Source organism: Cavia porcellus, unplaced genomic scaffold (genome assembly GCF_034190915.1).
Source record: "Cavia porcellus strain 051 isolate PalLab524CR breed Dunkin Hartley unplaced genomic scaffold, mCavPor4.1 scaffold_5, whole genome shotgun sequence".
Taxonomy (NCBI): Eukaryota; Metazoa; Chordata; class Mammalia; order Rodentia; family Caviidae; genus Cavia; species Cavia porcellus.
In genome coordinates this window covers 17613482-17730855 of record NW_026947488.1, presented here as the reverse complement: position 1 = coordinate 17730855, position 117374 = coordinate 17613482, and the positions used below count along the sequence as shown (strand labels likewise).

Here is a 117374-nt window from a genome sequence, read left to right as displayed (position 1 = left end):
CTGAAGGGCAGACACCATCCTGAAGGGGAAGAGGTTGTCCCCTGTTTATTGCTGAGACCCGGGATTGCAGGTTGTGAGGAATGAAATCCACGAAGAAATACTCAAGGATCAAGGCTCATGACTTTTGTTAAAACTTCCTTTCCAAACTCTTTGCTCTAGTGTCCTCAGAGCCAGAGGCCAGGCGTCAGAGAGCTCTTGGGACAGGGTCAAGAGCTAAGGGCCTGGGTAGATTCCCAGCACTCAGGTTCCCACCAAACTCTAGTACAAAGAACAAATAAATCTCCAGTGACCATAAGCTGTGTCTGAGCTAACGATTGTAAATTCCAACCAAGCCCAGGGGTGACAGTACAGAGTACCTCAGGGGAAGGTAAGGACCTCCAAGGTTAGGCAGCTGTGTGTGTGTGTGTGTGTAAGACAGACAGACAGACAAAGAGGGAGACAGAGAGAGACAGATAAAAGAGAGGGAGGGAGACAGAGAGAAGGGGGAGAGAGACAGAGAAAAGCAAGGAGAGAGACACAGAAAGGAGAGAGGGAGAGGAGGAGTAGATGGGTTGGGATACGAAACACCAAAAAAAGCAAAGCCACTGGAGACTAGAGCCATTAGACTATTTCCTGACTTCAAACATATCTGACGTACTTCTAAATCCCATGGCAATGAGGGGACATAAATTTCTGGCAGAAGTTTTATTCTTATTTCAGAAATGGGCAGAAAATGTTCCCTCCTTTCTGCTCTGCTGATGACTAGGTCTTAGGACTGAACAGTGGGCAAAGATGGTCATTCAGCCCAGCAGCCTGCCCTGTAGCCAGAAGGACAACAGTTTGCTCCCCAAAATCATCTCAAAGGACACCTCAGCGCTGTCTCCAGGGGGTTCTGCATTCTCACTGCTCCCTGAGGAGTCAGAGCGGCAGCGCTGTCCAAGAAAAATGGAAGAGAATGTGGAAAGGAGTGTGAGCCTGCTGTAACTAATGCCATCCGACTCTAGAGGGAGAGGACATGGGTCACCGAATTCCTTCTAAAAGCTCCCCAGATAAATCCTGTCCCTGGTTAAAAACTTCTCTAAGTTTTCAAATAATGGAAGTTTCTTAATAGCAACTATAAGTTATAGATTCATTTACTTTCTACAGGCTGTAGTTTGGCTTTCTACAGGGCAGGTAGTTTTGGAATTAGATATGTGACCACATCCCAGGTCGCCCCTCACAAGCAAGTGACTTTTGTAAACATTTAGGTAAAATTCAGATTGCCAACTTTGGCCTTGGCCTTACCAGCCCAGCAGACAAAATCAGCACTTATTTTGGCTTGTTTCTAATCTTGTGCATTTCAGGGAAAGGGAGCCCCCTTGTGGCCGTATGTGCATTTCAAGTTTGTCCTTAGAAAAAATAGTTCTTAAAACAAAGTGGAATTTCCAAAAGCTGAAATGAATTTTAAATCGCATTTAAAGGTAGCTGTCAGCCCTCTCTCTTCTTCCCGGCTATTTTTTCACTGTCTGGTCCTGTTCTGGTCAAAGGTCGTCACTTCATCCCGTTGTTACCTCCTTGCCATTTTAAGCCCGGCCACTTCCTGAGAGAACCCAAGAAGGAAGAGTCCTGAGCAGAAGAGGACCGTGCCCAGGCAGCTGGAGTTCTGAGGTCCTGAGCCCGGCTGAGGAAGCCTGCGCTTCCCAGGGGCCTTTCCAGACCGGTCTCCCCAGGGGGGCAGCTGCCATCCCACAGGCTGGCTCATTTTCCCAATCGAGAGTCACTTGAGGCAGGCATTTTCTTCATTCCAAAGAATACACAGCACCTCATCTTGGGTGGACCCTGACTTCCCCATCTGCATGGTAGGCACATTTGTCAGCAGCCGAGCAGCTGACTCCCTTCTGGAAAGGCTTTCTCAGTTGATTTCTAGGATGGACCTGCCCATGCTCCACTGCTTCCTTCTCGGTGCCTGAACTCTGTACCTCAGGGATGTGCAGAGCTTAGTCTTTTTTTTTTTCTTTTTCTTTTTGAGACAGGGTCTTAGGCTGGCTTTGAGCTCTCTTTGTAACCCAGGCTGGTCTTGAACTCACAATAATCCTCCTGCCTGGAGTGCTAGGATTACAGGAGTGGGCCACCATGCCTGGCTGCTGACTTGTTTTTTTTCAAACAGGATGTTACTATGTTGTCCAGGCTGGCCTTGAACTTACGGGCTGAAGTGATCCTCCTACCTCACCTTGCTGAGTCCCCGGGACTCCAGCTGCAGTCCGCCGCTGATCTCTGTACCTTCTGCGTAGGTGATCTTCGTTGTACAAACACTCACATACTGATGATGGCTCTTTTATTGGCCTCTCCAAACCACATCTCCTGGTTCCAGTCATCACCCAACCATGTACTCAATAGCTCCACATGGATCAAAAGCATCTCACACTTGACAAGAACAAAACTAAACTCATTTCCCCTTCAAATCTGCACCGACTCTTAGCTCCTTAAAAGCTTTGGGGTCATCCTTAATTCCTCTCTCATACCCTGTATCCAACCCACTAGTAAATCCCTTCAGCTCTACCTTCAAAGTAATTGCAAACCACGTAATAGTTCCTGCACTGTCAACTGTCCAGCCACCACAAACCAGCGCTCGACCCAGGGCAAGCCTCCTGACTGCTGTGCTTGCCTCCCTTGGTCTCCTCTAGGCGGCAGTTGGTGCTCCTTTAAAGGGTCATCTCCTAATCTCAGCATTTGGGAGGCGGAGGCAGGAGGGAAACAAGTTTGAGTCAACCTTGGCTACATGGTAAATTCAAGCCCAGATCTTGTCTCATAGTGAGACCTTTTCTCAAAAATAAATCTTGTCTCTCTTCCTTGCTCACTCCCTAATTAGCTCTTTATCTCATTGCTAACAGCCAGCGCCTTTAAGATCTCCCCATAAGCTCCCCCCATCCCCCGGCTGCCATCACCAGCATCCTTCCGATTACACCTAACTGTAACTTTTGTTTCCTTCTGCCAAAATTGCACTCCTCCCAAAGGAGCTCACTCCCTCCCTTCCTCCAGGTCTCTGCTCAGAAACTGTCTTATCACACAGAAGCTTCTCTGACGACAGAACTGTCAAATAAAATAGAAACCTGAGCCCTTCCTCCCTACCACTCACATTCCTCACCTTCCTCCACAGAGGATAGGAATAGTGTTGTGCTTACTTTTCTAGTTCTGGTACCTAGCGTGTCTGGTGTAATGCACACACTTGAGAGATTTAAAAGACTGTTATGCTCACTCAAGAGTCAACTAAAGACAGAAGGCAGGATGCCAGCCTTCAGAACACCACAATGTAACTTAAAACAATTCCTTAATACACAAACTAAATCCATTTTCCAGTATGAGAGTAAATCACATCCACAGATAAAAGTCCAATGTCCTGCGATAAAGTTGGTCCAGTATGGTCTGAGCAGAATAACTTCTACTCTTTGATAAGATTTGAGCTGGGCCTGGTGGCGCACTCCTGTAATCTCAGCACTTGGGAGGCTGACGCAGAATTGTCTGCAAGTTCAAGACCAGCGTGATCTACAAAGTGAGCCCAAGACCAGCCTGAGCTGCATAGTGAGACTGTCTCAAAAAGAAAAAAAAAAAATGAATGGGGTATTAGTAATCTATAATGTATCCTCATAAATCTGGAATGCCTAACCTTCATCCTAGGTTTCAATAGGTTACTAGACCATTGGAACTTTTATATTTTCAATCCTTATACCCTACTGACTCTGTACAAAAAGATACTATCTCCCAGTACCCCATCCCCCAGATAGTACCTCTTTTCATTCTCGTGATTATTAATATATATTAATAACCAGACCACTGTTTGAAAAGCAAACAAAAAGGGCCTCATGACTTTGGAACTAATCTAAACTGTGTATGAATCAAGTAGCTCACTACAAGTTAACTCTCCAATAAAAAAGTGAGACAGAATGCTAATTGTAGGTGTGGGTAGGATTAGTACCTTTTCAACCAGCTTAAATGGACTCTAGATATTTGAGAGGGTGGTTTAGGAATCCCTGGGAGTTCTGAGACTCTTAAGGAATCTGAGGTTCAACTAATTTCATGCCACTAAGACATTGCTCATTCTCTCAAGTGTACAATGGAGTCTGCTGAAAATGATGTGATATCTGGAGTGAATACAGAGCAGACATGAGTACTTCTATGACAATGAACACTCCTATGAAACCTGCATAAATGTAAAACAATGCCACTTTTCCCATTTAATGTTTGTTTCAGAAAAGCCATCTTTAATTTTAAAATGCTAGCTTACAACCAGTTATTCATGTTTTATAAATTTCTTAGCTGGAACTTCTAACCTGGCAAATATTGAGCTCTGATCCACATAAATTCTCTTTGGGGTGCTGAATTTGTGGTGTAAAGAACAAGTTTGAGAACTGCTGCCTTTGACATACGAGGTAGTGCATCTATGATCACCACTGAAAACCCTGTCAGTTAGTTTTCAGGGCCATGATAACATTTTGCTTCCTTGTTCTCATCACAGCCTTCAGATGCTACTAAATCCAGCAAATAGCAAGGAATTAGCAAAAAATTAGCCAGCAACTAGCAAGGGGCCAGATGTAGTGGTACACACCTGTAATCCCAGACACTCAGGAGGCTGAGGCAGGAGATCACCGAGTTTGAGGCCAGCCAGGAGTACAAAGTAAGTTCCAGGCCAACCTGAACTGCATAGAGAAATCCTCTCAAACAAAAAACAATTAGCAAGGGTCTTCTACACTTCCTACCTGTCCCAAGTATAAATCACCTATGAGCCCACTGTCACGAATCAACTATGCCGTCAGTGGGATGTTCTGGCAAACAGTAAAGGCTCACTTTGTAATCTGCACAAAGCAAATTTCCTATTACTATTATGTTAACATGCCTAGATATTTTCACTGGATTTTGTGGGCATGCTTAAGATGGTATGAATTATACAAATTTTGTGGTATATACAACATTCATATTGCAACTACCTGAAAAAGCTAAGAACTCACATTCCAGCTAAAATAAGCATATTTAAAAAAAGAATCTTGCAGGGAATTTTGGAAGGGCTGACTAGACATGTGTTAGAATATACCATGTAAAAAATTATCTTTGGAGGTTGTATAATCAAAGAGCTAATAAACACCTACAGCATTTGAAACTGAGGTATGAGACATACTACAACTGATCAAAACAGGCCTTAAATAAGTGTCAGAAGACACACTCTAGTTTCAAATATTATACTTCCTCCTTCCAACTGACACAGCTTTGAGAAACTTCACATAGCATGTCTCAAGGTGAACAGCACCAGCAGGGGTTTATTTAGTGATGGTTAGTGACACTCAAACAATACAGGGAAGCCAGCTAGTTTATTCAAATTGAATCTAGATTTCAGATCTCTGGTTTGACAACATAAAAAACCTTTAATGACACAAATCCCACATTAAATCATAGTTGGTTTAAGTCAGTCTTACAACTTCTAATACTCTGAGCTGGCACTACAACACGACAAATGTTTGATCCGGTTATAAAACATTTGATTTTCCTTAGCTATCAAATCTTAAACATGAAAAACTAAAGTTTTACAAAGGCTTTCACCATAAACCCACTGCTGCCAGTCTCCAATAACTGCTTCTTCATCCCCCTAAAACACTTTTGGATGAGAAGCATTTTCTCTGATCTGCTTGTCTTGGTGGGTATATAAGAACTCAGAGGGTAAATTTAAAGAATGAAGTTTAATTAAGATGCCAAGAAAAGTTTTTATTGCAAGCACAGTGAGCAGAAAGAGATGTCTTCTCACAAAGTGGCCACAAAGTCAGCCGTTAACTAAATCTCTTTGACAACCCTTCATTGGTTTAAAGCACACGAGTAAGCTTCTGGCTATCAAGTGTACATCATCTCTGCCATGTGAGACATTTTCTTGGGGATATACAAGTAATACTCCATGTAGCCTGATAGGTCCTCAATGGTCACATCATCCACATAGACTCGAGCTTGCTCAGAACAGGTACGGGGAGAGCCAGACAGAGTTCTTGTATGCAGCGACTGAGAGTAGTCCTCTAGAGTGGAAATTCGTTCTGGGACCAGGGGAGGGACATTCTGCAGGCCTGAAAATGAATACACTTCCATGTCATGCCATCTCTTACATTGGCACTCCTTGCCTACACAGGCACATTGTTTGCCCTGGTTTAACTTGGAAACAGACCGAAAGTCAGAGAGATCATTGGCCTTGAGAGTTGCTTGAGACACTTGGGTAGCATTAGAGGAGTCTTCGGTCTTAATTTCCAATGGGAGCCTGGGAACCGAAGTTCTCAAAGACTCAACAACTGCCCCTGTATGATTAGCATCAAGAGAAGCAGAACTTTCTCCCACACTGAACTCTTTGTGGGTTGAAATTCCCAGCCCGCTGCTGCCATCAGGTGTATCAGTCTGGCTTTTATGCTTAAGCTGGCTGCTGGAAGGAGATGCTATTGTACTGCAATGTATGAACTTTGGAGGATGAAGGACAGGAGACTTAGAACGTCGACGTCGCTGGGTTCTCACTGCTCCTCGTGAAGACTTCCTTGTAGACCTAAGACAGAAAAATATACAAGAAAATGTTGGGATACAGAGCCCTAATAGCTTCCTTATAAAAGCTGGAAATATACTCTCTCTCGGCTTTGTAAGTTTAAGGTCACATACTGCCGCCAAAAAGAGGTACCTGCTCCATTTCCAAGCTGCCTGTTTGTTTAGTCTCAAAAACTTCAATCTTTCCTTATTAGAAGCTACAGAAACAAGAAAGAAAACTGAATCACTTGGACTAAATGTATGATGTAGAAGAATACTTGTCTGGTTTCCATCCTGGCATTTGGAACCTTTGACAGTGGACATGGTCAAAGTGCAAAGAATCCTGTACAGACAGACTGATGCTGTAAAGCCTAATGTGCCCTAACCCTGGAAATAACTGCAATACAGGGTAAGCTAATGCTACCAATAGCCATTTCGACAGTGTCAGATTTATGGTTAATTTCATATCATTGGTAACAGCTAACAAACAAAAAGGATTTAGACTCTCTTAGGTCTTTGGATACCATGAATCAGATAAATATATAACTAATTATAAAACATTTGAATAAAAGAAATTAAAATTAGCTGGGCATGGTTGAATATACCTGTGTATCTAGCTACTATAGAGGTTGAAACAGAAGGATCATGAGTTCAAGGCAAGCCTGAACAACTCGGTAAGACATTATCTCAAAATAAAAATAAAAAAGGCTAGGGATATAGCTTAGTGTGAAGGTCCTGGTTCAATCCCCACTACTACAAAATGAACAAATAAAATTGCATTTTGAATTAAACTAATTTGGAAAGAGCTAAGAATCACCAAACTGGAAGATAAACCTGATTCATAACACGTAAGTGCAAATAGCTGCCTGGGGTCAGATGTGGTGCCTCTACTTGGTTTGGAGAGGGAAGCTAGGGATTAATCGTTTGGTTTTGCTTATGCTAAGCACATGCTGTACCATTGAGCTATACCCTGAGCACCCCAACCTATTTCAATACAGCCTTCAGACAGTACACCAATGGGCTAGCACTGGGATTAGTCTAATCCCGAATGCCATGCCTCTTCTTCCTTCCATTCCCCTCTTGTCTGCTGCTTTTCTAGCCAGTGGGCATGGCACGCCACCTACAGGGCCCACAGTAACTACCACCTACATACTAGCACCACTTGCTGGGCGCCAAGAGTTAAAATCTCAATTCAAGACTCCCAACCAATGCAAGGATATTTGGAGGACATAAGGACAAGCTGCAATCTGGTTGTCACTGAGTTAGAGTAAAACCAGACCCACTCATTCTGCCAGGGTCTCTCTCTCAAGCTATTAATTTCATCCCAAGACTCAGAAGTGTGTGTCTTAGCTAGCAGGGTCCATCATATGGAAACAGCGTGGGATAAGAGCTGTCTCTCTTATATAAATACAGACTTGTAAAATATCTTTACATTTTGGCTTCCAAAGTCTAAAATATTTTCCATGTTATCCTTTTAAAAAATAGCCTGTCCATCCCTCACCTAAAAGATAGTAGACAGAAGAACTTAGAAAAAAATATAAAAGACGAATAGAATACTGAGTAAGTCTAGAGTCTCTAAAGAACACAGAGAATAAAAGACAAGTGATTTTTGAGAATTATCTGAATTGATCAATAAAATCTATAGTTACAGGAAAACTGTAAGAGAATAAAGAAATCCACATCTAAGCTCAGTATGATAAAGAAACTATAGCACACCAAAAACAAAATATATCAAGAGCAGCCAGAGATAAGGCAGATTTCCAAAAGAGTAACAAAATTAAACTCATGGTAAGCCTTCAAATACCAACACAATTAAGTAGACAATGAACAGTATCGTCAAGTGCTAAAGAAAATAGCTGTTAACCTAGAAGTATGATTTCATTTATATCCAGTCTATCTTTCAAAAACAAAGATGAAGCCAGGTATGGTGGTGCGTATTTGTAATTCCATAAACTCTTAGAATGAAGCAGAAGGATCAACAGTTCAAGCCCAGCTTGGGCAACTTAGTAAAGATCCTATCTCAAAATAAAAACACAATGTGAAGGCCTTGGGTTCAATTCCTAGTATTGCTGAAAGAAGAAAGAAGAAAAAAAAAAAAGAAGCAGCAGCAGAAAAGAAAAAGAAACCAAAAAGACAAACAAAGTATATTTACCAATAGGACATGAGACATGAATTGTAGAAAATAGTTTATTTAAGTAACTTATAGGTAAGGCAGCTAGCTAGCTAGGGGATTTTGGGGAACTCAGTATATCTGACATCTAGCAGGCTGGGAATTATATTTTTCCCCTATATCTCTACGAAGCACTCTATAACTGGGCTACATAAGCAGCTCTGGGGATCCCACTGCAATGTATTACATGTAGATTATGTGATGCACAAACCTATTTACTAGTAGAAGATTGTTCGCTAAAGGAACTATTTTAAGAAGAAAGAAGGGGATACATACTATCTGGAAGGTCTAAGATGTAAAACTAACGAGCAGAGAAACTTTTATGTAGATAAATATAAGTAAACACTGCTTTATAGTAATAAAGCCTAATTTCTGATATTAAAAGTGACAACTGAAATACCGGGCAACTACATCATAGAAGTCATGCAATCAGAACAAAAAGTTCTACAGAGTAGGTTTATAATACTAACTTTTATTTCTGCCAAAAGCATACATGGAGGGACTGGGGATTTAGCTCAGTGGCATAAGTACTTGCCTTGCAAGCAGGCGGTCGTGAGTTCGATCCCTGGTACCGATAAAAATGAGAAAGACAAAAAAAAAAAAAAAAAAAAAAAGCATACATGGAGGTGGGAGTGTTTTTCTGTGAGCTTGTCTGGAGGCTTTAGAGGGGGAGCAGAGCTACTTGTGTACCCCTGAATGAGGAATTGGTCCTCCTCTACTGTGGGTGGTTGTCCTCTTCAATGGAGCACAGTTTTGGGAAGGACATTCATGGAGCAGTGAGGGAGGAAAAGGATACCTCTCTAGGCAGCTAGATTAATCAAATCAACTCTGGCAATCAACAGAGTGACAGATCACTCTCACACTTGGGACTGGTTTTTATTAAAAGTAGCACTCTGGAAGGGTAAGGCAAGAGGATCACAAGCTCAAGCCCACCCTGAGTAACTTAGAAAGTCTTAAAATTAAAAAAAATAAGAAAAGGCTAGGGATGTAGCTCAGTGTTTAAGGTCTTAGGTTCAATCCCCAGCATAGCTTGCTCTCTCGCATCCAAAACACACACACACACACACACACACACACACAGAGAGAGAGAGAGAGACAGAGAAAGACAGCAGACAAAGACAGAAAGAGAAAGAGAAATTTCAAGGTGAACTACTAAAAGAATGAATAGTATCAATATACAGTTCTAAATCAGATAAGGAAAAGTGGCAGGGGGAAAAAGTAAATAAAACATTTCAAATAATTTTTTTTAAAAGACGAAGAGGGCAAGAAATGTTAAAAAAAGGTGGGGGGACAGCAGAACAAAACAAAGTAAAAAGTGAAATCCAATAACACCAACAACCAAAATAAATCTAAAGCACTCCCCAGCTAAGATCTCAATTATCAGACTGAATAAAACAGAACAAACAGAACCAAGTCATATGCTATTTATGTAAGACACATCTAAAATTTATATGCACAGAATGGTTGAAATGGCAAAAGATATACTATGCAAATACTAAAAGAAAACTGAACTTTATTAATTCCAGACAAAAACCATATACGATTAGTACCTTAGTTCATGAATGCTTCTATCTGCAAACAATTCAATTCATAAACAAAGCATTCAGTAAAATTTTGTTTCCATTTGCAAATTCCATATTGGGTGACCAACACCACCACAGTCATCTTCCTTCAAACACAAACACAGTCATCTTCTCCAAAATTGTAAAACAAATTAAATATTTAAACCAAGGTACCACTGTAATGGTTTTATAAAAACTACATGACAAATATCCCAACTCCCCAGGAATATTCTAAACTTGAATGAATCTAAGCTTTATGAACCTAACAAAATAATCCCAAAATATATAAAGCAGAAACATAGAACTTAAAAGGTAAAATAGATAAATTTTACACAGATTTCAACACATCTCTCTATTATTAATAGGTTAATGGCCAGAAAAGGATACAAAATCTCAAGCTTTCACCCCATAAACCCAAATATCCCCTTTTCCCTTTTGTGATACTAGAGATTGAACCCAGGTCCTTATTCATGCTAGTCAAGGGCTCTACCTCTGAAGCACTCCAGCCCTTTAAATTTTGACAAAAGATCTCAGTAAGTTGCCTATTTTGGCCTCAAACTGTTGATCATGTTAATGAGTAGCTGGTATTACAAGGATGTGCAGCCATGCCCAGCCTCGTATACCAAATTTAAAAGTTTGAATGGATACAGAACTCAAGAAGAGTTACACAAAAGACATTCTACAACACATGTGCATTTATAAAAACTGCCACTGAACCAGCCATAGAGAAGGTCTCAGCAAATTTATGACTGAAAAGAATGAGTTCTCTTAATTGCTGTGCATTGGGTTCTATATCATGGCACACTTTTTTTTTCAATAATATTTTAAGGTACCAGGATAAAAATTCTATCAACAAGAAGCTCTTACCCATGCCAACTGTCTTTAGATGGACATGTGGCTTTAGGTTTGGTATCATCTACTGCTGCTCTAACTGATGCTCTAACATTTGTGCCTTCTCCAACAGACAGTGATGCGATGGACCTGAAGACAAGAACAAAAGTTTACTGCTACAGAAAACTCTAAATGAAAACACATTGCTCTAACTCAAATATCACTTTTAGCAATATCTTTATTTTCCATTTTTCAAAATTTCGTCAGATTTTAATATAAATTTTCCTCCAAAAGTAAATCTAGAAGATCCCTAAAGCTCATGGTTGCAAAATCACAAGCCAAAGAATGGTTCATAAGTATAGACAGCAGCAAGATAGAAATAGACTTTTAGCCTGTTTATCTGGGGCAGATTGCACCTCACTTTCAGTGAGAATGTTAATAACACTGACCATTTATTTCAGGTAGGCAAACCAGGCTGTGGGAACTAAGTTTGAAAGCAAAACCTTTAGGAGTTCAATCCAACTGTAAAATGAGTATATATTTAAACAGCATACAACTTTCAAAAATATTCTAATTTCTGCAAACCAATAAACTTGAAATATTCAGGGTTCAATCTTGAGTTTAAAAGTATACAGGTAGCCGGGCGTAGTGGCTCACACCTGTAATAACAGCACTCGGGAGGCTGAGGCAGGAGGATCGTTGCAAGTTTGAAACCAGCCTGGGCTACAAAGTGAGCTCAAGGCCAGACTGAACTGCATAGAGAGACCTGCTTCAAAAAGACAAACAAAAAAGTATACCGGTAGCCAGGGATTTAGCTCAGCAGCGTAAGCACCTTCCTTGTAAGTGTGCAATCATGAGTTCTATCCTGGGTACCAAAAAGAAAAAAGGATACAGGTAATATAGTTTCTAGTAAAGAACATTAACAAATTTTAAAAAAAGAACTAAGCCAGGCGTGGTGGCACATGCCCGTAACCCTAGCATTCAGGAGGCTAAGGCAGGAGGATCCTTGTGAGTTCAAGACCAGACTGGGCTACAAAGTGAGCTCAAGGCCAGCCTGAACGACATAGCGAGATCCTGTCTCAAAAAGACAAAAAAAGAACCATAACCTTACAACCTGGAGACTACCAACGTTCACATTTTGGTAAAAATTCTTCTAGATTTAATACATACACAGATACACACAATAAACACATATACATAAGCACACCTGGCTCCCACTATACATGCTATGATACTAACAAAAATCTTTTAGAAAAAAATTCATCTAAAAAAGATGCTTACTGAAACAAAGTACAAAGTAACTGTGTATAACCTAAATATCCCACAAGAAAAAAATACTGTATTACATAAATACGGCATATCTATGTGACAAACCATTAAGAATCTATTAAAACTTACTTGTACCGAAGAACTTTTAATGATAAGACAGCATACTTACAATACCAGGAGAAAACAGCACATAACACCTATATATATATACTCTCAACTATCTAAAAAAAAGTATATGGTATGTACAGATAGTAAAATAGATTATGGTAAATTATAAGTTAACTGTTGTCTATTCTTATACTGTTTCTGTAAATTTTTCTCTAATATACATGTATTATTTTAGTCCAGTATAAACGATTATGTTGTTTTCTAATAAATACATACATATTTGTCCTGATAGGACAAACACCTTAGGAATCAAAACCTGTTGAGCAGGATCATGCTAAATTCCTAGCAAGGCTTGGTTCATTTTATGAGTCAGTCCCTCAGAAGTTCCATTTATGAATCGGCAACAAAATGAAACTAAAAATGTAGGTACACTATACAAGTCTTACTCTGCTTAGTCATGCTAATAATATACCTTCTATTCTTACTTGTTTTTCCCAATGTTCTCCAGGGCTCTTCCTCCGCCTGTAATTTCACTCAAGGTAGATCACATACTACAATTTCATCCATATAATATACATATACTTAGATGATATTTAGTAATGATCCAAGTAATTTTTAACAGCACCAAAATGGCTTAATTTTACATTCCAATTCCTTACAACATCAGGAAAGAAGTCTGTATATCAAGAATTACTTATGTAAGTTAACACACTAATGGGCTTATATGTGTACCTGTGTGTGTATTCATAGTATCTTCGTGCTTTTTAAAGTGACTTCTGTACCAGAAATCGCAGAACAATACACTTCAACCACAATCTGAAACTATCTGCTTTTCTGCTTCATTTCCATTTCACAAAACAGCTTATCAAGGAATTAACAGAAATGGCAAGGTGATTATAGTGGAAAAACAATGGAAAATGTTACCTTTTTAAAGTATCGTGGAAGCAAATGCCATCTTTTAACAATTGTACAAATCTATTAATATAAATCTCATTTGTTAGATCAAAGATAATGCTAGCAGTAGACAGACAGCTAGTACTGAGGGCACAATGAGTAACATGTTAGTGATTATAATTACTTTACTTGTAGATTCTTCTAGTTAGCTTCCAGTGTTTAGTTTCCATTCATAAAAATAAGAATTCTTACATCCACTGAAATTGTGAGATTTCTTCTGGGTGGGGCAAAGAACTGGGGCGAGAAGTAGCTTACACATAACATTTTGTAAATGGTGAAACATTAACATTCAGACAGCAGCTGGTCTGCAGGTGCTCTAATTAAGTTTGACCAAAGGGTCCAAGATTATTGATCTCAGTGACAGAACCCTACTGAATAGAGGTTTCCATAGTGATAGACTCAGCAAGCAGAAACCATGAAATCAACTATGTCTTCATAGATTTCTATTGGACCAATTCACTTTTGGTGAAAAATACTGTAATTCCCCTGAGATGTATGAGGTCAACCCTGATGGCACACTGCTTGATTATCTTTGAAGTGAGCTACCTCTACAAAGCTAAAGAAAATCAAAACACTCCACCTTAAGAGTACAAATGAACAGCTACTTTCAAATTTAACAGAAAGGGTTCTTCTTAAAGTAAAATGACATGATGCAGAATTTGGTAGAATCTCATACTATTAGCGTTTATATCTTCTATAAACAATTAGACATATAAAGATGAGGAGCTCACTAAAGGAAAGGGACCAGTTAAGTCTAGTAAACAACTAACTCCAAATAATATATTACATATTTAATTACCCTGATGCATCCACTCTTAATTTCTTGAAAGCAGTTTGTAGACTCTCCTCTTCTCCGTCTTTTGCTTCGGATTTCATTGTGAAAGTTTTTACACTACTATAGATGTTCCCGTTAATACTAAAAAATAAAAAAGAATTTTTAAAGATAAACAAAGTGAAAAGTAACACCAGAAGCATGTCCTTTATTTTAAAAATCTGTATTCCTGGTAGAAGATAAAGCTCAATGGCACAGTACTTTCATAGTATATACAGTGCTGAAGGTTCAATTTCTATCACTACCAAAAACCAACCAGAAAACCCCACCTATATTCTTGATACCATTAACACAGTAAATATTGATGCATTACAACAGAATTTGAATTGTCTAGATACTTGATACTAATACCCTTGAACAGTGTTCAGAACTACATCACCTAAAATCTAGCTGCAGTGGTGGCATACACCTGCAAGTCCAGCACTTACGAGGATAGGCTGAGGCAAGATTGATTGAGGCTGGACTACAAAGTGAGACCCTATCTCAAAAAAATTTTTTTTTAAATTCTAGGTTTTACTGTACTTATCTTGTGTACTTCATGACACAAGATAGCCTTCTCTCCAAAGCAATCCTGACCCAAATATCAATATGCATGCAGATATATTTAAGAACAAGACATTATCATTGTATTAGAAACTTAATTCAATGATTACTGATCATTCCATATTCTACTTATAACTTGATACTTTTGTTAAGTAGCTTTGAATAGCTATTTAAAAAAAGGTACTTGCAACTCAAAAAGATATAGAACTTTCCTTTAGTCAAAGGGAGTAGGGAGTAAAAACTAATGTTCCATAGCAGTGTCTTTAACTAATCTTTTAACTAGTTTGATTATCCCAAATTCTCCATTTTGTCTATCTTGATTTGTACATTTAAACAAAGAGGAATGAAAAGCCCAACCAAAAGAAGTCTCTTAATAAACTCTTGAAATCTAGACTCCCAGTTAGTACCAAATCTTACATAACAACAAAGTAAAGTAGTATCCAGAAATAAAGTTTTTAAAAACAAACTTACCTTACCTCTTATTTCTAATCCCATATCCCTAACCCCATCCCCACCCCACCCCCGAGGCATAGTGCCACTCTACTAATCCTAAAATTCTCTCCCATTCCTTATCTGGTCATTTCCCAGGGGTGAATTTAATGTTATTGTTAGATCTCTACCATTCCAAAGGTCAAGTGTCATAATACGGCTAATGAAACCATGAAGAATCACAAAGCAGTGGCATTAAGCAGCAAGGAATCAAAGATTCTTCATTCATTCACTTATTTATGTGTAGAAATTAAGGTATTTTTAGGCAGATCTCTCTGGAGAAAACTGAAAACAGTTTCAAAAGAATGGCTAGCTTTCACCTCAATTTCATAAGATAAAAAATATAAATACACTCTCCATATATATATTTGCTGTTTATTTAACCAGTACATAAGTATGAAGGAAACAGTCATACAATTCCATGTATCACTGGTCTCTAATTCTCAATTTAGAGTAGGACCCCCCAAATACACAATGTCCTTTACCACTGGGAGGACGAAGGGTGCTCACATATTTTGAAGTTCCACAGCATCTAAATATAGCTGAAGCTCCATAGAATCAAAAGGGTGCTACCACTGATTGTAAATAAATTCCTCCCATTGCCAGGACTAAATTAAAGTCTGAGTTATAGTTCTCCTCCATCACTTTATGATACTAAGCCAGCCCTTACAGAATTAACACATTATCTAGGCCAGTTTCTCTAACCTTCAAGACCCCACACGGACCCTTTTTTGGGGTTCTGTGGAAATTAGTTACCATTTAGGTATACATAACATCTATATATACACACTGAATTCTATAGGCATGAATTTATTCCTTCCACAAATATTTATATAAGTCCTACCATGTCCTTGGCACTAGAGTGAATGCCTTAAGGCATAGAAGGATGAACTTGATAAGGGGGCCTGGGATCTCCATTCTCTACAAACTAGAATTTCATTCCTGTACTCTAGGAACTTACAATATAACACTATGCAAAGATGCTCTGTATGTAGATAAATAACTTTAATTACACAGTGCTGACTTAATAGCTGGGCAGGTGATCACCTTAGATGTTACTATAAACTTAACATTCTTGTTGACATACGAAAAGACTACCATCTAAAAATCAACAGGCCACAATAAAAATCTAGATACAGATTAAAACTTTAGGAATTAAGTCCTGTCTAAACTATTTTCGGATATTCAACATTTTAATTATTCACCTTTTTCTTCAATCATTCTAACTCAGAGCAAGACGTCTTTAGGCATGCTCTTTACAGCTAGATCAGCACATGTTTGTAGTTAGGCTTATTTATGCTTCTCTGTATTCCTAGTCTCCCATTTATTCACAGCAAGCCTTATAGAACTAGCTCTGTACAACAAATAAAACTCGTATGCCCTTCTGCATTAGTATTAAGTTTGAGAAAGATATTTGTCGTTTTCACCAAAGTGACTTCATGAACAATCCCCAAAGAGATCAAACTTATAACGACTTATTAGAAGTACTTTGCATTAAGTCAAGTCACATTGCAATTTAACATTGCCTCGGATTTCCCCCAAACTTTTAAGAATGACAGGTAAACTTTATGTTTTCTCTATCAAAGGGGAAATTCCTGGTTTTCTTTGAACAAATTGCAATATCACAATCTTATTTACATCTTTATGTTTTAACCAAGACTTCCTTAAACCTCAAGCCTAATTCCACGTTTCCAGAACCCGAGAACAATCACTGCCAGACCCGCATAAGCTTGTCATTACAACGTTAAAAGGTTTCGAAACTTTCCCAGACCACAGGAAGTGAGGAGCCTAAGGAAGAAAACCCTGTCCAACGACTCTCGAAGCAAACAAGAACAGGCCCCCAGGACAAAAACACATCCACACCTCTCTGCACACGACTCTTAAAATCGCACGGCTTCCTGTTAATTCTTTTCAGCCAAAATCTGGGTCTGATTAACAGAACGGGGAGAATGAATGGTCAGGACCGGGTGGGCTGGGAGCGCCGGGGACAAGGCCGCCCGGCAGTCCAGCTGGAAAGCTGCCTCGCAACAGACTCCTCGAGCCAAAACGAGCGGCTGGAGCAGGGCGGAGGCGCAAGAGAGGGAGACCCGAGCGGAGCCGCAGGGACGCCGACGAGAACGCCCGAAGAAGAGCGGGAAAAGGCGGGAAGGGGCAAAGGGCGACAAAGGAGGATGAAAAGGGGAAGCTAGGGCTGGGCGGGAGAGCGCAGAGGAGAGGGGTGGAGGCCGCGGGCAGACAGGAAGGCGGGAAGCGGCGAGGGCGCCGAGCTCCGGCTAGTCCAGGCCACAGTGGACGAGGGGCCGCGAAAGGCCCAGCCCGAGGCGGGTCCGGACAGTCCGCGCCGACAACCAACCCAACCAGAAGCCGGCGGGCCCGAAGTAAGCCTCCCGCACCCAAGCCGGACCCCGAGGCCAGGACGCGGAGTCGCTGCCTCTCCTTATTGCGTGAGGGGACCTACCTCTTCGCGGCTGGGGCGCTCTGGCGACCCAGTCCCGTCAGTTCAGATCCTCTCTCCCCGACCGCCGCGCCTGACTGACCCGGATCCAAACCCGCGGGGGGCGGCCCGCGCCTGTGAAGCCGCACTGCGCCTGCGTCACTCAGGCACGCGCCTCGCCCCCTTCTCATGCTCCTCCCACCCCAGTGACTCGGCAGCGCGGCAAGCCGCGGTTGCGCAGGCGCGGAGCAATGGCCGCGCCTCTCGGACGTCAGTGCCCGCCCCACTCCGAAGCACGTGCATCTTATGTCATTTCCTGTTATTCTTTTTGCTCTTTTTCCCTCCTCCTTGGGCTGGAAACCGGCTTTGGGGGCGTGCCTGCTTCCTCTGCTGTCAGGTGAGTGGGTGGTATTCTTCGCAATCGCAGATCCGCCTCCGTTTAGCCAGGGTCTCCTCGTGCCCAGTTCTCCACTAGGAGTCGCCGAGGTGACGGAATTCCGTGGGGTGAGGGCGGGGTGTGGAAGTTTTAGTGCCCATCGAGTCGCTTCGGGCGCTTGGCGGAGTCTCCTTGATGCTGGAATCCGAGCTGCCTGGAAGAGCACCTGAACTCGGACCGCAGCTGGGAAATATTTCTAGCCCGGGAGCGAAGTTACGACGTAGTGGATTTAACGAGGTCATGAACGGGCTGCCGGCGTTGGAATTGAAGTGCCTTCGCTCTTGGTGTCCCTGTTGTTAGACTTGAGGCAACCGATTTTTCCACTGGGCCTCGGTTTCTTCGTATGTCGGATGAGAAAGTTGGACGGTTACAGCGAACGTGGTGTTTCCAGGCTTCGATTCTTGAGAACGTGATGAGAAACACAGACCTTCTTGGTGGAGAAATGCACGTAGACACCAAAATTGGCAATAAATAAATAAATAAATAAAATGTTTAGGCAGTTTATCCAAATCGGTGATTTTTAGGGATCATTTCTTCTTTATGATTCTGATGGTTGCACAGGTTGCAAGCAGGAAAGCGGTGAACTGTGGAGCGCCTGCCATGGATGCACTGGTTCTGCAGTTCTGGCTAGCGATGCCTCTCCTCTCCTGCCACTTCTCAGCTCTGCTTCTCAAAACCTTATGGGAACCTCATGGGAAAAGATGGCTTTTCTCAGTAGAATTGTTTCTGGCCCAGCCCTGCTGTGAGAACTTTGCCCTAAACCCAAACTGGCTCCTCCGACCCACATTTCGCAGTATCACAGGTGTGGTCACTTCGCTAGAGTAGGCGCTAAAATCAGTTGAGTTACACTCCGTTTAATTACATCCAACCAGTAAAATACTTGGACTGCGTCTGCAAGTGAAATCTGCAGTTCATTATACAGGCGTTTTTTATCTTACGACACTGTGAAAATTGTATGCGTTCAGCAGAAACTATGCTTCAGATTTTGAATTTTGATCATCCACCTTTCAAAATACACTCTGCAATCTGAGGATTTAGCTCAGCAGCATTAGTACCTGCCTGGCAAGCGCGAGGGTTGCGAGTTCGATCCCTGGTATTAAAAAAAATACACCCTAGGATAAGCTTACGGAGCAGGGAAAGCAGTCAGTATGATCACAAGGGTAATCCCATACTTTCTAGGACACTGAACTACTGCAGTTTTGACTTATGATGTGTTCAACTTATGAATGTCTTGGCGTGTGACCCCACTGTAAGTCGCGCACTTGTATAAGGTTATTAAACATAAAGTATATAGTGAGTTTTCCATAAAAGAGTTAAATTACCCTTGTTCATGCCAGAGGCTCAATCACTGATAGCAAATAGGGGAGAAAACCTGTTAGTTGTAACCCGATGTTACTCGTGGCTACCTTCTACAGAGCTGCATTTACGTGCATGTTCTCTCATCTAATATTTCTGTGACTTTACACATTCTACAGATGAGGATGATTATTCCAGCTCTCCTTTTTCTGGATCACGTAGTACTAGTAAGTCAGAGTTTAAACTATCAAAAGCCTGTGAATCCACAGCTACTGTTCTCAACATCGCTTGAAAAAGAAAAAAATGTGCATTTTTTCCCCTTCAGAATTGCTACCATTTCAAAGAACTGCTTGAGGTAAAATTCATACATCTTTGAAGGCAAGGACTGTATCTTGATTACTATTGAATTTTTGGAGGTTAACACATTTCCTCAATGCAATTGCTTAATACAGTTTTGATGAATTCTCATCTTATGTTTACTCCTTAAAACATTAAATACTAAAATCCTGAAAATTAAATGCTCCTTTTACATAAATACATCCACGTAGAGATAAATGCTTTCTGGAAACATGACTCTACCCAGGGAATACTTGGAAGGTAATAACCTCTTGAGAACACCGTTCACTCACACTCCTGACATAGCCTCAAGTTTCAAGCTGTTATATATAGGACTGGCTCACCATGTGGGACATCATGACTTGAAATGAGGTGAAGAAGCTATAAACATGATCTGATTGAACAAAAAGACTGACCTTCCTTATACACAAAATTCTCTTTAGCCATGGAAAAAACCCTGAACTTATGTGTGGGTCTTATACTCAGGAAACTCACTTGGTATTAACCTAATGTATGTACTAATGCCATTTAATAAAAAGCTATGTAGTAGGTATAATATTCCCTAGCCATGCATCCTCTTTTTTCTGGGGGGAAGTACCGGGGATCAAACTCACAACTGTGTGCTTGCAAGACAGGTGCTTATGCCACTGAGCTAAATCCCCAGCCCACATCCTCTTTATTATAGGTGTTATAAGTGATTAAATGGGGAACTTAATTCCATAAAGAATACTGCAGGACAACTAACTTACAGGAGTAGAACATGTTATTTTAAAAAGTAACTTTGCAGAAGGGAAGTTCAAAGTCATAAATTTATTTCCCCTAAGCCAGACTCAGTTAAATATCACATGCTTTACATGAAAAACCTAAAATACAAAATATAAGTAAAGGAGAGATGGTAAGAATCTAAAAGGTGGACTTTTGGAGGTAGGGGAGGGAGAAGGAATGATAGGATAAAGGAATTGAAAATAAACAAGTTATATTATATGTATGCAGGAATTTCCCAAAACAATGTTACTATTCTGTAATAGAAAAATGAACTAATATATATGTATAAATACGTACAACAAAAAGTTTATTTCTTTAATGATACGGCTACCATATTACCAGTTGGTAATCTAGAAATGTAGTATTATGTTTTGAGGCTCAACTAAATTAATTTGTGCCTTACCTTGGTATAGTTTTTTAAATGACTGCTAGGTTTGATAATGCACACTTTAATCTCACTGCTTGGGAGGCTGAACCAAGAGGATCACTGTGAGTGTGAGGCCTGCCTGAGCTTGTGAGTTCAAGGTCAGCCCAAACCACAAAGCAAGACCCTGTTTCATATGTAGATAGATAGATAACTCTAGGGTAAAAGTAATAACTGATTACTTGACTGGCAAATGTTAACTTCTTTTAATCTTCAACTTGTAAATCAGGTACTTTTACTGTGTTCTTTTTACAACTAAGCAAACTAAAGCTCAGAATTGTTAGATAATTTGTCCAAGTCTACACAGCTTTTAAATGGCAGAATGAGGATTCAAAACTAGGGGATCTGGCTCTATACCCTGTACCCCGATCGATACATGTTACACTACTTTTCTTAGCCTCCCCACCCGCTGTGGTCACCTAAGTAGACCAAGGAGACCTGCTTTCACCTGGGAAACCCCACTGGGCTTGTGTTTGGCTGTCCAGATCTGGACTGTGCTCCACCTGTACTAATCTTACATGTCCTTGAACCCACCACACATTTCCCGCTCAGATCTTTTGTATTTGATATAGCCTGTGCTGGAATATTGCTTATCCACAACTCATATCTCAATGCAAGTCCCTGCTTGTATTATTTCCCAGAGGACCTTCCCCATGAGTCCCAGCACTTCCTTTCACTCTGTATCCCCTTTCCCTGTTATTTTTCCATCAGTCATATCATAGTCTGGCATTGTGTATTCCCCTCACTAAGAAAGAAGCTACTTGAAGACTGATTATCTCTTTTTTGTTTTTTCATTGTTGTTGGTTTTTTGTTTTGTTTTTGTTTTTTTTAGACAGTGTCTTGCTTTGTAGTTCAGACTGGCCTTGAACTCACAGTGATCCTCCTGCCTCAGCCTCCTGAGTTCTGGGATTACAGGTGCATGCCACCGTGCCCCGCTCTTTTATCACTGCTTTTTTTATTGAATCTAAAGTGCATATGTTTCCACAAGTTAGTACTCAGAAAATCTAGATTTATCTTATAATTAGCAATGTGTCCTGGTTTAATCGGTAGTATTTTTTCTTTTGAAATTGCATTTCCAGTACATGATGTGACAGTCTTAGAGTCGGTGAAAATAAAATATTATTCCTACAGCCTAAATTCCTGAGTAACACATAGGTGGCATGCTGTAATTACTATCCAAAGGAATTGAGTGTTTGCTATGTGTCAAAACTATTTAAATATTTTAAAACCCCACAATTATCTTGTTATGAAATACTTGATGTTACCAAGGCAGTGTGGTAAGGAGAACTGAGTATGTGCAGATTTGGAAGGCTGAGAGTGTGCCAGTCTACATGGTAGCGTGTCAGGGTTTGTGTTTTTGGTTGTACTTACTCTTTCCATAGACCTTACTGAATGCCTGTTACTTGCCCAGAGTGGTGCAGGTGCTCATGAGAAGCTTGAGGCTCACAGAATCTGGAGAGGCACAGCATGCCTCTGGTGAATTCTCCAGTGAAAGCTTCCTGGAAGAGAGTTTGAAAATCTGGCATTGGGAAAGGAGATGGAACCTGGATTGGAGAGTGAGACCAAGCCAGTTTTGGAATAAAATCATGTCAGAGTTTGGATTTTTGTCCTCAGGGTCACAAATGGCTTCTAAGGTAGAGATGTGCTGGTTAGCAGTTCTCATCACACCGGAAGCCTCTTAGAAGCAGGTGAGGAGGTGGGGAGGGGGAGATAGGCCGGTTAAAGGTGCTTGAAACAATGTGGGGGAAGGCCAGATCTGAAAGGATGGCTGCAGGGTGTGAGGAAACAGCAGGCTCTGCAGAGACCGGGAGGACGGAGCGTTTCTGGACAGAGGCGTCTGACTTGAGTAGAGCCAGTGGGTGCCACCACCCGCTAAGGAAGGAAGACCCTCCCTGGGGAGTTGAGGGAGTTTGGGGCACAAGGAGTGAAGTGCAGCTGAAAACAGGGAGTTGGGGTCATGATGGATTTTAGAAAGATTACTTTGGTGTCAGCACAGGCTGTGAGTCACGCCCAGGGAGACAGAGGTCTAACAAACGGTAGTTTGGAAAGCAAGTGAATTGCAAAATTGTGTGGATCAGACTTTGGGAAGGGTAGGGAAGCATGTGAACAGGAAGTCCACGGTGATATTTGGCCTTCTGGTTTGACAACTAAGCAGGTGATGTTACCTGTCTCTAAAATCTGTTGAATTCAGTTGACAAGGAACTGAGGAAAATAATATTTAATAGTAGCAACTAATGTTTTATAGATCTTACTGTGCACCTGAAAACTCTTAGTTCACAAAACAGTCCTATGAGATTATCATCTTCATTTTCCAGGTGAGGCAAAGATACTGAAGCAAAGATCAGTTAAACAACTCGTTTGAGATTCACAGCAAGAAGGTGACAGAACTGGAGTCTGAACATAGGCAGTCTGTGCTTTCTCTTGATGACATGTCTCTGCATGACAAGCTTAGTTTGAACATACTGAATTTCCAAGATCAGTGGGGTGGCTGTGCAAAGGTTTCCAGAGATGGGAAAATATGTAGGTCCTAAGTTGAAGCAGGAGATTGGGACTAGACCTACAGATTGTGGAGAAAGCAGTAAATGTCAAGAAGGACTGAAGACACTCGAGGACAGAGGTGAGGGAGTAAGAGGAGAAAAGCAATAGGCATATATTCCTATCTGCAAACTAGTCATTTGGCATCTGGTTTATAGATCACATCAACATTTTTTTTGGAGGTAAAGAGACTTTTATTGGAAATAAGAATGACTCCTCGGTTTTCCAGGAGGGGTTCTGAGCAGGTGACCACATAGCCTCTCAATCCAGAGCTAATTATAGATAGGCAGAGGGCAGGAATTCCTCAGTAGTTTGATAGCCACCTATCACAGGTGATGCTGTGACCAGTGGGAATTGAGGCTTCTAGCTCAGTTCTTCAAGTTCAGAGTTTAAAAGAAACTGAGACTTTATTTTCTGTTCTTATTTCTTTATCTTTGTGAGACAGGGTTTCACTATACATTTCAGGCTGCCCTTTACCTCACTTGGTAGCCCAGGCTGACCTTGAACTCACAGCAATCCTCCTACCTCAGCCTCCTGAGTGCTAGGATTACAGGTATGTGGCCTGCAAAACAAGGATTTTAGAGAAAACAAAACTGGCAGTTTGGCATTTTAAGTTCCTTAGAACTCAGGAGCTTAGTAGGGAGGGACTGCACCTCCCTTCCGTGGACAGTGGGTTGCATCCTGTATTCCTAAAGAAGTTCATTCTTGCTTCAAAGTTCTAGTTCACTCTCTATTCTTATTTTAATTCTTATCAATCTGGGCACGCAGTTCTTGTCTCAGATTTATCCCTAGTTAGCTGCCTTACTCATAAGCTAACTAAATAAACTATTCTTTATATTCCTCCATTCCAAAGAAGTACCCCTAACTGCCATTAAGGGAAAGGGGCAAAGATCAAATCTGGCTTTTTTGAGTTAAGAAAGGTTGATGTAGGGAAGACAGCAGTTTGAGATTTTTTTTTTCCAGAGATCACGTCTAAGGAGCCTTTGATGGAAGTCTTACTGGGGTCAGTTATGGACTCTCTTCAGAGGGTCAGTCTAGCAAACTTCAGAAAAAGGAGTCTGGCACATTTATCATGGGTTCCATCTGTATGACCATTTGGAGTTTCACAGCCTCTAGGCAGAAAGAAACATTTTAATGCATGGCTCGAGTATAAGGGCCAGAGAGAAAGATAGATTGAGATACATAAGTTAAAGGAATCAAGTTTAGACAGTGTTTTTTAAGAAACTGAAATAGAAATCATAACTAGCTGGATCTTAGACCTTCCTGCTCATGAAGGTTATCCTCAATAGCTTTTTATTGTTTTAAGGTCTTCTTCACCTCATGTTAGTTATTTTTCCAAAGACAATAGATCTCATTTACTAGTGCACAAGTCATAAGAAGATCAAGAGTAATACAGTTTTGAATATCAATTTCGGCTAAGGAATTTAAACATTCTTGCTGAGCTTCTATAGCTGTCTCTATGGCTTCCTAATCTTATTAAACCATAGTAGTAATAAGAGGTATAGCTGGAGACTGCCAGCAGGGTCTGTGTAGTAATTAGAGCCTCCCCTTTCATATCTAGCCTATATTACGATTATTTTATATAACTTTGTGGGTATACTTTGCTGTGAGGTGTTAAAGACCAAGTCAAAGTGAAATGTGTGTCAGTCAAAATAACCTGTCTCTATATCAAGGTCAATTAAGGATCTCCCGGGGTTACTTTTAGGACCATGCCTAGAGCCTCTTAGCTCCTCTATCAGTGCGCCCTGCTAGGATGAATCATAGTCTTGCTTGAGCATATGGCTTCTCTTGGAAATACAGGTGACATTTCTCTTTTTGGTGACCCTCATTTTAGCATAGTGAATGTTAGTTGACTTCTGACCTCTAGGGTCCAGTAGTCTTTCCGTTCACAAGGTTGAGTGACTCATCAGAGTTGTGGGATCCTTTTAGTGCCTAATGTCCTGGGTCCTTGTTAATTCTGGAGGGCCAGGGCCAAATGTTGGCTGTCCTGTTAGTTCAATTAGGGTTTTTAGCTTCGGTTTTCAAGCCTCAGTTGTTGAATACTCAGATCAGTTACGGCAGTATTGAAGTTGAAGAAATAGGTTTAACTCATGATTTTATCTGAATATACAGCACTTTGGAATATAAAATATATCCAGAGAACTGTTACTTCTTTATCAATCATGGTTATGATTGGTAATGTTAGACATCACATTTCTGTAGGATGTTAACAGATAGCTATAGAGATTTGTAGGGAAAATTTGAGATCCAAGAGCAGTGTAGCATTTTAGCATATCATGATGCTGTTACATTAGAACTATCAGAGTTTTAACTCTAAAAATACATTTAAAATCCCATTTTAGTGTAATAGCTTTCTGGTCATTTGCCTTTATTTAACTACAAAATATTAAATGATATAAAGAAATTTTTACCTAAATTTGTTATCTTTTAATAGAAGGCCATTTAAAATAGAACTTATTTGTTTAAAAATGCACTGTCCAAGTTACTGATGCCACCTGGGCATGGTGGGACACACCTGTCATCCCAGCACTTGGGAGGCTGAGGTAGGAGGGTGCTTCCGAGTTCCAGGCCAGCCTGAGCTGCATAGTGAAACCCTGTCTCAAAAAGACAAAACAAAAAAACACCAAGTTATTAATGCCTAGTCTGTAATCATTAAAGTGACATTGTCTAGACTGCGTAGTGCTTAGGTACCTCCTCTTAACTGTTATAACGCAGTTATATAACAATCACACAGATGTATGCCTGGGAAGTATCCACATCTGGCTATCTCATATTGGATTGGCTTGCACTTTTTATCACAAGTAGCTGTAACACAAGGAGAGTGAGTTACTTGAAGCTGAAAAATTTTACCACCACAGACAACTTTAGCCTGGAAGTCACCAGTATGATAAGATGTTTCTTAAGTTTTACATCTTTAAAGGCCTGTACACTTGGGGAAATACAAATGCATTAAGGTACCATGTGGTTAGCCATAATTAGTGTCACAGCTCTGTAGAAATCTTTGTATATATTTGCTTAGTTTTTACTCTTAGGGCAAAATTTAGGCTCCTTTAACAGGTTTAAAGGGTATAACTGCTGATAAAAAGGACATCTTTAGAGCTCTTATAAATTTAGAACATGGTGGTGATGACCGCAAATAGGCTTATTACCCAGTGTATAAGTATTTCATTTATAAAATGATAGTCTAGTCAGAGCCACTAGATGTAGATTAAGTTTTAAATGGCAGAATAAGATTTAAAGATATGCCAGATTTTCATAGTGGTATCTCAGTTCATGAACTTAATTTGTTAGGGCCTGGAGCCATAAGTTTGGCCTCCAGCATCACATAAATCAAAAAGCCTGTAACTGGAGACCCTGGATTCCTTCAGCTGTTGATTTGAGCAACAGGACGTTTTACCACAGCGTCTTGGTTTTCAGGGAAGAGACAAAAGTAGGGAAATAAGGATTAGCTTATACAAAGTATAATTTAGATAGTGAAAGGTATGACTTAAATGGTGAATATTTAAGAATTTATTTCAGTAAAAGACATTGCCATTAATCTCCTCCAAATACTTCTGCTTTCTTAGAACACACTCCTAAGTCATGCCTCAGTTCTGAATCAGTTCTGGAAGCCCATGTATGTCTTTTTGTGGTTGCTTTGGTTTCGTGTTCTTTTTAACTAGGGGGAAAATCCAGATGTTTCATGGTACCTGATCTGGCAGATAAAGTCACACAAAAATGTTTTTACACTGGTACCTTGATTCATGAACTTTATTCTTCCCCACAGTTCTGGTCCCAAACCGATTTGAATGAGAAACGAATCAAATTCAATGGTTAGGCTCAATGTTTACCTTATAGGAAAGTTTCATTTGGTTCTCGACCAGTTCTGTTTGTGATCAGAATTGTGGTGAGAATTCAGTTCCTGAACCACAGTAGTACTGTATTTGATAGAAATTTTAGTAATTGTTTTGAATCAATTCAGGACATCCAGCTGGGCATGGTGGTGCACACCTGTAATACCAACACTTGGGAGGCTGAGGCAGGAGGATCGTTGTTGAGTTCAAGTCCAGGCTGGGTTACATAGTGAATTCAAGGCCAACTTGAACTGCATAGTGAGACCCTGTCTCAAAAAACAAAAACAAAAAAAGCAGAACATCCAGAGGCAGCCACAAAAAGATTCATGAAAGAGAATTTCTTTAAAAAGTAGCGAAATGATGAAATAAGCATGTTCAAAGAGGAAGGTAATATTTTAAGGGGGATTAATAACTTACATTAGAGGCCAATGATTTAGCATAAGTGCCTGCCTGGCAAGTATGAGGTTGTGAGTTCAATCCCCGGTACAAAAAAAAAAAAAAAAAATGTTAGACCCAGATGTGGTGATACATGCCTGCAATCCCAGCACTTGGGAGGCTTTGGCAGGAGAATTGCCGCAAGTTTGAGGCCAACATGGACTATATAATGTATTCAAGGTCAGCCTGAATTACATATCAAATCTTGTTTCCATAACATAAAATAATAATTTTAAATGTTTATTTAAACATTTACCACGCATACCTGTCAATGTTTTCAGTCATTCTGTTCTTAGTCCCAAGCTACTGTATCCTATAATTACTTTTGTAGTCTGCAATTTTGATAGTTACTCTCCTGAAATGCTGAGGAACAGAGTAGGTAATGGAGGAGAATGTTGTGATGCCTTTATGAATAACCTAGCCTTACACTTGTCTGCTGGCTCCCTACGTTGGCCTCATCTGGAGTTCCAGGACTCAATTCTTGGAGCTCCCGGACAGGGTCTTTTCCTGGTAGCTACTGATGGCCAGCAGAGGGTGCACTAGGCCCACAGCTTGAAGAAGCAAAGGCTCATGAATTCATGCCTTCTTACTCAAATTTTTTTATTCATTTGAGCTTGGCAGTTTATATGATAACATTAGGAAGGTCTGAGGTGCAAAAATAAAATCAAGAAGTAAATCTGTAGAAGAAAAGCGAGTCTGGTGTGGTAGGTGAAGTCTGCACAGTAGTATTGCTCAGGGCTCCTTGAGATGCTGGTAATGTGTCTCAATCTAATACTGGTTACAGAAATGTACCATTTATGAAACTCCATCAAATGTTCTCAGGACAGAGTTCTCAGGAACTCTGTCCATCAAATGGTATGTGCATGTACAATTTTCATATGTGTATTTAAACTCCAGTAAAAAAAGTATTTGAAATAAACTCTGTGTATGCCACAAGATAGGCAAGATAGGGTTACAGCAAGCGGATCCTTTTCCCCCTATAATTCTTAACCCTATCTGGGTAACCAGACCCCCTGAGAATGTTACAAGCCCTAGGCCAAGAGCTTTGCAGCAGCACAGGAAAAATGAGTGAAGGATACAAATCCATGGTTTAGAGCAAAGGAAATACAAATGACCCTAAAAACATGGGAAGATGCTCAGCCTTGCCAGGTTGGGTAGCACATGCATGTAACCCCAGCACCTGAGAGGCTGCAACAGGAGGACCACAAGTCTGAACTCATCACTGTAGGACCCTGACTCAAAATAAAGTTAAAAAGGGCTGGAGATGTAGCTTAGTACCAAAGCCCCGAGTTCAGTCCCCAGTGTCACACACACACAACTCAGCCTCAGTCTTCAAAGACTGAGATTAGTGTGGCCCTGTGGCTGTCACCTGTAATTCCAGTAGTCAGGAGACTGAAGCAGGAGGATCACAAGTTTGAGACTTGTTTGGACAGCTTAACAAGATCCTGACTTGAGCCCCTCTGTCCCACAAGGACAGAGAAGTGCTTACTGCAAGTGCACTAAAATACCTTTTTTCTTTTTTTGAGACAGATTGATTTTGAATTCACTATGTAGCTTAGGCTGGCCTCGAACTCACAGTGATCCTCTTGCCTCAGCCTCCCCAGTGCTGGGATTACAGGCATGCACTACAAAGTCCAGCTAACATAACCATTTTAAACCTATCACACTTGACATTTGAGATGTCAAAACTTCAGAACACACATGGGAACAGGGCTGGAGGAGGAGGTTGGCAACAGCAACCAAAAAATCAGAACACAAGGTAACACCAGGAGCTCTGGCCCCTGACCTTGTCCGCCACCATCCTTGGAAACACATCTCTTGAGTTTCTTATCTATTTCCGCAGTGTTTCTTTATGAAAGTATAAGGGCTACAGATATATGTTCTTAGCTGTCCATCCTGCTTTTTCACTGACACTTTTCGCCCACTACGCAAAGTTTCTTCCAGGTTTTTTCAGTGACACAGGATTTTAGTGTGGATGCACCAAGCTTCCCCACCCTGCCCTTGGTAAAGATGCACATCTGAATAGTTTCCAGTCTTGTAACCATGACTGCAATGAATAACCTTTTACCTCATGTCATCGATGCAATAGATTGATAGACTTACAATTCTAGTAGGTATTTCCAAATCAGCAGGACTGCCGTTTCACAACCCCACCAGCGATGTCTGAAATGGGTAGAGTTGTGAAATGCCTAGCTATGTGGATGGTGGTTTTGAGACACGCTCTTGCTATGTATGTCAGGCTGGCCTTGAACTCTCAACGATCCTCCTGCCTCAGCTTCCCAAGTGCTGGGATTACAGGTGTGCACCACCATGCCCAGGGCTGTGTTTTGATTTTTGAAACACATTAAAAACTTTGCAAAATAAAACAGTTTAAGTGCTCTACATCCTATGCTCAGAGCCTTTGGGCATTTGTGCTGCTTATAACTGCCCCATTTCAGAATGGCTGGGTTGCTGTGTTGCAGCACTGGGGGTTGAACCCAGTGCCTCCTAATTCCCCTCCAACCCTGGATTTGGTTTTCAAACTGGAATTAACCTGTGTCTTAGTGAGAGCCTTCAGCTGATTCTACACATCACAGGTTTCTGATTCAGCTGAACTCCAAGAATTCTTGTGTGTTCTAAACCAGTCTGTCTTCTTCACTGTTGACACTCAACCATAATTTTTCAAAGTGTTACAAATATATGTATTTCTTTTATGCCCAAGAAAAAGAGCACTTTTCCCCAGAAAGGTGTGCCTGTGTCCTCCGAGTCCTTCATAGGACACCTTGCTTAGTGTCTCTCCACATCTTCCCTCCTGTCTGAGATGAGTCTCTGCTCTGATATCACTTGAATCCCCACCTTCCTACCTTCTCAGGCACTCTTCCTGTTTTGTCCGTACACCCTGTCTTCCCTCATCTCTTAGGGATTTTTGTTTGTTTGGGGGAGGGTGGTGGTTTTATTGTTGCAAGTCTTAATTGGTTTCATTTGTGATTTCAGAACAGGGTGGCAGTCTGGCCTAAAAATGCCTGAGTGCCCTGTTCTGCCAGGTAGACAGGCTTTATTTAGCCATAGAGATACTTGCATCTTTGAAAAAATCAATATTTTAAAAACCCCATCCTCACAAAGAAGCTCCCTTTCTACCCAGCTTTTGCTGAATACTGAGAAAACAGATGTGTGCCAGTTAAAACTAACCTTCACAGCTGGGGATAGCTAAGCAGCATAAGCGCCTACCTGGCAAGTTCAAGGTCTTGAGTTTGATTCCAAGTACAAAAAAAAAAAAAAAAAAAAAATAAGCAAAGCAAATCTTAAGAGAAGAAAAATATGTCTTCATTGAAAATGTATGAGACGTAAGGAAGAAAATCACATGGTCACATGCCCTTTGTTACTTCTTTGGCCCCAGCTCTCACGGATGGCCACAATCAGCGTTTTGTCCTAGTGTTGCAGAGCTGCAGAGCTAGACTGGCCCTGTTAGAAGGTTCACCTCGAGATGCCTAACCCTCTGCAGAACCTTGTACACACTGCCCAAGCCCCTGTGCCTTTTTATTCTGAAAAATTAGGATAATAAGGCCTGAGAGCTTGGAGGGATTGAAATGAGCCATGTGACCGAGCATTGCCTGACTTGTGGCATCCAGTGCGTGTTGGCTACTGCTGTAATTATCATCATTGCTATCTTAAATGTGTGTGTGTGTGTGTGTGTGTGTGTGTGTGTTGCTGATAAACTATAACAGTGTCATACATCCTTCTTTTTAATTTGCGATTATTACGAATATTTAATGTCACAAAATATTCCTCAAAACATTATTTTAGGATTGTATAATAGCCTGTCATTTAAATACATTCCTAATTTATTCTGCACTTAACTATTTTGCTATAATGAACTGTGTGTGAGTTGAAACCCTCCGTGTCAGTATGTACATATAAGAGCGTGTGCATGTGCGCATCTCTATCCACATCTGATGAGGAGGCTGATTATTTTCTTAGACTAGAAGTTTATGTCTGGAGCTCCTGGGTGGGAAGGTTTGCACTGTTTCCAATGTCCAGTGCACACTGAAAACTTGCCTGATGGCACAGATACCAACCATGTGCACCCTGAGCAGCTGGCACACTGGGGCTGTCTCACCACACTGTCTCACAGAGTGATGCACTTTCTAAGTATCTCTTGCTGCCATTTCTTTTTGTTTTTCTTCTTTTTTTTTTTAACCAGAGATCAAACTCATGACCTCATACTTGCCAAGCAGGTGCTTATGCCACTGAGCTAACCCTCCAGCTCATTGCCGTTTCTTTAAAGCTGGGTTTCGCCACATTTCACTGGAATATTGGGAGTTGGTCTCCCAATACTCTTGGTGCTTCCATCTTTGTTACTTATATTAATACACTAACGTAGCAGCTATGTGGCACATTAGCCTGTTTCCCACCTAGTGTGTCTTCCTAGGGGTGGAATATAATCTCTGGTGATGGTTTTTCTTGTTTCTCTGTTTTCACTGCCCTAAGTTGTTCAACACCAAGGCATTTCCCTGGTGACAGCTCAGGACCCAAATCCCAGGAGTAGTTCTAAAGAAACCTGGCTCCGATAAGGGCAAGTTTGGGTGGGCTGGCCCGCACTGTGAACCTGGGTAGCCTGATCCACATTGTTGGCTAGATCAGGTTTTTTCCGTTCAGTGTTCTTTCATCTGGGTTTATCCTGCTAGTGTGACTCTAACTTCCCAGAATGGGAGCTAGAAGTTTTAAAAATAAAACCAGCAAATATTGTAGCATGCTCTATATTTTTAAAAGTACACACACACACAACATGCCCAGCTCCTACCTTCAGTTTATGTTCAGGTGAGCTCCAACAGAGGAAGCTGCCATGGAGTGTGAGCAACATTGTCCCTGGCAAGGTCTGAATCTTTATCAATCATGTTGCTTGAGAAAAGGACAGCTAGAGGGACACAAATGACCTCAGGAAATAACGCTAGCTTTGTGCCATGGAAGAAAAGCTGAGAGGGATTGAAGGAATAGAGACCCAGTGCCTCAGAATAGATGTGGGTCATTAGGTTTTCAGTCAAGGGCTGGATCTGCCCTCATATCTTGGGGGTGGCAGTGGGAGAAACTGCAGCCTGATGATCTAGGCTTCTCCTCCAGCTCTCCAGACCCGCCACTTCCTGTGGGCCTCAGGTAAGTCACAGCACCGAGTCTCTTGTGTCCCCAGCTGCAAATGGAAATAACTTACCTCTCTTTGCCAGCTTAGAACTGCTTTGGAGGGCTCTAGAAATGGTTTGTGGGAGCTGAGGATTTAGCTCAGTGGCGTAAGCACCTGCCTTGTAAGCAGGTGGTTGTGAGTTCGATTCTTGGTACCGATAAAAATGAAAAAGACAAAAAAAAAAAAAAGAAAGAAATGGTTTGTGTAAGGCCAAGAACTTCATAGTGTAGAATACGAGGGACTCATTAAACTGGGTTTAGTAACCACGAGGGAAAGACTCCAGTAAGCCTTCTGCTCTTTTCCTTTTATACGTTTATTTTTCCATTTATTATTTTACAACATTCTTGGAAAATCACACACATGGGGCTAAAGATGAAAAGTCATGTCTCCCCTGTGCTCCTCTGTCTTATTCTGTAGGGGAGGGGAGGACAAAAGAGAGAGAGATGTTGTGGCTTTGTATACCTCTTTCCTGGCTTTAAAAAGACCAAAACTCATACATGTTCCTGTGTATATATATCTTCAATATATATACACACATACACTTGTTCGTACAATTTTATTCTTTCAATTTTTAAAAATTCCTCCACATACTGCACCTTGCTTGGGCTCTTTAATAATCATATCTTGTAGAGTTCTGTGCATCAGAGCTATCCAGTGCGCTTTTCTATGGTCATTTTGTATCTCCAGTACCTCCATTCCCCTACCAATATCATTCATTTTGAAAATTAAAATAAAATAGTGCATTAAAATGCTTCTTAAGTTTGTACTCTGAAGTGAAGTTGCTGGTGACACAGTTTTAACATTAGCCAGAAACACCAAGCTGTCAGGCTCCACTCCCACCCAGTGTGTTTGAGTGTGCACTTGCCTACAGCAGCTCTCAGTGGGAGGGAAGCAGCTGGCAGTGCCTGGAGAGGGTTCTTGGTTGCCTTGGTCTGGATGCTAAACCTCCTGCAGTAAGACAATGTCCCACAACAGAGAATTCAGTCAGTAGGGCCAATACTGAAAATCTAGACCTGTGCTAGATATTGACATTTTTTGTTTATTTTTGTTTTTGGTTTGGTTTTTTTCAAAACAGGGTTTCACTATGTAGTTCAGGCTGGCCTTGAATTCCCTGTGTAGCCCAGTGTCATTCTTTTTTAATCTTGCCATCTGGTAGTCTGAAAAATGAAACCTAATGTTATTTTATGCATCCTTAGGATAATGGAGTTATTTTTACTTCTTTATGTATTATTTGAACTTATTATAGTGAACATGCATTCTTTTTGTAATTCTTTCAAAAAACCATTAAAATTAAAAATTCTGTACTTTTTAAACTATTCTTTGCAGTCTTTTCTTAAAATTTGATCATATAAGTGCCTACTTTTTCCCCTCGCAAGGTTTAGAAGTCCTTGGTGTGGCCCTTGAGAAGCCAGCAGCTTCTTCAAGTCTCCCTTCTTTTTTTTTTTTTTTTGTCTTTTTCCTTTTTATCGGTTCCGGGGATCCAACTCACGACTGCCTCCTTGCAAGGCAGGCGCTCATGTCGCTGAGCTAAATCCCCAGCCCAAGTCTCCCTTCTTCTGTCTTCAGAGTGTGTCTGTTTCTCTTCCACAGCACCTTCTTTCTTCCAGTGGCCAGCCCCAGGCCCAGGAGCCAGCTCTCAGAATCATCTCAGCCCAAAACTATACTTATCACAGACTAGGATTCCAATCCGGAATGTAGCCTGTTGCTGACCTCAGGGAACTCACCAGACTCACCAGCCCAGACACTAGATAAAGATCCTCACACTTCTCAGCTTTGAAAACTGAGATCCAGTCACTCAGTGAATTTCCTGAGCTGTCACAGCTGAGCTGGGTATGCTGGTGCTGGCCCAGAGCCTGGAGCTGCTCCATGCTCGCATTCTATGACCTCTAGGGGCCATGAATGTGGAGCAAGAGTGGGGCCCAGTCCTCACCTGCCCGGCACAGCTGGGCCCCTCAAGCAGTTGGCTCAGAGCAAGCTAGAGCCAGTCTTGAAGTGTCCTTGGAAGACTTGGGGATATGACCTGGATGTTCCCATGGAAATGTCCCAGGTGGCAGAAATACATATACCTGCCTTTGCAAATGCCATGTATCAGGCTCAATGAATAGCAGACTTTCAAAGTGGGCAGATGTCTCCCGGCTCTGGTGCCAGTGACAGGACTTCTGCCAGCAGTTGTGCCCATCTGATCTGCAGCCCAGTGTGTTTTTCTCAGAAAACAAAGGGATATGGAGAATGCCTGGTCTGACAGCTCTCTCCACTATCCTGAATTCACACTCATCAGGCCAGTGGAATGGAGTGTCCAGGATGCATTGCCATCCTGCCATTGCTAACTTATAGGGCAGCAAGAGGCTTTTGGTGGGAAAGACCTGGATGCTGGTCCTGTCCACAGCCAGATGGGTCACTTGACCTCCTTGGGCTTCAGCCTCCTCCCTAATTGGTTTTTGGAAACACTTGTGTTCTCATTTTCAATCTTTAGTTTTCTCAAAAACATTGCCAAATAGATAAGGCTGGCTAAAATAAGGTATTTAGAGTTTGGAATAAATCCAGTTTTTGTTTGTTGGCTTTTATTTGTAAGTAATAGGTGCTCATAATAGTGAAGAGAAGGAAGAGCCAAGCAAAAAACAATTCAAAAAGAGCACCCATAATTCCACCCACCTAGGCAGTATGTTGTTGTTATCTCTTGCTTGGATTCTTCTAGATAAGTATTTCTTCACCGGGATTGGATGTGCTTTAGAGGAAGAGAGCCCTTGGACCCACTAAAACTGTGGGCTTAGGTCTCATGACTGTGTCAGTTGTCAGGCTCCTGTCTCCTCCAGATAAGAAGCATTGTCTTGGTTTTTTGTTTGTTTTAGGCAGTGCTGGGATCAAATCCAGGATCTTCCACACACTTAAGCAAATGCTGTACTGTTCAGTCATATCCCCAACCGTGTCTTAGATATTTTTAGGTGTATATGTTAAACTTATTTTTAAACGGGATCTTACCATACAGGCTTTTTCGCAATCTTTTATTTTTACCTACTAATATATGACCCTGTTTTTAATACTCTGATAATTTCTGTTCCATTGCTTAGCTAAATTTGATTTAAAAACCCCTTTTTGTGGGCTATTTGGAATATTTTTGTTGTTTTCCTGTTACAAAGAATGCAAAGGAGACACAAACTGGAGGAAGAAGGAACTAATGACAAAGCAAGAAGAAAAACATGGAAAATGTAAACACCTGAGACAAAGGTGCTTTAAAGCCACAAAAGCAAACCAAGTTATCCTACAGTGCACTGGAATTACCAGTAAGAAACAAACAAGGGGTTAAGGCTCATTTTCAGCCCATTGCATTTAAGTCAACAAATACATATTGGACAGCTGTTGTTACCCAGCACCAAATGCTTTGAACCTGACAGGTGGCCCAGCCACTGGCCTCACAGAGCTTTTGGGAGAGAACCACATGAGACTACTTCATACACACATGATATTTTGAGTTTAGCAAGCCTGACAAACTCTGCAGAGGTACCCTCCTGTACCTTTCTGGCTCACCATGTGCCCTTCTCCCTGCCTTTGAGGAGGCTGCATGTTTTAGTCTCCAGTAAAGGCCAACTTCAAGCTCACATCCATCACAGTGCTTGCACTGAATGTCTCTGAATAAGGCCATTCAGCCCTTCAGTCTCTTCAGAAACAAGTAGCCTATTACTGTCTGACTCAGCCCTTTCCTGCTTGTCTGAAACTTTTCCTTATCCGACTGCTTCCCACTCCGTTTCCCTCTGAGTGGTTCCAAACCTCACAGAGCGAGTCTGTCATTTTCTACAGCCTGGAGATCTAAAGTCTTTTAGACCTTCTTTGGGTGATGCCTGGTCCTACAATCTGCTCTTTCAGTCTGCAGTGACCTTCCCTGGCAGGAAGGGCCTATGAGCCCCTGTAGATTCATCAAACCAAGCACATGCGCAGACCTTTCCACAGAGAACTTGTGGACAGATGGTCACAGCATGGGGCAGCAAGGCCCAGATCTTTGAGAACAGACCATTCTGGTGACACTGGAAAAGGCTATAGCTTCCAGAAGTGAGCGAGGATGGAGAGGAAGATAGACCAATCATGGCTGGGGGACCTGATCGTCTATCCTTCCAAAACAAGCCACTGGGCTTTAGAGCAAAGTTTCTACCACAGAAGTGCATGCTGATCTCTTGGGAATGGGCTACCCAGTAGATTCCATCCAGCAGATCTTGGGTGGGACTTAAGACTGTAGACCTAATCAGGGATTTTTCTGGGATGAATTCTGTCTTAGTTACTTTTCTCATTGCTAAGACAAGATACCCAATACCCAGAATTAAAGTAGGAAAGGTTTATTTGGCTCACAGTGTGGCTGACTCCAGGGTAGGGTGCCATGGCAGAGAGACATCACAGAAGAGAAACAGTTCATGGAGGGCAGAAGGCAGCAGAGCAAGGGAAATGATGAGCCTCTTTCTGTCCCTTATATTGTATCCAGGCTACTGGGATTATTGCAGTGCCAAACCAATCACATCTAGATCCAAACCATAACATTCTGCCCCTGGCCTCCCAGAGACTCATGTACAGTCCTTCATTCATAGAGCATTTGGTCCATCTCCAGGAGTTGCCAAAGTCCTAACACTTTAAGCATTGCTGAAAAGTCCATGTCCCAAGTCTCCTCTGAGATTTAAGCAAACTCTTAGCTGTGAGCCCCCATACAAGTGAAAAGAAACTTACACACTTCCAACATAGAATGCATGAGATAAACATTACCATCCCAAAAGGTACAAGTTAAATACAGGAATAGGACCAAAACATAATCTAGCAAGGCAAACGTTAAGTCTTGTAGTTTCATGTGCAGCATATGAGGCAATCTGTCGCAAGATGTGAACTCCAAAAGGCTCCTAAGGCACTTCTGGGGTGGTAGCTCCAGTGGCTTCTCTTTTGGCCTGGCTGTGCTTCCTCATTACAGTTTTGCTCAGAGAGTCCATGTTCCTGGGTTCTCCAAAGTTCTGGGTCTCCAGTGCACCTTTGGCTTCACACGGCTTCACACAGCTTCACACACATGCACTGCCCTCTCAGGGGTACACTGCCTGACTTCCCGGCCGCCTCCTAAAATCTGGGTGGGATTCTTCCTGACCTCACAACTTTCGTATTCTGTATGCACCTAAAACTATTGCCATGTGAATGATGCAAAGATCTGTCACCAGCTGGAGCCATGACAAGGCTTCCTTCTCTTTCAGCTGTAGGGATCAAGTGTCTGGATCCCTGAGCACTCTGAACCCAATTCTGAGGAACAAATTCTCTAGGCCACTGTCATTCTGGAGCATAATGTCCGTGGCTCTGTTCTCAAAGCAAATTCATGTTTTCAGCTTTGAGACTGCAAAGGTTGGAGTTCTGTTGGTTCTTGTGATGTCCTCAGGCCATCTTTTCTGTTGTCTTGCTCATAAATACTTAACTTTTTCTTGCTAGTCTTTTCAGCAATCAATTTCTCCTCTGTTCCATCTCAGTTTTAGTGGAGTTTCCTTCTGGCCAAACTCACAATGTTTTGAATCATTTTTCTGGGCTCTTTGCTTTTGATTCTCAACATAAATCTGGCTAAGTGCCCTCAACAGTAGTCATGCCACTCCCTTAATATTATTCTAAAAGATGATTTAGTCTACCACTCTTAGTCTTAGTCTTAGGTGTAGTCTCTGGACACGAGCAAGACACAGACAAACTTTCTGCCAGGCTGTAATACACATCATCTGGAGTCCAATGGCTAATACTTCTTCCTTGCATAAACCTCTGAGTCTGATATTTACTGGCAGGATTTTTATCAGCCTTTTGATCTTCTTAGCTCTGAGCCTAAGGTGTACGAGCTCTACATTTTTAGATGACATCTCCCAACTTTCCCTAACTCCTCCCCACAGCCAGTTCCAAAAGCTCTGAACCACATGGTCAGGTACAGTCACAGCAACAAACCCACTTCTCTAGTGACCAATTTCCGTCTTAGTTATTTTTCTCATTGCTGAGACAAAATACCCAACACCCAAAGTTAAACAAGGAAAGGTTTATTTGGCTCATAGTTTGTAGAGGTTTCAGTCCATCCATAATCAGCTGAGGCATCAGAGAGGAGAAATAGTTCTTGGCAGGCAGAAGTTAGCAAAGCACATAAGGGAGAAGTCAAGCCTCTTTGTGTCCCTTCTATTGTATCTAGGCTACTAAGATTAGGGCTGTGCCAAACCAATCCGTGGACTGATTTAGTAATTGTATACCTTAATCACACTATTATGCACTCTAGATTCAGCCACCTCTGAAAAAGCCCCACCTATGACTGCATTACACGTTGCTGAGACCCAAACCATAACAAGTACACTAGATGTCAGCCACCATAGACATATTTCAAAGATTTGTCTTCCATTCTGCCAAATTTTTCACTTAAAAGCCTAGGCAAATCCACAATATCTTATCTGAAATGAATTTTGGAATTCAGATTTCATGAAATTTTAGAAATTTAATACAGGATTATACTGTATAATATGTATCATTCCCAGTAGGGAAAACAGGACAGAGCAACTGAAAATAGCTTCATGTCAGTTCAGGTCAGGTGCTATCAGCAAATGAGTTTGTCTCACACTTACAGGGAAGATGGAGAAGGGAGAATTTGCTTTAATAGCTTGTTGGATTTTAGAATTGCAGGTAGGGAATTATTGGCTCCTATAACTCTTAAATCCATGGGGAGTTGGAGCTTTATGGCTGCTTAAGATAGTATTATGGTTTGAATCTCAGATGACCTCCAAAACCTTGGGTACTGAAAGTTTGGTCCCCAGCTGATGATGCTCTTTGGAGGTGCTTGGCATTTGAGGAGATAGAGCTTAGCTGGAGAAAGTAAATCATTGGGGGCCATGCCCTTGATAAGTCTATCTTATCCTAGAACTAATAACTGGAGCAAGGGAGGGCAGGATCACCGTGACTGGCTTTAACCACTGGCAGCAGGAGTGGGAAGAAGCTCACTCCCACAAGATGCAATGTGATGGGCACTGCGGGGAGAATGGATGTTGGAGAGATTATCACAGTGCTCACAGTGTGCATTTTGCTATGAATTGTTTATGTCTTCTGTCCTTTAAAGTAGTTTTAACTATGTTTGATTGGTTTGTAAGAACTTTTATATATGATTAATGTTTCTGTTGTACGAGTTGTGAATATTTCTCCCCATCTGTTGCTTATCTTTTAACTACATTTCATGATTATTTTCATGCAACAGAAGTTTTTGAGCCCTGTATGTCAAATTTACAATCCCTTGCCCAGCTCTTTTAATCCAAGCAGGAACTGAAATGTCTAGGGATGTGGAGGGAAATGAAATTGGCAGGGGACCGAAGTATCCTCCAAGACTTTAAAAATAATGTCACCTTTGAGAATTAGAGCTACCCTCAACCAGTGGAATTAGTATACTGGAAACAAGAAGGAAAAGACCCTAAAAATATGGAATGGAGACTTTAGAAAGATGAAGAATTTATTAATTATTGCAATCTCCATTGCCTTGTTTAAAATGACAGGGTTGGGCTAGGGATATAGCTCAGTCCTAGAGCACTTGCCTAGCTTGAGCAAGGCTCTGAGATCATTCCCCACACTGCCAAAGGTAAGAAAAGAAAAAGAAAGACAATGTTTACTTTCTTGGGAAGCTTTGGGTCTTGAGGGGCACTGCATCTTTTATACCTCTTTTGAGACACCTCTTATGCCCATGATTAAAGCCTCACATGAGGCTTCCTGGTTGGGAATCATAATAAATGTAGATGCACCTTTGTGGGTTTGGGCTTTTGTATCTAAAATTATTTTTGTTAGCTCTCATCCTAAACATCTTTCCTATTGGTATCCACGGGAGAGTTTGACTTAAAAGGAGAAAGTAAGATAAATGAATGTTGTTTTTTGTAAGCATTCTCCCAAGTAAGAGGCCTTCCTCCGCTGCTCCTCCCCAGCTCCCCTGCATTTTTTTCCTCCTCCCAGCATCAGCACCGAGTACACTGCAGTATAACTGCCTGGGTTTCCTGTGGAAACACAAGCAATTCACTGGGAAATAAATTAAAATGACCTCTAAACATTTGAAAGGTTGGTAATTCACCTATAGTTAATGAAATTCAAGAAAAGAATGCCACCTGAGAAATACAGATGAAAGAACAAAATTAGAAAATCATCAGCCTCCGATCAGTGACTCAGTCAAGGCTGTGAGTGGTAAAGGGCCTGGATATCTGAAGGTACTAGCGAGAGAGGAGAACTGGACATTTACCAGGGAGAGATATGTTGCCACCTTCGTCCCATGTTCAAACTCGGCATTATCCATAGTGGGACACCAAGAAACTGTGTGTACTCCTGTTGGGAGGTAACTTGAATCACATAGCACTACCAGGAGGTAGCCATTAAATTCTTGCCCCATTATATTTAACCCATCCTAGATTATAAGAAATAATAGGGATGGGGGTTGGGAGGGTAGCCCAGTGGTAGAGTACTTGATAAGCATGTTTGAGGCTAAAAGGAGATACACTGAAGGAATCAGATAAATCTTAGCATGGAACGTTGTATAAGGGCTGACTCTGGCTCTTCACGAGCCCAGGTCATGGGGGTAAAAGACAGGACCACTTAAGAAATAAGACAAAAATTTCTGTACTCCTTGGTTGAATCCTGGTCAAACCAACTATAAACGCATTCTGGCTACACCATGGAAATGTGAAAATGAACTAGATTATTAAGGCTGGTTTTGGTGGTATTGGAGATTGCACCCAGGGCTTTTGCACTGAACTACATCCCAGCCTTTTTTGTTTTTTGTTGTGAGACAAAGTCTCACTAAATCACTAAGTTGCACAGGCTGTGCTAGAGCTTGAGATTTTGCTGCTTCAGCCTCCCTAAGTGCTGGCATTACAGGTGTGTGCCACTATGCCTGTTTGATTTTAAAGTGTTTTATGCATGAAAATGACCTATTGTTAGATATAAACTTTTCAAGTACTTTATGATATATCTAACAGTGAAATATTTAGTTTGAGAAATAATGTGATAGCTGTAACTTATTTCAAAACACTACACTTCCCCAATTAAACAAATATGGCAAAGTTTAATAATGATTATGTCTAAGTGATGGAAATATGAGTGCTTATTAGGTACTTTCTTGGATTTGTTGTATGTTTCAAAGATGGAAAAATTAAAGATTCCATTTTTCACCCATAGATATGCAAAGAAAAAGATGTTTAAAATTTTTGCTGGGTTGGGCTGGGAATGTACCTCAGTGGCCAAAGACTTGCCTAGCATGGTGGAGGCCCTGGGTTAGATTACCAGCACTGGAAAAAAGACAAAGACAAAATCATTAAAAATATGGCAAGAATATGGGGAAATGGCCATTTTCCTAGATTCTTTTTTTTTCTTCTTTTTTAAATTTTATTTAAAGAAAGACTAAACAAAACAGAAAATGGGCAGAAATAATACATTCTTTCAAAGAAAGAATAAACAGTAAGAAATCACTAGTTAATATTTACATTTTGTCCTCTTACAAATAGGTATTCAAGATACAAAAGTGGAGCATATAAAGTGGGGTTTCAAACAGCGAGACTGCAACCAGTTCTGTTCAACAAAAAATCACTCTGAGCAAAGAATAATAGTATTACTGAGTTTCACATTATGATACTCCTGGATCAGCACTGGGTACTGTAGTGTCTCTTTTTCTTCAAAGTATTTGTTCATTTCATCATGTGTCATAAGATCAGTTCTCATAAACTTTATTGGTTCTGTGCATACATGAGTCTTAACATGTATTTTTATCCTTTCTATATTAGAGGGAGGAACAAAACAAAGCAAGACAAAACAAAACATATTCCTATAAACACACATATAAGCCTGCTGTACAAGGGGTTTTACCATGGTTACTGTGTTGTCTCTTGTTATCTTCAATAGAATTGGCTATATCATCAGAAATAGTATAATTGAATATATCAGTACATAACAGTATAATAAAAACACAATTTTGTATGTAGTATAAAACTTCAAAAACAGGTAGTAATCAAGCCAGAATATGTATCATAGAGTCTTGTCATCTTCAGTGTAATTGCCTAAACTCTCAGACTTGATACTATCAATCATATAAGTTTTGAATAAAATCTGTCAATACCAAACAGCTATCAAACAAACCAGATTTAACTAAGATCAGTCATGATAAACCAGTATAAAAGTCATACAGGGCTCCAGATTAAGTTAATAGGAAATTGAAGATGATTACTGTGTTATATATCCTAGGTTCTTAGTGAGAGTGTTAATTGGGATCTTTGACAGAGATAGGTCTTTTGGATCCAGCAATGCCATGTTGAGGAATTTAACATGCAGATTATACTCAGATGTGTCCAAATGGATGAATAAGTCACCACAGCTTTATTTTTGTAACAGAAGATTAGAAGCAGCATATATGCTCATCAAGAGGAATTGCCACGTTAGTTTTTATGGTTTGTCTGTATAGCAGAAATGTTGAAAAGTGTGGGGTAGGTCTCTTGTGTTGTGTTCCTCAGTGAACAATGCAAAGGCCACGCAGTGTCCATTTCCCTATCTCTGGGGCATAGCCTGGCACACGCTGGTCCATAGTTAACACTTGTCAAGGACTGGATACACATGTGAACATGATTGCTGTGGTCAGGCCCTCTGGAAGCAATCAGGTTCAAGATGAAGAAGGAACTCCATGGTGTTTAATGTAACTCCCAGGAACTCCTGGGATTATAGGTGTGATCATGAACACCTGTAATCCCAGCACTCAGGAGGCTGAGGCAGGAGGATCACTGAGTTCGAGGCCTACCTGGGCTACAAAGTGAGGTAAAGTTTAGCCTGAAATGCATAGTGAAACCCTGTCTCAAAAAGATTTTAAAAAAGGTTAAAAAGACTAAATTTTGCAGCTCTATCAAATGTCTCAGGTCATGCGTCCTTGAATTCATATATTTGCATTTTCCCTTCAAGATGCACTATGTCTCTCTAAATTATTGAATAAGACACTCTGAAGAGAAAGGAGGAAATTTCATAAAAGAATTTGTTGAACCAGTGTAAGAACTGAGACTTGATAGAAAATGTAGCTCCAAGCTTCTTGGCAGCCAAGGCAAAAAGGAAACCCCTGACTCACAGAACCTCTGTTACCTAATAGAAGGAAGTTCACTGACTTCTCAAGAGCCATGTTTGAGTCTGGGAGGCGATGTGCCCGGGCGTTCCTGCATTAGGATATCCAGTACACAGGGGACCACATATATGGTGGTGGTCCCATAAATTATTTCTCACAATGATGCTGTGGTCATCTTTGTTTGCGTAAGAACCCTCTGAGAGGAACGCACCATAACAGCATGTCCCCTTTCCATCTACCGCCTCAAGAACTGCATTTGCCCAATGGTAGATTAAAACATGTGGGGCTTGGGTGTACTAAGGAACTTCATGTGAAGTCTCCATGGATTTTTAGGGTCACCCAAGGCAAAGACATAAGCTTTCTCGGACTCCTCTGATTGTGTCTTTCTCCTGGAAGAAAGTGGGGCCTTGGAGCAGGCACCTCTCTGGGTGTCCTCATCCCATCGGGGAAAAGTGATTACCGTGCAGATCAAATGAGACGGTGCATGCAGCCTGCTCCAGCAGATGAATGCTTTTGCTCTGCTGCTGTCTACATTATCATCACATCAAGACCTTATGGCTACAGAAACACAGACTCTGGAGCCAGATTGCCAAGGTTTGCCTCTCAGCTCCACCACTTCGCAGCTGGGTGACCTTGGGTAAGGTCACTTAGTCTTTGTGCCTTAGTTTCCTCCTCGGTAAAATGCAGGCTAAATGATCTGCTGTAGAGACCGCAGAGCACAATATGTGCCGTGTGCTTATGAAGTAAAGCGCACCCTTTGCACCCTTTGAGGTCCTTTAGAAGAAAATGATAGCCTCCAAGAAGACCAGCTATTTCCGACACTAATTTAAGAACGAACTGGATCTCTGTAACATCCGTGGTCCGCGGAGGTGTTTCCTTAGAAGGCGGAGGGAGCCAGTGTGTGTGTGGAGTCCTGTGGCAGGTGACCGCGCGGGCCCTCCGGGGGGCGCGAACCGCTCCCGGCTGCGCACCTCCGCGATCCCGCTGCCCAGCGAGGTCCGGCGGCGGCGCGGCCGGGTGGGAGGAGCGCGGAGCTCCCGGGATCCCCTCGCCCCCTCCCCCACCGCCCAGTGAGTAATGACATTCGCGGGGAAGGGGGGAGGGAGAGAGAGGGACAGGCTCGGCGAGGCCATGTGATGCGGGGCGAGAGAGCCGCCGCCGCCGCCGGAGCCGCCTTCTTCCTCCTCGGATCGCGGGCGCCATGGCGACCCCCAACAACCTGACCCCCACCAACTGCAGCTGGTGGCCCATCTCGGCGCTAGAGAGCGATGCGGCCAGGCCGGCCGAGGCCCCCGACGCGCCCGAGGCGGCCAGCCCCGCCCATTGGCCCAAGGAGAGCCTGGTTCTGTACCACTGGACCCAGTCCTTCAGCTCGCAGAAGGTAGAGCAGCGCGGGGCGCCGGGCCGGGGACCAGCAGTCTGGGGGTGGGGGGGGGGCTGCGCCCCGGGGAGGAACAGCACCGGTCCCGGGATCGTCCGTTTAGCCCCGTCCCCTCCCGGAAAGACCCGGTGTGTGGGGGGCTTGGAAGAGACACAAAGGCGAGGGGAAGGGAAGAGACGCTGCCGCGGGAAGGGCGGGGGCGCCGCCGCGGGGAGGAGACGCGCTCCCTTCTGCTGCCGTCCGGACACGCGGCCCCCAGGTCACGGCTCCGTGCCCTCTCTCCTGGCTGACACTCCCAGCCGTGCCCCCTTCCTCTTCTCCGGAGGGCGAAGGAAGGAAGGAATTAACACACGGCCTCAGGCCAGCCCCACTCGCCCAGCAGATCTGCTGTGTTTTGTGCTTCAAGCGCAGTCCGGCTACGGCCCCCGAAATCCTTTGGGCCCAGGGGAGCGGGGACGTGGGGGGTGGGAAATCAGCCTGGTGCTGGGTTAGCAGGGTTCCCGCTTCCTTCGAGTGAAGCCAAGGACTGACTGCCCGTAAGATGGGGCACCTCTAAGAAACAGTCTCCCAACCCGTCCTTTCTCTGGGGCGTGCGTTCAGCACCATGGCCAGAGCCCAGAAGCATCCTGCTGGGGCCTAGGTGGCACCGCCAGACTTTTCCCTCCTTGGAAGAGCCTTTGTTCCATTCTCTGGCTTTTCCAGATGGAAAGGCAGATTCCGTGCAAAGAAAGGGCTTTGGACGCTGAAGACTTGGTTTTGAGTATTGGTCCAGGCTGTTTCATTGTGCTGGAAACAGGATAATGCTAGTGATAGTAGCCACCTGGAATTCCAGCCCTCACAAGAGGGCTGGGAATTTTGTAGAGGACAGAACGATGCTCCACAGAGCCCTACTCACACCTGAGCATGCACTAGAATTACCTGGTGCTCCCAGTTAAGATTCCGCCTGCTGAATTTGGCCCCAGAGGTCCTACTTCCATGGCCAGGTCCAGACCCTGGCTCTCCAGCAGGCCACTGGGTGATGCTGAGGAAGCCGGGCCACCGGCCACCTCTGGGTACCAGTTTAGGGATCCATCTTCCCCCTCACTCACTGTGAAGCTGTGGACAGGCCACCTTGTCTTTTCAGACCCTCAGTGGCAAAAACTGTGCAATGAGGCCAGTGTAATCACTTCCTCAGAGGGCCATTATGCCGGTGAAATGACATGGCTACACAAAAAGTGCTACTGCTGCTGCTGCTGCCTGGAGAGGGTCACAGCTCTGTTAATAGTGATGTTATGATGTCATTAAAATTCTAGGTAGAGGGGCTAGAGTACAGCTCAGCATGGACAAGACACTGAATTCAATCCCCAGTGTCTGTGCACAGTGATAAGAAACCCAGGGCCAGCATCACCCAAGGTCATCCTGGGACTCTTCCATAATTCTGCACATGCTTGCTGACCTACTGCATGTCGGGCCCTGTATAAGGCATTGGGCATTTGCAGATGAATCAGACTGACCTCCAGATTCCAGAACCACCTTCTATCCAACCTTCAAGTATCAGGCCCCAGTGGCTGGGCCTAGACAGGGGTCAAGAGGAAAGCACCTCCCATCCCCATCCCCTGAGGGATCCTTCGCTTCTCCCTCACAGAACATACCCTATTCAGTCCAAGCTCAGGGCTTGGGTGGTCTTGCAGTCAGAGATGGAACCACCCACTGCACCCCTATATTTCACTATGTCTTCACCAAGCTCCTGCTGTACCCTACTTTTGACTATCTCTCCACCAAGCTAGCCTGAACACCCTCCCATCTCTCTTGCCTGGGTCTCGGCTGCCTGGGTCTCGGCTGCCTGGGTCTCCCTTCTGGAACTCCATGGTCAATTCCAGAGGCAGTGCCACCTGGCAAAGAAGGGCATAGGCTCTGTGCTTACATGGGCTCGGGTTCCAGCCTTTTCTTTGCTGTTTATTGGCTGAGTAACCCAGGATAAGTCACTTCATCTATCTGAGCCTCATCACTTTATCTGAAAAAGGGAACTTTACATTCTTTCCTGCTTAATTCTTGGAGGTTTTAGAGGCCAGGCATATGTTAAGTGCTTGGCGTGTAGTAAGAGCTTAGCAGACAAGGTCTTTGCCTTCCCTCCACCTCCAAGGGCCTTGCATGCACAAATACAGGTTCCCCTGTTGTGAGAAGCTTATCCTTAACAGCACGTGAGCTGTTAATAGCAATAAATAGCTCACCTGCAGGTGAGATGACAGTACACTGGGCACGTGGGGCCATTCCAGACTCAGAGGGCAGCAGGACTGTGTGGGGTCCAGAGCCCGAACTCTGGGGACAGATAGGTTAGGTTTTAGGCTTGGCTCTGCCACTGACCAGCTGGGTCATTTTGCACAAGTATCTTTTTTTTTTTTTAACAGAAAATTTTTCCTTTTTTGGTCTTTTTCCTTTTTATCGGTATCGGGGATCGAGCTCACAACTGCCTGCTTGCAAGGCAGGCGCTCATGCCGCTGAGCTAAATCCCCAGCCCCTTGCACAAGTATCTTAAACTCCCCTCCTCCATTCATTACCCCGTCTGTAACTGAGAATCACGATACCACCTCCTGGACAGAGGATTCACAAAAGAACACTTGCAAATCATCTAGAACAGCACACAGTGCACAGAATGTGCTCAGTAAGTGCCAGTGCAGGCTGAAGGATCAGCCAGAGTCAAGGGACAGGCCCAAGCTGCCGCTTCTCAGCCACATGGCCATGTGTGGTGGCTTTATGTCCCTAGGTCTCACTTTTCTCTGCTGCTAATGGCAGTATCTTTCCTGACCAGGGGCTGTGTGGATTGAATGATGTCACACACGTTCACATGCCAAGCATCACACTTTACACAACAGCACCTGAACAGTGAATTTTCAAGCACCATCACAGGTGACAGTTTGAGGCCACTGGGTTTTCAGAAGGCTCCACGGTGTAGAGTAGTGTGAGTGTGCTTCCTGTCTCGGCCTTGTCTGCCTCTGGGGACTGTGGTGAGGTCGAGAAAGACAAAGATGCAGGGAGGCCAGAGAACAAGGTTGTAGCAGTGGCAGTCCTGCTGACCATCCACGTCATCTGACCCACTGTGCTCTGTGGTTTCCTTGGTGAGAGAATGCCAGGCATGGTGGTGCACACTGGGAATGTTAGAGGCTGAGGCAGGAGGATGACAACTTAGCCAGACCTGTCTCTGTAAAAAAAAAATTTTAAAAAGGCTGAGGATGCAGTTTAGTGTGAAGGGCCTGGATTCAATCTCTAGTACCATTAGTTAAATTAGTTAATTAGGTAATTAAACACATTAGAAGAAAATGCACTGGATTTGTGATGCAACCTGCCTGGCTACCTCCCTCTCCAGGCGTGAAAACGGCCCTTCCTGTCTGTATCCCCTGCCTTTTGTGCATCCTTCTGTCCTCACCCTTGCCAGCTTTTTTAGAAACCAAGATTGCTGTTTGCTAGCTTGTGACTGTGGGCTTGTAACTTACTGTCTCTGCCTGTGTCCTCTTTTGTAAAAATGAGGATATTGGTCAGTGCCCACATCACTTGGGGTGTGGGGACATGTCTTGGGACAGTGCCTGGCATAGCAGAAGTGCCCTGTGAATATTAGCTGTTGATACACTCTGGTCCCCACCAGGGAGCCTCTCCCAAGGCATCCATGGCTCCCTGCAGCATGCCTGACCCAAGGTCCCCTGGTCCCGTTCTTCCCAGTTCTGCCACAGTCTAAAATGGACCTGTGAGAGCTCCTCAACCAGCCTTCAGACCCTGGGGGGAAGAGACCCAGGTCTGGTCCTGCTAAGAACCAGCCCTGACTGCCAGGCTTGCAGGGGAGAAGCAAGAGGTGGAAGCCGACCTCTGCCTCCCGCCCTGGCCTTGCCTGTCACACTCCAGGGCCACAGTCCCCAACATTGTCCCTGCTACATTTAGCCATTTGTCAGTCCCTGTTCTCTCCAATAAGAGGCCCGCAGTGAGAACTGATGGGGCAGTGCCACCCATCACTCTCCTGCTCAGCAGCCTGCAGTGGCTCTCCAGTCCCTGCAGGAAAGAGCGAGGGTCCCACAGTGGCCTCAGGCCCTACTTCAGGTTCCTACCCTTGTTGGGATCAGGACAAAGTCAGGGGGAACTTGGATAGACTCTTCTCAGAGTGTTTCTAACTGACCAAGCTATAATGCATAGGATCATTAGAGAAAAAAGGAAACCAGTCATGTTGAAGTACAGCTATCTATTGAAATATTTTAAAAACAAATGTGTTATATAATGACATGTGTGTTTCTGCACTGACCCATTATATAACATGATTTAGTGGCGGGTCTGGCCACCGCTGTCGTGCAGAAGTCGAGATGAATGTACATGTTTGGAGGTAACTGCAGCAACTGTGAAGCAGGCCTGACACTGCCATACTTGGTCGCCCACGTCTGTCGCAGAACAGCATGCCTGTGCCAGTTTCCACTCCTGAGAGTGGCCACGCCACCTTCCCAGCCCAGGCCACGGGCCACCTGACTTACTCATGAGGCCCTTGGTCAGGCTGAGAGTCTTGATTAAAACCCCTGGTGCATGATCCTTTCTCTCTTATTCCCACACTGGGATCCAACTCCGGGGGAGGGAGGGGCGGCTCTACATCCCCCGCCCGCTTCATTTTATCTGGAGACAGGGTCTCACTTGGTTGCCCAGGCTGATCTTGAACTTGGGATTCCCCGCCTCAGTCTCCCAAGGAGCTGGGAATACAGGCCTTCGCCACCACGGCCAGCTGTTTCTCCCTCTGAGCTGTCTCCTGGCTGTCTCCTGCCATCCACCCTGCGGCGGCCACCCCGCCTCCCCCTGTGGCTGCCCAGCACACAGCCTTCTCTTCACCCACTCACTCCCAGGGCCCTGGGTTGCCCACTCCCTCACCTGTGCAAGCTCTGACTCAAACGTTGCCTTCTCTAAGAGGCCTGCCCCGTGGGCCACCCTATTTTAAACTGTCCCCCCGCCCTCTCCCTGACACTCCGACACCCTGACACCCATCCTACTCTACTGTTTTAACTGCTAATCACCTGTCTGCCCCCACTGGAACTCCAGCTCCCTTCGGGCAGGGATCTGAGTTTCTTTCCCCGCAGTCTCCAGTTCTTGGAACAGGACCTGGCACATAGTCAGCACCCAGTGAATAAGTATTAAAAGTGATATATTTGTAAATCAGAGGTGTTACATAAAGAAGCTATTTGAGGGCTGACGATATAGCTCAGTGGTAGAAAGCTGGTCCAGTGTGCCCAAGGCCCTGGATTCTACCCCCAGGATGGGGGAGGGGGGATTTGCTTGATTCTATAAACCCAAAGCTGCTTTTAAAGAGTTCCTAAGTTTTTTGGGGGAAAAAAAGTTATTTGTGAAAAATAAACTAAGGCTCAGAGATTTGGAGTACCTTTTAGGAGATCACACAGCAACTAAATGGGTAGAGATGCCAACCCAGGTCATCACGTAAACAGGGGCCCGCCACAGTGCTTCACTGATGGGAGGTTTCCAGGCACCCACAGGGAAGGCGGTTTCCTCGGGAATGGTCAAGTCTGGTCACTTGGGTTGGTGACCACCTAAGTCTACCTCGTGGAGGGAGAGATGGCAGATGGCTTTGGTGGCAGCATGCCCTCCCCTCGGGCATGGCTTCCTCTCTGGGTTCTCCTCCCCCGACAGGATGGCACACAGCCCTGGCCTGCAGCTCAGCTAGAGGTGAATATCTCCTTGGCCACCTGCCAGGGTGACCCTGTGACCGCTCCAAACACAGGGCTGCTGTACCCCTGAGGAGAGTCCACTCCCCAGGCAGCTGCCACACCTAAGCCCTCACTGAAGTCCAGAGCCCTGCCAAGGCAGGAGGCTGAGCTTGGGACCTGCCAAGGACAGAGACTGGGCCAGGTCTCCTCTCCACCCACTCAGAGGCCCCTACATGGCCAGGTGACTCAGGGCCCTGGAGAGCCTGACTGCTGATGCTGCAGGGCCCAGGCTGGGTGTCCACGGAAAGCTCAGAGGCAGCTCCAGCCCCATGCTCTGAGGCTGCGGCAGGCCATACACCTCCAGGAGCCAGGTGCCACATCCGTATGCCTCTTGCTCATCGCATGCACGCACACATCCACACTAGCACACACGCAGTCCTGGAGCACCCCACTCACACACTCACCCACACACACCGGTACTCATCACACCCAGTTCCAAACAGACACCACCCCTGGGCTGTGCCCCTCCGTGCTGCACCTGGTCCCTGTCCCTGTCCCTGTGCCTGTCCCTGTCCCTGTCCCTTGTGGTCTCACAGCAGGACTGCAGAGCACTCTGTGAGAGTGGCTCAGCCCTCCCCCCTTTTGCTGATGAGTAAAAGGAAGCTCAGAGTGGGGTGGTGACAGCTCTGAGGTCACACAGCATTGCCTTGGCTAAGCCCAGCTGCAGAGCAGGGTTGCTGCCTCCAGCCTAGGGGCTCTGCCCACACCAGGGACCCCAGCCGTGGGACTCTGCCTAACGCAGCAACTGAATCTGTGAGTGTTATGTTCAGGGCTGATTACCTCTCCCTCCCTACAGTCTGCCAAACAAAGGGATTGTTCATGATAGCTATGATGTGCGAGCACCAACCAGGCGTGTGTGTGTGTGTGTGTGTGTGTGTGTCTGTAAGAATAGTGCTGTTAAATGTTAGGACCTGTGTACTAACCTCCTGTGCTGGGGTTCCATACACATCTCTATCTTAGCCTCACACTGGCCTTAAGGAAGACACATTCCTCACTTCATAGAAACCAGGGATCAGAGAGGTCAACTGATTTGTCCACAGTCACACAGCAAATAGGAAGTAAAGCCAACCTTCCACTCCAGGTCTCTCTGCCTCCAAAACCTAGTCTAACACAAATACCTAAGACACGTTATCCTACTATATGCCAGATACTATCCCACAAGGATCGATGCGGCTAATCCTCACACAGTCCTCTGAGGAAATGCCTTGGGGTGGCCTATGGCAGCAGGCACCCAGAGGTAAAGCAACTCACAAAGCTAAGACCCCTAGCAAAGAAGACGCAGAGCTGCATGTTGAGTGGCCACTGCCCCAGTCCCACACTGCTGCTTCTGGTTATCTGACCCCTCCCCAGGAGGGGATGCCTGGCCCTGGGCCGCCCACTGCAGATTCAGAGCAGAGAGAAGCAAGAAGAGCCTCAGCCGCTCTCAGCTGGCCTCTCCCCTGGCGGAGAGATGGTGGGGAGGGTGGTGGTGAAGCAGAGTTCCCCCCAACCCCTTGCTAGGCTTCCCCTTGAGTCTCAGCCCACGCGGGAGGGCACTTGGACCAGGTGACCTCTAAGCATCTCCAGCCCTGGGTCAGGAGCCTGCTCGGCCTCAAGGCTGTTAGCTTCTACCAGCTCAAGTGTCTGCCTGGGACTCCCTAGACACAAGGGGACACTCAGGGAGGACAAGCTAAAGACTCCATTCAGGATGCCCTTGGGGAAGAGGGTATGGCCTGGAAGTCCAGAACTATTGCTCCCAGTTTTAAGTTTGCTGCCAAATTGCTGTGTGACTTTGGATAAGTCGCTCACCTTCTCTGGGCTTCAGTTTTTTCACCAAGGAAGATAGGGATCTATTCCCTGTTCTGCCCACCCACTGTGAGCATCCAGTTGGCAGTCAGGTGGGAAGGTCTTGGGAGGAAATAGTGGGCTCTGGCAAGTTATTTTTCAACTTACTTTGCTTCCCACATAATATGAACATGCAGCTATTGATTCTGATGGTGATTAGTTTCTGGGAATTTTTCTGGCCCCATCCACCGTTGGAGGCCAGGCTGAGGGTCTGATCACAATAACAGTCAATGTGAACCCAATGCCATCTAAGTGCCAGGCATGGAACTGGTACTATTAATACTCCCAGCTTGCCCATAAAGAAACTGAGGCTCAGCCGCTTGCACTCGCCCGGCCAGGAATCCTGTCCCAGGAGAGTCTAGCTGTAGAGCCAGCCCTGGACCACCGGGCAGCACTGTCCCTTGTCGCAGTGTAGGGCTGGGTTCTTCCTACCACCAAGTACATCCCCTGGGATCTGCTTCCCCTACCGGGTGCCCAAGAATGGACTGAAAGCAACCATGTCCCCTCCCATGTGTGACCTCTGACCTCCCTCCCCGCATGCCCCGCCCACCGCAGAGGGCCCCCTTGTCCGCCCGCCTCCCCCGCTCTGACCCTGGCACCTGCAGGTGCGGCTGGTGATCGCCGAGAAGGGGTTGGCGTGCGAGGAGCGGGACGTGAGCCTACCGCAGAGCGAGCACAAGGAGCCCTGGTTCATGCGGCTCAACCTGGGCGAGGAGGTGCCGGTCATTATCCACCGCGACAACATCATCAGCGACTACGACCAGATCATCGACTACGTGGAGCGCACCTTCACGGGAGGTACGGCGCTCCCACCATGCGGGCACAGGTTAGACAGGGTCCCTTGCCACACCTGGGGACATTCACTGGGGCCCTGGGCAAGACCCAGGCTCCCCAGAAAGAGCCACGGGACACAGGCAGGGATCCCTGCCCCCCAGGAACCACAGAGCCATGGGCGTAGCCGGATTCTGGGCCCAGAGACTCCTGCCTGGGACTCTGATGCTCTAGTCCCTTCCTCAGGACCTCTGAGCTCACGGGCACAATCACAGACCCCCAGAGTCCTTCGGGTCTCCATGGGCAGCACCCGGCTTTCCCAGGGGTTCAGGCCTTGAACAGAGACCAGCCCCCTGAAACTCCTTAAGGACAGTCACAGCCAGGCTCCTCCTGAGACCCCACAGATATGGTCGCAGACACTTTAGAATCCCACAGACACAGCTGGATCAGGACACCCTGAGCTCGAAGGGGCCTCACTCTCTTTGGTTGACAAATGCAGGGTGAAAGAAGAGTAGGGCTCACCCCCACTCACCAGGCGCTGAGTCTACCCCAGCACTGCACAGGACGAAAATAAAAATAATTTATCAGCGATTCCAAGTCCAAGAGACTTAGGGTTCTTTTTTTTTTTTTTTTTTTTTTTTAACTCTAGGCTTGCAGTCTCTTGAATCAGGTGACACTGGTCACAGACCCTATTTGCCATAGTCTGAGATGAGAGGAGTTGACCCTAGGGGACAGGTGGGCATGGCACAGTGAGGAGAGGCAGCCCTGGGCTGGTTGGGTCCTTACTGGGCAGTGGCCGAATCCTGGGAAATAGATGGTTCTGGAATCTCTGGCGCTTAGGGATTGTGGGTGCTAGCCTTGGTGTTGCTCTGCAGAGCACGTGGTGGCCCTGATGCCCGAGGCGGGCAGCCCACAGCATGCGCGGGTGCTGCAGTACCGGGAGCTGCTGGACGCGCTGCCTATGGACGCCTACACACACGGCTGCATCCTGCACCCTGAGCTCACCACTGACTCCATGATCCCCAAGTACGCCACGGCTGAGATCCGCAGTGAGTGCTGGGGCGGGCGGAGCCCCTTGCTCTGTGGACATGAGTCTCCTTTCTGCACCCTGCCCTCCCATGCCTGGGTCTCCTTGTTGGCTTCCTCTTAGTCTTTCTTTCTCTGTCCTTTAATTTGTCCCTCTCTTTGTGTCCTCGGGTCTCTCTCTCTCTCTCTCTCTCTCTCTCTCTCTCTCTCTCTCTCCCTCTGTCTCTCTCTCTCTCTCTCTCCCTCTGTCTCTCTCTCTCTCTCCCCTTCCCCATCCATCTTGTTCATCCTGTTGCTAACTGAAGGTGCCTGTCTCCCTCTCCAGCAGCCTCTCTCTCATCCCCCTGCCCAAAACCCTGCTCTTGTCCTGTCACCTATAGAGGCTGCCGCTGTGGTTCTCCAGAGGCTTTTGTTGTCTGGAGGATCTGGGAACATCCCAGGGTAATCTCAGCCCTAAAGAGGCCGAGGCAAGAGGATTCCTACAAGTTTGGTTACATAGTGAGTTCAAGGCCAGCCTGAACTATGTAGCAATATCTTGCCCCCCAAAAATATTTTTTTTTCTTCTAGTCCAACCAATGTGATCAGGGCAGCATGGAGGATGGGGAGCTTTGAAGATGCCCATCTCAGCCTCTAGGGTCATGGTGACATCCAAGGATGAGGGGCACCATGTCAGCTTCTGGGCTGGGACAGATATGGTGGACAGAGAGCAGAAGGACATGACCTTGGTGGCAGTGTAGCTCAAAGGCACATCAGGGCTTGAGTGGGAGATGGGAGCAGGTGTGGCAGAAGAGGTGTTTCGTGTAGAGAACAGTGGAGGAAGGGTTCTAGGCAGCAGCAGGTGCAGAGCTGCATCTTACAAAGACCACTCCCCCAGGGAAGAGTAGACTGAGCTGCTAGGAGGACCCAGCTGTGACCTAGGTGGGCAGAGATGGTGGCCTGGCCTGGGGGAAGCAGTCTAAGTGCTGCTGGGGTAGTGTGCTCCCCTTGACCAGTCAAGGGTTCAAAGAATGCCCCACCCCCTCTCTCCTTTGAGGGAACAGAATCTCAGAATTCTAGCCTAGATGGAAAGGGAAGACCACAGGCTACAAAGAGAGCAGACGCTACTCAGTGCCTCCCCCCGTTTATGCAAGGTCTTCCCTTAGCCTGGTCTACCCTCCTGAAGTCTACAGAGAGCCCTGTGGGCAGCCCCCAGGGACAGGCAAGAGGGAAGATGTTGTACTTGACCTTCACATTCATAAAACATCAATGAGACTTAATATAGCCCCAGAGCTGGCAGGGTGGGAGCTGTTTGCTGGGCAGTGTACCAGGCCGGGGATGGGCCGGTGGGTGGTGAACCTCAGAGGGCAGAAGGTAAAGGACAGCATCTCCCTCCCTCGCTCCTCCCATTCTCCCTCAATGCTCACTGCACTCCTGCTCGGTGCCAGGACTGTGTTGGCCTTTAAAGATAACCCAGAGGAAGCTGACACAGCCCTGCTCTGCGGAAGCTCATGTGCCAGCGAGAGAAACGCACATCCAGAGATAACCACATTAGCATCAGTTTCCCTCTTCCAGGGCAGCACAGGTAGAACACCACACAAGTGCAGGGGGACATTTTTGTGTAGACCACAGGGGAGTGGCGTTGAGCCTCGGCAGCTGTAACCAGTGTGTATGCATTGTTTGGCACAAGTCTGTAAAGTGTACACTGGGAGCAAAGGCACTGAAGGTCTGAATCCCTCAAGGATCAGGGAGGATTCATGGAAGAGGTGAAAGACGGGATGGATGGGAGGTGAAATAGACCTGCGGGCCCCGCAAAGAGACATGGAGAGCTGGAACGCTGAGCGCAGGGAGCAGCAGGCCTGGGGACTGTGCGTGGGGACAGTGCCTCCCCGGAGCTGGGAAGAGAGAGAACCAGGGTCTGCACTAAGGGAGACTGAGAGGCTTGGGAGGGCCCGGGGGGGGGGGCAGAGTGAGAAGAGGTGTGAGAAAGACTGAGGAGGGCGAGTGCTGAGCACCTGGGGCCGAGCTGAGGCTCGGAGGAACAGAGGACAGCCCTGCGCCTGGCTGGGCTTTGTAGGCCAGTGGGTGCCACATCGGGAGGAGAGGGGACCTGGGAGGAGGATGCACTCCTGGTTCCCAGTTCTACCTGTTTCTGGCCTCTCCCATTCATCTGCAAGGGCACAGGCTCCTCCACAGTGAGCTTTGCCCCCTTGTGCCCCAGGCAGCGGCTCTCTGGGTCCCACAGCTTTGCATTCATTACCGAAGGTGCAGCATCATAGAGACTCCATCACGGGTCAGTCTCTCCTGCTAGCCTGAGCCTCAGCAGGCAGCCTCTCTTCCATGCCGTGTTACAGCCCGTGGAACTCAGTGCATGTTGGCTGTGGATACTGTCTCTTCCATAACCCATGATGGATGGACCGACTCCCAGCCGTGTGGGGGAGGAGATATGGAGGTACCGGGTACCAGGGATGGAACCTTTGCTATTCTCTGCCCAGGACACTTAGCCAATGCCACCACAGACCTCATGAAACTGGACCATGAAGAGGAGCCGCAGCTCTCTGAGCCCTACCTTTCTAAACAAAAGAAGCTCATGGTGAGTGTCCCCACCTGCTGGCATCTTCCCCTACCCCTCCTTTTCACAGAAAACTACAGATGCTGGCTGGAAGTTGAGAGTCAGCTAAGGCTTTGAGGTAGAAAACCATGGGCTTGCTTTTTCTCCATTGTCATTTACTGTTGCTTTGACCTTGGGCAAGCCACTGTCACCTTGGGGCCTCATATCTTAGGCTGTGTCTCTGTAAACAAAGCATTAGATCCAGGTTCTAGGATAAGGCTCTGAGGATCCCAGTAAGGATGGGAGGGATAGGGGAGAGGAAGCAGCCAAGTCTTGTCAGCATCATGGAAAGCTCTGGAGCATAAAAGTTACCATACAGAGGGTCTACTTTGTTGACAGGGCCCAGCCTTAAATACCCCTGTATCGACTGGCATTGGCCACAGACTGCCTATCTGGTAGAAGGTCACCTCCTCTATATTTCTGAGCAAGGCAGCTCCTGATTGGCTGAAGTGCAACTATGGGCCCCTGGCAAAGGTGCTACATCAGCTGGAGGTGCACGTGTGCCATCCCCATGCACAGATCTAAGCAGAACAGCCAAGCTGGATAAGCTTGTAGGCACCACATGAAGGTGCTTTGGATTTGGAACCTAATTTTACAGAAAGGAGTTTGGGCAAAATTTCCTTCCCTGGATGGCCTGACCCCAGTGAGGTCAACTCAACCTTCGATCCCTGCCTCTCCTGCTGCAGGCCAAGATCCTGGAGCACGATGACGTGAGCTACCTGAAGAAGATCCTTGGTGAGCTGGCCATGGTGCTGGACCAGATCGAGGCTGAGCTGGAGAAAAGGAAGCTGGAGAACGAGGGTGGGTTCCAGCTCTGGGGTGGGTGGGGCTGTAGCCCTGCTGGCCTCCTCTATCCTGTCTGCCCAGGCCTAGCCTCTTTTCCCTCCTACTAGGAGGGAAAAGATCTCAGAAGACCTACTGGTTGGAATATGGGGTCAGACAGATGTAGGTTCAAGTCCTAGGTTGGCCACTTTCTAGCTGAGCAACCTTGGGTAAGACCTCACTTTCCCACAGAAAGTGGGGTAATGATAGGACTGTGGAGCTGTGGAGGCACTGTGTGGCAGACATGCAGGGTGCTTAGATGCCAGGGCTTGGTGCACAGCAAGAGTTTAATAAAAGCTGGCGATGGGGATAGTAGCAGTGGTGATGGTGACCACTACCCACCACACCATCTCACCCTGCCCTGGCAAGAATGCACTGTGGCTCCTTTGTGCTGCAGCCAGACATCCAGTTTCACCGACTCTCCAGGACTGGCCTTCCTGCCCTTGAGCAGGTCCCTGATCAGACACACCGGCCTCCTCCAAAAAGTTATATTTGTAATCTCACTGAGGTGTTATTGGAATCCCAGCAAGTTAATTCCAGTCTACCATCTCCAATACAACCCACGGCAAGAGTAACATCACCAAGACATATTCCAAGTTAAGGGCAGCCAAGAGGTCCTACGTCCAGTCCTCATGAGGACGAGCAGACAAAGGCCTTGATCTTAGGCCTCTCCCAGAATTTATTATCTTGTGGAGAAGGGCGGTGGCTCAGGGATGAGTGATAGTGAGGATGGTGGGAATTGCGGGAGTAACTTGAGCTGGCTGGCCATGTGCAAGATTGGCATCTCTATAAATTGCAGAGATAAAGACATGCATAAGGATCAATTTACATAATCCAATTAGGGTAGCAGTGGAATTGTTTTGGGTGGCTATTACTTTGTTTTCTGATATGCAAACTCTTGTGCCCTGGGGAGTCATAGCCTCTTATCTTGAGGCTCATACTCAGTTGACATTCCCTGAGCTATTGGCTCTAACATCTCCAGTGCTCAATCCTATACACGAAAAACACTATTCGAGGAAACAGGACTGTCTGTTGGCTATAGAGATTGCATAATAGCACCTCAGCTAGCCTTATTTGCAATGCTTAGAGCCAACTGAAGAAAGTAGGAAATATCCTAGCCAGCTTTTTACATATTAGTATAAGGAAATGAGTCTCCTAAGAAAGTCACAGTAACTGTTTGGATTCAAAGGGAGTCGCTGGAGTTGTCTCCCACAGTTTGGAGCACGTGCAGCATGTGTGACCAAACTGCAAGCTTCCTGCACAGGTGTCTGCATGCACAGGAGCTGCAGAGCAGTCTGGAAACAGGAGTCTGGGTCAGACCTATGGTGGTAATCCCAGCTATTCCAGAACTCTTAATCCTTCCTGGAAAAAGCTTGGTGTGGCCAAGTATCTCAAGGAGGAACCTTCTGGTTTCTGTCAAGGGTGCCATTAAGACGAGTTCTCAAGGAACAAAGGTGTGAAAGACCCAGGGCTGGCCTGTGAGGTCAAACAGTCTCAGCTCTGTCCTTTTCTGGTTGGGTCTCAGATTAAGGTTGTTTCCTTATACAGGGATTCAGTTCAGCCGCATAAGCACCCCCCTGGCAAGTGTGAGGTTGTGAGTTCAATCCTTGATACCAAACCAAACAAAACAAAACAAAAACTCCAGTATGTTGTTTCCTTATGGATAAGCTTGTCAGGGCTGACAAAGCAAATTCCATGGACAGGGTGACTGAAACAGCAGAATCCTGTTGCTTCATAGTTTTGGGGCTGGAAATCCAGATTCAAGGTATGAGCAGGGCTGGTTTCATCAGAGGCCCCTCACTGACTTGCGGGTGGTACCTTGTCACTGTGTCCTCAGAGGTCCTTCCTCTGTGCTGCACACCCTGGTGTCTCTGAGTGTTCTGTTTCTTCCTAAGAGTAATCAGAAAGAGGCAGGCCCACACTCACACCCTCCTTTTGACTTAATCATCTCTTTAAAGGCCACATCTCCAAATACTGTCATTTCCTATGATACTGAAAGTTAGGACTTTAACATATGAACTGGGAATGGAACAAAATTTAGTTCCATCTATATTTATATCAAAAATTTTAGTAACTTTATTGATTTTATTGGTTTATTTGCATTTGAGATAGTTGTTGATACATTTCCCAAACTGGCCTTGAACTCGAAACCTCTCATCTCAGCTTCCCAAGCAGCCAGGATTACAGGTGTGCACCACTGTGCTTGACACTGCTTACATAACAGCACCTGCTATGTGTCAGGTGCTGTTCTGAGTTTTATAGATTTCAGCTCCTTATAGTGCCAGGAGATAGATGCTATTCATGGTCCCATTTAACAGATAAGGAAAGTAAGACTCGGAGGGATCAGGTAGCTTTCCCAAGGTCACATAGGCAGAAGGGTGAATCTGGGATTCAGATTCTGGCTCACAGAGTCCAAGTTCTTAGATGCTCTCTTTGCCTCTTCTGTCTTTAAAAGGCGGATATAATGAGTTACTGCTTTCTGGGGCTGTGGTGAGGATCAGCGAGGAAAAATAGGGTCCCACTAGACTTCTTAAGTGGGCATAGCATGTTGCCTGGCACTCAGGGGTGGTGCAAATGTTAGTCGCTGCTGTGATCATGGGACACACAGGGCCTGACTGGGGCCAGAGTCGATGTCCTGGAGGACAGCCAGGGACATGCATTCCCAAAGGTTCCCCAACTGGGTCCGGATGCCCCTCTGTTTTGGTCCTGAGGTCCTCTGAGAAGAGGCAGCATTGCACTACCCCACGGTATGATGACAGGGACTTTCAAGATGGTCCAGGTGTCCTTGGGAGAGTGGAAGAGCCCCAAGGAAGTGGCTGTGAGCTGTAGAGCTCTGGCTGGCTGGGCCTGCATGGCCTCTGTCCCTCTGTCACCCACTGGGCACCATCAGATCCCCCTAGGAGCACACCAGGCCCTCTGCTTCTCTTTTGTGGGCCGGAAAAGGTTGAGGAAGTATCCTGATGTCACAGTTAAGGCTCCCAGCATGGAGCAGATGACACTGATGCATATTCTAATCAGCCAGCTCTGAGCTCTGTGACCTTGTGGAATTTACCTTACCCCTCTTAGGTCACCTGCCAAATGTGAATAACAACAGACTAACTCACAGCAAGGGTATGAGGACCTATGGAGACAGTGGGCACTGCGCACTTTGCCCAATGCCTGACTCCAGGCAAAGTGTTCTCCAAATAGCAAGCTTCTTTTAAAAACTCCCGTTATTTTTTCATTCATTTATTCAAATATTTGTTGAACACCTACTACATGCCAGGTCCTGGGAGTAAAATTGTGAGCGAAAACAAGATATTGTTTTTTTCTTCTTGTAGAATTTGTGGTCTTGGGGAAGAAAAAGACATTAGTCAAATAATACCATTTGTAAACAAAATTACAAACAGTGACAAGTGAATGTTAAGATCAAGAGTAGAATAGGCAGGGTTCAGGAAAGTAACTCACACGTGGGGAGCTGGTCTAGGATGCAACAGTACCCAATCCCCACAATCCCCACAAAGAAAAAAAAAAAGTAAGATGGGCAGGACAAATTGCCTAAAGCTTCTCTGAAATGCTGATGTTCAAAGTGAGACCAAGAGGATGAGAAGGAGCCCAGGGAGGGAGCCACCACCCAGACTAAGAAGAAGGTGGAGGTGGGAGAGAATGAGGCAGAGCGTGGTCAAGAGAGGGGAGAGACAGCCGGTGAGGCCCAGGTGAGATCATGGGCTGAGCCTGTGTTATAAGGGTTGAGTTTATACGGGGCGCGATAAGACGTCCTTCGAGGGCTTTGAGAAGGGGATTATCTCTGTTAGCTTTGTGGTACAACAAACCATTCCGAGTGATTTTAAAAAAGAACCATTTTTTGGTACACAATTTGCAGCTTGGCAGTGTGAGTTTGGCTTGCTTGGGAGGCTGTCTGCCCCCTCAGAGTGACTGGCTCCACTCCTACAGTTTCGAGCAGCAGCATGAAGTGGCCTTGCTGGCCTGCATATGATTAGCTGGTGCAGCCTGGGCTGTGGAGGTAACTGGGCTGCCTATCTGGCACCTAAGCCAGGCTCCTTCAGACTGTGGTAGGCATGGGGTTATCACCAAGAGTAGCTGGAGCACAAAGACCAGATGCGTAAACCCTCTTCCAATGTCTGCTGCAGTGGCTGTTACTGAAGTCCCATGGACTACAGTAAGTGACCCGGAAAGCCCAGATTAAAGAGGTCCATTGGGTCAGCATGCTGGAGTAGAGTGTTTGGAGAAGGTGGGGGATGCCTAGAGAGGCACATGGAGACACAAGGCTCTGGAAAAGCACAGAGGACTACAGAGAGATTGGCCTTGAGGAGAACTGGCATCGGCGGGGCGAAGGGAGGCAGATACATGTGCCTGGGGCTTTTCAGATTTCATGGTGGCGACTAGGGAATCCTTGTCTCATGGCTATTTTCTGAATGAAGTGTGAGGCAGTGTCATCAGCTGAGAGGGATCCGGGGAGGGAGTTTGAGAGGTATAAGGAGAAAACATGAAACAGTACCCAGGTGATCCAGCCCGTGGATCAATCCATGGGGTGTGTACTTGGAGAGGGAACGGGGATGAATACAACAGGGTGGGAGACAAAGAGAGATTGAGACAAGTTGAGGAATCCAATCAAGTCTCGTTTATTCAGGAAGTGGTCGGATCCTTTATGGGCCAAGGGTGGGCTGGTGGGACAGGAAGAGGCTACGGTGGTTTCTGATGGGTCATTGTCACCTCCGGGTATGTGACGTAAGCAGGAGAGGATTATGGTTAATGTAGGCAGGCGCATTATGTGCCCATAGGAGGGAGCCCCGGGGAGGCAGTATTGGGGCTGTCGCACCACTGCCTACACCCAGGTATCTCTGCGGGAAGTGGGGAAACAGATCTACCCAAGAAATGAAGTAGAATCTGGCAGTAATGAATGCCATTCATTGCAGGCTTTGCCATCCTGAACTAACAGTGTAACTAGGCAGCTCCATGTTGAGAGTCTGCTGCAGGCAGAGCTGGCAGCCTCACAGAAGCACCAAATATGCTTCATCCAGGCCTGGGCTTTCCAAAAGGGGTGCCCAACAGAAGGAGAGGAGGGGTAAGTCCAAGAGATCAGGCCTCTAGAGCTACATCAGCCTGATGCCCAGGCCCGTGAACATATATGGTCACACAGAGTGTCACCTGTATACACAGGTGCTCCCTACACACATATGTACTCTGTATCTGCTGGAGGACAGCCAGATGCACAGGCAGATGCTGTACTTACACAGGTGGTAAGCCACACCAGGTGGACATTGTGCCACATGTGTAAATACTCACATGCATATGAACAGTTGGTGCACGGACCTGTGTAGGAGACCCAGGATAAGCCTACAGAACATGCAGAACAGACACACAGAGTCACACACAGACCCAAGTAAAGCATGTACCCATCAAGAGGTCATGAGTATGCACAGAGATACATACTATGTCCGTGTGTGTTTGCATGTGGGAAAGAGTAACATAAGGCACTGGTTAGGAGCACAGTCTCTGGAACCAGATGGCTTAGATTTCACTCTAGGCTTGGCTCTGCCACTTACCAGCTGTGTGACTTTGGCCAAATTACTTAACTTATCCGTACCTCACTTTCCTTATTTGTACTGTGGGGGGAGTCTTTTTGAGAGAGATCTCACTATGTAGTTCAGGCTGGCCTTGAGCTCACTTTGTAGCCCAGACTGGTCCCAAATTTGCAATAATTTTCCTACCTCAGCCTCAGCCTCAGCCTCTCGAGTGCTGGCATTACAGGCATGAACCACCATGCCTGCCTCAATTTCCTTATTTGTAGAACAGTGCTAATGATTATACCTACCTGGCTTGTTAGAGGTTAAGGGGACTATGCCATACTCTGGGGTGTTTCTCTCCCCTTCTCTCCTGACCACCTGGTTTTTCCTTGCTGTCCAGTCTCTAAACTGTGGTGGGCTTCAGGGCTCGATTGTAGCCCCTTCTCAAGCCTGTGGACCCTCTTTCCTTTGCTGATACCATGCAGTTTGCAGCTGGGGGAGTCCATGCCTTGGTCCTGCCTCTTCCCACTGTCCCCACCCCACGGAGCTCACTCCCCCAGTACCTCGAGGAGTCCCTGATCATCACCAGGAGCACCTCCCTGCCTGACTTCCTCCCCACCCTTTTCCTGCTTCATGTTGCTTACATTGCCAAATCTCAGGTCTGGTTAAAGCCAACCCACTATCCTCTAGGCACTGGTACTTCTGACCATAAGATGGCCCTGAGTATGGCTTTCTGTATCACTGAGCAAGTGGAATCATCAGGGAGAGGTCTTCAGAACTACCCACCATCAGTCATAGTCTACACATCTCACAATTCTAAAATGCGTATTTGTTAAATTACAACTTGACATCTCTGAAGTTGGAATGTTTTTTGTAGCCAATAGTTTAATTACCTCTCTTGTTTGGGGGTGGCTGTCTTACATCCAGTGGTAACTTAAATTGAATGACACACACTAATATGTATTCCTTGTACCAAGGATGAACTGTCCTTGACCCAGTGAAGACCAGTCCCTTCGCTAGTGCACTGGATCCCGTCTACGCGCATCCACTCAGGGGCACACCAGGGACTCTCGCTACTCCTCCCTGCAGCATCGCTCCCCCTCCTCGGATGGCCCATCCCCATCAATGTGCGTTTCTATTCCGCCCAACTCATAAACCACCTCTTGACCTGGCTCACCCTGTTGGCCTATCCTTCCCATTCCAGCAAAACTCCTTGAAAGAGTTATCTTTGCTCACCATCTCCAGTTTCTCTCCTTCCTTTTCTCTCTTGAGCTCCTTCCAACCATGCTTTCATCATCAGCATTCAATTCCAACTGCTCTTGTCAAGGCCACACCGGTCATTAAACGCAATTGCCGGTGGCTCAGGCCTGCTGTTATTTGACGTTTGCATGGCACCGGAACGTGGCCAGGCACTCCCTCCTCCTTGGAACACTTAACTCAACCTTAGAGACACCACACTCCTTCACTCCTTTATACTAGGTGTTAGTATCGGCCCCTTTTATTTCTTTATTTTATTTATGTATTTATTTATTTTGGTACCTGGGATCGAACTCATGACCTTGCGCTTGCCAGGCAGGCATTTATGCCACTGAGCTAACTCCCTTAAATTTTCATTTATTAGCACACATCCTTATCCATCATGATTACACTCACTGTAGGGAGGAATAGGATATGTATGTAATGTAATTCAATTCTCTTTATTCTCCTTTCCCTCTTCTTCCTCCTCCTCCCACCTCTAGGTCCCCTTCCCATTTATAGAAGATTTATCTCCATGTTTCCTATTGTCTGTCTTTCCCTTTGGACTTTAAATTACCTATACTTTGGAGCCGTGCACGGTGGTGCATCCCTGTATGTGTAGCGCTCAGGAGGCTGTGAAAGGAGGACCGCAGCAAGTTCAAGGCCAGCTTGGGCTACACAGTGAGTTCAAGGCCAGCCTGAACTGCATAATGAGACCCTCTCTTAAAACCCAAAAAAATACTTATACTCTGGGTTTCTCATATAAGAGAAGTTATATGATATTTAACTTGCGTGTCTGGTTTATAGTGCAAACATCATGGTGTAAAGCTGCATCCATTTTCCTACAAATTATCAACTTTATCCTTTTTTATGGCAGATTAGTACTTTATTGTATGTAAATGCCACATTTTCTTTACCCATTCATCTGCTGACGGACATACAGGCTGCTTCCAAGATTTAGTGATCATGAGTTGTGCTGCTATATGCATAGGTATTCATGTATCATGGTAATACAATGGTTTTAATTATTTTGGGAAGATAACAGGAAGGGGAGTAGCCAAATTGCACTTCCTCTGTTGGTTGTTTCCTTTGCTGTGCAGAAACTTTTCAATTCTACTTAATTCCATTTGTTGATTCTTTATCTTATTTCTTATGCAATTGAGGTTCTCTTTAGAAAGTCCTCACCTGTGCCGGTGTCTGCAGGAGTTTTACCTACTATATCTTCCAGCAGTGTCTTTGTTTTAATATCCAGTCCTGTGATTCATTTGGATTTTATTGTGAGATTCAATCTTCTGCATATTATAACCAGTTTCCCTAGCATCATTTGTTAAAGAGACTATCTTTCCTTTAGTATATGTTTTTGGCCCCTTTGTCAAAAATCAGACAGCAGATATACTTGGGATTGTTTGTTTGTTTCTTTTTTTTTTTGGCTTTATGAGACAGGATCTCACTTTGCAGTTCAGGCTGACCCTGAACTTACTATGTAGCCCAGGCTGGGCTCAAACTCCCAGAAATCCTCTTGCCTCTGCCTCCTGAGTGCTGGGATTATAGCGGTACACCACCAAACCCAGCATTGGGGTCATTTCTGTATCCTCTAATCTGTTCCACTGATCCACATGTCTGTTTCTATGCCAGAACCATGCTATATTATCATGTAGCTTTGTAATATAACTTGAAATCAGAATTGTAAGGCCTCTTGATTTGTTTTTGTTGCCCAAGATTATTTTTGCTATTCTAAATCTCTTCTGGTTCCATATGTATTTTAGGATTATTTTTTTTTAGTTCTAGGAATGCTTTTGGTATTTTGATTAAGATGCAGTATATCTATTGATCAGTTTGGAAGTATGCCCATTTTGATAATATTGGGTCTACCTATCCAGGAATAGGAGATATCTTTCCATTTTTCTGATGTTCTCTTTGACCTTTTTTAGTACACTGTAGTTTTCATTATAGAGATCTTTAGTTACATTAATTCCTAAGTATTTAATTTTTCTTGAAGCTATTGTTTTCTTAATTTTTTCTTATTATTATTTTCTTAATTTTCCCTCAGTTGGTTCATTATTGGTACACAGGAAATTTATTGATTTCTGTGTGCTGATTTTGTATCCTGCTACTCTGCTGAATGTATTAGTTCCAGAAGTCTTAATGGAATTTTGGGGTTTCTATGTAAAGGATTGTGTCTTCTGCAAATAATGATAGTTTGACTTTTTTCATTCCCATACAAATCCTTTTGACTTTTTTCAATTGTCTGACTGTTGTAGCTAACCTTTTGAGTACTAGATTGAACAGGAATGGTGAGTATGAACAGCCTTGTCTTATTCCTGAGTTTAGAGAAAGTTTTCAATTTTTCCCCATTTCATATGATGCTGGCAGTACACTTACCATAATCAGCTTTTATCAGATGGAGATAAGCTCCTTCCAGGGTCAGGGATATAGCTCAGCAGCCAGTGCCTATCTGGCAAGTGTGAGGTCATGAGTTCTAGTCCCATTATATCCTTTTATACCTATTTTTAGGGTTTTTTAAAATTTTATTTAAGGAGGAAAATTTTAAAAAACAGAAAAAAAGATACAAGCTTTACAGAATTTCAGAAAAAATAAACAGGAAATCACTAGTTAATAGATTACATATTTTCATCTTAGAAATAGTTGAAGTTACAAAATTAAAGCATATAAAGTGGACATTCAAACAGTGAGACTGCAAACAGTTCTGTTCAATGATCCAACAAAACTCAGTAATATGGTTACCTATCTTATACACTTAAATATACATGTAGTTATATCCTTTAGAGCACTTTCTTTTCCTCTCTTTTGTACAATGACAATTACACATTTTGGGTTTTATTACTCTCACAGTTCTTATTACTTTTTTTAAGAGACTAAAACCAAATGTGATATAAAAAAAACAGAGTCAGTCAAATCAAAAGGATGCACATAATACATAATGTAAAAACAAAATACAAGGTGATCAACAATGGTTACCATAATGCCTCTTGCTATCTTAAAAAGAATTGCCTATATCTTCAGTTATAATAAAATTGAACAAAACAGTAAAAAACAAAACAAATAAAACCAAAACATTGGAGACATTATAGGACTTCAAAAGATAATAGTCAAACCAGAATGGGCATCAAAATGAATCTTATTGTCTTCACAGTTGTTGCCTGTACTGTTGAACTTGGTACTATGAAGCAAAACAGAATAGAGGAAAATCAGTCAAAACAAGATGGTGAGAGCAATACATGGTTTCAAATCAAGTTAATAGGAAATCAAAGTGGGTTACTATAATATATTCTGCTATTTTTTATTTATTTTTCCCTTAAAAAGATAAAAATAAAAAAGTAAATAATATAAAAAGGAGATTGAGATAAAAGAGGGCATAACAACAAAACAGCACAGGTCAAACCATAACCATTTAAGCAAAATAGTGTTTCACCACAAGATAATCCCGACATAAAAGTAGTTACCATAGTGTGTCTTTCCTTGAAATCTTTGAGTATAACTTCGTATATTGTAGCATCAAACATATCAAGACAATGTAAAACCATTCAAGAGAATGACAATATTACAGGGTATTTAGAATCAACTAACAGAAAATGAACCATGATTTCTGTATAATCTCCTTGTCTATAAAAGTTTTTGTTTATATTATCATATATAGTAAAATCCAGTAAGATACAACATGTTAAGACCGATAGAGACAGAAGAACAAAAGCTTAATGGGACTTCGAAACAATATGATATTAAATCAGCACTAGCTATAATGATGTCTTGTTTTCTCCAAAATAGCTGTTCCTTCCATCCAACCTTCTCTGCCTCGTTTCTGTTGAGCTCTTTTTCTATCATTAGTTGTCAGTTTGTCTTCTTCATTTTGCTTTCTGCTCCATTCATTGTGGCCTCTCTGCCACTGTTTCTGGAATTTTGGAATTTTTCTTTTTTAGAATGTCCTGCAGCATTCTCTGTAGAGTTGAATTGGTGGTTGCAGTTCCCCTAGTTCCTCTTTATCCTGGAAGCACCTTGTTTTTCCATCAATTTCTAGGGACAGTTGTACAGGATATATCAATCTTGGCTAGAGGTTATTATTTTTCAAAGCTTGAATTATTTCCCCCCATGCTCTTTGTGATTTGATGGTTTGTACCGAGAAGTCTGCTGCAATTCTGAAGGGTGTTCCCTTGTAAGTGATCTGTTTCTTGTTTCTGATGGCTTTTAATATTCTGTTCTTATATTGGATTTCTGGAATTTTGATTATTATATGCCTGGGTGTAGCTCTGTTTGGGTTGTAGGCAACTGGGGTCCTGTATGCTTCATACATCTGAGTATCTTTACCTTTTGCTAAATTAGGGAAATTCTCCTGGATTATTTCTGTGAATAGCTTTTGTAGTTCATTTGTTTGTGTTCCTACTTCTTCTTTTATGTTCTTAATTCTTAAGTTATAGATCCTCTTGTCATCTTCTAGCCTTTGTATTATTGCTGTTTGATTCCTTGTTATTTTTAAGAAGTTTTTCATTTCACGCTCCCACATTACAAATCTGTCCTCCAGTTCAGATAATCTATCCTTTTGTTTCAAGCTGTTATGCCAGCTTTCGATAGAGTTTTTAGTTTCCTGGTAATCTCTTTAAACCTGCTTCACATATTCTATGTTTTCTCTATTTTCTCCATCAAACAATTCTCTCCTCTTTTTCTGTTATTCCATTCCACCATCTGTTTTTTTCTTGGGTGGTGCTTAGCTTTCTCTAACTATTCTACTTATATCTTGCTTTACTTCATTAAATACTTCACTTTTGCACTCATCTATGAGGCTCCGGAGATATCATTTTATGTCTATTGGTGCTGTGTCTGATATTGCATGTTTTCTGTCCTCATTCTCCTTTGCATTTACTTTCCTGGATCAGTGTTCTCAGGATTGGGGACTGAGGACCCTTTCTTGTTGCTCCCTCTTCCCATACTTTTTGTTCCTTCCATAAAGCATATATAGGAGGCCCAGTTTTTTTTCTTTGTCAGTTAGTTAGTTTGAATCTGCTGGCTAGGTGTTCCTGCCCACTGCAGTGTACTAGGGAAACACAGACCTGGGAAGCTTCTGCTGGGCCCACCCCTCCAGGTCAACCTACTAAAGGCTTTACTGCTAGGGTACACCGTCAGGCACTGGAACCTGGTTTGGGCTAGCCTACTGGGTCTTAGTCCACAGTGTCACCCAGGCCAAGCGCTCCCCACCAATCCCACTTGAGAGGGGAATATGTGACTAAAGTCATTGCAGCATCCTGTTCTGACTAATCTGCTTGGTCCCAGAATGTCCTCTGTTGGAGCCTCCTAATTTATGGAAGGGTTCCTGTTCTCACTCACTGCAGGTCGATGCAGAGCTCCCTGCCAGTCCTGTTCTCAACTCCATTCGCTGATTCCTGCTCTCAGAATTTTCATGTTCTGTCCCTGCCATGTCAATTCAGACACAGCAGCAGCAGCAGGAAATTCAAATCATGGCTTCCAGAGGCACAGGTTCCTAGCTTCCACACTGAGATTTTATCTGTTCCGATTATAGCACTGGGATTGCATTTCCAGTTGGTTTCTCTCAGCTTAGTTCGTTCCTGGGTCGGCAGGGTATATCTTTCCTTGCTTAGGACTCCTCACACCGCACCATTCCTGGATTCTAAGCTGGCTATCTCAGAGAGCCTCCATAGCTGCTGTTATCTATCCGCCATGTTCTCCCAGAAGTCTTTTTAGGGGTTTTATAATGAATGAATGTTGGATTTTGTGAAAGGCTTTTTCTGCATCTACTGAGATGATCATGTGATTTTTGTACTCACTTCTTTTTATGTGGCGTGTTACACTTACTGATTTGCATATGCTGAACCATCCTTGCATACATGGAATGAAGCCTATTTGGTCATTATGTATGATCTTTTTGATGATTTCTGGCGTTGTTTGCCAGAATTTTTATGTTTGTGTGCATTAACGAGATTGGCCTCTAGTTTTCTTTTTTGATTGGTTCCTTGTATGGTTTTGGAATCATGGTAATGCTAGCTTTCCGGAACAGTTTGGAAGTAGCCTTTCCCTTTCCATTTCATTAAAGAATTTGAGAAGTGCTGGCATTAGCTCTTCCTTGAAGTTCTTGTAGAATTCAGTGGTCAATCTATCAGGTCTTAGGATTTTCTTACTTGATAGGTGTTTTTTTTTAATTTTTCAATTTCATTTTGGCTCCTTTCTTAAAAGCATTATAGGCCTGGTGTGGTGGTACATGCCTGTAATCCCAACAGTTGGGAGGCTAAGGCAGAAAGACTGACTCTAGATCAAGACCAGCCTGGGCACATAATGAGTTCAAGGCCAATCTGGACCACACAGTGAGACCCTGTTTTAAACAAACAAAGCAGAACAGAACAGAAAAAGTCCTGTGCTCAAGACTTTTTGTGGGTGGTAGTGTCCAGGTGAAACTTACTAGCATTTGTTTCTGTTATGTTTACTTTTATTTATGGGAAATGACACTGTTCATTCAAGTTATTCAGTATATATTTTTTCAAGTGCCTACTGTGTACCAAGGACTGTTCTAGGTGCAGGGCATACAGCAGCAAAGAACACAGCAAACAATCCTGGTCCTCATGCAAGATAGATGGTGCAGTAATGGTGATAAGTTCTAAGGAGGAAAACAAAGGAAAAAGAATAGTGACCACTGAGGTTGTGGGCTTCAATTTTAAATCACTGGTCCATGAAGCCAGCTCAGAAGATGATATTTGAGCAAAGACCTGAAGAGGTAGAGGGATGAAACTTGTGCCTATTCCAAGCAAACAAAATACGAAATACAAAAGCCTTAAAGTGGGCATGTGCCTGGCACGAAGACCTACAACAAAGCCAGAGGGGAGGAGAATGTAGGGAAAACCAGAGACCTGGCAGGTCCTGGGGACCACCTACACAGAGCCTGCTAGGACTTTAAGGGTTTCCGCTGCTTATTCTGACCATGACATAAATAGAGGGTTGTAGGGGAGGTTTTTTGTTTTGTTTTGTTTTGTTTTAGTTATTATTGTTTTGTTGTGCTGGAGATGAATCCCACGGTCTTGTACTTGCTAGTCAAATACTCTGTAACTGAACTACATTCTCAGCCCTTGACTTAAGTTTCAACAGGATCTCTCTGACTGTGTGCTGAGAATAAATTCCAAAGACAAGGGGCCAAGGCATAAAGACCTTTCAAGGGACTTTGTGATAATCTGGGCAGGAAATAATGGTTATTTTGACTAGAATGGTGAAAGTGGAAGGGACATCAAACTTTGGATGCGTATTGAAGATAAAGCTGATGGGAACTGCGAGCAGAATGTGGTGATTGAAAGTGTTATGGCTTGTCTTTAGATGCCCCCCTCACACCCTAAGACTTCACGTGGTCATAAGTGGAGCTTTTATAGAAGTGGCTGGATCTAGAGTGTGTGATTAATTCATGGTGCAATGCTGGGATTAAGGCTGTGATTACTAAAGCACTGCCCTCATCCCAGATACCCTAGATACAGTATAAAAGGGGCAGAAAGATGCTATTAAGGTCCCTTCCTTGTTGCTTTTGCTACCTTGTGGGTGCCATGAACTGTTCTCCTCTGCAATGCCTCACTGCCATCTGCAACTCACTCTGCCTTGGATCCAACTGATTATATATAGCCTAAAGTCTCTACAAACTGAGCTAAATAAGTCTTTCCTGCTTTAACTTTGGGTGTTAGATATTTTTTCTCAGCAACAAGAGAAAAACAGAATTTGGTGCCAGAAGTGGGGTCGCTGCTGTGACATTACCTGGCCATGTGTCTCAAGAGCCTCAAGAGCCTCAAGGAACTGGCTTGTGGGAAGGGGAGGATTTAGAAAAGGTTTGGAGATGCCAGCTAAAAAAGTAGAGCTAGAGTACCTTAGGCTGTACTGCATGGGAGGTTCTGGTCAGGGCTCAGAAGATCTTAACAGGCTGATAAAAATCCTATAGGTAAAGACTAGGTTCAGGAAGTTTCTGCAGGTAAGAGGGACTACACTGGCTGTTGGACTCCAGATGATGTGTGTTATGGCCTGGCAGAAAATTTGTCTGCATCTTGGTCATGTCCAGAAGCTGAGATAATATTAAGGGCAGAAGACTAATTAGTCTTGCAGAATAAATTTCAAGGCAGTCTAATGTTGAGGCAATGAATGGCTGCTGATGGGAACTTTCAGACAGATCTATGTTGAAAATCAAGAGCAAACATCCCAGCACAATGATTTAAAATGTTTTGAATCTGACCAGAAAGGAAACTCCCATAAAATTACAGACTACAAAGATAGAGCAGAATGCTGAAAAGAAATAGAAAAATAAAAAAGATGGCCTGTGGGCATCCTAAAAAGCAAAATGATTCCACCCTTTACAGGCTCAAAAATTACAAAAGTGAAAGGATTTTGCTTGGAAAACAGAGCCCAAGAACACCATGGAACAGTATGGTATGACCTAGAGAAGTTCCTCCAGATTTGATTGATGCACACTCAACCCCTACAGCCAAAAGGCAAGAAAGCCTGGCCACTGCTCCAGCTCAGGGCAGACCTTGGCATCATCCATGTGGCACTGGTTTTCCGTGCATGTAAAATCCAAGAGTTATGGAGTCAAAAAAGTTTCCACTTAGATTCCAGAAAACGGCCTGGCAGACCAGACAGTTTGCCCCTGAGAGGGTAGCGTATAAAGCTGTGAATATAAACCCAAAGGTTCAGGGGAGACCCCAAAAGTTTAGAAAACCCAGAAGATCATCTGAAGAAAACTACAGGGAGAGAATAAAACCAGCCCCAAAGAAAAGCCATGAAAGCTGTAACCATCTGCAGTGCCACAGGGGCAGCGCTACCCAAGTCCTTTAGAGTTCACTTCCTGTCACAGATTACGCCAGGTGCTTCACATAAAAGTACAGGACTTAATGTTTTCCCTGCCAGATTTTAAACTTGCTTTGGTCTCATTCCTTTGTACCCCCCATTTGTACCTTTTAGAATAATAGTGTTTATCTTGTGCCATTATATGGTAAGCATGTTTCACTTCCTTTTCCTTTGTACAAGGGCTTGCAGCTAAGAGTTCATCTTAAATCTCAGAGAAGCCTTTAGACTTAGACTTTCCAACAGTGCTAAAACTGATCGGACTTTGGCAACTCTTAGAGAGAGACTAAATGTTCTTTGCATAAAAGGGTGTGCATGAGTCTTTGGGGGGCCAGGAGCAGAATGCATGGCTTGTGTTTAGATGTCCCCCTTAAAGCCCCATGTGGTAGTAGCTGGATCTTCTTCACATGTCGCTGGGTCTAGAGCATGTGATGGATTCATGGTACAATGCTGAGATTAAGGCTGAGTGATTATTAAATCACTCCACTGATTGGTTTCATACTGCCTTAAGCCCTGGTAGCCTAGGTAGAGCATAAAAGGGGCAGAAAGACAGTGTTAAGGTCCCTCCCTTATGGCACCGTGAACTGTTCTCTGCAATGTCCCTCTGCCATGTGCCACTAGCCTTGGAGCAAGCTGGTTATAGACTAAAACTCCCACAAAATGTGAGCCAAATAAACCTCTCTGCCTTTAACTCTGGGTGTCAGATATTTTGTCTCAGTAAAGAAAGAAAAGTAACTATGACAGAAAGAAAGAGAATTTCTGATGGCTCTGAGGCTTTTGGCCTGAGCAATGGAAAGGGAAGGGTTTGAGACAGGGATGAGCATGGGTGGGCTTAGGGGTGAAATCCCAAATTCTGTTTGGGACATGTCAGCTCTGAAATTCAGAATGCACAGGCAAATAGACCTGTCAATGTGGCAGCTGGTTATGCTGGTCTGAAGTAAAGACACATATCTGTACTTTAAAAGTCAGAGGGCTCAGCCGCAGCTCAGTGGTAGAGCACTTGCTGAGCATAGGAAAGGCTTTGGGTTCCATCCCCAGCACCAAGGGGTAGAGCAGCAGCTGCTTTAAAGAAAATAAGAATAGAGAAAGGGCAAAAAGTGGACAGGGATGAATGACCAGGGTTAAAGTGGACAGGGATGGATGACCCACCTTGGGAACACTGGCAGGCAGACAAAGTTCAGGTCTGAAGAGAGAAACGTAAGTGTGTGGCATGTCCTTTCCTTTCCCTCTTCAGGAAAGAAATGCGAGCTGTGGCTCTGTGGCTGTGCCTTCACCCTGGCAGATGTCCTCCTGGGAGCCACCCTACACCGCCTCAAGTTCCTGGGACTGTCCAAGAAATATTGGGAAGATGGCAGCCGGCCCAACCTGCAGTCCTTCTTTGAGAGGGTGCAGAGACGCTTTGCCTTCCGGAAAGTCCTTGGGGACATCCACACCACCCTGCTGTCAGCCGTCATCCCCAACGCATTCCGGCTGGTCAAACGGAAACCCCCATCATTCTTTGGGGCGTCCTTCCTCATGGGCTCCCTGGGAGGGATGGGCTATTTTGCCTACTGGTACCTCAAGAAAAAATACATCTAGGGCCAGGCCCAGGGCCTGCGGTCGACTGTCGGTGTCTTTGTGCTGTGTGATTCCCAGTGACCTCTCAGTAACTCACTGTCCCACGAACAGTGGATGGCGCTTCCCCCCTTGTTCTGAGTAATTCTATCGTCAGTGTGAAACATTCCGTAGTTTAGAAGTAGACGTCACCAATGCCATGACTTGAGGCCACGGCTCTACTAGAGGAGAGAAAGCACGTGAGACAGCGTGTGAAACAGAAACAAAATGCGAATGCCTTTCCTTTGTATTCAGGGTCTCAAGACAGAACTGTGAGGACTGGTTAGGATCTGAGGTGAGTCCCAGGATGGTCTGCCTACCAGGGCCCAGCTTGGGAGGTGCTGGGGCTCAGAGAGCCTGACTCCTCGCCTCCCCTTCCCTCTTGCCAGGGAACTTTTCCACGGGACAAAGCCAACACCAAGACTCATCTCATCTAACCGGTACCTCTGGCTGGGGCTGATGAGCCAGCGGCCCCTGAAGATCAGAAGGGGCTTCGTTCTTCTCCTGGACATAAACTGAGATGGCACTGGCTGGGGCCAAGGCAGTGATAGCCCAAAACCTGGCCATGGCCAGGACCGACATCACAAGCACACTCCTCACTCCCCTCCTGACCTGACCCGTGTGTTCAGTTTGACTCAACAGGAACCCCTGAAGGCACCGTCCACGGTCCGCTTCCTACCTTGAGTTGAGTTTTCCCATCTTGTGTGGTGGGACTTTCAGCAAAAGCCATGTTGACCTTCTCTGAGGTCAGTCCCAGCTCAAGTGCAGGGGTGGATCCCTCTCACCTCCTTTAATGCCCACCTTTCCCGTTATTGGAAGGGCTCCCTCATGCTGTGTGCACGGGGGTCTCTGCCCCTTGGTCAGGTCTCTTTCCTGTGCCTTCTGCATGCTGGGAAAGGCCTGGGTGTCACTGCCGCTCACGCTTAGAAACCAATGAAAGCCCCCAATAAAGCATCCAGGAGGAGCAACTGCTGGTCATTTCTAAAGCTGTGCTGTCCACCCAGCTCTCGTTTCCAAAGGTGGGGCCAGAGGGCTGGGGACACAGGGTTTAAGAAACGAGGCTTTACAGACGCAAGTAAAAGTAGCATTCAGGGCTCCAGGTGCTGGATCTGGCCAGCTTCTGGGTAGATTTTCCAAAGCTCCGGCCTTGACACAAACCCACCCACCTTGGGCACAGTGTTTCCCAGTGTACAGAGTTTGCTCACAACCATTTGCTTAGACTGACCTTCAGGGAGTACCCAGGGCTCATGCCCTTTTCCTGAAATTTTCCAAGTAGGAAAAATGTTAAAATGCCCAGAGAATATTAAACCAGGAATGTAATCTGTGGAATATAAGGTGTAGTTTTATTTTGAAAAAAAGTATAAAAATGTGTACATGCTTTCATCAAAGTAAAAAACAGCCAGGGCCAAAACAGGATAGAACTTGGAGACCACACTGTCTGACAGTGTCTACCCATTATGCACAGTCTCCCTACTCGTAATCAAAGGACACTTGTCCTACCCAGACACACTGCCCTTGGGAAATAAGGACACGCTTACGCTCTCCAAAAATGGGACTCGCCAAGCCCCTTAGTCAGTTACCTCTCACTGCTCCAGAGATTAGTTGTACCTCAACAACTATAATATATAGATTAAATTTCAATTTAACCATCCCAGCATCCTTTCTGTTCAGTGTGCTCACACAACAACAAAGAAGAAAACCTTCCTGGCTGCTGTCTTTCTCTTTCTGAAATTGATCTCAAGGCCATTGTTGGGATTCCTAATCTCTCTTTTTTCTATTGATTTTACTGTGTTGTTTTTGCCTCAGGTAGCATTTCACTGGCCTGGGGTGGTTTTACTGGTAAAATGACTTCGATATAGGTGGTCCTTGGGTAGCTGTGATTTTCTACTAATTTTTTGCTATAGGATGTGAGAACCTTGTGGGATACTCCAGAGAATTCTGTCTCCATAGTCTTTCATGCTACTTATTTTACTGGATGTAGCAACCCTGTCCCCTTGGTAATCTGGATCAACTTCCCCCGCCAGTAGAGTTACCTATTTCTTTTTCTTTCTTTTTTTTTTTTTTTTTTTTTTTTTTTTTTGGTACCAAGGATCGAACTCATGACCACGTGCTTGCAAGGCAGGCGCTTATGCCACTGAGCTAAATCCCCAGCCCCAAGTTACCTATTTCTCTGCCTGTAGTTTCAATGGTATGAGCAGGTCAAAATGGCCACGCAGCAGTCTAAACTTCAAATTCAATGGAACCGTGATGTATTCCTTGATAGAGCCAATTCTCTTTTAGTAACTATAATCTGAGTCCAAAGTTTCAGGGTTGGGCAGCTACAGTTTTACGGATGAGTTATTACACGTAATGGAGCAGTTTTACCCTTTCCACCTCAGCACTGCTGGGCCCATGTAACTGGTTGGTTCAAAGCACAGTATATGCTGCTCCCCCAGGACAGCAGTCCTACACTGCAGTTTCTTCCAGCTGGCACTGTAAGAAACCTTTAAGTATCCCTTCTCACTGTCCTGGGAAGTCCAGCTGCTTCTAGACAAGACCAGAAAACTGCATAGGTAAAATCACTGTGCTTTGGGTTGGGGATTTAGCTCAGCGGCATAAGCGCCTGCCTTGCAAGCGTGTGGTTGTGAGTTCGATCCCCAGTACCAATTAAAAAAAAAAAGAAGAAGAAACTTAGAAAATCACTGTGCTTCATTCCTTTTTCAGTGATAGCAACCTTTTGTTCAGAAGTAATACCATGCAGCGCACTAAGACTGCACACATGCTGCAGTCAGAGAAGGCAAACCCACGTATAGAATTAGTGAACACTTCTCCCTGCACACTGGAAGCAGTTCAGGGTGGCCAATCTGCCCTTTAAATGGCCACTGTTTATGGTGAATGGTGTCATATCCAGAGCTCAAGGGAAGCTGGCTACTCAACTAAATTAGGTAAATTGATCTTGATGACAGGAAGGCCACGCTGTCCATTTATAACTGTAGCTCAATTCCTGTGGTGAGATTGCATATGAGCCTATTAGACACGCAGTAGGTGGCTGGGGAAGAAGAATGACATCCACAGAAAATGGCTTCTTGTCGGGTCTCTTTGGTGGGCACTTGTGGAATATTCACCTAGTACACAATTACTCTCCCATTCAGTGGCCCTTGATATCGGTCCATTCATGTAAGTTTCCCTACAGATTTCATTGTTATTAATCCTCTAGTCTTAGCAGGGACATACACCTGTAATCCCAGCACTTGGGAGGTTGAGGCAGGAGGATCATTGCAAATTTGAGACCAGCCTGGGCTACAAAGTGAGTTCAAGACCAGCCTGAACTGCACAGTAAGACCCTGTTTCAAAGAGGCAAAAAAAAAATCCTCTAATCTTGTTCTGTGTTCCTGATCATCCAGCCAAACCATTGATTCTATGCATAAGTATAGGCTTATATTCTAGATTTCTGTCTCCATTTGGTAAAATGTACAACCAGCTGTATTGCTGAGAACTGTGTTCACTGAAAGGATTTACCTTTGCAGAGTCTTCCAGAGCACTTCCATAGAGATATGTTCATCTACTTCGACTTGGTGCCAGCTCTGAGCTTTTTCTTCCTACATTCACTGATTGTAGGGACTTCACCATCAGAAGACCTTAGGTGCTGACTGAGGAAGGGGCAGCAATATGGCAGAGAGGTGGTGTTGTCTGCACATGTCACTTTCATTTGACAAACTACTGCTGCACATGCATGTCTAGCTGTATGGTTGACAAATCAGATGATACCCTGTCCATGATGGGAGCTCAGGTTGCACAATCACTTGGTGTATCACAGCCAGGTGTTCGGTTTCTATCAGGACCCACCAGCAAGTCAGATGATATTTCTCAAAAGGGCAATTATCGTTTGCAGAAGATGACATAACTTTATCCTATACAACAGTGCAAGGCACTGAGATGTTCCTACTAGCGGTTGCTGGAGGCTCTAGAGTGCATGGCTATCTCACAGACAATGTGAATACCACTGGATCTACTGGGTCATAAAACTCAACTGGCAAAGCATCTTATGTGGCGCCCTAAAATGCCCTGAGACCCATTCAAACCTGGAAGCCCAGGTTATTCAGTAAATGGTTGGGAACAGCACACACAAATATGTATATGTTGCTTTCCAAATCCAAAGAAACCCACCAATATTGTCTTTTTTCTTGTAGTGATAGTACAGCAACTTGTCTTTTACTTGGAGGGAATGTCTTGACTCTCCAAGTCCCAATGGTTTTAACCATTTTATTTCCAGAGACAAAGTAGAGATGACTGATTTGGAGAACCCAAGAATCTGAACTGGGAAGGATGCTACCTGTCAGTCTATCTGCTGGGGCATGTGCAAGGGCAGAAGAGCAGGATCCTTGGCAGCAGGTGAATGAGAAGAATCCATCTGCGAATTCTACTGACACCTACCCAGCCTCAGAGACCCTCCAGCCTAAGTGCTAAAAGAGACTGCTTGAAAGTCAAGAGAACTCTAAGGCACATGCCTGTGATCCCAGCACTTGGAAGGCTGAGGCAGGAGGACTGCCATGAATCCGAGGCCAGCCTGGGCTAAAAAGGGAGTTCAGGGCCAGCCTGAACAAGATAGCAAGACTCTATCTCTAAAAAACAAAACAAGGAAAGGGAGACAGAGAGAGAGAGAGAGAGAGAGAGAGAGAGAGAGAGAGAGAGAGAGAGACTGAGAGAGAGAGAGAGAGAGAGAGAGAGAGAGAGAGAGAGAGACGCTCTAGCAGCAGTACTGGAAGCAAATGTGGTCAAAGTCATAAGGGAAGGCTTCCCCCAGCTTGTTGGGAGAAAGGTCGGCTGATCAGCAGAAAGAAGGGGAAGTCTGCTGGCCCTGCTGAGACTCAAACCCTTGGAAAAGCCAGAGAAACTCTGTTCCAGTTCGAGGCAGAGAGGGCTTTCGTTGTTAGAAGAGCTTGTCTCTCTTTTTGGAACCTGAAGAAGGATCACTGCACCACTGAGCTGCATCTCCACTAACTGCCCAACATACTGCAGCTTTCCCAGGGTATCTGCATGGCGACAGCAAGGAACCCAGGCCTGGAGAAGTGGAAAGAAAGCAGCCTGGGCTACATAACGAGTTCAAGGACAGCCTGGGCTATGTAGTGAGAGCCTGAGTTGAAAAAAAAAAAAAAAAAACATATATATATATATATATATATATATATATATATATATATATATATAATTGTTAGGGTGAATGCTGAGCTATTTTCACAAAAGGGTACCCCAGAGACCTGGAAGAGCAGGGGTACAGTTATCTCCCATTCACAAGGTGAGTGGGATACACTGGCACAGAGTCTCCCCTGTGGCTCACTTTCCAACGCCCTGTCTTCACCAGCATGGTCAAAACTCAGTCTGGGGAGGCCAGGGGGTGTAGCTCAGCAGCAGAACCCTTGCTTAGTTCGAATGAGGCCCTGGATTCTGCACACAGCACTCTTCCCACACACAAAGCTAAGCTAAACACCCCATAAGACCTCAGTTATGGGAAGGCCCTGTTTTATGTGATATGAAGGGAAGGGAAACATATCATCTCCGCTCACGCTTAACAACTTAATTACAAGGCTGGGGGCTGGGGAGGTGGCTCAGTGGCAGAGCCCTTGCAGGGTCCAGGAGACCCCAGACCTGTGCTACAGCTTGGGGACACAGCTTTCTACCTTCATTGCACAATTTACCCATGAGTCAATCTAAATTGAAACATGAGTGGTTTTGTGGGTTTTTTGCTTGGTAAAGTAAATTACAGTCATAGAGGCACATTAGGATTTACTGTGTACTTGATGGACGTTTATATCATGCCTCCCATACACTAGGCCTTGATCTAAGCACTTTGCAAGTATTAATTCATTAACCCTCACAACTATTAAGTAGGTTCTATTTCCTGTTTTATAGATGAGAAACCTGAGCACAGAGAAGTTAAGGAATTTTTTCAAGGACACAAAGCCAATGTGTGCGGCACAGACAAGATCTGAATCCAGTCAGTCTGTGTTCATCTTTGCACTCCTGGGCTTCTCTAAGTGTTTTATGTAACTCCTCTCTGAGCTGCTTTACTGTCAGGGAAGATTGGGGGACTGTGCTTTTGATGCTCAGCACATGTTCTGAGCTGCTTGTTTTATTGTCTGTACCCACTGCAAGGAGGCCCTTGTCTCCAAATTAATGCTGCAGCCATCTGCCCTGCACAGAGTCTGTGCCAGTGACTGCTGACTGAGGTGAGGCACTAGAAACCCCGCCTTACCCTCCAGAAATGGGCTGAGTCTGACTCAGTGGAGGACACACAGCGTGTGCCCACCTCCAGACACCTTGCTTGATAAAGTATCACTCATTCTTTGTCAGGTTACTAACATAGAGTTACTATAATTTTTGTAACTGCCTGGCATGTGGCTTCTTGGCAATTTTTTATTTTGCGGACAACTGTACTAAAATCTTTCTGGAAGTTCCCACATGCAAACCCCTCCACTGAGACTGTTGGGTCTGCACATTGAAGTCTGGATACTAGCAGGTCACCACGTAAGCAGGTGGTACCCACCTGCCACCCCTCCCCCTAGGGAGACAGCACCTGTTCACTATGCTGGGTGTTCAACTTGAAAAGCCCCATGCCCTCTGTGAGAGGTTGCTGAGAAAATTTCTAATGGTGTCTAAATAATGGGATTCCCTTAACAGAAACTACCTTCTTTCTTGTCTTTTTCCTTTATGTGAGATGGGGAGGGGGTTCACAGTCTTGCCGGGGTGGTCTTAAATTCCTGAGTTCAAGCGATCTTGCTTCAACCTCCCAAGTGCTGGGATTATAGGTGTGTGCCAATGTGCCAGGCCAGAACTTATCCTCTTGATACCTATTAAAATATTTTTTATTTCAGAGACTTTAAAAAAGACCCCTGCAGCTCAAACCTCTAGGAATTAGGTTCACGCCCCATGTCTAACGAGTGCCCAGAAATCCACACCATCGGGTCCGACCTGCATTAGTATCCATGCAGAGAAAAAGTACATGGCAGTGATAAACTGCACCTGAAGGCAGCTCTCTCCTCACTCCCTGAGAAGCCAGCTGCTACCTCAGCCCTGAGTGGGAGCTTCTTTTCATGTTGTTCTCACAAACAACTTGGGAAGAACTTCTGATCAAGCAGAACACAGAATAAGAAAGCAGAAGATCAGAAGGTTGGTGAGACTCTCCAGTCTATCCAGATTGTTTATCAGATAAGACTGAAACCCAGAGATGTTCAATAACCAGTGATAAATGCAATTATTATGTATACCTAAAATGTACCAATAAAATCCGATTGGGTAAAAAAAGATCACAGACCAGCAGAAAAAGCAGAAGCAGAATCTAGTCCAGTCTACTGAGAGTCCTTTAAGTCTGCCACTCCTCAATCTTGATGACTTTTTTAAATGACAGAAAAAGCTGGGCACAGTGGTACAAGCCTAGGAAGGCTGAGGGAAGAAGAGCACAAATTGGAGGTCAGGCTGAGCAATCCCACAACTCAAGAGACTAAGGCAGGAACATAGCTACAAGTTTGAGACCAGCCTAGGCCACATAGTGAGTTCAAGCACAGCCTGAGCTACATAGCAAGACCTTATTTCATAAATTAATAATAAGAGCCAGGTGGTGGCTCACGCCTGTAATCCCAGCGCTCGGGAGGCTGAGGCAGGAGGATCGTTGCGAGTTCGAGACCAGCCTGGGCTACAAAGTGAGCTCAAGGCCAGCCTGAACTGCATAGCAAGACCCTGTCTCAAAAAGACAAAAAAAAATAAAAATAAAAATAAATTAATAATAAATAAATAAATATACACGCATATATACAAGGATACACCTCCAAAGACTTAACTTTCTCTCACGAAGTTCCACCTCCCACAGATTCTACCCCCGCTCAATAACACTAAGGCCAACCATTCAACTTTTGGTCTCTTGGAAATGTACAAGATCCAAACTATTGCAAACTCTTACCTCAAAATAGGTACAAAAATTTACTCAAAAAAAAAAGCAAGGACCGAAATATAAGAACAGAAACTACAAAATTCTTAAAATATAGAGGTGAGTCTTCATGTCTTTCGGTTTAGCAGAAGACTCTTACACATGAAACTAAAAGCATAAGTAATAAAAGGAAAACAATAAATTGGTCTTCATCAAATTTTAAAACTTTTATGCTTCAAAGGACACCATCAAAAGGAAAAGGCAACCCACAGAATAGAAGAAAGTAATAGCATTATATACATATGTGTGTATGTATTATATATATATATATATATATATATATAGCATATATATATATATATATATGCTAAGGGTCTTATATCTAGAACACATAAAGACCTCCTGCAATTCAAAAATAAAAAGACAAATGACATAACTTTTTAAATACGTAAAGGAACTGAATAGACACTTCTCCACAGCTACTTAATGACCAATAAACACCTAAAAAGATTCTCTATATCACTAGCCACTAAGGAAGAGCAAATCAAAAGCATAAGTTGCCTCTTTATAACCATTAGAATAGCTAGATTCTAAAAGTCAGATAACAAAGTAGGTAAGGATGTGGAAAAATCAGACTCCCATACACTGCTGTGGGAACACAAATGGTACAGACACTGTGGAAGACAGTTCGACAGTTCCTCAAATGATTAAACAGGATCACCGTGTGACTCCACAATTCCTAACCAAGGTAGCCAGCTACCCAAGAGACATGAAAATGTATGTGTATTCAGAAACTTATACACAAACATAGTAGCACTGTTCATAATATAGCCAAAGATGGAAAGAACTCTAATCCCATCTGAGAATAAATGGATAAACGAAATGCAGATATGTCCATACAACAGTATAATATTGGGTCAGAAAAGTAGTGATACATGACATAACATAGATGAACCTTAAAAACATTATGCTAATTGAAAGAGACCACATATTGATTGCATTCATATGATGGGCCCAGAATATGGAGATCCTAATTGACAGGAAGCAGAGTGGTGGCTGCTTAGGGCTGAGGAATATATAGGTGGCAGGTAAATGACAGCTGAAGAATATGAACTTTTATTTTTAGATAATTAAGTCTACAAAATTGTGATAGTTAACACATGCGAATGTACTAAAACCTGTAATGGACTGGGAATATGGTTCAGCGACAGAGTGCTTGCCTGGCATGCATGAGGCCATCATTCAATTCTCAGAGCCATACAAAAAAATTTTTTTTAAAAAAAGAATATTTTAAAAACTATTGGGACCAGGCATACTGGAGGTCCTAAATCAAATTTCTGGTACCTCCCCCCCAAAAAATAAATAAAAACTATTAAGCTGTCCTGTAATCCCAGCACTCAGGAAGCTGAGGCAAGAGAATTGTTGTGAGTTTGAGATCAGCTGGGCTACAAAGTGAGCTTAAGGCCAACTTGAATTGCATAGTAAGACCCCCATCTCAAAAAGACAAACACCAACAACAACAACAAAAACTATTGAACTGGACACTTTAGTTTTCCTCTTTATTTTATTTTATTTTTATCTCAGGGATCAAACTCACAACCTTGAACTTAACAGGCAAGCACTTAAGCCACTGAGCTAAATCCCCAGCTCCAAACTGGACACTTTAAATGAGCAAACTGTATGATATATAAATTCTATCTCAATAAACCTGTTCTTTTTTTTTTTTTTTTTTTTTTTTTTTGTTACTGGAGATCGAACTCATGAACTTGCACTTGCCAGGCAGGCACTTATGCCGCTGAGCTAAATCCCCAGTGATAAAGCTATTCTTAAAAAGTTAAAAGCCTACCAAATTTCAAATACACAGTATAAAAATGTATCTCATTCTTTAATTTTATATTCTTTAATTTTATTACATTTTGACATGATAATGTTTGGGATATGTTAAAATATATTATCAAAATTTTAAAATAAAAAAATAGGACTGGGGATATGGCTCAGTGGTACATCACTTGTTTAATGTACATGAGGGCTTGGGTTCCATACACAGAATCACCACCACTAAAACAGATAGGAAAGTTAGGTTTCCCTCGGAAAGGGCTATCTGAATAAAACTGTGGGAGCAGGGCAGCTATCTATGTGCTTTTTTTTTTTTTTTTTTTTTTTTTGTCTTTTTCATTTTTACCGGTACCAGGGATCGAACTCACGACCGCCTGCTTGCAAGGCAGGTGCTTATGCCGCTGAGCTAAATCCCCAGCCCCTTATCTATGTGCTTTTGAATGTGCTGTCCTCGGTGCCTTGGATTCCCTTCTCTACAAAATTGCTTGATCTCTTCTTTATCTCTCAAGACCCAAAAGAATTGTCCCTTCCTGAAGTGAAAACTGTCTGTTTCTCCAGGGCACTGGATTTTCTGCTCTACACCCCCAGCCCCTGACTGGTACTGTATTTGGGTTCTTGTAATACTTAATGATGGGACTGGTTCTTCCTTGTGAGAGTAACTTTCCTCAAATCAGACATGTGTTAAATTCACCTTTGCGGATGTGCTGATTGATCCTGATTACCAACCTGACTAGACTGATAAGTGGCCAGGAAATTAGTAAAGCATGCTTCTGGGTGGGTCTGCAGGTCCCAGAAACAAATGGATCATGAGAGCTCTAACTCCATCAATGGATCAATCCACTGATGAGATCATAATCTGATGGCATCATTGAGAGGTAATGGAAACTTGAGAGGTTACAGCCTAAGCAAGGGGAGTGGGTCACAGGGACATGGCCTTGGGGACTCTTATTTGTCCCTGCTCTCTTCCTCACTGGTTCTTTCCCCTCTTCCTGCTTCCTGGCTGCCAGGAGGTGAGCTAATATTCTGCCTCACCTCAGGCCCAGAAACAAGGGAGCCAGCCAACCAAGGACTGAAAGTTCTCATACTGTGAGCCAAATTTTTGTCCTTTAACTTGTTCTTCTTAGATATTGGATCACAGGGACAAAAGCTGACTAGTGTATCAGCACACAGTTGAAGCTATGAAAGGACGGACGTTGGAGCACAAACTGCACACGGGCAGGAGCTGCTCATCCTCCCCTAGCTCCTAGCTTTTAATGTGAACCCCGGAAGGTCTCGATGCTGAATGCTGTGCAGCAGGAATCAATTCTAATACCAGAGCCAAGGAGCTTGCGACAGACACTACCTGGGTGCCAAGTAGGTGAGACTGGCAAGTGAGAAGGCAATAAAAGGCACAAGAAACTGTCACAGTTAGACGCCTCGAGGCCCACAGACTTCACCTGCAAAGGGGACCTCACCCAAGTGAACTTCGGCCCTTCTCTTCAGCCTTTTAGGAGGTTCTCCTCTCTCCTGCTATGGCAGCCGACTCAGCCCCTGCACCATAAGACAGAGGAAGGGACTAAGGCAGGCTAAGAAATAGATACAGACATAAATATACAAGTCTGCCAAAAAAGTGTTTACACACTTCGGAAAAGAAAAATACTATGTTTTCGCAGCAGATGGTGTTACCCCATATGGGGGACCCTAGAGGAGGTCATATATTACATAAAACCCACTACACTGCCGGCTCTTGGAGAAGAAATTGAAAATGTATGTCTGCAATCTCAATGACCAAGGTTACTGAAGCAGCATTCTGCCACACTAATAAATGTCTGGAAGCTAATGGTCACCACTTTGAGTGCCTCTTATACTTAAAGACTAATGGTAATATGTATTAACCTCCTGATGTCTCAATAAATTTAGTATTAAAATACTTAATACAAATCTTTCTTTTCTTGAAGTATGTATACCTTTTTGGTAGACTCTGTAGGTATCAGGATTTAGGCAGAGAAAGAGACAGACAGACAAGAGACACAGAAAAATAGAGACACAGAAAGACAGACAGAGAAACTCCAGCCACAATACAGCCTATGTGTAACAAATAACAGAAGAATCCCTACTTTTGTGGTCTTTGGTTTGCTGGGTCCTGGACTTCCTTAGTGTTGGAAAGGAACACACAAAACTCTGAAATGAAGGATATCATTGTCTCCAGCGTATTTTAATTTTCTTGTTTACACACAGGGTTTGTGTGTACACAACAGAGGCGGGAGCCATTCTTTAAATACAATCTGGTACTCAGACAATGACAGATGCATGTGGAAATGAGCGTCAGCCAAAGAACCTCCACATAGAGGAAAACACGGCAGAACTCTGTGGTCACAGATGCCCACAAAGCTTCTTGTTGAGGACCTGAGGACCACACACACTTTTTGGAAGATGAGACAACAGACTCAGACTCCAAGTGGCCCCCAAAAGTTATTAGCTGCTCTGCTTTCTCTAGAGGAACCAGAACATCCCAAACATCATCAAGAAATGGAAGCAAGAAATGATCGCCTGCTAAGTGCACATGCTCAGCACCTCACAGACATCGTCTCGCTTGACCCTGGCGGCACCACCTCCACTTTACAGATAAGGAAGACCAGTGTAGCCCACAGCTGTACGGCTACTGCAAGTGGTGCCAAATCCCAAACCTATGTCCCATGTTTGCCTGAGCCCAAACTCTTATGCCATGATCTTTCTGAAGAAAAGAGAGGGGCTAAAAGGAGATGGGGTAGTTCAGAAGCAGGGGACCTGCTCAGCCCCTACAAGGCCCTGGGCTCCACCCCAACACTCCAAAAAAGAAAAAATAAATGGGGCTAAGCATGAGCAATGGGTGGAAGCCTAACCCATACAGAACGCTGGATAACAGCATTTCCTATGAGCAGCATGAAACCTGGATCAGGCCTTGTGAGAAAAATGTCTAGAGACTGAAGTGTGACAAGTAAACTTCTGGTCAGCCAGCCGGTGCCTGTTCTCTTCTAGTGCTGATCATGAAAGTTAGGGGAGACTTCAGCCCTTCAACAAGCCCCTTCCCCAGCCCCACTCCAGCCCTAGTGTGCAGGCGGAAACTCTTAGAGTATGAAATGCCTTCTCTGGGCCACTTGTCACATCTTGCCATGGTACTGTGGATATCTCATGGCCTGTGTTTCTTCACTTTTGGGAACAACACCTCACGTCTCATGTTTTGATAAGTTGGCCCACAGCTTAAAAGCATACAAATATGTATTTTAAATATAGTTTTAGGGGCTGGGGATTTAGCTCAGTGGCATAAGCGCCTGTCTTGCAAGTGCACGGTCATAAGTTCGATCCCTGGTATCAATTAAAAAAAAAAGTTTCTTAAATATATTTTTATATTTAAAAAATTACCCTGGAGATTTGCCTGAGCTTGAGTTAAACCAGTTACGTTAGAGCTTATCAGTTAATGGTATTAGCCAGCTTGGCTGGAGAAAGGGCATCAAAGGAGCTTCACGGGCTACTATCCATAATAAGGCAAAGGGGATCAGCTTGAAAGGCCTAAGGAGACAGTCAGGGAGAAGACAGGGGACATTTTACAGAATGCACAACTTTTGGATGGAGGTGACAGGATTTCCAGGTCTTCCTGGCATTCTTACTAGGAAGACTGGAGACTGAGAAGTGCTGCAGAGAAGAAAGAAAAGACCAGCCGACTGCAAGGCCAGTGGGACAGGGCCAGGCTGGGGGGTGTTTTGTTGGTGGCACAAGTACGAGGAGGCAGGTACAAAGTCATGGCACCACTTAATACAGACATCTTCGCAATGATGCTGGCTTTCAGCCACGAGGGAGAGATTTTACTTCACTTCTGAAACATCATAATCATGTCCAAAGGTGAAATGACTTGGGCCATAACACAGGGACTAAAGCACTTGTCCTATGGCCCTGAAACACTGTTCTGTCTACACAACTAATATGTGGTCAGGAAAGTTTCAGCATAAAATAGGCACCGTGCACGATTACTCTGACTCAGTATGAAAGTCACCAAATTAATAGCCTGATTTCTGGTTTCATTCCTAATAGAGGAAATAACTCCATAAAGTGAAATTTAATACTATAAGCCAAGAATCTGGTTTATAAAAAGTAAATTAGTGTTCTAAAAACAAAACCCTCAAAATAATCTACTTGTGCCAAAGTGCAACACTGGAGCCATGAATTATTTTCAGGAGTTTTGTCAACAAAGAACAAATACCACAGTCATCATTAAAAACTATAAAGCAATCACTCAAAATAAGAGGGAAAAAGGGTAATCTTATTGCTCCGAAACCCAACATAAAACAACAGACAATATGGACATTGTTCATTATGTAAAAATCACCTGGTGCTCAGTTAGGAGGCACTGCAGCTTACTGGGTCATGTTAGTGGCTGATCACAGTCAGCTGTAATATTCAACATTCCACAGAAGAGACAAATACTCTACCAGGATAGTGTCTTGGAGGCACTGGGGTGTTTTATACAGACCCTGCCAGAAATAAATGCTCATGGCAAAACCGACCAGGGGAAATACTGTTAAAAATAAAAACAAAACAAAAAAAAAGTCATCATATCAGTCACTAAACGCAAAAGACAACTAGAATCAGGAAGATGGCATCAGAGGAGTCCTAAAGCTCTGGCCTCCCCTTGAGCCATGTCACAAAAGCCTTTGATTCTGTCCTTCCAATTCAGCTTTAGTTTTCCCCTCTAGGGACCGAAGGGGTGTTCCAGATAAAGATTAAGTCTCACCAGGGACAAAAACTGTCTGGTGGGAAGGTGACGTTGGTGACACAGGTGATATACCAAGAAGAGCCTAAGCGCTGAACTTGTACCCTAGATTCCTCCACCACCTCCCAAAACTGCCCAGTGAGCCTCCTCTCTCAAGTGGAATCAATAATGCTACCAACAACTAAATAAATTAAGTGGAAAATACATTAGCCGTTGTCCGGCTGTCCGCCTTTTGTTTCTCTTATTTCTTATAACTGTCTTGCTTCAAATTCGAAGAAGAGCTCTGGAGAGGAAGTCCTGGAGAATAGGATTTCTGATACCAAAACCCGTATGTCCCATACCAGCCCAGCAAACCAAACAAGGTGCCGAACACCTTCTGGGACACATCATGAAAATAAACGGCTGTGCACAGAAACATCCACAGCCAAATGAAGGTCAGGAATCCCAGGGCGACGACCAGGCTGGTGATGGCGGTATGGAGACAGTGGCCCCGGTCCGTCTTCACCTCGTGTAGCACGGCCATCTCTTCCACAATCATGAGGGCACAGAAGGCCAGCAGGAAGGAGTGACCCGAGATGTCGAAGCCATGCCAGAAGCCCCCTTCCCTGTGGCAGTGCTGCTTGCTCTGGCACTCCTTTCTGATCCCCTCCAGGGCCGGCGAGTGGTAGCAATGACCGGTGTAGTGCTCGATGTTGGAGAAGAGCGCTGTGCAGACGTACCAGATGGCTGTGCCCACAACCAGGGTGCTCAGCCGCCGCAGGACCAGGCTGGCCTTGCCTGTCAGGTGGTAGTTGGTGAGGGCAATGAAAGGCAGCAGGAGACAGAACGTCCAGGCCCAGGCCACTTTAACAAAATACCTGACAGAAGAGGAAAGTAAAGTGAAGAGGGGACATGGTGACAACAAACAACATTACGATTTGGGTCCCTGGGTTTCCAAGGGAGAGAAAATGAGAAAATTTTCAAAGATCAAAACCTTAGATCTTTCCCATTGTAGCGGTGTATGCCTATAATCCCAGCACTCCGGAAGCTGATGCAGGAGGATCACAGCAAGTTTGAGGCCAGCTCAACACAGTGAGACTGTCTCAAAAAAAAATTCTAAGAGATATTCCACTTTAAGGCCCTGCTAATGTGCTTTACTTACTAAGCAAAATTGACCTAATTAAGCTATGAGGTAGGTACTATTACACACCCCCTTTGCACAGAGAAGCATCATGCCAAAATGGAGGTCTTAAGTATGGCACTGGAGTTCAAACCTACAGTCTTGTTTTTAACAGTGTGTTTTTGCTCGGGGGAGCAATGATAACTGAGCATGTACCAGATGCCAGGAACTGTCACAGGCAGTTACTTGCCAAAGGACACTTCCAATTGCCCGGAAAGGAAGGTACAGTTTTATCTGTTTCCTTTAAGCCCAGAATCTTGAAGCTCAGAAAAAGTGAGTTCCTGGCCAAGGGCCATACTCACACACAGCAAGCACAAATTAAAAGGCACTTTGGCCAATCCCAAAGCCCATGCTTGTTCTACCGTATCACTGTTCTTTCTGACATGGCAGAAAAGGTCTTTGAACAAGGAATTTTATTTCAAACGTGAAGAACCAGAATTTTAACCTGACTCTGAATTGACTTGTTTATATAGCTCTCTAGGCATCAGTTTCCTCTGCAGTTAAATCAAGTTGAGGGCACCAAGTGAATTTCAAAATCCCTTCCAGATTCAGTGAGTCACCACTAGTTTCCTCCCACTAATTAGCACAATACCTCGGAACAAAACACCAGGATCCATAGCTACCCCAAACAACAGGGACTTGTGTGTCATGCTAGTCTCGCTTTCTCAGGCCAAACTAAGCAGTAACTGCCTTTTCTGCCTACCCTGTGCTCATGAAAGGTGGCTGGCCTGGGGACCAGCTGTAGGAAACACACAGGAAAGAGACTTGAGGCTACTGCCACTCTCAGAATCTATTCTTAGCCCAGCAGAGGAGGGTGGGTGAGGACAGAGGGGGGCCAAGGACAGAATGCCTCTTTCCTAAGTTTCAGCAGTTTCTCAGACACCACCTAAGGGCCTGTCACTATAATGCTCACTGCCACTGATAACGTAGGACTCGTCAGAGCCAAGACTCGATGGGCTTGATGGAGCTGCCTGGGAGAGAAGCCAGAGTTTGAGTAGATAATCAAAGTTGGGCTGATTCTCAGCGGATTCTGGAGACACTACTTCCGAAGAACTGGGCTCACATCAAGGGAGAAGTTTCATCTTCAATTCCCCTTTAATAATGCAACAGTATTTTTATGCTGTAAGTTTAGAGCCCAGAAGTTAAAAGAAGTGGGAGGGTGGCGTTAACATGTCCTCAGAAGCCCTGCTGGGATTGCTTTCCTGGGCCATTGCCATGCACTATGGGCGGCTAAGAAGGTCCAAGGAGATCCAGGGGAAAGGTCAGAGCAGGAGGGTTCCACCCCTCTGCCAGTATCTTGTATTGGGGATTCTGTCATAAGCCCAGGAGAAGATTCTCAAAGGTGCTGCTGTTATTGGGGTGGTCATAGCGGAGACTTTAAAAGGCGATGGACTGGATTCTGTCAGCGAGGATCTGACACAGGCAGGCTGAAGAGAGGTGACATATCCTAAACAGGGCAGGGACTGCTTCTCACACCGAGAGGAGGTGGGGGCGCTGGTTCACCCCCCAGCCCCACCCCACACTCCCACGGACACAGCCACTACACAGCCCCTCCCGTCACTGCCTGCCCGTCAAACTCAGGCTGTCAAAGCTGAATCTACGAACGCCAAACGCTAGTGAGGCTAGCGGCTCCCGGGTCTCCGAGTCGCGACACTCGCGCAGATGCTGCTGTCACAACTGGAAGGATTTCCCTTCCAGGCTCGTCAGTCCGGGGGGCCAACCCCGGCCACACGGCAGGGGCCACTGCGAGGCTACGGCACAACAGGGGGACCCGGGGTGCACTCACACGTTCAGGACGTTGCGCTTGTTGCTGAGGTAGCTCTCAGGCAGCGGAGAGAACTCCTTGAGGAATGAGCCGGCCAGCATGGAGGTCACCAGCGCCCATGGCAGGTAGCGCCGCACGGTCGCCCGCACCAGCGTCCCCCGGAGGAACCACTCGCAGCGCTCCAGATGCTCCATGCCGGACCTCGTGGGCCACCGTCCTCCTCCGGTGCCCTCTCGGCCACTGTCCTGCCCTTCACAGGCTGGCGCCGCCGCCTCCCTCAGACGCATGCGCACCGTTCGTGGGTCCCGCCCCTTGACGAGCACTCCGGCTCCGGAGCCTACGCGCTCCCTCTTGTGGCCAGTGGTGGCCTTTTCAGCGCGCCTGCGCAACTGCTGTACCCCCCCCCCCCACCTCTGGCACTTAGGTGTCCCAGTTGCCAGGCATGGAGCTCCAGCTATGGAGGTTATCTTTGGCCTCTGGGTCTTATCCAGATGTGGGAAAAGGCGTTTATGGAAGTGTTTGATGGAAGTTGAGAAAGAATAAATGTGTAGCCCCGTAGGAATTGGAACAATAGTTACAGCGTTATTTAGCATCTCTGGGAAATGGAGAAATTACCTCCATCTGAGCCTTAGTCTTTTCATCTGTAAAATGGGGAGACGAGGGATCAGGTTTTTCCCAAGAGCTAGTTTATGAACCCAGGGGTTTCTTATGGTCCTCTAGGTATAAAAGGATATGAGATGGAACTCCATTGGAAAGTAAGTCTATAATTAGTAAATATTTTAAAAATTAAATGTAAGCTGGGCACAATGGCACATGCCTGTAATTCCAGTACTCCGGAGGCTGAGGCAGGAGGATCATTGCAAGTTTGAGATCAACCTGAGCTACGAAGTGAGCTCAAGGCCAGCCTGAACTGCTTAGTGAAACCCTGTCTCAAGAAGACAAAAATGAAATAAAATAAAATTAAATACATTTTCATTTAAAACAGCTGTGCTTATTAGTGAAAATGCTGGATAGTGGGGGTTAGTGGAACTCACACAAAGGCACTGATGACTCAGTATAACACAGAGATAACCCTTTCACCCTCTGTTACCTTGGGCATATAAATCGCCAGGGTTTCCCAATGATGTCTTTGCTTTGCCCTTGCATCTGTCTTCCCTATAGCAACTGTAACAAATTACCATAAAGTTGTTCATTTAGGACAGCGGGGGCAACCCGCTTTCCTGGTCCCCTCCTGTCTCTCTCAGGAGCTGTGGCTCCCTCAGTAAAATTCCCTACTGTTAACCTCCCTTGTTTATCAGAATTCATTCTCCAATTTTGGGGAACATGAACTCGGTGTATCAGACATCCAGCAGGATTGGGAGTTTATTTCCCCTATATCATTTGGAGGTCCCACCAAGGTGATTGGAAGGAGATGGGGAACTCAGCGTCAAATCCTCTTACTCTTTTAGAACATATTGTTAAACGCTGGAAACTGTTTGACCCTCGTGTATTGAGGAAGCACTGTTTAATAACTTCCCGCACCTGCTCACAGCCAGCGTACCTCCTAGAGGTGAATGGAATCAAGAGGGAAGTACTGATTATACTATTTCACAACTAGAATTGTACTGTAAGAGAGGGAAAATGGTCAGCAGTAGCTGGTATTCAGACTTCTTTTGCATTAAGATATAATCCTTGTTTGTATTCAGAATGTAAGTAAGGTGCAGGAAAGCCAGACACCTCTAGCCCCCCAGGCACACCTGGGTCCATCCACTATCTCTGAGACAGGATCCTAGCAGGTTTCCAAGGCAACCTTGATCAAAGTCTCATTCCCTGTCACCCAGCCTGAGGTTTCCCCCAACTTGTCCTTTGGATCCTAAGAGCGAGGCTTCTCCTAACTGAAGTTTCTACTGTGCAGTCTCCATCCTTAGCTGATTTTGTGCAAGCTTCTCAAGGACGCTATCCTTTCCAGGAGGTAAATGGTGAATACAGCCCTAACCGTGTCCTCATGTACTTTTCTCTTGGTGACCTCAAACAGATCAAACAAGAGGTAGGAAAGTTCTCAGGTGACCCTGATAAATACATTGAGGTTACTAGGGGACTTACTAAGACCTATGAACTAGACTGGAAAGATGTAGTTACTCTTAAATCAAACGTAGACTTTTAATGAGAGACAAGCAGCATTGCAAGCTGCTATTCCATTTGGAGATGAACATCATATTGTTAATTTTTGAAGGCCAGAAGACAGTCAACCAGGGAAACAGCTGGTTCCTACTGGAGTCCAAGATCCCTTCTGGCCCACTAACTAGACAGGAGATCAGAACAGGAGACGTCTTCAGACATGTATTCTTGAAGGTCTAAGAAATTTGAGAGCTAAGCCTATAAATGATCTTAAATTGTCAACTATCAGGAGAAAGATGAGAACCCCTGTGCCTTTTAGATGATTTACAAAAGGCTTACCTGAAACATCCATCCATTCCTAATTCAGTAGAAGGACAGATTATTCTTAAAGGTGAGTTTATTCCAGTCAGCCTCAGATATTAGGAAAAAACTACAAAAGATGGTTTTTGCTCCAGATAGCTCACTCGATACTTTGGTGAGAATCGCCTCCTCAGTATTTTATAATCAGAACCAGGAGGAGGCCAAAGGGAGAAATTAAGAGACCAAGAGAAAATGGCTGTCTTGGTTGCAAGCGTAAAAGAAATAGACCCTAATTCTGATTCTCAGGGCTCCAAGGAGAGCTAAACAACTAAACCCATCAACTGCTGCGGGAAACCAGGCCACCCTTAGGATAAACTCTGATAAGAACCATTGAGACTGTCGGAACAAAATGGCTCACACCTGTAATCCCAGCATCCGGAAGCTGAGGCACAAGGATCATTGTGAATTTGAGGCCAGTCTGGGCTGCAAAGTGAGTTCAAGTCCAACCTGAACTGCACAGTGATACGCTGTTTCAAAAACACAAAACAAAACAAGAGGCTCCCAAGACAAGCCCTGATTGCAAAGGTGACCACTGGAAATAGGACTGTCCCCCGAGGTGGAGGCTCCAGCAAACAGACTCATCTCATCAGCCCCTCTAGCAAGATTAAAAGGCCCCCGAGCACCCTCTGCCTTCTCCCTCTGGCCAGACTCTCATCTCCGTGGAGGAGCCTGAGTAATCATGGCTATAGAGGGAAATGAAACCAGTCTAGTGCTGGACACTGGTGCGTGTCTCCTGATCCACTTTTCAACCCTGGCCTTCCTTCCAGCCCTCATACTTCAGCGAAAGGATTCAGTGGAGAGGTCACTCGCTATTTCTCACAATCCTTAGGCTAAAACTGGAATTTCTGTCTCCTCTCCCATTTCTTTTTGATTATGCCTGAAAGTCCAGTTCCCCTGGGGAGACATATCTTATCTTGCTTGAATACTGTAATATACATGCACCAAGGTCAGGTATGCTGTCTCCCCCTCGTGGAGACAGAAATAAATCCTGAATTATATGGGCAACTAAATATCAAACAGGAAGAGAAATAAGAGCTGTCCTGGTGCAAATACATCTCAAAGGTCCTACTACTTTACTGAAAACGATACCCCTTAAGGCCTGAAGTTAAGTGAGGTTTATTGCCCATAATCACTCATTTAAGGGCCCAAGGTCTACTTAAGCAGGGTAGTTGCCCTTGTAGCTCTCTAATCTTAGGAGTTCAAAAGCCCAACAGGGATTGGAAGTTGGGACAGGACCTTTGATTGGTGAATGAGACCGAAGTATCAATTTACCTGGTGGTAGGTATCCCTGCACTGTCCTTTCTCAGATCCCAGAAGACGTTGGGTGGTTTTCGGCTTTAGATTTAAAAGATGGCTTCTTTTGCATTTCTTTACCTACAGATTCTCAGTTTCTTTTTGCCTTTGCAAACTGTCATGACCAGGCCTCATAAGCGACATGGGCTGTGCTTTCTCAAAAGTCAGAAATAGTCCTCATCTTTCTGGACAAGTGCTTTCCCACTAGTTGGCGTGTTTTGAATTTTCCCAAATCACTGTCTTGCAGTATGTACATAATGTTTATTATGTGCCCCCTCAGAAGAGCTCTCTAGTCAAGGAACCTGTGCTGTGATGAATTTTCTAAGACAGAGGTTATAAGGTACCTAGCTCTGAAACTCAACTTAATAGCCTTGAGGTAAAATACTTGGGCCTTATCATATCTAAAGGAACCAGAAGTCTAGGAAAGAGAGAATTAAACCAATACTTTCCTTCCCACAGCACTAGATCCTAAAACAACTAAGCGAATTCTTTGGAACTGCAAGCTCTTGTCACCTATCAGTTTATAAAGGAAGCCCGAAAGGTAGATACCCGTATTGTAACCTGGAAACCCGATTCCAAATCCAAATCTACAATCAGAAGCTTAAGCAAGGGCTTCTAAATGCCTCAGCACTGAGATTACCAACAGGATACCATCTCAATCTGTATGTTAATGAAAGGTGGGGCCCGATTTTAGATTTTAGGAGTGCTTACGCAGGGTTGAGGATTGCTCAACAGCCTGTAGGGTATCTGAGTCATGAATTAGACACTGTAGCAAAAGGATGGCCTGCGTGCCTTAGGCTGGGGGCTGCCAGAGCTCTCCTGGTACTAGAGGCATCCAAGCTGACTGTGCCCCTCTCAATGTGGCAGCACTGCCTTCCTCCAAAGGGAGCCCGTGCCTAGCAGACAACCGACTTCTTAAACACCAGGCTTTACCTGTAGAAGGACCAGCCATTCAAATAAAGACACGTGGTCCCTCCTTCAGCCCTGCACTCTGGACCAGAGATTTAGCTCAGCGGCATAGGCGCTCGCCTGGCAAGTGTGAGGTCGTGAGTTCGCTCCCCGGTACCAAAAAGACAAAACCTTGCACCCTTCTACCAGAGAAAGAAGAAACTGAGGCTGAAAACATGATTTCGAGGAGGTAATTTTCCATGTGCATGCGACTGAAGACTTGTTAGATACACCCCTTACTGACCTTGATCTGACCCTCTTCTGTGAGGCAGCTCCTTCACGGAAAATAGGAGAAGAAAGTTGGGGTATGCAGTAGTGACTACATCAGACACTAGTTTCTCATTTGCCCCTGGGACTAGCGCTCAGCTAGCAGAACTCATAGCCTTAACAAAGGCCTTACAACTCAATAAAGGACAGTCAACATTTATGCTGAATGGAAGCATGCTTTCCTGTAGTACGCGCACATGCAGCCACAGGAAAGAAACAAATTATCTGACGGCCAGTGGATCTCCCATAAAGTATCACAAGGAGATAGATGAACTTTTAGCATCTGTCTCTGTGCCCTCCAAAGTGGTGGTAATTCACAGCAGAGGATACCAAAGAGGGACTCATGAAGTATCTATCTCAAGGTAATTAACTGGCTGATGCAGCTGCAAAAGAAGCTACTCACCACCACCCCATCCCCTGCTTCAGGCCCCACTGATCGAAGAAGAGTCCCTCGATCATATTCCAACCAAATATTCCCAGTCAGAAGTCAAGCGGGCTCTCTCCCATTTCCTCCCATCATTTTTTCCCCTCAGGATGATTACAATCAGATGATGTAAATTGTTCCTTCCTGGTGCTAGTCAGTGGAAAATTAGTAAATTTTTACATCAAACCTTTCACTTGGGGAGAGACCAGAACCACCAGATGGCCACAACGTTATTCATAGGAAAGGGACTTTCTCAGACAATAGATAATTATTGAGCTCTGCCTAAAGAACAATCCTCTTAGCCAGACCATAGCCTCCCCAGGTAGACAGAGACATGAAAGACCCTGGAGAAGCCTGGCAGCTTGTTCAATTCATATGCCAAAGAGTAAAGGACTCCAATCCTCATGGGTATATACTTTCATAAACTGGGATTTGGATTGCCTAAGAGTTTACAGAGTGATAAAACAACAGTCCCACAGGTTGTCACTGAGGCGCTGGGCATTGTCTATCACCTTCACTGTGCATGGAAGCCATGGTCATTTGGAAAGGTAAAAAATGAATGAGACCATAAGGAGACATCTTTGCAAGATGGCTCAGGAAATCCATATACAGTGGTCTTGCTCCCTTTAGCTCTTTTCAAAGTAAGAAATACACCTCAAACTCTGGGCTTTAATTCTTTTGAAATGGTTTGGGGGTCCCCCCTTCTCACTAATGATTTTCTCTTCCATAGAAAAACAGATGCCTTGCTAAAAGATGTCACCTCTGGCTAAATTCCAACAGGCTTTTCACCAACTAATGGAAGCTCAGGCTAAAGGAAAGAGAAAACCCATATTCCACCCCAGAGATTTAATACTGGTAAAATCTCTTCCCTCATCATCCCCTTCCCTAGGACCAACCTGGGAAGGACCATACACCGTGATCCTGTCAACTCCATTAGCTGTCAAGGTAGCAGGCCTGGACCCCTGGATATACCACACCCTCGGAACCAGAGACTGTTTCTGAATATAAGCAACCACCCAAATACTCCTGTGAACTCATAGAAGGCTTAAAATTCTTGTTGAAGAAGAAAGCAGTCTTCAGATAAGTAATCTAAGATATTACTTTTAGCCCTTTCACTAATTACCACTTAAAAGAGAGTTCAGTTCCTTTCCAGTGTGGACACAGGAATATGCAGAGTTCTTATCACAAACACCTTGCTGGATATGTGGCCCGCTGCCCTGTGGAGAACATCAGGACTTCCTTGGTGGGTGTCCCCACTTCAAGGAGATGATTGGAATAAGCTAAAAGATTGCACTGATGAGACACAAAACAGTTCAGTGATTCTTACTTTAGCCCATCATTACAAGGTAATTGAGTGATCTATAAACCACACCCTTAAGGATTCCGAACATAATTGAATTTTTTCTAAGAATTCCACTGAAGCTTCTCTACAGACTCTAGTAAAACCACTATTAAGTAAGAATAAGTGTCCTTTCTGAGGACCAACAACCATGGCTACCAAGATAGCTGTTTTCAGATACGGGATGATTATGTATAGTTAACCCCCACTATAGGACAATATAGAAGAAAGACTCTTTTATGTTGGGAACAGAGAAATAATTCCTATTCTCATTGTCCTAACTCTACTAACTGCTAGGAAAGGCACCCCCCCCCAGAAGTATATAAATATATACACACGATAATTTTACAGGCTTAAAACTGGTTAGTAATAGATTGGTTTAATCACCCTGAAATTTGATGGGAAGCCCTCAATGGCACTCACTGGTCCTGTGGAGCCAATCTGTGGCCTTGGCTACCCACCAGATGGATAGAGACTTGCACACTGGGATTTGCATGGTTACAAGGCAGGAGCGTCAAAAGTATTGGGGCTGGGGATTTAGCTCAGCGGCGTAAGCGCCTGCCTTGCAAGCGCATGGTCGTGAGTTCGATCCCTGGTACCAACAAAAAAAAAAGAAAAAAAAAGAGTGGAAGTATTAACAAACCTGGAAACTTACCCCATCTATGACATTGATGGTCTAGAAGTACATTTCACTGGTTTGATCATTTGGCTTCTATCTTTATCCATACTCTAGGATTAGAGGGTATCATGCAACACAATAAGGCCCTAACTAACTATACTCAAAGCACCTTAAACAACACCTCAACTGGTCTCTTTCTCTAGAATGAAAAAGCAAAATTAATGAGGCAAGCTGTCCTCCAAAATCAGATGGCATAAGACATTCTAACAGCAGCAGAAGGGGTTACTTGGGCAATTTTAAAAACTGAATGTTGTTTGTACATTCCTGATCCTGCTGCTATTCTCTTGCTGGCTGATCAAGATGTTAAATGACATGATATTAAACAACAAGATAGCAAAACAAATTAATGGCATATCAGATTTTTAAATTCCCTGGATGCTCTCCTTATCCTCTTTGTTGGAAGGTATTTATACAGGGGAAATGCTAGAGATCAGATATGTTGAGTTCATGTTCCCCAAAGCAAAGAATGAATTGTAAGAAACAATGGAGGTTAAGAATAGACAAAAATTTACTGGAGAAAAGAAATAGAGAACAGGAATGGGGAATAGGAATAGCTCCTGAGAGATAGGAGAGGTCCCAAATGGGTTGCCAAAGAGCCCACTTCTCAAAGGAAGTTTTATGGAGCAAATTCATGAGGCAGATACAATGTATCAAAATTATTATCAACCAATAAAATTGCAAGTAGAGCAAACATATGAATGACATCATTAATTTTGGTTGATAATCTATAGTTTTAGTCTTGTCTTTAGTCATAGTCTTAGTAGACTTAGTCTTATGGTTTTAGTCTTAGTGGGTAGGAGAGTATGGCCCACTGCTAATGAGATCATGGGAAATCTCCAAAGGGTGGTATCAATAATCTCAAATTCCAGTTTATTCCTTAAGGAAGTATGCAAATCTAGCCATTATGACTTTAATCTTCTTCAGATGCGCCCCTAGCTACAGTTTTGATGCAGCCTCATCTTCTGCACTGACTCTCCTGAGGGGCCAGTCCTGTCTGACTGCCTACTATCCTATTTCTACCTAATTTAGCTGTGTATGATAATATTCCTGGCTCTTCCTGGTGGAAACATTTGTTGGTTGTATCCATAATAGTCTTTTTGATCTTAGTATTTGGTCCTTGCATACTTACCAGTTTGTTTGGCCTTGTCTCCTCTGGACTTAAAGCTATACACCTACCCAAGGTGCAAACACTTGGCATTTATCAAGGGCCATTAAATGAACCTCCATGGAGTAGCTCTGGCTGCCAATCATGACAATGACTCTCTTCAGTTGAAAGAGACCAGAATGGTCTTTGCTCGTTTGGCAAAGCAGCTAGGGTACCCTCTTCAGAGGGGTGTGTATTACAGAAAGCTAAATTAGGTAGAAATCTTAGAGGCAGGCAGAGAGGGCTAGGTCCTCAAGGGAATCAGTGCCAAGATGAAAAGGCATCAAAACTGTGCCTGAAGGTGCATCTAAAGATAAAATCACAATGCCCAGATGTATGAACTTCTCCAAGGGATTAAATGGAAGCTTGAGATTACTAGCATCATGCTTTTGCGATTTTCCATACAAATAGACCATTATCCCCTTGGGTTGGGCCATCCTTTCCCACCCACTAAGACTAAGACCACTAAGACTAAAACTAAAGACAAAACTAAGATTATAGAATACTATCAAGGTTAATGACGTCATCCACTTACACTTGCTACATGAATTGCTTCCCTGTTGGATCAATATTACCGAAGTGACTGTACCTGTAATCTCACTGGTTGATCATAATTTTGTACCTTCTTCTTGATTTTAAACCCACCTTGTGATCTTGCTTTATAAAACCTCCTCTGTAAAGCGTAGTCTGCAGCAAAGCATTTTTTGGGGTATCCTCCTGTCTTTCTCAGGAGCCATCTCTCCCTCAATAAAATTTCCTACTCTTAACAAAAGGGGAAATAACTGCATATATATTTAAATGTATAAGATACATAACCATATTACTGAGTTTTGTTGGATCATTGAACAGAACTGTTTGCAGTCTCACTGTTTGAAAGTCCACTTTATATGCTTTAATTTTGTAACTTGAACAACTACTTCTAAAATGACAATATGTAATCTATTAACTAGTGATTCCCTACTGTTTATTCTTTCTGAAATTCTGTATAACTTGTACCCTTTTTCTGTTTTTTTTTCTTTTTCTCCTTAAATAAAAATTTAAAAAGGGGGGGGGGATATAGCTCCGCTGCATAAGCACCTGCCTGACGAGCACACAGTCCTGAGTTCAATTCTCAGTACAAAAAAAAAAAAAAGACAGCAGAAACTCTCACACAGTTCAGGAAGCTGGAAGCCCAGAACCCAGGAGGGGTTCTCTGGAGACTCTGAGGAAGAATCTCTTCCCTGCCCTTGAGTGGGAGGATGGTGGGGGTGGGACAGGAGCGGGTAGCTGGCAGGGAGGGCAAAAGGAAGGGAACAGAGAGTTGAGCTCCTCTGCAGGCTAAATCTGCAGCAGGAGACAGTGGCTGGCTCAAGAAGAGTGGGGTGGAGGGCTGGGGATTTAGCTCAGAGGCATAAGCGCCTGCCTGGCAAGCCTGAGGTCATGAGTTCAATCCCCAGTACTGCAAAAAAAAAAAAAAAAAAAAAGAGTGGGAGGAGGAAGCCCATGCGGCAGAGGCTCATCTGCCAGCTCAGACTCAGAATCTAGGAGGCTAGATGGAGAGTTTTCCTGCAGGAGGAAGATGGGAAGGATGGTACAAAGGAACTGAGAAGAGGGTGGAAAGGGCTTAGAATAGGGGACCTCCTGCCATTTGCTGCTTCTCTGCAAAGATCACAAAATTTGTAAATCTACTATACCAAATCTAGACCACTGGTTTTAGGCCAAGCCATGAGGAAATAAAATAGAAGAAGTTTGGAGCACATGCTTCCCTTCAGGCCAAGAGAATTATCCAGTGAAGTCCCCCCTGGACCTGCAGGATGCTAGAGAAGAAAAAAAGGAACCGAAAGGGGAATCTGCTGGAATCTGAGATGTTAGGGAGCCTGCGGGGAATAATAAGAGAATGGCTGGAGGCCCCTGGCTTGTTTCAGGGTGTTCCCTGGACCAGACTAGGCACCCAGATTGGGTCTCTAGGGGACACTGAGAGATTGGGCAGGTGTCCCTATTTCAGTCTCCAGGAAGTCCAGTGGAGGCCCCCCAGGGTTCTCAGCCCTCCTCCAGGCCAGTCTTTGCAGGAGGCAGGAGCCAGCCTCATCAGTCGTGGCCTTTATTAGGTGTACAGTGTGCATGGAGAGTGCACAGGAAGTGGCAAATGACCTCCTCTGCTGGCTGGAGCTCGTGAGGAAAAGGAGACGAGAGGCAAGGGACCAGGAACGGCATCTCTTGACTTCTAGCAGGTCAGTACAGACCCCTGACTAGGTCTGAGCAGGGACTGAGTCCCTGCAGGACTGCCCCATGCCACATGAGGTCACCTCAGTGGCCACACAAGGAACAGGTGAGTGACAACCAGGGCAGTTACCTCAACCTCTCCAGATACAGGCCACCAAATGTTAGGGCAAAGGAAGACCAAAGATAGTAGGCCATGCCAGGTATGATGGCAGACACCTGTAATCCCAGCACTATTTTAAGGCCAGCATGGGCTACATAGTGAGACTTTTTCTTGAAAGAACAAAATGAACAAGCTCTCCAGTCAGGACAAGTTTATTTAGAGCAAACCTGAGAGGGACCGCCCTGTACTTAGGCCAGACCAGTCACTCTTGCACAGGCTATGAGGTCTTTTACAGGATTGTGAGGGGGAAAGTTCACTGAAAAGGAGCTATGGTTGTCTGCTACAGATAAGGCTTGAGAAATGAGGGGTGTGGTGGTGTCTGCCAAGAGCAGGGCTGACAAATGTGACAAGAGTTACAGAGCAAAGTCATTGTCACTGGGCCTTATGAACCCAGAATTGTACAGTAATCGTAGATGTGAAAGCTTAAAAGAGTTTGGGGTGGGGGTTTTTTGTCTTATAGTTTGTTTTTTGGGGACAGGATTTTGCTATGTAGTTCAAGCTGGTCTTGAACTTGCTTATATAGCCCAGGCTGGCCTCAAGCTCATGAATCCCCCTGCCTCGGTCTCCCAAGTGCTAGAATTACAGGAATGTGCCACCATGCAGGACGTAAGGTGATCATTATTAATTTAGTTGATCAGCTAACACATATTAACTATTCACTGTGCAGCAAGCATTGGCCTAGTTGTTGGGGTTTCTAATGTTTTACGTAGGTAAATCTCCCTTAATAATGGGAGATTTATCACCTTTTAAAAACACAATTTCCCAGGTTGAAGGTAGAATGTTTGGTAGGAGCTGAACCATCTTATGGAATCAGAGAACAAGAAAGTATGAAAGCAAATATGGAGGCCAGAAGGTTGAGGTTGCCTCTGTATCCAGAGCTCTCACATAAGAAACTCAAAATTTAACTTGGGGGCACTTCCCATAACTAACATAAAAGGAAAATAGAACATAAATGGCCTCAGTTGGTCACAAACAGATGATCATTCCACTAGTTGTAAAACTAGGGACATCCCTCAACAAGGTATCTGTTATGGCTTGTGTCTGGATGTCCCCCAAAGCCTTATGCAGTCAGAGGTGAGGCTTCCTCAGAGGTGGCTGGATCTAGAGTGTATGATGCTGGGATTGATTCATACACAATGCTGGGATCAAGGGTCCTAAGAGTAAGGCTATCTATTCAAGTAGCCTGCATAAGTTACAAGGGATAGAAAGAGCTGTGATCCTCCCCTGTTGCTTTCCCATCTTCTGCCCACCATGAGCTGTTTTTCCTCTGCAATGCCCGTCTGTCATGCCACCTTGCCTCAGAGCCAGCTGATTATGGACTGAAACCTCTACAAACTATAAGCTGGGAAAACCTTTCCCCCTTTAACTTTGGGTCTCGAGTATTTTGTCTCAGCACTGAAAGAAAAGTAACTAAAACAGAATTTGGTACCAAGAGTGGGGTTACTGTTGTAATTGTATCTGACAATGTAGCTCAAAAGCCTATTGAACTGGCTGTGAGAAAGGGAAGAGGTAGGAAAGTTTTGGGAATGCCAGCTGAAAAAGTACAGTTGGAGTACCTTATGCCGTACTTGATGAGAGATTCTGGTCAGAGGTCAGAAGACCAGAGTGCTAACAGAAATGCTGGTGGCAAGACCGACACCTGTAATCTCAGCACTTACAAGACTGAGGCAGGAGGACTGCTGCAAGTTCAAGGCCAGACTAAGTGAGTTCAGGCTAGCTGAACTACAGGGAGACCCTGTCTCAAAAAGAAAGAATGAAAGAAAGAAAGGAAGAAAGAAAGAGGAGGGGAGGAGAGGGGAGGGGGAGGGAAGGGGAGGAGAGGAGAGGAGAGGTGAGGAGAGGAGAGGAGAGCAGAGGAGAGGAGAGGAGAGGAGAGGTGAGGAGAGGAGAGGAGAGCAGAGGAGAGGAGAGGGGAGGGGAGGGGAGGGGAGGAGAGGAGAGGTGAGGAGAGGAGAGGAGAGCAGAGGAGAGGAGAGGGGAGGGGAGGGGAGGAGAGGAGAGGAGAGGAGAAGGGAGGGGAGGGGAGGGGAGAGGAGAGGAGAAGGGAGGGGAGGCTGGCAGTAAAGACTGGGCTTGGGAGGTTTCTGTGGGAAGAACTGCATTGACTGTTGGACTCCACACAATGTATGTTATGGTTTGGCAGAAAGTTTGTCTGCATTTTACTCATGTACAGAGACTTTGCCGGAGACTGAGATTATTGATGGAGGACTAATTAATCTGGCAAAAGAAATTTTAAAACAGTCTAAAGTTGGGGTGGTGGCATACCTATTGTTGGGGAATTTTAACCAGATTTATGTTGAGAATCAAGAGCAAAGAGCCAGTGGGTCAAAGATGGGACAGTTTACACATTAATAACCCCAATGGATGGAAATGTAGAAATATAATTAAATCCATAAGGGCTCATAATGGTCCCTAAAGAACTGGTGGCCAGTTTTGAGAAACAAACTCAGTAGTCTGAAAACTAGTAAATAAGAAGAAAGAATCAAGCAGTTTTCTTATATTTCCTTTGTGAGCTAAGCCATTGAGTTAGCAAAGAGTAGGTTAATTTCTTATTATAGAACTAGCTCAATGAATAAATGAAAAAATAATATAGGTGACACAGATGTGGAAAATTTGGTTTGAAATATCAAATGCATCATTTATTAGAGAAAGAGTGAGTTATGGATATACACAAAGAGGAAACTTTAACAAAATAAATAGCACTTTTAGTGACGTCTCTGAGAATCTATCTCATAAGGTTTACATTTTTAAAATTCGATTTTCACAATTTGGACTATTGCTCAGAATTTAATATTTATGGTTTCTTGGAATCATATTTTATAGAAGCATATGGCTTTACATGAAATGAAGGACAGTACCCAAAAATATGACTTCTCCCCAAGATAACATTTTCTCACTGAATGCTGCATGTAATTATGTAATTTCATAGGCAAACCGTATACATATACATATGGCTATGAAATTACATAATTACATATATATGTATTTATACATATATAGCTGTCACTTTAATTCTAAGAATATGAAGGTTATAGAATTTATCTTGAAATTATCTTGGGCAAATTGACATTTTTGAATTTTGTGAAAGTTACTTGTCTTTTCAGTTTGATAGCAGTTTGAATTTTTTTTAGATATGAAATCACTAAATTTGTAGAAGTGTGCATGGAAATCATCTGAGGTTACAATTGTGTTTGCTAAGGTTGGACATGAACATGTTTGTACAGCAATTTAATTATGCATTGTCTCATAATGAATTTTTGTTTTTCTTAATCACATTACGTTATAATGTCTATGATTCATAAGAGGATTAAATTCTAGTAGGATAGAGTAACAACTCGCAAAAAAAAAAAGTGTGTTCATTGGCAAAGAGATCTTCAATTTGACGATGATTTTAGTCTGTTTTAAAGTAAACTGGCCCATGTCAATTGGTCAAATGAGAAAAATTACGAGGACTTTATGGATTAGGAATTTTCATTAAAGGGTCTCTTTAGGACATACTCTGTATCTTACATATCCATTTGTTTATTTTCTGGCTTACAAGCCTGCTCCAGAGGTAGAGAACACCACCTGGTGTAGCCCACTGTCTAGAATAGTGTCTGCCATCTCCTGAGTGCTCAAAAACATTCTATTGTTGAACAAATTAAAGAATCTTCCCCATCATCATTATGGATGCTGCTGGGGCTCAAATCCAGGGCCTTGTACATGTTAAGCACATGTCTATACCCTGTCCTGAAGAATCATTAGTGACACACTGATCTAAAGGAAATTGCTTTCTTATAAACAGACAAGAAACAACAGAAAATAATAACTATGAAAGGACTGTTCCTTTCATCTTAAGGAGTTTCCCAGGTTGCAAATGGCTATAGAGGTGTTTTTCCTGGTCCTCACAGTCTGGAAAAGGGGAAAGAATGTCAGTGGTTCGGTGGGGGATGCTGGAGCCCTTGCAGGAGGGCAAGGTCAGGGAGAATTCCTAGAAAAGATGAGCTCTCCGGAGCCAAGGCCTAAGGCCTGGCCATGGGTCAGCCAGGGGAGCAGCAGGGAGTGGCAGAGGCTCCCTGGGGGTGAGAAGGGCCATGGCCGTTGCTTACTGCCTCGGCACCCCTGGGTGCATGTTCCCCCCTGGCACTGATGCTTTCTTCCCCAATACCCCCTTTATTATTAACCTCCTGGCCCAAGCTTTCTGGCCCCAGGGGCTGACTAACCGCTCCCTGGAGTGAGATGGCTGAGCAGAGCTGGTGTCTGCCAGGGGCCAGGCTGCCCAGCTGGCAGAGGCCTGTGCCCACTGGCCGAGCCCCCAAGCTACCCACCAACTGGGTGCATTTGGACGCAGAGTGGGCAGGGCTGGTGCTACAGGGCAGGGCCTCTGCTCTGTTCACTAGTAGACTGCAGGGACAGTGGTGAGCCTGGGAATCTACTCCCCTAATGATCTCCAAGACTCTCCTTCCTCCTCTGGCCTTGTCTGCTGCAGACCCCACAACCCCCCTATCTCAAGCAGCCACAGGGCTGAAGCCCCTGGAACAGCATTAGTAGAACCAGAAAGAGAAACAAAGAAAAGGGTGCCTGGGCTTCAGCAGAGTTCCCTGCCGGGTAGACGGACAGCAATTTAGTGAAGAGGAATCGGTGGTGTAGTATTCCGGTTACTTACCTGGAGAATAACACACGTGTGTGCTTTAAAAATAATCACTCACTGAGCATGGTGGTGCACAGGAGGCTGAGGCAGGAGGAGTGCCTCCAGTTGGAGACCAACCTGAGGTCATAGTGAGTTTGAGGTCAGTCAAAACTACAGAAGGAGGAGATCCTGTCTCAAAACACCAAAACCAAAACACACACACACACACACACACACACACACACACAAATAGTCATTAAGCTATATATACTTGTACTTCATAAATCTTGTGTATTTATTATACTTCACAGAATGTTATTAAATTAAAAAAGAAAAGCAGCCACAGAATAAGAAGCCCAGGACTGGGAATGAAATGCCCAGGTTCTAGGAATACCCTTGAGGAGGTGCTGGCCAGTGCTTTCCTGTTTCTTAATTTTTTTCTTTGCTCAGCGCTACACAAGTAGGTACCGTTGTTACCTTCTATAGATGGAAACGCGGGAGGACAGACAGGTAAAGAGGCAGCCAGGGATGCGCAGCTGTCAGTTCCCCAGAGCTGGGATTCAGACAAGGTCCGCGTGCCTGCTGGAAGAGAGCACGCTGCTCGACCACTGCCCACACTGCCTCCTGTCTTGAGAGAAGGGAAGAGAAAGGAGATTGTATCGCATCGACTTCGTTGCTCCCCTATGCACACATGAAACCTTATTTTATTGGGTGCACGATAAATGGTCACCTCTAGAATAAAGATGGTCTTTGCGGGAGTGGGGGATGGGGGAGGAGCTGGTAGTAGCCTGCGAGTCAGGCAAGGCAAAGGGTCCCTGTCCACATTAACAAATGGAAAGAGCGGCTCTGTTCTCTCCCCAAAGACCATTTGGCAGAAGGTCCCCGCCCCCGCCCCCCCCCCCCGTCCCCCGCGTCCCGGGGGGTCCGGAGCCCCGCAGGAATGCGCGCCGCGGCCGGGCGGGGGCGCTGACGCGGACGCTTTTCCGCTCTGCTTGTGCTGCCCGGCAACACAGCACATTCCGCGGCCACACCTGGCGGTGCAGCTGTGCAGCAGGCCGGCCAGAGCGACAGTGCCCAGTCGTCCCCGGGGGCATGGCGGTGACCGGGCTGTGCAGGCGCCCCACCGGCCCAGCACCCCAGCTCCCCTGTGCAGCCCCATCCACCTTCACCTAGTACTGGCCTCATAACCAATCAAGTGCCTTGTACATTTCAGGCCATCGCTAGCTCTTCCACGAGCAGTTTGCAATCAGCTGTCTAGCTTCCTCCAGAAACCGGGTTGGAATTTTGATTGGGGTTGTTTTGGTCCCATAGATGAATCTGGAGTGTTTATTAGTACCAGGGTGGAGAGGAGGCAGTTATCCGAGGACCCAGAGGTGAATTAGACACAGTTCCTTCTCTTGAAGAGCTTATTTGCTTATGGTCTTCCTTTTTGTTTCATTTTATTTCATGAGAGAAGATGTTATTGGGCGCATTATACGGATGAGGAAATAGAGACTCAGGGAACCGCTGTTGTGACCCACCCATATACAGTCCTGTTGGTGACAAAGTAATGGGCCCAATACTTCTACTCCCAACTGCCTGGCCTCACTCAGGAGTCTATCCCTGAAGTCAACGAGGCCTTGGTTTGGTTCGTGTGTGTCTGTGTGTTTGCACATAGGCTGTGTTTCCTGGTCCCCAGAATGGAAAAGCATCTCTGTTGGAAGATGGTTCTCTGGACCTGCACAGCCTGTAGGGTCCGTAGAGGGGACAACGGGAGATTAAGGAAAAACTAGACATATAGTAAAAAGGAAATCTGGGGCCAGGTGGAACCTGACCTCTCTGATGGAGAGGCAGCAACAATGTCCCAGCACGGTCTATGTCTTTATTTATATGTAGTAAAAATGGGGAGGTACAGCAGGGCCCAAAGTGTAAGGGCTCAGTGTTCTGCTGAGAACACTGAGAGTGAAGCACAAGGAGCACTAAGGCCAGACACTTGTGGGGCTGGCTTTGTTTTAATCTCAGTGACTTGTTTGCACGGCTTGCCTCGGACGCTCTGAGTTTTGGGGCTGGCCTGGCGTGTTGTGGCTGATCTCCAGCCCAGCCACCTGCTGCAGACGTGAGCTGTGGGGTTGACTGGCAATGCAGGCTGTGGGCTATTTGTGTTGCTGTGGGGGTCCTGGGCAGCTTGTGCACGGTATTGCGGACTTCAGCAGTATGTAGGGCTTGCTATTTATGTGTATGGGTAGGAAACTTTTGTTGGAGGAAAAGACTGCCTGATGTTTGTTGGTGTGTGTTTTTCTCCATGTCGGATTTTGATTTTGTATGTTTTGAAAGAATTGCTTTAAACAAAAAAGTTTTTTAAACTTATATACCCTTAAAACATTTTGTTGTGGGGCTGGGGATTTAGCTCAGCGACATAAGTGCCTGCCTTGCAAGCGTGCAGTCCTGAGTTGGATCCCTGGTACCGATAAAAACAAACAAACAAAAAAACATTTTGTTGAGGTGTAACGTAATTTTAAGTGCTCAAATATCAGGCCAGACCTGGTTGCACATGCCTGTAATCTCCAGCACTCAGGAGGCAGAGACAGGAAGATAGTGAATTTTATTTTAAAGATCTGGGGATGTAGCGCAGTATAAAGATTCCAGGTTCAATCCACAGTACTACCAAAAACCAAAACAGGAAAAAAATGCATTTAAAGGCTTTCAGTAGAGAGAATTGATAAATGTTTAAGGATACGGAAAAGCTCCGATTTGATCAGTGCACATTGGATTCATATATCAGATTACCACACTGTAACCCCATAGTTATATACAATTATTATGTGCCAATAAACACTTTTAAACCAGGTTTGCTGATGCGTACATCTATAATCCCAGCATGCAGGAGGCTGAGGCAGAGTGGGATCACCTTCAGTTTGAAGCCAGCCTGGGCTACATATTGAAATCCTCTCTCAAAGAACCAATGAATTAATAGGCATGCACCACCACCGCTCTGGAGCTTTTTCCTGTCCTCCTGCATCAGTACACCCCAAAGTAACTACTGGTATGACCCCCCCCCCCGAGTGTGCTGTGCTGTCCTGAGTCTTTTGTCAATGAATCACATGATGCTCCCATCTGACAGAGCTCACCATACTCCCAAAGAGACTGCACGTTGGTCTGGATTCTCCCCAGAGCCGTACAAGGCAGCGTCTGTTTCTTGTTCCCATTTTACAGATGAGGAAATAGGTCCAGGGGAAGCTCGTAATTTGCCCATGGTGTTCAGTGCCAACCAACTCTAAAGTCCTGGTGGGCCATCTGGAAGACGTCACATTACTATGATCAGGCAGAAAGGCACAGAGCCTGGCACTCCAAGCTGCTTCTGCATGAGACTTATTTTCTGCTGAGGCTGGGGCGAGGCCTCCCAGGCCACTTGCTGGGTCAGGGACACCAGCAGCTCAGCCCTTGTCATGCTGAGGAGACACAGCCGCACCCTGGCCTAGGCTGGGTCCCCGAATGTATTCTCTGTGTGACTTTGGACGCGTTGCCTCCTTCTGGAGAGCTTTTAAAAGAAAATTAAAATTCCTGTGCATAGTAAAGGCCATCAAGTTAGGAGACAGCACTGCATAAATCACTACTGTTATATCTTAAGAATTTTTATTGGGAAATTCTACACAAATATAGAAGTCAAATAAAGCAAACATGGTCTCTATGCGACAGTTACGCGGTGAACCACTTGTAGCTAGGAGCCAGAGCAAGAAGTGGGAGCCCCTCCAGTGGTTTTCACTGAGCCCTGATGGCTCAAGGGCTCACCCCTAGATAGGAATGGGTGCTCTGGTCCACTAAAAACCTCTGGCTTCTTGGTTCTAACGCGGCCCCTACCCTTCTGTTTCCTGGTGGTTGATCCTTGGCAGGGCGTTTGCCCTGCAGCGTCTCCATCCTCATGTGATTTTCTACCATTTCATTCCCCTCTCTCTCTCCCTCCCTCCTTCTGTTTGGATTCTAAGCGACACAGATCTGGGTCACAGTCCCAAGTCTGCCACTGCCTGTGTGATCTTGGATGAATTATTTAACCTCTTTAGACATCTTTCCTCACCTGGCAAATGAGAAAGCGACCCAGGTGATCTCTGAGGACCTTCTGTCTTTCACAGTCTGTCTGTCTGTCTGTCTGTCTTTTGGGGTTTTGTCGTTTTGTTTTTTGAGACAAGGTCCTGCTACGTAGGCCAGGCTGCCCTCAAACTTGCAGTGATCCTCCTGCCTCAACCTCCTGAGTTATAGGATCACAGGCACGTGCCACCACACCAAGGGAACAGTCTCTCTCTCTCTCTCTTTTTTTTTTCCCTGAAGAAAAAGAACACCGGGTACAACTCAGAGAGTCCTGGGGTAGATCCAGTTTTTACTGGATTTAGCGCTGTGAACTTGGCCAATTACTTCACCTCTCTGAGCTCCTACTTCCGCATCTTTAGAATGAGAATCCCAGCACCCGGTGCATAACACTGGGGTGACGCTGATTGCAATGAGATCATGCGTGTAAAGAACTTAGAATCTGGCGTCTCGTATGGACCGCACAGATGCTGTTATTGACTGCTTTATTGCCTGCTTGCTCTGTGCCAGGCATTGTGTCAAGTGTCTTTAAAATGTACCAACTCCGGCCGGGCATGGTGGTGCCCACCTGTAACCCCTCCACACAGGAGGCCGAGCGGCAGGAGAGTCCCTGAGAGTCTGAGGCCAGCCTGGCCTGCAGAGTAAGACCCTGTCTCAAAACACAAACAAAAATGTCACAGTGACTGTGAAAGCTATTTCGAATTGACTCAGGGCATCGAGGGAACCAGAACTGCACAACGAAGGACGTAGAATATTTTCAGGGGGACTAATGGCAATGTGCCTTTGATTGTAATATTTTCTTTTTTAAATAATTCCCTATGCAGTTCAGGCTGGCCTTGGGCTTACTATATAGCCCAGGCTGGCCTGGAACTCTCAGCAGTCCTCCTGTCTCAGCCTCCGAAATGCTAGGATTACAGGTGTGTGCCACCATGCCTGGCTACTGTAATACATTTTTAAATTTAAGAGTTTTTTAAATTAAACATTCCACCATTATTTTTTTAATCACATTGCTTTAAGTGTGCGGGATGGTGCGTGTGTGGATGGCAGATGTAAGTGTGACCGCCTGTGTGCAGACACTGCAGTTACTACCCACACTAGCTCTGTACTCTAGCACAAACTACAGGGCTCAGGAGGCCTTGGTGTCTTTGTGTCTGCCAGGGAGCTTTACACCCTCAAAGGCAGCTGGGAGGTTGAGCAAATCATGGGTGTGAGGTTCCGAACCAAGGCTCTGCAGTTGTGTGTGAGGGTTCATGCTAAGCATTTTCAGAAAAGTGGGCATAACTTGGCATTCCTGGGTCCGTCAGTGCCAGGGGTGTCTTTGTCTGCCTCCCTGGGGCTGCAGAGCTTGGCCCAGTGTGCCAAGGACCCCAGCTGCTGTGGTCAGAAGAGCCAGGGTTATTTTCTCAGCAAGGTATCCAAAATTCAGTGATGGTGTGGGACCTGCCTGGGACGCCCAGCAACCTGGAGGTGCACATGTGGTATGCCTGTCTGGTCTCTCTTGTTTTCCTGGACGGTGGGGAAGCCTTGCAGACATCAGGAGTTCCTCTGCCCACCGCCCCACCCTGCCTGCGCCTGGCATCAGGCCTACCATGGCAGGCTGAGGGGAAAGGTGTGTGCTTTGCACTGTCTGGCCCAGAAGCAGAATCTGGGCAGCTGCCCAGGGTGGGAATTCCATGTGTCTGGGAAGGAGCTGGCTGAAGGGGACCCTCTGGGCCTGCAGCCCGGCCTCGCCAGCTGAGCTGGACTTGGCTTCCTGCCGTGTTCAGCCTGGGGATTCTCAGAGGCCAATGGAGAGGAGGATGAGGATGGCAAATGCTTCCTTGTTTTTCTTCTTGAAAGTATGCCCCTCCTATTATAAAAAGGAATATTCCTTGTTTGTAGAGAGTACAAGTAGTTAAGAAAGGACTTGCTGATACAGCTCAGGGGCAGAGTGCTTGCCCTGGCCTCCATCCCCAGACCACAGGGTGGGGGACAGTAACTCTCTAAGCCTGTAACATAGGCAACCCTGAAACCAACACTCACACACACACACACTCATGTGCATGTAAGCATGTAGGCACAAAAGCAGTGTGCAAATACAGGTACAATCACACAGGCACACCCAGAGCACACACCATGTGGCAGCCGCTCCGCCAGTGCTAATTCTCTTAATCTCACAACAATGGGAGGAGGTCGGTACCACTATTTCTCCCATTTTGCAGGAGCCCTTGATCCAGGATCCATTGTCAGAAAGTGGAATAAGCAGGATTTGAACCCAGATCCATGGGCTTCATGCACTGTGACTTGAGGTGCTGTGTTTGAGTAACATTGTAATCAATGGCCTAGACTCCCTCTGAGAGTCTAAATTTATTTTTTTGTTTTTGTTTTGTTTTTTGAGACAGGGTCTCGCTATGTAGTACAGGCTGTTCCTGAATTCACTGTGTACCGCAGGTTGGCCTCAAACTTGCAACAACCCTCCTGCCTCAGCCTCTGAGTGCTGGGTTTATAGGTCTGTACCACCATGCTTCTGTCTATATTTGGTTTGGCTATGGAAATAGTATCCTGTTTCCACACTAACAAGACCCTGGACAGAAATTTGGATTTAAATTCTAGCTCTGTCGACTCTGGGCTCTATCTTTTACCTCTCTGGGGCTCCATTGCTTTGTCTGTAAAATGGGGGGTTACGATACCTGCTCTGAGGATTGGCTGAGCTTGTGTGTGCACAGCTCTCAGCCCTGGACCTCACACCCAGTAGGTGCTCTTTAGCTGAGACCTCTTGATTGCCCCCTCAGAGGCCAGAGGGCTTTGAAGGGACAGCAGTCAGAAAAAGACTTTTCTTAGCTGGGTGTAGTGACTCACACCTGTAATCCCAGCACTCGGGAGGCTGAGGCAGGAGGATATGAGCTGAAAGACAGCCTGAGCTACAGAGTGAGGCCTTGTCTCAAAAAAAAAAACAAAATAAAATAAAAGCAAATACTCTTCTGATGCCAGGTGACATAACACATCAGGGTCTGGAAAGCAAGGCGAAGTCTACAGATCTGGGTCTCCCCGTGGGGTAGGTCTTTCCTCCTGGGGTTCCTGCCTCTCTGGGCTTTATTCTTTCTTTCTCTGTCCTGTCTTTTCTCTTTCTCGGTCTGTCTCTCCCCTCCTGGGTTACTTTATGTTTCCCCCCATCATTCATTCTTCCCGCTCTCTTCCTATTTCTTTTTTCTTCTTCTCTGTCTCTCTTTTTCTGTCCACCTTTGGGTTCCACTTGTTTTCTTTTTCTATTTCTCCAGTGTCCTTTCCTTCGCCTCCCTCACCCTTAGCCATCTGCTTCTGCATCTCTTGATCTTGAAGTTGTAGCCCTCGAGAACCAGACTGTACCATGGGCAAGCACGGTGCCCATAAAGCAGGCCGAGAAGGAGGAGGAGGAAGAGGAGGAGGAGGAGGTCTTGCTGGGGAGTCCCACTGTCCTCCTGGCGGGTGGGACAGGGTCCTGACTTTGAAGTGGTGGCAGCAGCACACCCCAGGGCCTGGCTGGATTAGCTGCTGCCCTCTGGGTATTTCTTCTCATGGCCCAACCTGCTGATTTGCTGAGTGAGGAGGACGGGTATTGGTACCCAGACCACAGCTGGGTCAGGAGCTTTGCCAAGTTCCTGGGGAGCATCCTCTGGGCTGGCATTGCGGGAGGAGGACTCTCAGGGATTGGGGCTCTTGCGGTCACCCCTTCCAGGCAGGCGGCTCTGACTGTACTGGGCAGACGGTGACCCCACTCGCTATGCTCCTGCTGTCCAGCACCGTGGGCCTGGCAGGCCTCCTCCTCTGGGTGAGCCAGACGGCAGATGCTTTGATGATGCCCAATGCCACTGTGGTCCTGGCCCGGCTGGAGGGCACGGCTGTGAGGCCTCAGAGAGGCCTAGAGATGTTCTGGTACCCCAGGAAGCACCACATTTCTGCATTGGACATCGTGACCTTATTGGATTATCACAACCACATTCGGGCCAGCGTGTACCCACCTGCTGCCAACATGGAGTACATGGTGAGTCCCCATGCCTGTCCCTGTGCCCCCCCCCCCGCCAGCAAACAGCCACCTGCTCACTGCAGGCTGGAGCCACTGGCTTGGAAGAGCTGGCCCATCTGCCAGGCTGGCCCTACTGGCCAGTCTCTCAGTACAAGGGGCCTGTGCAGAGGGCAGGAATGTGTGTGCCCATTTCCCCGGCTAGGAAACTGAGGCAACCACACAGATTCTCCAGTAAATTTGGCTATAGGCATACTATTTATGGAGCAATTTTGATCCAAGGATTACAAATAAAACTTTTCCTGCAAGAGGACATTTCATTGCCACTTTCCAAATTTAAAAATGGAATCCAGAGAATCAATTTGCCCAAGGCCACCTGGCCAGGATTCCAGATCAGATCAGCTCACAGGGAAAGTTTTTACTTTAACCAACACAATACCCAGCCCAAGAATTTTGGCTCCAGCTGTGGAGCTGCAGGGGGTGAGTGGCTGGAGCTTTCCAGTCTATTGTCCCTCAGCCCAGGGATTTAGCAGACACACCCCTCGCCATTCATTCCCGGAGCCAAGAGGCAGGTCTGCAGCTGACCAGCACCTGGGCTGAGGAAAGCGGCAATGGCTGCCTTCAAAGCAGCAGGCCGGGCGGCGTCTCTCACCCTGGCCTAGCAGCAGCCAGACCCCTGGCGCTGGGAGAGGGGGTCTTGCCCTTTATTGCAGCCTCTCGGGTTTTGGGACAATGGTCCTAAACCGGCCTGTGGAGATAGGCTTCCAGCCTGTGCGGATCTCTTTCAGGAATGAGATGGCCAGTCCAGATCCTGCTGAGCCCAGCCCCAGGCTCAGCTGGGCCAGGGTCTTCCCCCGGGGTGTTCCTGTGAAGGAGGGAGTACGGAGGAGTGGGGCTAGGAGCCAGGACGGTGAGCCACTACAGAGGTGGGAAAGCTACTTATTTGTTCATTGACTGACTCATTTATTAACACAAGGGCTGGCCCACAGAAGGCCCCCAATTTTTCAAACAAATGACACATCTGCTGAGTGCCACTGGTGTATGGGCAGCGCTTACCCCAAACAGCACTTAATAGTCGAGTGTGGCTGGGACAGAGACAGGGAGCTGTCTCCCCAGGGGTCCTGGAGGCCGATGAGGGTCACAG

The 117374-nt window shown here is 44.9% G+C and overlaps 4 protein-coding genes and 1 long non-coding RNA gene across 7 annotated transcripts in view; 3 read left to right on the top strand and 2 right to left on the bottom strand.

Moving 5' to 3' along the window:
- Window positions 1–5299: 5299 nt before the first annotated feature.
- Oser1 (oxidative stress responsive serine rich 1) lies at window positions 5300–17918 on the bottom strand. Of its 2 annotated transcripts, XM_003467667.5 has the most exons (4): window positions 17712–17918; window positions 14189–14305; window positions 11095–11208; window positions 5300–6520 (listed from the first exon to the last, which is right to left on the bottom strand). In XM_003467667.5, exons 1-4 carry the CDS (start codon window positions 17876–17878, stop codon window positions 5833–5835), a joined length of 1086 nt encoding a protein of 361 aa, XP_003467715.2. In that variant the 5' UTR covers window positions 17879–17918; the 3' UTR covers window positions 5300–5832. The 2 variants fall into 2 exon arrangements, with proteins under 2 accessions (XP_003467715.2, XP_063104370.1); XM_063248300.1 differs by lacking the exon at window positions 11095–11208.
- Window positions 17919–17995: 77 nt separating this feature from the next.
- LOC106027212 (uncharacterized) lies at window positions 17996–20313 on the top strand. The gene is made up of 2 exons (XR_001200782.3): window positions 17996–18084; window positions 18685–20313. It is a non-coding gene; the product is annotated as an uncharacterized LOC106027212 (long non-coding RNA).
- A 24577-nt stretch (window positions 20314–44890) lies between these two features.
- Gdap1l1 (ganglioside induced differentiation associated protein 1 like 1) lies at window positions 44891–75299 on the top strand. Of its 2 annotated transcripts, none has more exons than XM_003467668.5 (6): window positions 44891–45369; window positions 53519–53711; window positions 54560–54733; window positions 57182–57279; window positions 57984–58098; window positions 74926–75299. In XM_003467668.5, exons 1-6 carry the CDS (start codon window positions 45190–45192, stop codon window positions 75267–75269), a joined length of 1104 nt encoding a protein of 367 aa, XP_003467716.3. In that variant the 5' UTR covers window positions 44891–45189; the 3' UTR covers window positions 75270–75299. The 2 variants fall into 2 exon arrangements, with proteins under 2 accessions (XP_003467716.3, XP_063104364.1); XM_063248294.1 differs by having other exon boundaries at window positions 45235–45369; window positions 53469–53711.
- An 11887-nt stretch (window positions 75300–87186) lies between these two features.
- Window positions 87187–92955, bottom strand: Fitm2 (fat storage inducing transmembrane protein 2). The gene is made up of 2 exons (XM_003467669.5): window positions 92692–92955; window positions 87187–90603 (listed from the first exon to the last, which is right to left on the bottom strand). The coding sequence occupies exons 1-2, from the start codon at window positions 92862–92864 to the stop codon at window positions 89988–89990; spliced, it is 789 nt and encodes a 262-aa protein (XP_003467717.3). The 5' UTR covers window positions 92865–92955; the 3' UTR covers window positions 87187–89987.
- A 23035-nt stretch (window positions 92956–115990) lies between these two features.
- R3hdml (R3H domain containing like) overlaps window positions 115991–117374 on the top strand; it is an 11219-nt gene continuing 9835 nt past the window's right edge. The window contains exon 1 of the mRNA XM_013150425.2: window positions 115991–116251. Within this exon, the coding sequence (XP_013005879.1) occupies window positions 115991–116251 (261 nt within the window). The remainder of the gene's footprint in view (window positions 116252–117374) is intronic.

Excerpts from the sequence above, each read along its gene's own strand:
- Oser1 (XM_003467667.5), bottom strand. The coding sequence starts at position 17,878 with ATGAGAAGGGGGCGAGGCGCGTGCCTGAGTGACGCAGGCGCAGTGCGG. Across the intron at positions 11,209-14,188 it reads TTAAGAGTGGATGCATCAGG|GTCCATCGCATCACTGTCTG; the intron begins GTAATTAAATAT and ends TCTTGTCTTCAG. Across the intron at positions 6,521-11,094 it reads TCTAAAGACAGTTGGCATGG|GTCTACAAGGAAGTCTTCAC; the intron begins GTAAGAGCTTCT and ends TTTCTGTCTTAG.
- Gdap1l1 (XM_003467668.5), top strand. The coding sequence starts at position 45,190 with ATGGCGACCCCCAACAACCTGACCCCCACCAACTGCAGCTGGTGGCCC. Across the intron at positions 54,734-57,181 it reads CGCCACGGCTGAGATCCGCA|GACACTTAGCCAATGCCACC; the intron begins GTGAGTGCTGGG and ends TTCTCTGCCCAG. Across the intron at positions 58,099-74,925 it reads AAGGAAGCTGGAGAACGAGG|GAAAGAAATGCGAGCTGTGG; the intron begins GTGGGTTCCAGC and ends TTCCCTCTTCAG.
- Fitm2 (XM_003467669.5), bottom strand. The coding sequence starts at position 92,864 with ATGGAGCATCTGGAGCGCTGCGAGTGGTTCCTCCGGGGGACGCTGGTG. Across the intron at positions 90,604-92,691 it reads AAGCGCAACGTCCTGAACGT|GTATTTTGTTAAAGTGGCCT; the intron begins GTGAGTGCACCC and ends CTCTTCTGTCAG.